This window comes from Capra hircus, chromosome 29 (genome assembly GCF_001704415.2).
Source record: "Capra hircus breed San Clemente chromosome 29, ASM170441v1, whole genome shotgun sequence".
NCBI classification, from domain to species: domain Eukaryota; kingdom Metazoa; phylum Chordata; class Mammalia; order Artiodactyla; family Bovidae; genus Capra; species Capra hircus.
Window position 1 is genome coordinate 28,299,628 of NC_030836.1, and position 142,795 is coordinate 28,442,422.

General features: G+C 42.6%; 5 protein-coding genes across 9 annotated transcripts; 4 read left to right on the forward strand and 1 right to left on the reverse strand.

The window, feature by feature from the left end:
* Nucleotides 24,087-40,146, forward strand: EI24 (EI24, autophagy associated transmembrane protein). Its single transcript, XM_018043482.1, has 11 exons — nt 24,087-24,266; nt 28,790-28,902; nt 32,155-32,300; nt 33,034-33,094; nt 33,943-34,009; nt 34,633-34,757; nt 35,714-35,833; nt 36,203-36,314; nt 37,004-37,115; nt 37,654-37,728; nt 39,112-40,146. Exons 2-11 carry the CDS (start codon nt 28,861-28,863, stop codon nt 39,272-39,274), a joined length of 1,023 nt encoding a protein of 340 aa, XP_017898971.1. The 5' UTR covers nt 24,087-24,266; nt 28,790-28,860; the 3' UTR covers nt 39,275-40,146.
* On the forward strand, nt 48,125-69,072 carry STT3A (STT3A, catalytic subunit of the oligosaccharyltransferase complex). Its single transcript, XM_005699592.3, has 18 exons — nt 48,125-48,251; nt 50,306-50,432; nt 51,231-51,291; nt 53,622-53,743; nt 54,124-54,269; nt 55,804-55,894; nt 57,056-57,162; nt 57,818-57,982; nt 59,204-59,384; nt 60,192-60,347; nt 61,275-61,366; nt 62,039-62,194; nt 62,460-62,648; nt 63,599-63,715; nt 63,832-63,934; nt 66,736-66,924; nt 67,740-67,855; nt 68,789-69,072. The coding sequence occupies exons 2-18, from the start codon at nt 50,345-50,347 to the stop codon at nt 68,825-68,827; spliced, it is 2,118 nt and encodes a 705-aa protein (XP_005699649.1). The 5' UTR covers nt 48,125-48,251; nt 50,306-50,344; the 3' UTR covers nt 68,828-69,072.
* On the forward strand, nt 73,816-92,993 carry CHEK1 (checkpoint kinase 1). 2 transcript variants are annotated; one of them, XM_005699593.3, is made up of 13 exons: nt 73,816-75,653; nt 76,403-76,487; nt 78,229-78,452; nt 79,797-79,861; nt 79,956-80,025; nt 80,912-81,100; nt 81,500-81,604; nt 83,444-83,539; nt 86,030-86,138; nt 86,334-86,511; nt 87,085-87,216; nt 90,611-90,712; nt 92,121-92,993. In XM_005699593.3, exons 1-13 carry the CDS (start codon nt 75,392-75,394, stop codon nt 92,214-92,216), a joined length of 1,713 nt encoding a protein of 570 aa, XP_005699650.2. In that variant the 5' UTR covers nt 73,816-75,391; the 3' UTR covers nt 92,217-92,993. The 2 variants fall into 2 exon arrangements, with proteins under 2 accessions (XP_005699650.2, XP_005699651.1); XM_005699594.3 differs by lacking the exon at nt 73,816-75,653 and adding an exon at nt 75,977-76,142 and having other exon boundaries at nt 92,121-92,990.
* Nucleotides 101,665-108,118, reverse strand: ACRV1 (acrosomal vesicle protein 1). 3 transcript variants are annotated; one of them, XM_005699598.2, is made up of 5 exons: nt 107,982-108,033; nt 105,632-105,700; nt 105,176-105,454; nt 103,029-103,148; nt 101,921-102,045 (listed from the first exon to the last, which is right to left on the reverse strand). In XM_005699598.2, exons 1-5 carry the CDS (start codon nt 108,031-108,033, stop codon nt 101,921-101,923), a joined length of 645 nt encoding a protein of 214 aa, XP_005699655.2. The 3 variants fall into 3 exon arrangements, with proteins under 3 accessions (XP_005699653.2, XP_005699655.2, XP_005699654.2); XM_005699596.2 differs by having other exon boundaries at nt 101,665-102,045; nt 105,176-105,700; nt 107,982-108,118; XM_005699597.2 differs by having other exon boundaries at nt 105,230-105,700.
* Nucleotides 127,315-135,085, forward strand: SOLD1 (secreted protein of Ly-6 domain 1). Of its 2 annotated transcripts, NM_001286976.1 has the most exon segments (3): nt 127,315-127,385; nt 132,714-132,827; nt 134,125-135,059. In NM_001286976.1, coding segments are annotated over 3 exon segments (303 nt in total). In that variant the 5' UTR covers nt 127,315-127,321; the 3' UTR covers nt 134,250-135,059.

Here is a 142,795-nt window from a genome sequence, read left to right on the forward strand (position 1 = left end):
CATGCCTTGGTACATACCCAGGAGAAAATTTAAAATACATATGTCCACACATGCGCAGTAAATTCATGCATGCATGCATGCTCAGTCACTTAGTCGTGTCCGACTCTTTGCGACTCCATGGACTGTAGCCTGCCAGGCTCCTCTGTCCGTTGGATTTCCCAGACAAGAAATACTGGAATGGGTTGCCATTTCCTTCTCCAGGGGATCTTCCCGACCCAGGGATTGAACCTGTGTCTCCTGTGTCTCCTGCATTGGCAGGTGGATTCTCTACCGCTGAGCCACCTGGGAAGTTCATGGTAGCATTAGTCTTGAAAAAACAAAAAAACAAAAGGAAACAAGCCACCAGTCCATTAACTGATGGATAGTCTATTCATACAATGGAATATTATTTCAGCTGTAAAAGGAAGAAAGAACTGCTACATGTTACAACATGAATGAACCTGAAAACACAGTGCTAAGCAGCCAGACACACAAGATATATACTGTAAGATTCCAAGTATGTGAAATGTCCAGAATAGGCATCTATAGAGACTAGTGTTCACCTAGTGTTGCAGGAAGGGGGACCCCTTCCAGGGCCCGTAACTGGGCTCTTGTCTAATACTCGGAAATAAATTGTTCGAGGAGACACGTGCTGACAAAGCATGAGATTTTATTGGGAAAGGGCCCCCCGGGTGGAGAGCAGTAGGGTAAGGGAACCCAGGAGAACTGCTCTGCAGCATAGCTCACAGTCTCGGGTTTTATGGTGATGGGATTAGTTTCCGGGTGGTCTTTGGCCAATCATTCTAATTCAGAGTCCTTCCTGGTGGCGCACGCATCGCTCAGCCAAGATGAATGCTAGCGAGAGGGATTCTGGGAAGTGGACGGACACACAGTGTCTCCTTTCAACCTTTCCCGAACTCTTCCAGTTGGTGGTGGCTTATTAGTTCCGTATTCCTTATCAGGATCTCCTGTCATAAAACAACTCATGCAAATGGTTACTATGGTGCCTGGCCAGGGTGGGCGGTTTCAGTCAGTGTGCTTCCCCTAACACTATGACTGGGAGAGAGAGGTGGGGATGGAAGTGACAGCTACTGGGAACGGTTCATTTTTGAGGACTATGTGATGGTTGTGTTACTGAGATCTCGGCCTCTCTGTATATGGGTACTGAATTAAATCCTAGAGACAGACTTTTGGGTAAACTAGAAAAGTGAAAGTCATTCATTTGTGCCCGACTCTTTGCAACCTCGTGGACTGTAGCCCGCCAGGCTCCTCTGTCCATGGGATTTCCCAGGCAAGAATATTGAAATGGATAGCCATTCCTTTCTTCAGGGGATCTTCCTAACCCAGGGATTGAACTCAGGTCTCCTGTATTGCAGGCAGATTTTTTTACCATCTGAGCCACCAGGCTAGTGAAAAGGATAACTTTATTGCTTTGCCAGGCAAAGGAAGACACACCAGACTTCTGCCTAGAAAAACTATGCACCTCCACCCCAGAGAACCTGACGAAGGTTTTCATAACCATGGGTCAAAGGTGGGCTCTCTGACAGGATTAGGGTGTGTACAGGATCTCAGGGGGTCCCTTTAATCTCGTGTCAGTTGATTTCTTGGCAGCTCCTCCCTCGATTAGCAACTGTTTAAATTCGACCTTTGGAACCCAGGAGAGGTCATAAACGCTGTAATCTTGCCTTCCCCCATTACTTCTTTGGAGCAGTTTCTTAAAGCTATCTGAGATGCTGTCTCCCAGGCTGCAGTCTTCATTTTGCTCCCAAATAAAACTTAATTTACAACTTTCACTTTGTGTATCTTTTTTTAGTCAACACCTACAAGAAATGGGGGACAAAGAGGCCTCCATGCCTGGGAACCCCAGAGGGCCCCACTCAGTTACATGTAATAACATGCTGTACAACATAGCATGTGTGTGTGTGTTAGTCCCTCAGTCATGTCCGACTCTTTGCGACCCCATCTCTTTTGTCCATAGAATTCTCCAGGCAAGAAAGAGTAGCTGGAGTGGATAGCCATTTCCTTCTCCAGGGGAATCTTCCCAATACAGGGATCAAACCCAGGACCCCTGCATTGCCGGCAGATTCTTTACCATATGAACCTCCAGGGAATATGGCATTACACTCTTTAAATGCGTGAGATGTATGGTATGCGAATTATATCTCAGTAAAAAATTGAAAAATAAAAATAAAACTAGTATTTAGATCTTAGTAAACTGTTGAGTTCCAGTAGCTCTAGTAACTTAATGCAAAAAGAAAGCAGACCTCTTGGCCTGAATCTCTAGTTAACTATGGAGGGGATTGTTTTAAAGTTTGTCCTAATTCCTGGACTCAGCAAATTCAGTCCAGAACCTTTGTTTTTAACTCTGCCATAAATGCCTTGCTACTTTTAACTACTGGATGTTGTCATGGTGACGGGAATAAATGTGACTGACTTCCCTAAACATTCACTGAGGGGCAATCCCTAACATCTTATTGTGTTGTCCAAGGCAGGACAGTAGGATCCCTGGTCAGGGAAATAAGATCTCACATGCTGCAGGGCAACTAAGCTTATAAGCCCCAACCAGAGAGAGAAGCCTGCACGAGGCAACTAAAACCCAGTGCAGACAAAAGAAAGAAAACAGATTTTTTTTTCCTGATGATTTTGTTTTGTCGTGTTTTTGGTTGCGCTATGCAGCATGTGGGATCCTAGTTCCCTGACCTGGGGTTGAACCTGTTCTCTCCCTGCAGTGGAAGTGCGGAGTCCTAACCTCTGGACCACCAAGGACGTCTCACTGATGATTTTTTTTTTTTTTAATTGAAGTACAGTTGATTAACCTGGGCTTCCCAGGTAGAACAGTGGTAAACAATCCAACTGCCAATTCAGGAGACGCGAGAGTGCGTTCGCTCCCTGGGTTGGGAAGACCCCCTGAAGAAGGAAATGGCATCCCACTCCAGTATTCTTGCTTAAGAAATCCCTTAGACAGAGGAGCCTGGTGGGCTACAGTCCATAAAGTCACAAACAGTTGAACATGACTGAGCACACACATACAGTTGATTTACAGTGTTGTGAACATAAAGATTACTTTAAATGGAAGATGTTAGAGAGATAGCAAATACAGAAAGAAGCATTTCAAGAGCATGCCTATCTGATCACTAGACAAGCCCTTGCAAGTGTAAAACTGCCATTAATCACCTGGGGGAGCTTCACTCCCAGGAAGATTGCCCTTTCACACCAGGAAGAGAAATTGCATAAACAAACTTTATCAAGAACTGTCATGCATTTGTTTTCCTATAAAGCCTTTTGTCTTTCTTAAAACAAAACAAAATAAAACAACAGCAAGCCTTCTGTGCTCCCCATGGAAGCTCTTTTTCTCCTATCTCATTACGCTATTAAAATGATATATAAACTCTTGTCCCCAGCAGTTTGGGACTTCCCTATAGCTCAGATGGTAAAAAATCTGCTTGCAATGCAGGAGATCCAGGTTTGATCCCCGAGTCAGGAAGATCCACTGGAGAAGTAAATGGCAATCCACTTCAGTCTTCTTGCCTGGAGAATCTCATGGACAGAGGAGTCTGGCGGGCTACAGTCCATGGGCTCACAAAGAATCAGACACACACCCCAGCAGTTCAGAGAGCCTCTCCATCTGAATGGTCCTGAAAGTGAAAGTGAAATTGACGAATGATCCTGTGTGCCTATAAATAAGACTTGCTTTCTTTTCTCCAGTTATTCAATTGTTAATTCAAACTATTGAACCTAATTTGGTAGAAAAGATTTTCCTCCCAACAGAGGGGATGTGGAAGATTGGAGGAAAATGGGGGTGACTGCTAATGGGTAGGGGGTTTAGTTGGAGGGTTAGTGAAAATATCTAAACTTTGTTTGTGATGATGGTTGCATAACTCTGTGAAGTTACTAAAATCCATCATATTGTACACTTTAAATGGTTGAATTTTACAGTATGGGAGTTATATCTCAATAAAGTTGTTATTTTAAAAGATCCTTTAAATTCTTCCTCTCAAATCCTCAGCCCGCTTTTCCTACCATGCCTAGTCTGTTTATCATGATTCTTACTCATCTTACCCAATCAAGTCCCTAGTATGGGGATAATTGCCTTGAACCAAACTGCAATTTCTCAATAAATTTTAACTTAACCTTGACCCCTAAGACACTGTGGAAGTTCTGTCCTGGTGGTGTTCCCTCTTACTGCCCTAAGAAATAAACTCAGCTCTGTCCTGTTAACAGAAGAGGGCTGGTTTGGTAGGAAGCTTGTGTGTGATAAAATATACACAACACAAAATTTGCCATTTTAACCCTTAAGTGTATTGTTCAATGACATTAAGTGCCTTTGTTACCCAGTCCAAACTCAGTCAGCTTACCCTATGGCTGGCCAGTTAACTGAGAGACAAGGTACTGAGCTGGCTGACCTTGATTCCAGGTTCTTTTATAGGATGGAGAAGGGTAGGAATTGAGGAAGTAAAAGCTATTATCATGCAAATATCTGGAATGACCAGCCTCAGGGCAGGGATGTGTTAATCAGAGGGGGCAGGGTTCCCTGAGGCTGGTTATTACATACGATTACAATGATAAAAACAATGAGAAGCAAAGGTTAAAGTTAAAGAAACAAATCCACTTAGGAATCAGAACCTGGGCTTCTCTGCAACATATTCACATTACTGTTGGAACCACCACCATCCATCTTTACAACATTTTCATCATCTCAAACGGAGACTTCATAACCATTAAACAATAACTCCCCACCCTCTCCTGGCACTAGCCTCACGGGAACTTCTATTGTAGTTTCTGTCTCTATCCTAGGTACTTCATGGAAGTAGAATTAAACTATATGTGTCTTTCTATGTTTGGATTTTTTCACTTAGCGCAATGTTTCCAAGGTTCCTCCATGTAGCATGTGTTGCAATTTTCAACCCATGAGTCATAGGTTCATTCACATTCAAGCCTCCATTCATAATCTTCGGTCTCCTACCCTCTACTCTATTTCATCCCCCTCTTAATTTCTGAAACAAATCTGATCTCATTCCTTCTCTGATTCAAATGTTTTAATGTAAAAGTCAGGCTGGGGCAATCTGCTGAATCCAGTATTTTGTTTGGTCTTCATTTTCCAACATTTAAAAAATCAGGAGATTTCACACGGAAATCTTGATTCTGGCCTCTTGATGAGTGTGACCATTCTGCGGCACTTCCTGCACTGCCAAATGGCAGCAACTGCCCGGACCCAAGTGACAGGCTTCTCCACCAAGAGCATCCTGTTCAGCCTGTCACAGGCCCTGCAGACATCTGACATTCAAAACCGTGTCTGAATGTTCCTCTGGGTCTGCAGGAAAAAGTCAAAAAACAAAACTGTCTCCTCAGGCAGCAATGAGAGGTAAACGGTTAGCTGTCATTTAGTATCAAATGTGGTGCCATTTTCAAAACAGAGCTGAGTGGAAAAAAGAAACAGGCTCAGAGCCAAGGCTCATCATTTACAAAAACTAAAATTATATAACCATAATAAAACAATTCACATTTTACAAGAACAAATTCAAACAAAATGATACGTACCTATCAAATATTTTGGAACACCTGTGTAGGAAAGGATAGAGGGGAGAATCTCTTTTATTACATTTATTGGTGATAAAGAGGAACATATAAATGAAAACTAACAAATATTATCATAAGATATCGCTTACATAAGGAACGGAAAAAAAGATACAAATGAACTTACATACAAAAGCAGAAATCAGTTCAGTTCAGTTGCTCAGTTGTGTCTGACTCTTTATAACCCCATGGACTGCAGCACGCCAGGCCTCCCTGTCCATCACCAACTCCCGGAGTTTACTCAGACTCATGTCCATTGTAACAGTGATGTCATCACATCTCATCCTCTGTCGTCCCCTTAGCCTCCTGCCTTTAATCTTGCCCAGAATCAGGGTCTTCTCAAATGTGTCAGTTTTTCACAAAAGGTGGCCAAAGTATTGGAGCTTCAGCTTCAGCATCAGTCCTTCCAATGAATATTCAGGACTGATTTCCTTTAGGATGGACTGGTTGGATCTCCTTGCAGTCCAAGGGACCCTCAAGAGTCTTCTCCAACACCACAGTTCAAAAGCATCAGCTCTTCAGTGCTCAGCCTTCTTCACCGTCCAACTCTCACATCTATACATGACCACAGGAAAAAACATAGCCTTGACTAGATGGACCTTTGTTCGCCAAGTAATGTCTCTGATTTTTAACATGCTATCTAGGTTGGTCATAACCTTTCTTCCAAGGAGCAAGCATCTTTTAATTTCATGACTACAGTCACAGTCTGCAGTGATTTTGGAGCCCAAAAAAATAAAGTCTCTCACTGTTTCCATCATTTCCCCATCTATTTGCCATGAAATGGTGGGACCAGATGCCATTATCTTAGTTTTCTGAATGTTGAATTTTAAGCCAATTTTTCCACTCTCCTCTTTCACTTTCATCAAGAGGCTCTTTAGTTCTTCTTCGCTTTCTGCCATAAGGATGGCATCATCTGCATATCTGAGGTTATTGATATTTCTCCTGGCAATCTTTATTCCAGTTTGTGCTTCTTCCAGTCCAGCATTTCTCATGATTACACTGAAACATACTCATAGAAAACTAGTCAATCTAATCACACTAGGACCACAGCCTTGTGTAACTCAATGAAACCAAGCCATGCCTGCGGGGCAACCCAAGACAGGCGGGTCATGGTGGAGAGGTCTGACAGAGCGTGGTCCACTGGAGAAGGGAATGGCAAGCCACTTCAGTATTCTTGCCTTGAGAACCCCATGAACAGTATGAAAAGGCAAAATGATAGGATACCAAAAGAGGAACTCCCCAGGTCAGTAGGTGCCCAGTATGCTACTGGAGATCAGTGGAGAAATAACTCCAGAACGAATGAAGGGATGGAACCAAAGCAAAAACAATACCCAGCTGTGGATGTGACTGGTGATAGAAGCAAGATCCGATGCTGTAAAGAGCAATATTGCATAGGAACCTGGAATGTCAGGTCCATGAATCAAGGCAAATTGGAAGTGGTCAAACAAGAGATGGCAAGGGTGAACGTCAACATTCTATGAATCAGCGAACTAAAATGGACTGGAATGGGTGAATTTAACTCAGATGACCATTATATCTACTACTGCGGGCAGGAATCCCTCAAAAGAAATGGAGTAGCCATCATGGTCAACAAGAGTCCGAAATGCAGTACTTGGATGCAATCTCAAAAACGACAGAATGATCTCTGTTCGTCTCCAAGGCAAACCATTCAATACCACAGTTATCCAAGTTTATGCCCCAACCAGTAACACTGAAGAAGCTGAAGTTGAACGGTTCTATGAAGACCTACAAGACCTTTTAGAACTAACACCCAAAAAAGATGTCCTTTTCATTATAGGGGACTGGAATGCAAAAGTAGGAAGTCAAGAAACACCTGGAGTAACATGCAAATTTGGCCTTGGAATGCTGAATGGAGCAGGGCAAAGACTAATAGAATTTTGCCAAGAAAATGCACTGGTCGTAGCAAACACCCTCTTCCAACAACACAAGAGAAGACTCTACACATGGACATCACCAGATGGTCAACACCAAAATCAGATTAATTATTTTCTTTGCAGCCAAAGCTGGAGAAGCTCTATACAGTTAACAAAAACAAGACCAGGAGCTGACTGTAGCTCAGATCATGAACTCCTTATTACCAAATTCAGACTCAAATTGAAGAAAGTAGGGAAAACCGCTAGACCATTCAGGTATGAACTAAATCAAATCCCTTATGATTATACAGTGGATGTGAGAAATAGATTTAAGGGTCTAGATCTGATAGATAGAATGCCTGATGAACTATGGAATGAGGTTCGTGACATTGTTTAGGAGACAGGGAGCAAGACCATCCACACGGAAAAGAAATGCAAAAAAGCAAAATGGCTGTCTAGGGAGGCCTTACAGATAGCTGTGAAAAGAAGAGAGGCGAAAAGCAAAGGAGAAAAGGAAAGATAAAAGCATCTGAATGCAGAGTTTCAAAGAATAGCAAGAAGAGATAAGAAAGCCTTCATCAGCGATCAATGCAAAGAAATAGAGGAAAACAACAGAATGGGAAAGACTAGAGATCTCTTCAAGAAAATTAGAGATACCAAAGGAATATTTCATGTAAAGATGGGCTCAATAAAGGACAGAAATGGTCTGGACCTAATAGAAGCAGAAGATATTAAGAAGAGGTGGCAAGAATACATGGAAGAACTATACAAAAAAGATCTTCATGACCCAGATAATCATGATGATGTGATCACTAATCTAGAGCCAGACATCTTGGAATGTGAAGTCATGTGGGCCTTAGAAAGCATCACTACGAACAAAGCTAGTGGAGGTGATGGAATTCCAGTTGAGCTATTTCAAATCCTGAAAGATGATGCTGTGAAAGTGGTGCACTCAATATGCCAGCAAATTTGGAAAACTCAGCAGTGGCCACAGGACTGGAAAAGGTCAGTTTTCATTCCAATCCCAAAGAAAGGCAATGCCAAAGAATGCTCAAACTACTGCACAATTGCACTCATCTCACATGCTAGTAAAGTAATGCTCAAAATTCTCCAAGCCAGGCTTCAGCAATACGTGAACCGTGAACTCCCTGATGTTCAAGCTGGTTTTAGAAAAGGCAGAGGAACCAGAGATCAAATTGCAACATCTGCTGGATCATGGAAAAAACAAGAGAGTTCCAGAAAAACATCTACTTCTGCTTTATTGACTATGCCAAAGCCTTTGACTGTGTGGATCACAAGAAACTGTGGAAAATTCTGAAAGAGATGGGAATACCAGACCACCTGACCTGCCTCTTGAGAAACCTGTTTGCAGGTCAGGAAGCAACAGTTAGAACTGGACATGGAACAACAGACTGGTTCCCAATAGGAAAAGGAGTATGTCAAGGCTGTATATTGTCACCCTGCTTATTGAACTTTTATGCAGAGTACATCATGAGAAATGCTGGACTGGAAGAAACACAAGCTGGAATCAAGATTGCTGGGAGAAATCTCAATACCCTCAGATATGCAGATGACACCATCCTTATGGCAGAAAGTGAAGAGGAGCTAAAAAGCCTCTTGATGAAAGTGAAAGAGGAGAATGAAAAAGTTGGCTTAAAGCTCAACATTCAGAAAATGAAGATCATGGTATCCGGTCCCATCACTTCATTGGAAATAGATGGGGAAACAGCGGAAACAGTGTCAGACTTTATTTTGGGGGGCTCCAAAATCACTGCAGATGGTGACTGCAGCCATGAAATTAAAAGACACTTACTCCTTGGAAGAAAAGTTATGACCAACCTAGATAGCATATTGAAAAGCACAGACATTACTTTGCCGACTAAGGTCCATCTAGTCAAGGCTATGGTTTTTCCTGTGGTCATGTATGGATGTGAGAGTTGGACTGTGAAGAAGGCTGAGCACTGAAGAACTGATGCTTTTGAACTGTGGTGTTGGAGAAGACTCTTGAGAGTCCCTTGGACTGCAAGGAGATCCAACCAGTCCATTCTGAAGGAGATCAACCCTGGGATTTCTTTGGAAGGAATGATTGTAAAGCTGAAACTCCAGTATTTTGGCCACCTCATGAGAAGAGTTGACTCATTGGAAAAGACTCTGATGCTGGGAGGGATTGGGGGCAGGAGGAGAAGGGGACGACTGAGGATGAGATGGCTGGATGGCATCACTGACTCTATGGATGTGAGTCTGAGTGAACTCCGGGAGTTGGTGATGAACAGGGAGGCCTGGCGTGCTGCAATTCATGGGGTCGCAAAGAGTCGGACACGGCTGAGCGACTGAACTGACTGAACTGAACTATGCATATAAGTTAACTAAGCAGGGTGACAATATACAGCCTTGACATACTCCTTTCCCAATTTGGAACCAGTCTGCTGTTTCATGTCCAGTTCTAACTGTTGCTTCTTGACCTGCATACAGATTTCTCAAGAGGCAGGTCAGGTGGTCTGGTATTCCCAACTCTTGAAGAATTTTCCACGGTTTGTCACGACCCATACAGTCAAAGGCTTTGGCATAGTTAATAAAGCAGAAGTGGATGTTTTTCTGGAATTCTCTTGCTTTTTTGATGATCCACTGGATGTTGGCAATTTGATCTCTTGTTCCTCTGCCTTTTCAAAATCTAGCTTGAACGTCTGGAAGTTGTCGGTTCACGTATTGCTGAAGCCTGGCTTGGAGAATTTTGAGCATTACTTTGCTAGCATGTGAGATGAGTGCAATTGTGCGGTAGTTTGAACATTCTTTGGCATTGCCTTTCTTTGGGATTGGAATGAAAACTGACCTTTTCCAGTCCTGTGGCCACTGTTGAGTTTTCCAAATTTGCTGCCATGTTGAGTGCTGCACTTTCACAGCATCATCTCTTAGGATTTGAAACAGCTCAACTAGAATTCTATCACGTCCACTAGTTTTGTTCCTAGTGATGCCTCCTAAGGCCCACTTGGGATGTCTGACTCTGGGTGAGTGATCACACCATTGTGATTATCTGGGTCATGAAGATCTTTTGTGTATAGTTCTTCTGTGTGTTCTTTCCACCTCTTCTTAACATCTTCTGCTTTTGTTAAGTCCATACTATTTCTGTCCTTTATTGTGCCCTTCTTTGCATGAAATGGAGATATTGTTGGTATCTCTAATTTTCTTGAAGAGACCTCTAGTCTTTCCCATTCTATTGTTTTCCTCTATTTCTTTGCATTGATCACTGAGGAAGCCTTTCTTATCTCTCTTTGCTATTCTTTGGAACTCTGCATTCAAATGGGTATATCTTTCCTTTTCTCCTTTGCCTTTTACTTTTCTTCTTTTCATAGCTTTTTGTAAGGCCTCCTCAGACAACCATTTTGCCTTTTCGCATTTCTTTTTCTTGGGGATGGTCTTGATCCCTGACTCTCCTACAATGTCACGAACCTCTATCCATAGTTCTTCAGGCACTCTGTCTATCAGATCTAATCCCTTGAATCTATTTGTCACTTCCACTGTATAACTGTAAGGATTTGATTTAGGTCATATCTGAATGGTCTAGTAGTTTTCCCCACTTTCTTCAATTTAAGTCTGAATTTGACAATAAGGAGTTCATGATCTGAGCCACGGTCTTGTTTTTGCTGACTGTATAGAGCTTTTCCATGTTTGGTTGCAAATAATATAATCAATCTGATTTCGGTGTTGACCATCTGGTGATGCCCATGTGTAGAGTCTTCTCTTGTGTTGTTGGAAGAGGGTGTTTGCTATGACCAGTGCGTTCTCCTGTCAAAACTCTGTTAGCCTTTGCCCTGCTTCATTCCAAATTCCAAGGCCAAATGTGCCTGTTATTCCAGTTGTTTCTTGACTTCCTACTTTTTCATTCCAGTCCCTTACAATGAAAAGGACATCTTTTTTGTGTGTTAGTTCTAGAAGGTCTTGTAGGTCTTCATAGAAACATTCATCTCCAGCTTCTTCAGCATTACTGGTTGGGGCAGAGACTTGGATTACTGTGATAATGAATATAGACTCACAGAAATAGAAAACGAACTTATGGTTACCAAAAGGAAATCAGGCTGGGGAGGGATAAATTACGAGTTTAGGATTAACATGTGCACACTACTGTATACAAAGTAGGTAAACAACAAGTACCTACAGTACAGCACAAGGAACTTATACTCAGTATTTGTAATATCCTATCAGGGAAAATAATCTGAAAAAGAACATATATATTTTTATATATAATATATATGTGACTGAATCACTTTGCTATACACGTGAAACGTTGTAAATCAACTATACTTCAATTAAAAAACAAGTAAAACAAACAAGACCTTGACAAGACCGAAAATGACAGAAAAACTGAGAAGTTCAGTGAACTCATTCAGTTAAAACTGATGTACATCCCGCAAATACTGTGTATGTATATAAATACATGTTACACATATAGTTGTCTTTTAGTTGCAAGTCTTGTCCAACTTTTTGTGATTCATGGACTGTAGCCCGCCAGGCTCCTCTGTCCATGGGATTCTCCAGGTAAGAATACAGGCATGGGTTGTCATTTCCTTTTCCAGGGGATCTTCCCGACCCCAGGACTGAATCCAAGTCTCCTGCATTGGCAGGTGGATTCTTTACCACTGAGCCATCAAGGAAGCCAAAATATATGTCTATCTATATATGTGTGTGTGTGTGTGTGTGTGTGTGTTTGTATCCTTAGCATCTATGTCAGAACTGGGTCTAAGGCAGTTGTTTAATAAATTACTTGGTATCAGTGACCATCTTGAACAAGAAGTAGTTTCCTCTTCAGTTTCAGGAGACAGCACAGAACAGTGGTTAAGTGTATAAACTTTGGAGTAACATGGATCTGTGTTTGGACGAGTTCTGCCACGTATCTGTCTGTCCTTGGGCAATTACTGAACCTCTCTAAATCTCAGTTTCTTATCTGTTAGTTCAGAGAGAAACAATTGATAACATAACACTTATACAGAGTTGGCAAGGAAAGGTCCCACATGATGCAATGAAGATCCATAGAGCTGCAACTAAAGCCTGATGCAACCAAATAAATAAAACTTTCTTTAAAAAAAGGTTTCTATGTCTTTGTTGACTTATTCTATAATTTATATCATTCATGGATGTTTCTATTGATCATTTATTCTAAAATGCATATTTTCCTGCATCTTTGCATGCCTGGTCATTTTTATTTGAATGTCAAATACTATGCATATTTTTCTGTTGGGAGCTGGATATTTTTGGATTCATATACATATCCTTGAGCTTTTATCCCTGGGACATAGTTGCTGTTGTTTAGTCACTAAGTCATGTCTGACTCTTTGCAACCCCATGGGCAGCATACCAGGTTCCTTTGTCCATTTGATTCTCCAGGCAAGAATACTGGAGTGGGTTGCCATTTCCTTTTCCTGAGGAGCCAGGATCAAACTCTTGTCTCCTGCATTGGCAGGTGAATTCTTTACCACTGTGTTACAAGGGAAACCTAGGACATACTTATCTTACTTGAAATACTTTGGTACTTTCAAGAATAAGGGTAGCTTTTAAACTTTCACCTAAGGGAGGACCAGAGTAGCCTTTAGTAGGGGCTAGTTTTCCCTGCTACTGAGGCAATATCTAATTATCAGATTTTTCCCACTGTGGCTGGTGGAACACAAAGTATTCCTGGCTCTTTGTGCATGTGTGCTAAGTCGCTTGTTGATGTTTGGTCACTAAATTGTGTCCAACTCTTTGTGACCCCGTGGAGTGTAGCCTGGTAGGCTCCTCTGTCCATGGCATTCTCCAGGCAAGAATACTGGCGTGGGTTGCCATTTCCTTCTCCAGGGGATCTTCCCGATTCAGGGATCAAACCCTCATCTTTTGCGTCTCCTGCATTGGCAAGCAGGTTCTTTGCCACTGGTGACACCTGGCTCTTTGTGAGGTCAGAGATTATGTCCTCTTTCAGGTGACTCTTCCTCGAACTCCAATAGCTGTCTCCTATGATGGGTGCTCAGCTGAACATGTGAGGAGGTCTCTCTACTGATTTCTGGAGCCTTCACAAAGTGTAATTACACAGGGCAAGATATTTTCTAGTGCATCTTCGCTGCACTCTTCTCCAGTGAACTCCAGTCACCGTTGTTTCCCCAAGCCTCCTAGCTCCATCTGCTAACCTTAGGGAGAGGGCTGGGATCCACCTGGGCTTCCGCTTTCTGTGCTGCGGAGAGTGGGAATGTGGAGCAGGAAGAGGTCTCATCTCACTTGCCTTCCCTCTCAGGGAAGGACTTGCCTGTCCTGTGTTGCCTGATGTTCAGGTTCTTAAAACTATTGTTTCCCATATGTTGTCTGTTTTTCTTACTGCATTTATTTTTTAATATTTTGGCTGCATCTCACTGCACGAAGGATCTTAGTTCCTCAACCAGAGGTCAAACCTGCACCTCTTAACGGTGGAAGCATGGAGTTTTAACCAGTGGACAGCCAGGGAAGTCCCTATGTTGTCTGTTTGTTTATTGTTGCACATGGGAAAGTAAATCCAGGTCCTGTTGCTACATTGTGGCCCAAAGAGGAACTCCCCTTCCTACATAATTTAATTTGAGTCATAATTACTCTGCAGGGCTTCATAGGTGGCACTAGTGATAAAGAACCCACCTGCCAATGCAGGAGACATAAGGGACATGGATTTGATTGCTGGGTTGGGATGACCCCTTGGAGGAGGGCAGGGCAACCCACTCCAGTATTCTTGCTTGGAGAATCCCATGGACAGAGGAGCCTGGCAGGCTACAGTCCATGGGGTGGCAGAGAGTTGGACACGACTGAAACAACTTAGCATGAATGCATCATGTATGTACAGAAAAAACACAAAGTGTAATTACACAGTGTAATACATTTTCTAGCTTAATCCATCCATGTAATCCTACCCAGATCCACAAACAGGCCATTATCAGCAATCCAAATGTCCTCTTTCTGTCCCTTTCCTCTTCACTTCCCCAAAATAACCATTAATGTGATTTCTTCCCCTTTGTTTTGCTTACTTTTCACCTATGTGAAAGAACGTGAAGTCACTCAGTTGTGTCCGACTCTTTGCTACCTCGTGGAGTATAGCCCACCAAGCTCTTCTGTCCAAGGGATTTTCCAGGCAAGAATACTGGAGTGGGTTGCCATTTCCTTCTCCAGCGGATCTTCCTAACCCAGGGATCGAACCCAGCTCTCCCGCATTGCAGGCAGATGCTTTAACTTCTGAGCTACCTTATGTGTAGGTCTTTTTTCCCAAATTTAACATGTATGAGATTGATCCACTTTTATTTATATAGTATTCAACTTTAAAAATACACTGAAAAAAATTTTATGCACTTACTGTTGATGGATGTTTTGGGGTTTGTTTGTTTCTAGAACTTGACAGTTAGGAAGAGTGCTGCTATGAATCCTTAGGTATGACTTCTGGTGAATTGCGAAATTTGAGGAAGCACAGCCTATAAGGTCACCCTTACTCCTGACACTAGTTGCAAATTTATGGGTTCCAGACCTCCCTTAGTTCTGACAACTTGCTAGAAGGATTCACAGCATTCACTGAAAACTGTTAAGCTTGTGGTTTCAGTTTACACTGCTTAATATCTGCGTATTTTCTCTGGGTGATCTCTTCTACCTACATGATTTTAAATCTCATCTATATGCCAATTACTCCCAAATCTGTATTGCCACCCAGATCTCTTTCCTGAGTCCAGATCCAATTGCCCACCAAAATATCTCCACTTGTACATATGGCTTGGAACTCAACATGTCTAAAACTGAATTTATCTTCTACTTTAACTTCTATTTATATATTTCCAGTTTCAGGGAATGGCATTTGTATCCATCAAATTAGCCAACTTAGAAATGTAGGTGCCAATCTTGAGCCCTTTTTCTCTCTACCTTCTCAGCCAGCTACCAAGTCCTTAAACTTCTTCTTTCTTGCTGTCTCTCTAAACTGCTTTCTGCAGATTCAGGTATTCGTCATTCCTCCCTTCAGTAATGGAAACAACCAGCTTTCTACCTTCACATTCCCTATTGCCAGTTTCATCCACTTGAAATCTGTGTCGTGTTGCTTCGTTAATCTTTCATAAATACAAATAGAATCATTTCCTTAAAGTTCTTCAGTGGCTTCTTGCTGCCACCAAGACAGTGTCCAAATTTCATGTGGTGACCTAAAGCTATGATATGACTGCCTATCTCCACTCCCATTAATTTATTGACTTACTCTTTTAACAAATTTTTGAGTCCCTACTACTCCAATGCTAGACGTGTGGATATAAATGGGGGAAACAGATTAAATAAGTGATTACAATTTAGCAGGATGAACACTTTGATAAGAGAAGTTCAGGATGTCCCAGGAGCTCAAAGGATGAACGGGGAGGTAGCTGGAGAAGGTGTCACAGAAGATGTGATGGATGAGGAGGACTCGCCAGAAGAAAGAGGCAGATGTGGAGAGGATGGAGGGAGGCAGAAAGAATGCTATGTGAAGACCTAGTAGGCAGAGGAAATTGGTGTGCTTTAGGAATGATGACTGAAATAGAGAGTACAGAGAGGCGTGTGGCAAAAGAGGTGTGCAGACACAGACTCCCAGAGCCCTTACAAATCATGATAAAGAGTTTAGCCTTTATTCTGATGGGAATAGGAGCCACTCAAGGGTTTTAGGTAGAAGAAAGAGTAATTGAATTTCCATTTCCTAAAGGTCTAGGGGCTACCGTGTAGGGAATCAATTAGAGGCAGTTGATTGGAAGCCCAGTAGAGGTGGAATCAAGAGGATGGATTTGAGCATATTTTTAGGGAGTAGAATCAAAGCTGCTTGGTAATTGGGACTTCCCTGGAGGTCCAGTGGCTAAGACTCCACTCTCAATGCAGGGAGCCTGAGTTCAATCCCTGGTCAGGGGACCAGATCCAGCATGTCACAGTTAAAAATCCTGTGTGCCCCATTAAAGATTTAACACAGCCAAATAAATAAATACGTATTTAAAAAAAAACACAACTATTTGGTAACTGATTGGATATGGGAGGTAAAGGAAAGGCATCCAAATACGACCTCATCATATTTGCAGCCGCATTGTCCTAGTTCCTGGAACAGACCGAGCAAGTTTGGATCTTACAGCTATATCCTTGATTTCCTCTGCTAATCCCAGACCTTTACATAGCTGGCTTCTTCTCTGTATTCAAACCTAAAGACAAGATCAGCTCCTCAAACTTGCCTTCCCTTCAAAGAGCTAGTGTCAGCTGCCCTGCCAGCCATTCTCTAGGACATTTTCATGTTTTACTTTTTAAAATCACTTATCACTATTACATTATTTTATTCTATCTATTTACTTGAATGTAAACTCCATTAAAGCAGACATCTTGTCTGTCTTGCTTACCATTAAATCCTATTACTTGAAAAGAGTCTGGCAAAGCGAGGGCACTCAGTAAATAGGAAGTTTATCTCTTCCATTTCTCCTCCTCTTCTATTCCGGCCATAAAGGACAAATTATAGGGCTCTAAATACTCTGGGTGGCTTTGCCGGTGTTTTTTCCTCTGAGTGGAATTCCCTTCCTATCCTTTGTTCTCTTTGCTAATTCCTCATTGTCCCTTTGGGAGACTTTGTGTTTATCCCATTGCATTTTCTTATCTGTTTTCCCATTGGAAGGAAGCATGTGTGTGCTAAGTCACTTCAGCTCTGTCTGACTTTTGTGACCCTATATACCCGCCAGGCTCCTCTCTTCATGGGATTCTCCGGGCAAGAATACTGGAGTGGGTTGCCATGCCCTCCTGCAGGGGATCTTCCCGACCCAGGGATCAAACCTGCATCTCAGGTCTCCCGCACTGGCAGGCGGGTTCTTTACCTCTAGCACCACCTGGGAAGCCCCACTGGAGGAAAGCAAGTTGAGGGCAAACCCATAGCCAAGATAGGTACTGGGTGGGCCAAAAATTGTGTAGGTTTTTCCACGGCATCTTACAGAAAAACCCGAATGAAACTTTTGGCCAACCAATAGATATAGAATAGGCACTAGGTAAATGCTTATATGTCTATTACTTAAAAAGAGTCTGGCAAATCGAGGGCACTCAGTAAATAGGAAGTTTATCTCTGCTTGTTAGACATGCAGTCTTGGCCTTTACCCCAGATGAACTGAATGAGAATCTGTATTTAGCAAGATCTCCAGGTGATGGGTTTTGAATTTGAGGGGTGCTACTTTCGTGATTATACACAAAGCCCTAATTTAACTGAGTGGCCTTGTGAGCCATAAGGGAAGGCAGGTGTGGTCAGGAAAAAAGCATGAGGGACTCCTCTGGTGGTCCAGTAGCTAAGACTCTGCGCTCCCAATGCAGGGTGCCCAGGTTAGATCTCTGGTCCTGATCCCATATGGAACTGGATCCCATATGCATCTGGCATGCCACAATTAAGACCTGGTGTAGCCAAATAAGTAAAAATAAATAAATATGTTTTTAAAAAGACATTGCTCCGGGAACCCAGCAAACCAGGTTGGATTGTTTTTTCCTAAATCAGTTACAACACTTAGATGGTTGTGAAATAATAAATGGGAAAGGTCTGGTACATGATAGATACCTAATAAATTTTAGTACTAATGACTCTCTCCCCTAGAATATTCTAACGCTTGAAACTAGGATTTATGGCTTCTGGAGCTAGTATTGACATCAATTCACTAAATCAAGAAAGTACGGAGTTAGAAGGGAACTTCACACAGATCCCATTCAGCAGCCCTGTGTTATGGAGACTAAGGCTTGAGGTTAGACTGGAGATCAAGTTTTCTGAGTTCAGTGCTCTGCCACACAGCTTCCTCAGTTAGGAAAATAATACACAATAATACACAATTATTACACAAACTAAATAATTACACAACAATACAATTAGGAAAATAATACACCTCCTAGTTGTTTCAAGGATGACACCCAATATTCAATAAGTATGTAAGTGCTCTTTAAAAATGCAAGATATAATTGTTACTGTTTTTAAAATCTAGATTGTATTATATATGTTAGAATTTCCATCAGGTAAGTTAGATTCATCTATTAAATTTTTTCTAAACTCACACTTTTTTGGCATTTATTTATTTTAAAAACTTTTAACTTTATATTGAAACATAGTGGATTAACAATGTTGTGACAGTTTCTTGGTGACCCAAGGACAAAAGAATGCGAAATAGGAAGTCAAGAAATACCTGGAGTAATAGGCAAATTCGGCCTTGGAGTACAGAATGAAGCAGGGCAAAGGCTAACAGAGTTTTGCCAAGAGAGTGCACTGATCATAGCAAACACCCTCTTCCAACAACATGAGACAAGACTCTACATATGGATATCACCAGATCATCAATATCGAAATCAGACTGATTATATTCTTTGCAGCCAAAGTTGGTAGAAGTTCTATATAGTCCGAAAATAAAAAAAAAGACCCCGAGCTTACTGTGGCTCAGATCATGAACTACCTATTGCCAAAATCAGACTTAACTTGAAGAAAGTAGGGAAAACCACTAGACCATTCAGTTCAGTTCAGTTCAGTCGCTCAGTCATGTCCGACTCTTTGCGACCCCATGAATCGCAGCACACCAGGCTTCCCTGTCCATCACCAACTCCCGGAGTTCACCCAAACTCATGTGCATCGACTCGGTGATGCCATCCAGCCATCTCATCTTCTGTCATCCCCTTCTCCTGCCCCCAATCCCTCCCAGCATCAGAGTCTTTTCCAATGCAAAAGTGAAAGTGAAGTCGCTCAGTCGTGTCCGACCCTTTGCGGCCTGTGGACTGTAGCCCACCAAGCTCCTCTGTCCATGGGATTCTCCAGGCAAGAATACTGGACTGGGTTGCCATTTCCTTCTCCAGGGGATCTTCCCGACCCAGGGATCAAACCCAGGTCTTTCAAATTGCAGGCAAACGCTTTAACCTCTGCACCACCAGGAAAGCCCTTTCCAATGCAGGTACGACCTAAATCAAATCCTTACAGTTATACAGTGGAAGTGAGAAATAGATTCAAGGGATTAGATCTGATAGACAGAGTGCCTGAAGAACTATGGATAGAGGTTTGTGACACTGTAGAGGAGTCAGGGATCAAGACCATCCCCAAGAAAAAGAAATGCGAAAAGGCAAAATGGTTGTCTGAGGAGGCCTTACAAAAAGCTATGAAAAGAAGAAAAGTAAAAGGCAAAGGAGAAAAGGAAAGATATACCCATTTGAATGCAGAGTTCCAAAGAATAGCAAAGAGAGATAAGAAAGCCTTCCTCAGTGATCAATGCAAAGAAATAGAGGAAAACAATAGAATGGGAAAGACTAGAGGTCTCTTCAAGAAAATTAGAGATACCAGGGGAATATTTCATGCAAAGAAGGGCACAATAAACGACAGAAATAGTATGGACTTAACAAAAGCAGAAGATGTTAAGAAGAGGTGGAAAGAACACACAGAAGAACTATACACAAAAGATCTTCATGACCCAGATAATCACAATGGTGTGATCACTCACCCAGAGTCAGACATTCTAGAATTCAAAGTGGGCCTTAGGAAGCATTACTAGGAAGAAAACCAGTGGAGGTGATGGAATTCCAGTTGAGCTGTTTCAAATCCTGAAAGATGATGCTGTGAAAGTGCTGCACTCAATATGCCAGCAAATTTGGAAAACTCAACAGTGGCCACAGGACTGGAAAAGGTCAGTTTTCATTCTAATCCCAAAGAAAGGCAATGCCAAAGAATGTTCAAACTACTACACAGTTGCACTCATCTCAAACACTAGCAAAGTAATGCTCAAAATTCTCCAAGCCAGGCTTCAGCAATACGTGAACCGAGAACTTCCAGACGTTCAAGCTGGATTTTGAAAAGGCAAAGGGACCAGAGATCAAATTGCCAACATCCACTGGATCATGGAAAAAGGAAGAGTTCCAGAAAAACATCTGCTTCTGCTTTATTGACTATGCCAAAGCCTTTGACTGTGTGGATCACAACAAACTGTGGAAGATTCTTCAAGAGATGGGAATACCAAATCACCTGACCTGCCTCTTGAGAAATCTGTATGCAGGTCAAGAAGCAACAGTTAGAACTGGACATGGAACAACAGACTGGTTCCAAATCAGGAAAGGTGTACATCAAGGCTGTATATTGTCACCCTGCTTATTTAACTTATATGCAGAGTACATCATGAGAAACGATGGGCTGGATGAAACACAAGCTGGAACCAAGATTGCAGGGAGAAATATCAATAACCTCAGATATGCAGATTACACCACCATTATGGCAGAAAGCTAAGAGGAACTAAAGAGCCTCTTGATGAAAGTGAAAGAGGAGAGTGAAAAAATTGGCTTAAAACTCAACATTCAGAAAACAGAGATCATGGCATCTAGTCCCATCACTTCATGGCAAATAGATGGGGAAACAGTGGAAACAGTGTCAGACTTTATTTTTTTGGGCTCCAAAATCACTGCAGATGGTGACTGCAGCCGTGAAATTAAAAGACGCTTGCTCTTTGGAAGAAAAGTTATGACCAACTTAGACAGCATATTAAAAAGCAGAGACATTACTTAGCGAACATAGGTCCATCTAGTCAAAGCTGTGGTTTTTCCAATAGTCATGTATGGATGTGAGAGTTGGACTATAAACAAAGCTGAGCACCGAAGAATTGATGTTTTTGAATTGTGGTGTCGGAGAAGAATCTTGAGTCCCTTGGACTGCAAGGATATCCAACCAGTCCATCCTAAAGGAAATCAGCCTTGAATATTCATTGGAAGGACTGATGCTGAAACTGAAACTCAAATACTTTGGCCAGCTGATGCAAAGAATTGACTCACTGGAAAGACCCTGATGCTGGGCAAGATCGAAGGCGGGAGGAGAAGGGGGCGACAGAGGATGAGATGGTTGGATGACATCACCAACTCAATGGACATGAGTTTTAGTAAATTCCTGGGAGTTGGTGATGGATAGGGAGGCCTGGCGTGTTGCAGTCCATGGGGTCGCAAAGAGCCGGACATGACTGAGCAACGATCTGAACTGAAGGAGGAAAGAGCAGATAAAACCAAGAATGCAGGAATGGAAAAACCAGACCTTTATTATCCTTCCTTCCCATCCCTAATATTGTAACTCTTAATGAATTTCAGGTCCTCTTGACCAGCATAACCTGTCTCCTCTCCTTCCCCATATAGGGAGGAGGTATTTGTCTTTCTCTCCGCCCTCCCTCCCATATAACTGCCTCATCCAAGACTCTTATCCCGCTCCTTACACCCTGGGTATAAAAATGAATCAAGGACCCCTGTTCAACATCAGTTCTCTCTGACTATCAGGAAGCTGGCCCCCTATGCTGGCAGCGACTCTCCCCTCACCACTCTAATAAACTTTATTCTTCTTTCACTCTGCCTCATGGCTGGAAATTCTTTTCCAACCTGCAACTGGGCCATGACAAGTTTCAGGTGCATGGCAGAGCAACTCAGCCATACATACACATGCACTGGTTCTCCCCCGAGCTCCCCTTCCATATAGGGTGCCACAGAACATTGAGCAGAGTTTCCTATCCTCTACAGTAGGTCCTTATTAGTTATCCATTTTATATAAAGCAGTTAAATTCACACTTTTGAGAAAGGCTGGAGCTTGGAGGAATCACTGCTACTGTAATAATTACAATAATCAGTTTATCATTAAACCACTTAAATCTCTCTATAACAAGATAGCTAAGACTCAGCAGATGACCTGGTTATATTTTTTATCAAAATTAAGTTCCAAAAGAAATAAAAATCATTTCTATGTAGTTCCTTATAGCAAAGAGTTGAAGATATTTACTCTTGTGACAAAAAGGAAGTTTAGGAATGTCTCCACTTTGTGATGACTTTAAGTGTTACTTGCTCAGTCATGTCTGACTCTTTTGCAACCCCATGGACCTTAGCCCGCTAGGCTTCTCTGTGCATGGAATTCTCCAGGCAAGAATACTGGAGTGGGTTGCCATTCCCTTTTCCAGGGCATCTTCCCAACCCAGGGATTGAACCCGAGTCTCTTATATCTCGTGCATTGGCAGGAGGGTTCGTTACCACTAGCGCCACCTATGAAGCCCTGCAGAGTAATTATGACTCCAATCAAGTAGGAAGGGGAATTCCTTTCCTGGGCACAATGCAGTAACAGGACCTGAATTCACTTTCCATATGAAGCAATACGAAAACAGACAACACAGGGGCTTCCCTGGTGGTCCAGTGCAAGGGGTGCAGGTTCACTCTCTGGTTGGGTGACTCAGATCCTGCAAGCTGTGAGGTGTAGCAAAAAAATAAATAAATAAATAAATGCATTAAGTAAAACAGACAACATCCATGAAACAATTTATCAGGCAACACGGAACAGGCATCCTGAGAGGGAAGGCAAGTGAGATGAGACCTCTTCCTGCTCCACCTTCCCATTCTCTTTAATCGTGAAAAAAATCAAGCAATGGATTTATAAGAAAAGGAAACTTGACTGGATATTCATAGATCTATTCTCAGTGAAAATGAAATTATTACCAAGGCAAAAACAAATAAGAAAATAGTTCCCTTCCCAAGGGGTTTACATATATAAATTCCAGGTTGGCCCTTTATTTCAGAGGCTTGTGCTGTTCTCAACGCTTAGTTTTCTTCTTCCATCTTGTTAGTTTCTACTTTGGGACAGTCTTCCTGGTAGTTTCCACAGGCTCAGGGTAGGGGTCTCGTCTATTCTGGAATGGGGCTGGAAGTTGGTCAGGGAAGAAGAGGTCAATAACTAACTCAAGGAGAGTCAAGAGGTCTGGGTATTTGTTTTGTCACTGACCTTGAGTAAGACAGAAGACACCTGGGCTTACACTATGTAAGGTTATACTAAATAGCTTCTAGTTGTAAAATTCTGATTCTATTGGTGGCCCGAGCAGCTCTAAGCATACCTAGAGGTGAAGGAAAAGAGAAATGGAAAGAAGAGAAAAAATGTGGAGTGAGAGATATAGGAGGTTGGGAATAGGGCAGAAAAAGGTTATAGGTCAGGCTTGATGGTTCGACGCCCTGGGGTAGACAGACTGGCGGCCTCAGAGGTGAAAACAGTTTCATTTCTATTTACTTGGCCGTTTTTCATCTCAGCCAACACTGTGCTGCCAGAAGACAAAGTCAAATGCAGCTACATTGCATGGCAGCTTGACCTATTCTTCTTCTTCTTTTTAAAAATATTTATTTATTTGGCTGCTCCAGATTTTAGTTGCGGCCATGTGAGATCTAGTTCCCTGACCAGGGATCGAACCCGTGTCCACTGCGTTGGGAGCTCGGGAGCTTCCGCCACTGGACCACCAGGGAAGGCCCACTGACCCATTCATAGTCATTTTATTCTTAACAGGTGAATGAGCTTGATTTAAACCCAGCATTCCTTAGTTCTCTTTGGTTATAGAAAATCTCCCAACCAAGTAGATCAAGATGACTTCTGAATCTTATTGTTCCGTTTTTAGGCTTTATAATAGAAAGACAGGCAACCTCGGAGAAGTAAAAAAGAGAGAGCAAAGAACTGTTAATAGATACTGGATCGGGAAGGGGGGCAACCGGGCGGCGGTGGAGGAACAGCGTCCCGGAAAGCAGCGCGTACAGAGCAGGCGCCCAGAACCGGCTTGGCGCACCGCCGGCATTTCCAGGCTGCGTCCGCACGTAGCCCCGCCCCTCCTCCGCCGTGGCCCCGCCCCCTCCTCCTGGGCCGCTGAACTCGGCGCCCGCCCGACTTCCCAGCGGCCCCGTGCGGCCCGGGCATGCCCAGTGCGGGCGCAGCCGCCCCGGCCCTGGCAGTGCCCGGGCGGGAGCGTGCGACCCGGTGCGGAGGGGCTCGGAGGAGACGAGCGGGCCCGCGGTGGGCGAGGGACCCGGCTGGAGCCGGAGCCGGAGCCGCGGCGGCGAAGCTGCCGGGTAGGTGCAGCTCGGCGGAGCCGGGCCCTGGCGCCGCGCAGCCCGCTCGCCGGGTGGACCCCGGCGGCTGGGGCGGCGAGGGCGTGGGAGGGCAGCAGGGCCCGAGCGCGGGGTTGGGAGGTGCGGGCGGAGGCTGCGGGCGGGTATCCCGAAACGGAAAGTGCCTCGGAGGCGAGGCAGGGCTGGGGCGGGGGACGCAGCCGGCAGCCGCGGGCGGACCTCTGCCCAGGTGCGGCGCGGCTCGGTTTAGTTCACCGTGTGACGGGAGGTGAGCTTGCCCCGCGCCTCGTGCACGGCTCTGGTTGCCGAGAGAGACCAGCCTCCACTGGAGTTTGCCCAGGAGCTGCGGGGAGACGGGTCCGAAGGGACCTGTGGGTTCCGACCGTCCGCGGAGCCCGGTGAGAAGAGAGGATGCTTACCTTTAGCGCACCTGGAGTGGGGTGTGACAGCCACCTGCCTTCCGGACTTGGGTTTAGTGACTTAGAAATGAAAGTACAGGATTGTGCCTCAGTAAATACTCGGTCACTTCTCATGACTGCTTAGGAATTTAATGACCAGCTGTGTTTACAGGCGTAAGAAACATTTTGTCCGTGGGATGCTCTGTTCAGTTCAGTGGCTCAGTCGTGTCCGACTCTTTGTGACCCCATGAGTCGCAGCACGCCAGGCCTCCCTGTCCGTCACCAACTCCCGGAGTTCACTCAGACTCAGTTCCATCGAGTCAGTGATGCCATCCAGCCATCTCATCCCCTGTTGTCCCCTTCTCCTCCTGTCCCCAATCCCTTCCAGCATCAGAGTGTTTTCCAATGAGTCAACTCTTCGCATGAGGTGGCCAAAGTACTGGAGTTTCAGCTTTAGCATCATTTCTTCCAAAGAAATCCCAGGGCTGATCTCCTTCAGAATGGACTGGTTGTATCTCCTTGCAGTCCAAGGGACTCTCAAGAGTCTTCTCCAATACCACAGTTCAAAAGCATCAATTCTTCGGCGCTCAGCCTTCTTCACAGTCCAACTCTCACATCCATACATGACCACAGGAAAAACCATAGCCTTGACTAGATGGACCTTTGTTGGCAAAGTAATGTCTCTGCTTTTGAATATGCTATCTAGTTTGGTCATCACTTTTCTTCCAAGGAGTAAGCATCTTTTAATTTCATGGCTGCAGTCACCATCTGCAATGATTTTGGAGCCCCAAAAAATAAAGTCTGACACTGTTTCCACTGTTTCCCCATCTATTTCCCATGAAGTGATGGGACCAGATGCCATGATCTCTGTTTTCTGAATGTTGAGCTTTAAGCCAACTTTTTCATTCTCCTCTTTCACTTTCATCAAGAGGCTTTTTAGCTCCTCTTCACTTTCTGCCATCAGGGTGGTGTCATCTGCATATTTGAGGTTATTGATATTTCTCCAGGCAATCTTGATTCCAGCTTGTGCTTCTTCCAGTCCAGCGTTTCTCATGATGTACTCTGCATATAAGTTAAGTAAGCAGGGTGACAATATACAGCTTTGACGTACTCCTTTTCCTATTTGGAACCAGTCTGTTGTTCCATGTCCAGTTCTATTGCTTCATGACCTGCATACAGATTTCTCAAGAGGCAGGTTAGGTGGTCTGGTATTCGCATCTCTTTCAGAATTTTCCACAGTTTCTTGTGATCCACACAGTCAAAGGCTTTGGCATAGGCAATAAAGCAGAAATAGATATTTTTCTGGAACTCTCTTGCTTTTTCCATGATCCAGTGGATGTTGGCAATTTGATCTCTGGTTCCTCTGCCTTTTCTAAAACCAGCTTGAACATCAGGGAGTTCACAGTTCACGTATTGCTGAAGCCTGGCTTGGAGAATTTTGAGCGTTACTAGCATGTGAGATGAGTGCAATTGTGTGTTAGTTTGAGCATTCTTTGGCATTGCCTTTCTTTGGGATTGGAATGAAAACTGACCTTTTCCAGTCCTGTGGCCACTGCTGAGTTTTCCAAATGTGCTGGCATGTTGAGTGCAGCACTTTCACAGCATCATCTTTCAGGGTTTGAAATAGGTCAACTGGAATTCCATCACCTCCACTAGCTTTGTTCTTAGTGATGCTTTTTAAGTCTGGTTAAACAAAATTCCTCATCGCAAAGCTTGAGTAGGCAGTCTCGACTGAGGGTTGAAATACCGGGGTTTTGAAGTTCTCTGTAGCCTTTCGCATGCTGTAATCTTGGGCAAGCCATTTAACTTCAGAGACTCAGTTCCTCCATTTGTGAAATCCTGTGAACTGGATGTATCTCATTCACTTGCACCTCAGTTCGAGGATTTCCTCCGTATTATTATTCAGCCTCTGGTCTCCAGTTGTGGCAGGTTGCTTTTCTGCATGTTTGACCTTTTTTGTCAAACCGGATAATTCACCTATTTCTGTAGCACGGCTGCTAGGGTCTCTGTGTAACATTGAAGTGACTTGTCCTCAGAAGCCCCTGTTGGTCAGTAGGTAACTCGCGACTTGTTGTCTGCAGAGTGAAAGTCGCTCAGTCGTGCCTGACTCTTTGCTACCCCATGGACTGTATAGTCCATGGAATTCTCCAGGCCAGAATACTGGAGTGGGTAGCCTTTCCCTTCTCCAGGGGATCTTCCCAAGCCAGGGATGGAACCCAGGTCTCCCGCGTTGCAGGCGGATTCTTTACCAGCGGAGCCACAAGAGAAGCCCAGGAGCCAGGTGTTAATGGCCATGGTTCAGATAATAGAGCTCTTGCCCTTGAATTAGGACCAGCACACTTCAAGTTATGTCAGCGCCTTGTAAGAAACCCAGACTAAGTAATCCATTTCCTTAAACTCCCAAACTGGCTTATTCTGTAGTGGGATTATGTTTATATTAGAAGTTAAGGTTTTATTTTCATGTTATTACACTGTATACTTGAAACCTAGGAAGAAATTTAATACCCTTAATTCATTGATGAGGAAGTAGACGATTAAGAGTGAATCCATGATAGTCTTTAGCAACCAATGTCTTATGTATCGAGCGTTAACTATTCACCTGCCTCTGAGTGTATCTGTGTAGGATTTGACCCAAGGAGCAGATGGTACATACAGTGTTGTGCAAGTTGCCTTCCTACTGCTGTATTCCCTGCTCTTCCTGTTCTAGGTGGCAGTAGTCCAGTTGGGTCAGTAAGGTATAGTTTGATGAAGTGGTCATTAAGCAAAGGGTGCTTATGTTTTGAAATTCGAGGTTTATAGAAGCTGCCTGTGATATTGTCATTATGCACTCTCTCTTAAACTGAGGATATCTCAGAGTGATTAAGTCACATTTGAGAATTTTAGAATCCCAAGTTCTTAATTAAATTTTTGAAAATGGGTTCTTCGTTCGCCTTAAACACATGGGAGCATAATATTTTAAGAATATTTATACATGTGAACTTTCAAGTTATTATATTATGAAGCTAGATTTTTCATTCACCTAATTAAAAAATACAGTGGAAACCCAGAGAAAACCATAATTCAAAAAGTCACACGCAAAAAAACACACTCAACCCTGTGTTCATTAGAGCACTGTTTACAATAGCCAAGACATGTAAACAACCTAGATGTCCATCAACAGAGGAAGTACAACAGTGGAGTACTACTCAGCCATAAAAAGGAGCAAAATTGAGTTGTTTGCAGAGACATAGATGGACTCAAAAAATGCAGTGGGAAAGTTATAGTGTGTTAATGAATATTTGTATATGTGAACTTAACCTTTTTTTGGCCTAGTTTAAAATTCATTATTTTTTGCATGCTTATTAAAATTTTACATATGTATGTATATATTTAAGGTTTGAAAACAGGAAAGGCATATTTGAGGGTCTTGGTGGGAAATTTCACATCATCATCCAAACTTAGCTCTGCCGGAGGGCCCTGTGTGTGAAGTGCATATTTAACAATTTTTGTTAGAACTTTCCTCTTGCTCTTGTATTTGCATTCATGTAACATCAAGCACAAATATTGCTTAAGAGGACATGGAAGTGTAATTGTCAGTTATGATCTCGGATCTCAAAAATACTTGGGACGTGCAGAAGGGATGGTAACCTGATACGACTCATTGGAAAAGACCCTCGTGCTGGGAAGGATAGAGGGCAGGAAGAGAAGAGGGTGACAGGGATGATTGGATGGCATCATCGACTCAATGGACATGAGTTTGAGCAAACTCTGGGAGATGGTGAAAGACAGGAAAGTCTGGCGTGTTGCAGTTCATGGGTCACAGAGTTGGTCACAACTTAGCAGCTGAACAACAACGAAGGAGGAATAGTTAGAGACATCACGGCCCAGAGAAGAGACTAGTGGTCCAAGAGCACATTTACCCCGAATAAAAGTGAAAGGTGGGTAAGTGATTTAAACATTGTTGATTTCAGGTGTTTCAGCAGTTCCAGCTATAATCTCACTTAGTTCACTTGCTAGTATCTATGTAACTGATAGAAGCTACTGCACTCCTATTAGAGAAGTATGTGGAGAACGTCGTCATGTAGAAGTGCATGAAGTAACTTGAAGATAAATATTTTTCCTTGATTATACTCCATCTGTTTGCAGGTCCTTCATGATGAGAAATCTGGGGACACTTCTCTCTCCTTTGTGTAGTTGATAGTTTGGGCGGTAAAGAGATGGCTGACAGTGTCAAAACCTTTCTGCAGGATCTTGCCAGGGTGAGTACGTCCAATCTTCTTCTGACCCTCCTGCTGCAGGAACTGACTAGAAAATCTGTTAGGTAGTGTTGTTATATTTGTTGGATTCTTCACATACAGGTTTTCACTCTAATCCATACTACTCGAGAGAGGAATTATCCTGCATCTCGCAGAAGCTTGGGAGCCCTGTCTAGTGAATGTCGCTAGTATGCGGACCCTGTTCAGCTTGGGCCCAGACCGTCTCTTTTTTTTTTTAACTGTATTTTTTTTGACCGTGCCAAATGAATTGTGGGACCTTAGTTCCCCTACTAGGAATTGAATCAGGCCCTTGACCTTGAGAGCATGGAGTCCTAACCACTGGACCACCAGGGAATTTCCTAAACTTTATTTTGAAATAATTTTAGCCTTGCAGAGAAGTTGTAGGGTCATACAGAGAACTCCACTGTATCCTTCACCAGGTTCTCCTAATATTGCCATCTCATGTAACTGTAGTATATTGTTGAAAACCAAGCAGTGAACATTGGTGTAATGCTAATACCTAACCTACTTTGTTTGGATCTACAGTATAGAACCTCTCTTATTCTCCCGTTCTACAAGGTGGAGATGATGATGCTTTAAAGAGACATTTAGGATGCCCTTAAAGGGACATTTAGGACCCCCTAATCAACAGACCCATAAAGGTCTGTTTAGGATCCAGTAACCCGAATGATCTATCATATGACATTCCGTTATAGTTATATCTAAGGTCCAATGCCCTAGTTGGAGCCCTTGGTGCTTTATTCTTGAGGGCAGGAGAGAGACCAGTTCTGCCTGGGAGTGGGAGTGTTTATAAGTTTATTTCCTTTGATTAAAAGAGGTGGAATTGAAGGAATATCTTAGAAGGGCCAAAGCGAATTCATGCAATGTGACCTTCTTTTAATCCTTGACCTTACATCCTTGTCTTGCCGTTCTTGTGCGATAAAATGTCAACTCTGGACCAGTTACACAGCATGCACTTTGTGTGTTTGTCTGCCCCAGACAGACTGTAAGTATCAGAGGTGGGGATCCTGTCATCATCCTGGCACATGCTAGGCCTTAAGCCACTTGAAGTTAATGATCTTAAAATTTTAAACTGTTTGTGGAAGACTCAAGTTAAAAAGCAAAATAAGAATAAACATTACTCATAGGTAAAAGATCATGTGAACCTTGCCAAGGTATGCTCCTTTCAGTGTGTAGTTCATAAACTTGTCCATTTCTCTGTATTCTGACAATGTTCTCTAAAATTTGTTTTTGCTCATAATAGGAGAAAATGTCATTCTTAAATCGAGGTTGACCATTGTTTCCAGAATACCTTTTTCTGCTTCTTGATGATGTTGAATGCCCTAGTTCTTCCTTCTCTGCTTTGGATATAAAACCGTTCTGGCACTTACTAAACTATACATTTTTGTTGTTGTTGTTTACTTATGTACTTTTCCTGCCGAGTTATGAGTTTCTTAAGCACGTCCATATGACTGATGTCTAGCTCACTAAGGATGCTCAATACGAAAGTGGGTCAATGAATGAGGGTAGTCCTTTGAACTGGGTAATAGGCAGGTCTAATGTTTGTGGTAATGAAAGTAACCTTTCTACCATTGGGGCTCTTCCAGTGATTGGCAAGTGGCCCCATCAGTGACTTATAGACTTACTCATTCTCTCCCTCACCATACATGTTTAAAGACACTCTCCTCCAGCTATACTGCCATGCTGTTTCTGTCTTAATCAGCAATAGCTTTTCATACTTTTATGGTAATTATTTCTTTGTGTCTTCCTTCAACCTTGGTCCAGCCCTGCTCCTTTTTGGAGACCAGTGTTTAATCTATCCTTGTATCACTGGTTTGATACAGGCTATAAATCATACTTGTAGGCATTCAGCTGATATTAGAAGAGTATAAAGGAGGGCTATAACTTGGCTTAACAGTATTGGTAACTCTTAGAGGGATTAGAAAACCACTATTTTGCAACCGTGTTATTCAAGATTGGTTTGATCAAGACTTGTTAATTGATGCGCAAATCTAGGAAAGAGGACTTGATGAGCAGGATATTTGCCTGGTCTTAGAAATGTCTGCCCACAGATTCTTTACTAGTTGCAAGGAGAAAAATTTGCAGCCATACAATGGAGTTGGATAACACCTTCTGACTATGTAAAATCAGTGTCACCTGCAAGGGCCAACACAGACATCACATGCTTCCGGATATGACACCTGGAAAGGCACCCCATCACTTAGGTGACTCTTGTTGTTTAGTCACTGTGTCTAATTCTTTTGCGACCTCATGGACTATAGTCCACCAGACTCCTCTCTCTGGGATTTCCCATGCAAGAATACTTGAGTGGGTTGCCGTTTCCTTCTCTGGGGATCTTCCTGACCTCGGGTTCAATCCCATGTCTCTTGTATTAGCATGTGGATTCTTTACCACTGAGCCACCTGGGAAGCCCCACTTAGGTGATAACTCCTGCTAAAAATGTGTAACCTGGGGTCTAATCGTGAGGTCACAAACCTAAATTGAGGGTACCCCATAAAATAACTTATGTGTATACTTTAAAAAGGAAGACAGCTATAGAGCTGTTCTAATGGAAGGAGACTAAAGAGATAGGAGAGCTAAGTGCAACATGTGATTCTGAACTGATGTCTGGTATGCGATGGGTAAAAGTGCTGTAGAGGGCATTTCTGAGACAAATGGGGAAACTGGAGTGTGGACTCATTGGAAAAGACTGATGCTGGGAAAGATTGAGGGCAGGAGAAGGGGACGACAGAGAATGAGATGGTTGGATGGCATCACCGACTCGATGGACATGGGTTTGGGTGGATTCCGGGAGTTGGTGATAGACAGGGAGGCCTGGCGTGCTGCGGTTCATGGGGTTGCAAAGAGTTGGACACGACTGAGCTACTGAACTGATCTTGTATTAAGGAGTATCATTGTTCTTAGGAAATACACAATGAACAGTTATAAGTAAAAGGGACATGATATAGCACCCTACTCAAATGATCTAGACAAAAATGAATATATATGTATAAATAGTAATAATAAATAACTGTGGCACAGCAACTGGTGATTTCGAGAAAGGATATTTGGAAGTTCTCCATTCTTGCAACTCTTCTGTAAATTGGGAATGATTTCTAAACAAGAATATCAAGGGTCACTTCAGCCTTGTAGCAAACTAAATAGAATGATTTACACTATTATTTCATTGTATCTAACTTTGGGAAGTCTTCTGATCCATAATTTTCCCTCTTTAATAAATACTCATGTCTACAGGGAATCAAAGACTCCATCTGGGGAATTTGTACCATCTCAAAGCTAGATGCTCGAATTCAACAAAAGAGAGAGGAGCAGCGTCGAAGAAGGGCAAGCAGTGTCCTGGCTCAGAGGAGAGCCCAGAGCATAGAGAGGAAGCAGGAGAGGTAAGGAGTGGAGGCTGAGGTCAGGGAGCATCTGAACTCCCTTCCAGTCGGGGGTAGGGGGACACTTTAGGAAGTGATCGAATTGAGCATACAATTCAGACACTACATAATGATGTGGAGTTTCAGTACCCCCTTATTTGTCTTTTGTACTTTCTCCCCCATAAAAGTTACAGGTGATTTTTCCCCACTCCCCTCACATTGAATTAAACTGAGGTCTAACAGTAATCCTTGTTCAAAATATTGTGGTGTCACAAAGAAACCAGAATGATGAATATCATTGTTGTTTTAGTTGCTAAGTTATGTCCTTCTCTTTGCGACCCCATGGGCTATAGCCCACCTGGCTCCTCTGTCCATGGGATTTCCTAGGCAAGAACACTGGAGTGGGTTGCCATTTCCTTCTCCAAGAATGGTGAATAGAGAACCATAAAATGTTTTTTTTTGCTGAGTGGATGCTTCTAGGAGCGCCTATGTGGATTTTGATAAAAGAACCTCAGACATCCCCTTCTAATCTTCTCCAGTCTTGGACTTAGGAAATAAAGGAGTTTGTTTGTTTGTTTTGTTTTTAAGGAAAAATGCTTCTCTTGAAATATTTTTAGCCTTTCTCATTGATATTAGGAGAGAACATTGGAAGAACAATAGGTGCTAAGAAAATATATAAAAAGGAGAGCTACTGAATGACAATATGGAAATAGCCTATATACTTGTTAAGCTAAACACATGTGGTCTTTTCCAGTGAACCACGCATTGTTAGCAGAATTTTCCAGTGCTGCGCTTGGAATGGTGGAGTTTTCTGGGTAAGTTCTTTTTCCTCAAATTCCAAGTGCCTTAGAAGCATCTCTGTTCCAGTTGTTGCAATGTTCATGGTTCTCAGCTGTCTTCTTAAAACTGAGACAGGTAGCTTTCACCTAGTAATGCATTCCTAAGGCCATCACTTAGGATTCTGTGCACTTTCAGTCATTTTTTGTCCCCTCAGAATTCTTGTATGTAAATGTCAGGGACAGCCCTGTACATACACTTTTTTGTTAAATGACTTTACAAGTTTTATTGTCATAGGTAACAATTTCTCATGACATTGTTTGAACATTTTGGTTCAGATGACTATGGAGGCTCAAAGGGGAGGGACAGATGGACATGAGCAAGGCTCTCCCTTCACCTGGTCATAGCAGTGTCCTCAAATTGGTTACTATGGAAACTCACACCAGAAAGTTGCCTACAGTTGACTGAGAACCAACACAGCCCCAGGAGAAATTTGAGTACTTTGAAAAACAAATAGTTAAAAATTTTTTTTTAACTTGAAATTCAGTATAATTCAACTTGTTAATCTAAACATTTCACAAATGTTTTTAGGTATTCAGTTCATTAGCTTTAATTAATAAAATATGACTGTGTTCTTAGTATTGGCATGATACTGATTGACTTGTTCTCCTAAGCCCCCCAAAGTTTCACTGTTTTCATAGGCAGTGACGGGTGTGTATCTCTCAGCTGGAGAACTGGTAAAGAGCAATGAGTCCGGTTTTGATGCCACTGCATGACTCCTAATTTATAAAAGGCGCTTCCATCTGGAAAATAAGTACACTGAAACTTGAAGTTCTTGTTTTAAAGAAGGGCTTTTAATGCTTACCTTGTTGCTTCTTTCCTTCAGCTCAGCCTCCTCTTGTTTTATCGAGTGTTTATTCCCGTCCTTCAATCAGTGACGGCCCAGATTATTGGTAAGTAACTCCGTTGCTCTGTGCTATCTGCCCAGGATAGAGGGGGGAGGTTCTTCCTGTCTCCCTCAGTTTATTGAACACTTACTTTGAACCCGGAGCTTTAGGTTTTTTATGTATTTATTTGTTTGACTGCATCAGGTCTTATTTGCCCTGAGGCATGTGGGATCTTAGTTCTGTGACCAGGGATCAAACACATGTCCCCTGCTTTGCAAGGCAGATTCTTCTAAGTCAGATCTCTCAGCAACCCTTTGAGTAGATAATGCTGTGGATACCAGTTTGTAGATGAGGAAATGCAAATTGGTTGCCAAGGTTAAACCATTAGTAAGTGGCGAAGCTGGAAGATGAACTCAGGTGGATTCTTGCATCCAGTGACTACTAGCCACTGACCTGTCAGCCACCACCAAGTGAGCAGCATGTATCCGTGGCCACTCTGAATTGGAGTCATGGCCAGAGTGTGGTGTTTCTATGAGAAAGTAAGACTACCTGAAACAAGTACCGTGACGTGCTGGCAAGAAGCAAAGGGGTGTGTGGAGGGGAAACAGTCACAAATCAGGGGATGTGCCTTTGGTCTTCTGGCTTTCATTTTCTCCAGGTAAACTAACAAGCCCTCCCCGCTGTCCTAGGTGACCCATCGCTACACGGGGATGTCTGGTCGTGGCTGGAGTTCTTCCTCACATCAATTTTCAGCGCTCTCTGGGTGCTCCCCCTCTTTGTGCTCAGCAAAGTCGTGAACGCGATTTGGTTTCAGGTAGGTCCAGGGCAGCATGGAGTCTGGGTCTGACGGCATGATTGGTCACCAGGTGGCAGATTTCAGTCTGTCAGTTTAGTAGCTAGGTAGGGACCGACTCCACAGCCTGAACTTTTCTTGGTGAGGCAGCCAGTGGGTGAGCTCTGGCTCTTGTAAAATGAAATTATTCTCTCAGCTCACAAGGGCGTCTCGTGGCCAGGTGTCCAGGGGCTTTTCTCCCTTGGCAGCTCTCATGGCAGATTAGTGGCCTTCACTTTGGGGATGGATAATCAGGCCATTTAATTCATGGCAAATAGATGGGGAAACAGTGGACATAGTGGCTAACTTTATTTTTCTGGGCTCCAAAATCACTGCAGATGGTGATTGCAGCCATGAAATAAAAAGACACTTGCTCCTTGGAAGGAAAGTTATGACCAACCTAGACAGCATATTAAAAAGCAGAGACATTACTTTGCCAACAAAGGTCCGTCAAGTCAAGGCTATGGTTTTTCCAGTGGTCATGTATGGATGTGAGAGTTGGACTATAAAGAAGGCTGAGTGCTGAAGAATTGATGCTTTTGGACTGTGGTGTTGGAGAAGATTCTTGAGAGTCCCTTGGACTGCAAGGAGATCCAACCAGTCCATTCTAAAGGAGATCAGTCCTGGATGTTCATTGGAGGGACTGATGTTGAAGCTGAAACTCCAATACATTGGCCACCTGATGCAAAGAGCTGACTCATTTGAAAAGACCCTGATGCTGGGAAGGATTGAGGGCAGGAGGAGAAGGGGACGACAGAGGATGAGATGGTTGGATGGCATCACCGACTCGATGGACATGAGTTTGGGTGGACTCTGGGAGTTGGTGATGGACAGGGAGGCCTGGCGTGCTGCGGTTCATGGGGTCGCAGAGTCGGACACAACTGAGCGACTGAACTGAACTGAATTCACGTTTTGGTGAGCTCTTTTCTCTCTTACAGGATATAGCTGACCTGGCATTCGAGGTGTCCGGGAGGAAGCCTCACCCGTTTCCTAGTGTCAGCAAAATAATTGCTGACATGCTCTTCAACCTCTTGCTTCAGGCACTCTTCCTTCTCCAGGTGAGACTGGCCTTCTGGGCACATGGGCGGATTAAACAAAGATCCACTAGAGGGAGCTTCACAAAAACAGGGTATCCCGTTTATACTGAGCAGATTTGTTTATGGGAGGTAATGATTTTTAAATCATTTTTCATAGAAACAACTAGTGACTTTCAATATCATAAAATGATTAAAACAACAACAACAACATGAATTTGCCTGCTCTTCCCAGCCACCCTGAGCCTTCTCCACTCACCTGCTATTTTAGAAACTTGAGAAGCAGCTCTCCGGCTGTCTGGGTTGATAGCGAGAGCGATAACCCAGAGTGGCAGGTGAATGCGTTAGGTCTCTGAAGCGTTGGAATTAAACTTTTCTATATTTGTTCTTCAGGGGATGTTTGTGAGTCTCTTTCCCATCCATCTTGTTGGCCAGCTGGTTAGCCTCCTGCATATGTCTCTCCTCTACTCACTGTACTGCTTCGAATATCGTTGGTTCAATAAAGGTAAGCCTGTCCAAAGAAACTCAAGAGCTTGGAGGCCCATTTTGGAAATGGTGCTGCCAAGGAAACTAATTAAATTCTTCAAAACTGAGGCCCTTGGCAAACCCATCGTTGGAATGAAGCAGTGTTTTTGGCAAGAGGGGGCTTACATTTGGCTTAGAGGTTTTTCTAACCCTTTGGTGCTGGGGGGTATAGCACTGTAGGACTACCCTGTGGAGCTCAATGTCATGTAGCTCGGACAGAGCCATAAGGTGGCATGAATGAGCACCAGTTATTCTGAATCAGAGAAGTTAATTTGATGCTGGTGCGTACAGATCATTTCAGGGATATGTGGAAAGTCCTTGGCATATTTGGTTTTGGATGGTTGAAAGAGATTAATTGATTTCTAGAGGATGGCTGCCTTTTTATTTTTTGACTATATCTTGCTTTGTTTAAAACTAATACTGACATAGGATGCTGCTGGTATTGAATGCAGAATTCACTTGGCCTGCCAGCTTTGAAATTGTGATGTTCAGTTGTAAAATCTTTGCATAGAAGCTTTATGGGATTTGGGCAATTCTAATATACTTTAGTTGTATTCTAAATAGCAGATCTGAACCTAAAACTCAAACCTCAAATAAATTGTTAACAATATTTAGTCATTTGACTAAAAGGAAGTAATGCAGGCTAATTGTGTTGGCTCCTTGTTTTAGGAATTGAAATGCACCAGCGGTTGTCAAACATAGAAAGGAATTGGCCTTACTACTTTGGATTTGGTTTGCCCCTGGCTTTCCTCACAGCAATGCAGTCCTCCTACATTGTCAGGTAATTGGACTGCAAGGACTTGAACTAGTTTAAAAAATAATAATAACTCAGTGTAGGGAGCACCTTGTCTGTACTTGGTTCTGTGCTAGGCATTCTGCATTCTCACTTGGCTGTCTAGAGGTCTGTAGGATTTTTCTCCCTGACAGATAGTCACAGATGTCTGTCAGTTAGCAGCATTTTACTTTTTGTGGGGGGCCACACCTTGAAGAATGCAGGATCTTAGCCCTCTGCAGTGGAAGCGTGGAATCGTAACCATTGGACTGCCAAGGAATTCCTAGCATTAAAATATTATCTGCATGATCCTATATCCCATATTCTTTCTTCTGTGTTGCTTCCTGGAACAATGTTAAACATAGCCAGTGTTTAGAAAAATCCTTTTTTTTTTAAAAAAAAAATTTTTAAACGTGTTTGATAGATTAAGGGTCCATCAAGCCATGCTGTTTAGCACGGAGGTAACTAACTTTGGGCTTCAAATATCTTCAAAGTCATGGCTGTTTTGAAGGTGACTAATTCTTTTTTTTTTTTCTCTCACAAACAGTGGCTGCCTCTTCTCTATCCTCTTTCCTTTATTCATTATCAGCGCCAATGAAGCAAAGACCCCTGGCAAAGCATAGTAAGTATTAGCCTTATTAGCTAAAATGTAGCAGGTATTTTCTGTCTAAAATACTGGGGTCTTAACACTGCAGTTATGTGAATGTGACATTTTTACAATTTTTAAAAAACTGTGTAACTGATCCTTTTTTTTTCTTTTTTTTTACAAATGAGAAAAATGTTTATTAAGGAAACAATTTAACAATTCTCCCTAGCAGAACTTGACAGACTAGGGCACAACCTGAAGACAATTACAGTTTCAGTCATTAACACACTATAGGGTGCTTATTGGAGAAGGAAATGGCAACCCACTCTAGTTTTCTTGCCTGGAGAATCTCAGGGACGGGGGAGCCTGATGGGCTGCTGTCTATGGGGTCGCACAGAGTTGGACACAACTGAAGCAACTTAGCAGCAGGGTGCTTATTCTACAACTGAAAAGTTGCTGGTTTGTGACATCATTTTCCTCACATTGCAGGAAAATATTAATATACAGTTTTATGAGAGTAGCACTTCTGGGATGTATCCCAAGATTTCCCCCATGCATATGTGCGCATTTCTGTTTCAAAAATTGATGCTATTATACATATTTATACATATTCTTAAAATGTAACAGTTCACTGAATAAGATGCTTATACCTGTAGTTAAGCTCATTTTGTAAGAATGGCCACCTTTTTAAAAATACTGGGTCATGTGATGTGGCTACGTGAGTTTATTGATAATGACAACACAGCAGTATTTTTAAAATGAATCTTTAGCAATACTAGCACTCTGGAAGTTTGATCACTTCAGAAGAAAACCCCAGTCTTTTGATCAGTTTTGGTTAAGTCGCTGAGGACATGTGCATTAGAAAAATTTCCAGTCTGCTTTAGGGCCTTAGGTGTTCTTGCTATCCACTAATGTTAAGTGTGTATCTTAGCGTAATTGACTTTCTCTTGAAACTCTCCTGAAAGTGAACTAATCTGCAGACCACAGCTGGAAGTGTTTGGTTTGGCTGTGCTGGGTCTTTGTTGCTGCAGGGGCTTTTTTCTGTTTGCAGCGAGCAGGGGCTTCTCTCTAGTTGCAGTGCCCGGGCTTCTCACTGTGGTGGCTTCTCTTGTGTTGTGGATCGTGGGTTGTAGATCACAGGCTCATGCGCTTAGTTGCTCCGTGGCATGTGGGATCCTCCTGGATCAGGGATCAAACCTGATTCCACTGCCCTCCTGACAATGACAATCCCAGCGCTTTCTGTAGTTGCTACCTGTTTAATCTGCATGTCCAATATCTGTAGTCGCTTGATCAAATTTCAGTGGTCTTGTTTTCCCCTGTGTCATTTTAAATTGAAAATAGTTAAGTAAGTGGCCAAATGATTAAAACAGTTCTTCTCAACTGGCCGGTCTAACAGGTTGGGTCTCTCTTACCTTGCAGCCTTTTCCAGTTGCGCCTCTTCTCCTTGGTGGTTTTCTTAAGCAACAGACTCTTCCACAAGACAGTCTACCTGCAGTCAGCCCTGAGCAGCTCCACTTCTGCAGAAAAATTACCCTCACCGCACCCGTCTCCTGCCAAACTGAAGGCTGCTGCAGGCCGCTGAGTCAGTCACCCGCCATCTGGAGGGGCCGGGTGGGATCGGAAGGATGCTGTGGCAGCTCTTCTCCTGGTTCACCTCCATCCCCTCCCAGGGAAGGCAGGGCCCACCCTGCCAAGGGCCCTGCCCACATTCCCTTCTCTCTGAGGAATCCAGATTTTTGTCTCTGGTGCATGTAAGGCAGAATCTTCCTGCGACCAGTATGGATTTTAAACACTGGTGAGTCTGAAAGGACCACAGGTTTTTCTGCAGCTCTTTTCTAGCATTTGCCAGCCCCGTGCCTGGACTGATTTGAATACTCTTTCTCCCTGTGCCATTTCCCTTCCATTTTCCCTTTCTGCCTCCCACCACCCTTGGATGAATGGATTTTTGTAATTTTAGCTGTTGTGTTTTGTGGACCTGTTTTTTGTTTTTCTGTGAAGCACATATATTGGATGTGGGAGGGACAGGAGGCTCCGCTGCTCCTGGTCACTCCCTTTATAGCCATCACTGTCTTGTTTCTTGTAACTCAGGTTAGATTTTGGTCTCTTGCTCCACTGCAAAAAAAAAAACAAAAACACAAGCCTGAAGACATGGGACAGAAGAAAGACCTCACAGCCAGATCTCCGCTGGGTTTGAGGAATGACTTTCTTTCTTCCCCTTGCAGGGGAAAAAGCTTTTTTCACTGGTACATTTAAAGCTCCCCAAAGATAGGGAGGTACCAATTTCGGACAAGTGCCACTGCAACACAGAATGCTCAGAGAACCTGAACTTTTAAACTCTGGAGGTCTGATCTTGACTCTTGGCCACTGCTGGGTCTGTCTGGTGTTTCAAAGGAATATTGGGTGCTGCAAATAGGAACTGAAGGGGTAAACTTATTAAACCCATTAAACCTGTGATTGGTTGGTTTTTTCCCTGTCATTTCAAAGAGACGAAATATGGAGGGAGGGGGCAGATGTCAGAACACCTGTGCAGTGTTAAGATGTCACAGGTGTGAGCTGGTTTCTCACATATGTGTAATCGTCGAGTTTATAAATTGTCACTTCAGGAAACATATTCATGGAACACAAGACTTTGTCTTGATTAATTCTGAAAATTAGTTCTGAAAAATACTCCCTGAGGAAGTTTGGGTTATGCTGTTATAATCGTGTTGGCACCTAGTGAAAGAATTTGGAATTGAGTTGTTTTAAAGTCTATATGTACATCTCCTCTGTATTCATGAAGAAGAGAGGTCCTTTCAGACTTCAACGAATTGGACATTCTCGTGAGGGAAGAGAATAGACATTTGGTTAACAGAAACCTTTACTAAGTACAAGACAAAAATAAGGATTTAAAAATTGTTGCCAGGAGATGTGAACCAAGTTTGAATACAGAAGGTTTTAAAATAGTGTGTAGTTTGTTTCATCAGTTTGCAACTGATCGGCGGTTGCCTTATTTAAGATAAATTGTTGTAGGTTTTAAAATGAAATTTTAAAAGGTCACATTTTTGCTGTCTGAAATTTGTGTCTGCTAAGCTGGCCTTAGAAGGATGAGGGAAATTGAGTAGATGGAGGTAAGTGATATTATCCAGCACTATGCCCGGCTATAGAAAATGATTTAAGTTACTGGAAGTGAGGGATCTGTAAAGTTTTGTTAGTGTGGCTGAGAGACCAGGCGTATACAAAAGCTAGGTTAGCAAATGTCTATTGTAGATAAACCTAATCTCGCGAGGTGTACACGGAAGCAGTGTAAATTGCTCTTGCCTTCTCACTAGCACACGGGCAGTGAGGGCAGTGATTAGGAAATTGGGATCAAAGGGAGAGCAGGCTCTGTTTTTGCCAAATTCACAATGGCAGCTTAAGGTGGACTAATAATAACTGAAAATAAGGGAGAGCACATCACTACAGACGAAAAATGAGAGCTTGACTTCCAGTCATGCAGCTGGGAGGATCTAAATAATCACATGCACGAAGCTCTCTTTAGGAACAGGTATGTGTGGTTCCAAGCACGACCCTTTTATCGTATCTAGAGTCGAGCTGTCCATTATAGCAACTCTAAAAAGTAAAAGCTTCAGACCTGAGTGTGTTCAAGTCTGCTGGAAGTGTTTAAATGGACATATGTACTAACATATGCCTAACTGTCCCCGGGATCCGTCTCCTGCACCCTGTTCACCCCCCAGGGCCGCCCCTCCTGTCTGCACTCTGAGGGATGTGGAGTGAGCGCCCATGGGTTGGGCAGGCTGGAACAGAGGCCCCGCTCTCTCTTCTTCTGGTGCCCCTGACCCCAGCCCCACTCAGAGGGCAGTCACCCTGCCTCGGCCTTGCCCTCCCAGAGCCCCGAGGGGGCGTATTTTCAGGTCTAACGTCCCCTCTGCCCGGCGGGCCCCTGGGCCTCTCTCTTCCAGGGCTGAGCCCCCTCAGACTCCCAGGCAGCCCAGGCCCCAGACCACAGATACTGCTGGGAACTTCCCCAAACAGAAAGCCAGTGAGGCCCCAGCCATGGCTAATGTGAGGCGTTGATTAGGGTCTGATTATAGTTGAGGTTGGCTCAGACGGTAAAGCGTCTGTCTTCAATGCGGGAGACCCGTGTTCAAGCCCTGGGTTGGGAAGATCCCCTGGAAAAGGAAATAGCAATCCACTCCAGTACTATTGCCTGGAAAATCCCATGCACAGAGGAGCCTGGTAGGCTACAGTCTATGGGGTCGCAAAGAGTCGGACACGACTGAGTGACTTCACTTCACTTCATGCACTGACTTGTCCGTTGCTCTGAACATAGTAAGGGACCAAGATTAAATTTAAGAGAAGCGACAAACTGGGATAAACTCAGAAGAGGGTGACTAATGGTTAGGGGTTAGTGAACCACGTTAAAAGATAACATTACTCACGTATTGACCATCTGAGCGCCTTCCCTGTCAGCCTTTGCAAGGCACTGAGGACTCAAGGGTAAGCCAGAAAGATGATTGCTGTCTTCTTGGATCTAACAGTACCGTGTAGGAGACTGAGAAATGATCAATTTCTTAAGAATTCTGTGTTCAAATACCTACTGTTTCCCATAGCTGGATACATTGGAATTCAGAGAAGCTTTGGGTAAGATAAGAGTTTCTCCCATGTGTTCAGCCTCCCATCCTCAGACTCATTCTCTGATTTCAAGTTTAAATGTTTCGTTGCACCTTCAGACCTATGAGACAAGTAGTGACCATTTGATCATTTAGATAAGTACGTAGTACTTAACCAGGGGTTAACATCAGCATCATCTGAGGACTTTCCTAAGAGGCACAGGAACACCACTTGGACCTGGAATTATTTTTAAAATGTATTTTTATTTGGCTACACTGGGTTTTTGTTGCGTCATGCGGGATCTTTTGCTGTGGTCTTAGTTGTCCCACAGCATGAGGGATCTTAGATCACAACCAGGGATTGAACTCCCATCCCCTGCATTGTGAGGTGGTTTCTTAACCACTGGACCACCAGGGAAGTCCCTGGAGGAAATTTAAGTAATACTAAAAATAAAAGTTGAATTCTAATAACTACTTTCATGGAAACTTGGTAAACTATTGCATCCATAAGTAAGAACAGATTGTTGTGAAGAGGGGACAGAATGGGAAGGTTCTTGGAAATTAACAAAATGTGGAAGTAAAATGAGATGGCTTATAAAAATGATGCTGAGGCTAAATTAAAGAACCACAACGTAAACTTGAGGAAATTTCTCAGTACAAAGACCAAAAAGACTAAGACATGGAAAAAGTTAACAATCATGGAGATGTCCAAGAATCAGATCCAACATTTGTTTCAAAAAATGGGAACAGAAGCATGGAAACAATAAAATCAGGAAATTTTTCTGGACTGATGATGACAATTGGAGTTTTCAAATAGTTTCGATGAGTTTTCTCTTTTTTAATTATTTTCTTTGGGTGGTGCTGGGTCTACAATCGGAGTTTTCATATAGATAGTTTCATCTACAGGGTTTTTTTTTTTTTTTTGCATTATTTTTTGGTGGTCCTGGGTCTTCATTGCTGCATGGACTTTGTCTAGTTGTGGTGAGTGGGGGCTACTCTTTGTTGTGGTGCTTGGGCTTCCCATTGCAGTGGCTTCTCTTGTTGAGGAGCACATGCTTCAGTACTTGTGGACAAGGGCTCATTAGTTGTGATTTGAGGGCCCTAGAGCACTTGCGCTTTAGTTGCCCAAGGCATGTGGGCAGACCAGGGATTGCACCTGTGTTCCCAACATTGGCAGGTGGATTCCTATCCACTGCACCACCAGGGGAGTCCCAGTAGTTTCCATATAAGATGCTTTCCACTGCCAAATGGAAGGAAAAAAACAAAAACCAGATGGGATCTCTAAGGAAAAATATCAGAAAAATAGGTTACTTCCAAGAGACTGTGATTCATACTGGTATTAGACTTCTCAAGAACAACTTTGAGTAACAGAAGATAAAATTGTAATGCCCTGAAAGTGTGCTTTTATGTGTGCTTGTGTGTGTATAGGATTGGTGAGTCCCTATTGTGTTCTTATAACTCTAAAACTAACGATATTATCAAGGACAAAATAAAGGCATTGTTTGCTTTCCATTCAACTTTTCTGAAAAAGTTACTTGAAGAATCTACCGAAGGGAAAAAGTCCAAGAAATAGATGACTAATTAAAACAAAGGCCCAATCAAACAAAGTGAAACTGGAATCAGAGTGTGCTGAGAAGAAATCTTGGTAATATAGCTAGGATGAAACCTGGAAAGGTGGGTTCTGGGGAGAACGTCTTTAAGAAGAAATCAGATATGTCATATTGGTCTGCTCCCGATTAGATGAAGATGTGTTTATTTTTATCAATAACATAAAAGAGGTAAGTAGACACTTCAGGAAAAACCAAAAGCCCCACAGGAATGACAACTTCTACAGTCAGTTCAGTCACTCAGTCGTGTTCGACTTTGTGACCCCATGCACTGCAGCATGCCAGGTTTCCCTGTCCATCACCAACTCCCACAGCTTGCTCAAACTCATGTGCATTGAGTCAGTGACGCCATCCAACCATCTCATCCCATGTCGTCCCCTTCTGCCTTCAGTCTTGCCCAGCATCAGGATCTTTTCCAAGAAGTCCATTCTTCGCATCAGGTGGCCAAAGTATTGGAATTTCAGCTTCAGCATCAGTCCTTCCAATGAATATTCAGGACTGATTTCCTTTAGGATTGACTGGTTCGATCTCTGTGCAGTCCAAGGGACTCTCAAGACTCTTCTCCAACACCACAGTTCAAAAGCATCAATTCTTCAGCACTCAGCTTTTCTTTATGGTGCAACTCTTACATCCATACATGACTACTGGAAAAACCATAGCTTTGACTAGATGGACCTTTGTTTGCAAAGCAATGTCTCTGCTTTTTAATATTCTGTCTAGGTTGTTTATAGCTTTTCTTCCAAGGAGCAAGCATCCTTTAATTTCATGGCTGCAGTCACCATCTGCAGTGATTTTGGAGTCCCCCTAAATAAAGTCTTTCACTGTTTCCATTGTTTTCCCATCTATTTGCCATGAAGTGTTGAGACCAGATGCCATGATCTTTGTTTTCTGAATGTTGAGTCTTAAGCCAACTTTCTCACTCCCCTCTTTCATTTTCATCAAGAGGCTCTTTAGTTCTTTGCTTTCTGCCATAAGGGTGCTGTCGTCAGCATATCTGAGGTTATTGATATTTCTTCCGGCAATCTTGATTCCAGCTTGTGCTTCATCCAGCCTAGCATTTCTCATGATGTACTTTGCACGGAAGTTAAATAAACAGGGTGACAAAATAGAGCCTTGATGTACTCCTTTCCCGATTTGGAACCAGTCTGTTGTTCCATGTCCAGTTTTGACTGTTGCTTCTTGACCTGCACACAGATTTCTCAAGAGGCAGGCCAGGTGGTCTGGTATTCCCATCTCTTTCAGAATTTTCCACAGCTTGTGGTGATCCACACAGTCAAAGGCTTTGGCATAGTCAATAAAGCAGAAGTAGATATTTTTCTGGAACTCTTGCTTTTTTGATGATCGAGTGGATATTGGTAGTTTGATCTCAGGTTCCTCTGCCTTTTCTAAATCCAGTTTGAATATCTGGAAGTTGATGGTTCATGTACTGGTGAAGTCTGGTGTGGAAAATTTTGAGTGTTACTTTGCAAGCATGTGAGATGAGTGCAATTGTGTGGTAGTTTGAGCATTCTTTGGCACTGCCTTTCTTTGGGATTGGAATGAAGACTGACCTTTTCCAGTCCTGTGGCCACTGCTGAGTTTTCCAAATTTGCTGGCATATTGAGTACAGCACTTTCACAGCATCATCTTTCAGGATTTGAAACAGCTCAACTGGAATTCCATCACCTCCACTAGCTTAGTTTCTAGTGATGCTTCCTAAGGCCCACTTGACTTAGCATTCTAGTATGTCTGGCTCTAGGTAAGTGATCACACCATCACAGTTATCTAGGTCATGAAGATCTTTTTTGTATAGTTCTTCTGTGTATTCTTGCCACCTCTTAATATCTTCTGCTTCTGTTAGGTCCGTACCATTTCTGTCCTTTATTGTGCCCTTCTTTGCATGAAGTGTTCCTTTTGTATCTCTAATTTTCTTCAAGAGATCTCTAGTCTTTCCCATTCTATTTTTTCCCTCTATTTCTTTGCACTGATCACCGAGGAAGTCTTTCTTATCTCTCCTTGCTATTCTTTGGAAGTCTGCATTCAGATAGGTATATCTTTCCTTTGCTTTTCACTTCTCTTCTTTTCACAGCTATATGTAAGGTGTCCTCAGACAACCATTTTGTCTTTTTGCATATCTTTTTCTTGGGGATGGTCTTGATCTTTACCTCCCATACAATGTCACGAACCTCCATCCATAGTTCTTCAGGCACTCTGTCTATCAGACCTAATCCCTTGAATCTATTTGTCACTTCCACTGTATAACTGTAAAGATTTGATTTAGGTCATTACTGAATGGTCTAGTGGTTTTCCCTACTTTCTTCCATGTAAGTCAACTCCTACAAAGCAAGCTAAAAAATAGCATTATTTTAAACAATGATGGGATTGTAAAACGTTTTTCTGAAACAACCAACTCAAAACTTCTGGTGCAGTAAGTCAGGAGGGAGAAGGATTAACTGATATGCTGAATGTTTATGTATAATCTCTGGGTCTATAATAACTATAATTCCCCCACCCCACCCCACTTTGCCATCCTGAGTTTTACTTGTAGTTCAGCCTTTCCCTATCAATTGATATTAAGGAATCATCCTAAAAATAGGCTTAGATTAAAATATATATATATTTTGCTGGGCCATTTCTTAGTTGCAGCATTCAGGATCTTTACTTATAGCACTGGAACTCTTAGTGACATTATGTGATCTAGTTTCCTGACCAAGGATCCAACCCCAGGCCCCTACATTGGGAACGTGGAGACTTAGCCACTGGACCACCATTAAAGTCCTTTGAGTTAGATTTTGAACTTCATTCTTTAGTTGTATATTTTGACTTCTGAAGAAATTGACTTAATTTTACCACTTGGAAACTTAAACATATTCCCTTTAAGAAACAGGTTCAGTAATTTTAAAAAATTGAGAATCTTGATATCTTAATGTTCTTGAAATGGTATGTTTTTTCATTTAGAGGAATCTTTCTAATTTTAATTCATTAAAAAAAACCAACTCGTTTTGAAGAAGCATTTACTTGAAGTTCTGCGTTTCCTTCAGGTTCAGCTTCAGTTTCCTTCTGTTATTAAAATTACATTGAATACATTATGAAGACAAAAAGAAAAAGCAGATCTATTGAAACATGACGTCCTGGGGTGAACCTGGCCATGTGAATTTTGTAAAAAATACTCATGATGTTGAAGCACTAATTTCTTTTTTTAAAGCAGTAATTTAATATGCTTTCGGTAAGTTTGGTCGGTTGTACTCAGTACTGTAATTGGCAAAGAGAACTGAGTACACTGGCACTAGATTTACACAATTGCCAGATGCTCCCATTTTCTTCTGTGTGGCTCTTGTTAACTGAGGTCTCTAGGGAGGGGAAGTGCGTGTCTGAGAGGTGATAGAACTGGTTGCTGAAACCGCCCCTTTCCCTGCCCTCAGCAACGTTTCTTTGGGTGTGAGGAGTAAAAGGGGGCAGTTAGGACAGTTTTCAGTGGCAGGTAACTTACAAAGGGATAAGCAAAGCACCGCCAGGCTGCAAGCTGGTTCCAGGAAGAAGCCTGTCTATAAACTTGGGAGGACCGCCTCTGCCATCCTGGTGGACGCAGCCCGCGCGTAAACTCTTCCACCGAAACCCCACGACCCCTTTAGCCTAGGCATGCCCATTCACGAATAAGGGGCTTAAGAGAAATGCCTCGTGGTATCTGCAGGTCTCTCGTCCACCGCAGTTCACCAGAGCAAGGTCAAAATGACTCTCCAGCGAACTGTCAGACAATATCCTGTACAAGATGTAACAGTCTGGATTGTGAAGCGCTTGAGTTTTCATTGAGAATTATTTAAAAATTCTTCTCACCTCTCCTTTAACCTTATATTAAGGTAACGTCAATTTCTACCTTTTAAAAAACAAGACTCTGAAACGGAAGCGGACGATCTCAGTTCAGCTTTTGAGGATTTGCAGTTTCGGCCTATGCCTTTGCGTCGTTTCCGCTTCTTGTCACGTTACTGGGCTAAACGCGCCGCATCTTCCGCCCGCGACCCCTTCGCGGTCCGCAGACCGACACGTCACTGCTCGTCCCTCAACCAAACTGCTCCCAGGGTGTTCTTTCCGCGCTCGGGCTCTCAAGAGCCGGCCTATCACGGCTGGGCAGTTGGACGAAGTCCCGCCTTCTGGCTACTAAGTGATATCTGTATTGTCCAGTTAAAACGTGGGAGCGAGGCTGCGTTCACGCCTCCGAGGCTGACAGACAGTTCCAGAACCCTATCGCTCTTTTCAAGTGTCGGATTGTACCTGAACTAGCCAATGGGGAGCAGTCCCGGAGGCGGACCCGGCGCTGCCAGGGTTGGGTGCACCGTTGAACAGATGGCAGAGGGAGGCGAGCGGATTCCTGAGGAACGCCGGTCAGGTGAGAAGGCCTTGGGATGTAACTTGAGGATTAGCGGCAGGTGCAGTCCAAGGCGTTGGTGGGACTGAGCGAAGCGCAGGAGGTGCGGCTTTAATGGCGGCGGCCGTGGGCGCAGGCACAGTCTGGGGCCTTGCAGAGGAGGGGGCGTGGGACGTAGTGTGAGGGGAATGGAAGGATGTGAGGGTCTGGGATGGGTCGTGCACTTAGGCCAGGTGGGCGTGGGAAAGATGGGGCTCTGGCACCGACTAGTCCTGGAGGGGGTGGCGCTTAGGATCCTTACGTGGTGGGGTGTCCCACGCCGGGTGATGCCGGAGGTGTTTAGTTCTGGGTAGATGGGAGACGAAGGGAGGGACCTGCGGTAGTGGGCAGAAGTGGGGGAGGGAGGGACAGGCGTGAGGAAGCGTGTGGGCAAGTTGGGAACTAGAACCAGTGAGACAAGACGCCGCAGTTTGCAGGCACAGTTGAAGTGGAGGACAGATGCTCAGTGTTTTAAAAAAGTGTCTTTGCCGTTAAGCGATGTGCGAACACGACCAGTGAGCACAGTATGGAAACTCCCTTGAGATCCTGGCCTAAATTACCAGCTTCTTTACTCCGTTTTCAAGGAAAGGTTCTATGCTCTCATTTCCTCCGCTTAGTCTTATAGGCATGTGGCTCCTATCAGCTCAATAGTGGTAAGTTTTCCTATTTCAGGCGTTGGAGAAAACAAGTACAGTCCTGAGAGATGTAACTGTGTTATGGACTTCCTAGAGTTAGGTGTTTATTTTTGATTGCAAGGTATGGTTTTCCTTTGGGACTATAATTAAAAATAAATGTACAACTGCTCCTCTGGGACAGTTAATTATGGAAAAAAATGCTTGAGTCCTTACTTTCGGAGCTAGGAATATATGATTCTTCATGCCCTCCACCCTACTTTTTTCCCTCCATTCCTCTAGTAATAGTTGACAAAAGATCAGGAGGGATCCAGGTTCCTTTTATTTTTTTTTTCCTGCAGTCTTTAGTGTTGCATATTCTTTATCACTTAGCCCTTGACCAGCTTATGATTTAAGAAGGTAGGGCTGTTTTAAACAGAAATAGCTATGCTTCTACTGAGTGCTGATTATTGTCCATCAAGTGATCACCATTCTGAATGGTCTAGAGACTACTTCCCTCCTTCAACATTTTATTTTAATCTAATACCCACCCCCCGCCATACAGCTCAATCTTTTTTTTTTTTTTTTTTGGCCTTAGTAGGAAAATTTTATTTTTTTTACCCTCCAGATTATTATCTGGTTCTGGCTCTCGGATCAGTGGCTTAAATCAGCAGTGTCAGTTACAGGATGCTTTGAGACAGCTGATGGGAAGTGGGTGTAGATTTGAGCGGCAGTTAAAGTGTGATATAAGAGATTGAAAGTGCAGTGATCTGTCTGTGTGCCTCTCCCTCCCCTCCTGAGCGCATGACTACTTGTATTGGTGAAGAGTCCTGCGCTCTAGTTGACCCTGCAACCCCACTGGGGTGTGGAACAGAAAGAAGCTTGTAGCCAGAAAGTTTACAGCTGAAATTTAGGGATGTAAACGGTGCCGATGCAGTCATGACTTCTGTTTCGCCGCCTTCTGCTTTCACTTCTGTGCTCCTTCCCTGCTTTCGTTCATACATTCCTGCCTTTTCTTAAATGCTGTGTTTCTCCTTGTAATTATTCTTCTCTCTGTTTTCAGTCCTTCTGTCTGCTTTGCCTCTCTTCCTCCGACCCTCTTTTTCTCTGTGTGTTTCCTCTTTACTCCTGTCGTAGCACACGATTGCCAGGTGTGCTCGTTGGTAGCTGCAAAGACCGAGAAAGAGAGTCATGGTGATGGGAGTCTCATCATTCCTTTCCATCCTTGACTTACAGCTCTGACATGCCGGCTTCCTTGTCTGTTGGTCATAATTCAGGCTCAGCTTGCGTCTCAGTTAGTCCTGACCCTCTCTTGTGCGTTCACTACTTCCTTTCTCTGTGGTTCTCTCCCACCATAAAATATGAAAGTGAATTAGCTAAATTGAAGGTGTTTGATAGCTCATGGTCTTGGCTTTCCACTTTTAGCTATTTGACTGTCATCTGTTGCCGCCCATTGATGTGAAGATGACCAAGCTGGGATTTTTGCGGTTGTCCTATGAGAAGCAGGACACACTTCTGAAGCTTCTGATTCTGTCGATGGCTGCTGTGTTATGTGAGTGTGCATGTGGCCCTCTCTTTCTTCAGGATATGGAAAGGAGAAAATTTTGAAGGAAAAAAAAATTAGCAATGGCTTTCTTAAATGCTTTGCTTTTCTTCCAGCAGATTGTAATGTGTTCTTTTTTACTGTGCTCAACCAGTAGAATTTTGTGAAATCAAAGAAACACAAGGATTGTAGAAGTTTGGACTAGTGATCATCTGGGAAAGAATGGGAAGCGTGCTATGTTAATTTTGGTTTTTCTTAGAACTGAAAGTGGTACCAGAGACCCTGGGATACTGAGTTTTGTAAAAGATATTTGTCTTCTGTAGTTGCCAGTATTTCTGAAAAGTCTTTCTGAAAGTCTTTCTCAGTATTTCTGAAAGTCTTTCCAGCACTTATTCTGTTTTCTTAGGTTTTTCTTGCTCTTCATGAGCCATAAGTAGTCTAGATTCCCTTACCTCTTAGTTCACTCCAAAGCTAAGGTTGTGGGAAGGGGAGGTCAACGTTTGTAGAAGATAACCATGTAAATTAGGTGCAACACTAATTCACTAGGTGAGTGTGTTGTTATAGGCCTTGATAATAAGTAGTTAAATGTGTCCTACTTCGGTGGAAATGTGGGGATTATTGTCACGGGAAAATGAACTTCCTTGTTTCTTGTGTGTGGGAGGGAGGGATAAATACTTTATTCAGTCATTATTTTGTACTTCCTGTGACCTCTGTGCGGGATACTACTACTGTCTGTGTAACATTACTATCTGCTATTGTTTTTCATGGTATATTGCCATTAAAATATTAGTTCTCTATTTTGTGCAGCGTTCTCCACTCGTCTCTTTGCTGTCTTGAGATTTGAAAGTGTCATCCATGAATTTGATCCGTGAGTACCTTTGCTTGGTCTGGTATTTCCTTCAAGAAGCATTCAGGTTAATGGGTTTCAGATTCAAATTCCAGTGAACTCTTGGTACATGGGGATGTACTTTCTATGCATTTCTACAATGATCCCCTTTTTGAAACATTTCCAGTGGAATTTGAGACCAGTTTAGTCTCTCAAACTTACGAAAAATGAGAGAGGCCTGCTGGTGTGTCTACCTATTGCTTAAGACCTGGATAAGCTAAGAGAAGTCTGACTTCGGAGCTTGGTCAACACTTAATGGTACAGGCTAAGGGAAAGGGGACTGGGCCTGGTGGGTGTTTGAGGCTCAAGAGAAAAATCAGAGGTCGTAAACTTGAGATCCATGACTTTTTTTCTGTTTAACAATTTGTGTGGTATAAATTGGGTCTGTCAGTTAAGTTCTAAGACATTGAGGAAAATTTAAAGTTGTGATTTTGATTAGGGATTTTATTAGCTAAAAAGAGGCATAGGTGAAAGACATTTACATAGCTTCATTCTATTCCAAGAGCTGTTGTACAGATTATCTATAAATCTTCACAGTAACCCTATGAGTTGGAGGTATTAGTGTCCCCTTTTTACAAATGTAACCAGGCTGGCAGAGGCCATTCAAGGTCACATGTATAGTAAATGTTACATTTTGGTAAATGTTACATGTATGGTAACTGTTACACATATAATAAATGTTACATGTATAGTAAATTGAGGAGCCAAGATTTGAATTGAGGTTTATCTCTGTTTCTAGATACTGGAGTAACTTGTATTACTGAAAGTTAAGGCTTCATTTAAAATTTAGAGAGCTAGAATCATAGATTCTTGATGCATCATTAATATCATAAAAATAGAATATTAGGCTTATAGAACATTGATTCAAGTTTAATACCCACATATGTTTGCAAGTTTGTAATATTGTTTTGGGTAGATATTTGAAAGCACTTTGGAGGCATACAGTTATCAATTTTTTTCCCTCAGGAATGAGATAACTTATATTCTTTTGGTTCTTGATCACCAGTATGTTAGGGCTTTTTCTCACACCCTCCAGATGCGTGAACATCAAGATGAGATGGTCAGGGAAAGCAAGAATATCTGCTCTGTAGTCATAGAGACAGAAGGGATGTATAGATCATGTGATCTGACACTTCCTTTTGCAGAGCAGGAAACTGATGCCCAGAGTGTGACCCCAGGCCAGACCTTTTCCCACTAACTCGCACTTCCTCTGTCTCTCTCTGCCGCTCCTGCCATTAGGTGAAGGACATGATTCTGACACCTGGTGACTGCCTGCTACCCCTATCCTTTCTGTCTCCCTGACAGTTACCAAAATAACATTCATCAGAATAAATAGAAGGATAGATATCTATGCTATCTGCTACTTTTCTCACTTCAGCTGCTAAAATTGGACTGACCAAAGAGGAAATAGGGTTAGAGGGGTGGGCAGGAAAGATGGTTAGTCATAATCATCTTTAGTGATTAAACAGTTCTTTTCATTTTACTTATTTGTTTATATATATTTTATTATCTGTAATAAATCAGTTAATATATATGTAATATATATAGATAAATTATATGATAAGTTTTATATATATATACATAATATATTATTTGTCTTTCTTTTTACTTTTTAAATGAGAAGCTTAAGGGGCTTCATAGCTTGAGCCTAAAGAACTGTGTTTTTTTGTGTATAACTCTAAGCATTTTGTATCAAATACTTGTCCTGTAATTTTTATTTTTATGCTACCATGTAGGTGGCATTCAGAACTATTTTAAATAACAACATGAGTAGATCTGATTACAAATTTAAATACTCATTAAGAGGTGTATGTTATGGAGTAGACTAAAAAATGTTCATCCTGCATCTGGTGTTACACCCACATCTTTAGAGATGCTCCTCACTTGAAGTTACCCGTGTGTCCTCATGTGTGTTATGGAAATGTTCTTTTGTGTGTCGCTGTGAGTCGAATCTATTGGTGCCCACATCTCAGCTGTCCTGTCTTCTGAGTGCTTGAATCTTCTGGCTGGGGCTGCTGCCTACTACATGCCAGCCTGGTGAAGTGTCCTTTGTTTAATTAGCCCCCAGTTGCATTTCCTTATGAGAGAAGCAGCGCTTTAACTGAGACAAACACGGAGCTGCAAATGAGGAGACTTGTGGTAATGTGAAGTGATTTTCCTGCTTCAAATACTTCTGGGTACCAAACTGACTTTGATTGGAGTAATGAGAAGTTCCTCAGTGGTGTAACCCGAGGAGCCAGATTCACTGCACACTGGGGCAAATGCTTGGGTACGGGGAGAAGCAGACACAGTTCTTCACTGTCTTGCTGCAGGTACTTTAATTATCGTACCACCCGGTTCCTGGCTGAGGAGGGATTTTATAAATTCCATAACTGGTTTGATGACCGGGCCTGGTACCCTTTGGGACGAATCATTGGAGGAACAATTTACCCAGGTGAGGGGAACAGGATTTTTCTTTTCCTTACAGCAGTAGCTTATTTGTATGATATGGAACACTGTGTTTTATTTCTAATATCTTTGTTTTGTGACCCTTGTAATTCCATTCTGATTACAGATCCCTAAAAGTCGATCCTATGTAGAAGGGAGAACGTGTATGAGAGAGTGGGGGTGGGTAGCGTTTCATAAATCCTGGACTTCTGATTGAGTCCACAGGGTGGAAATTTATAGGGCTCGTGCAGCTGCTGTTAGTGTTTCTGGTGGGTTGTTGAAACCTGTGTAACCACAGTATTGATAACTTGGATTTTCCCTTTCTCTTTCCCTTACGTTCTTTGTCTTCGGAGGATAACCTGTTGGCCTCTCTTCTTCCTGTTGCAGGCTTAATGATCACCTCTGCTGCAATCTACCATGTCCTCCATTTTTTCCACATCACCATCGACATTCGGAATGTCTGTGTGTTCCTGGCCCCTCTCTTCTCTTCCTTCACCACCATCGTCACGTACCACCTTACCAAAGAGCTCAAGGTGAAGGATTTGGGGTGACAGGAGTCTTGGGAATGGATGCTGTTGAACCTCTCTAGTAGATGCTAAAGGGTGGGGGACTGAGAGCTTAAGAAGGGCAGGGAGCTAGGGGCTAAAGACAGCTTTTGATGAGCCAAATTGCTAGTTTCATCCCAGTCCCTCCCTAGAATATGTGGTGTCTTATCATTAACAACTATTTGTCCATATAAGGGAATGTTTGAAGGTCAAATATTAATTGCTGTATATGGAAAAAGAATTTTTGTGTTAGTTTACTCATCACAGGACTGCCTTTTCTTTTCTTTTCTTTTTTTTTTTTGCTGTCTTTATTTTTGGCTGCAGTGGGTCTTCATTGCTTTGTGCAGATAGCGAGAGGGGCCTGCTTATTCGTGGTGGCATCTCTTAACGCAGAGCCCGGGCTCTAGGCACATGGGCTTCAGTAGTTGCGGCTCGAGGGCCCTGGAGCACAGGCTCTGTGATGGCGGCGCACGGGCTTACTTGCCCTGCAGCGCGTGAACCTTCCTGGACCAGGGATCTGACCTGTGTCTGCTGCATTGGCAGGTGGATTCTTACCCACCAGGCCACCAAGGAAGTCCTGGAAAAAAAATATTTAAAGTGAGATTTAGATTTTGAATCTATTGTCCCTCACAATCTAAGGGAGAGAAAAAATAGCTACAAGATATGTTCCAAAACAGTTAGCTCTTCCTACTGGAAATGGACACTTAGCTTAACAATTATTTGTTGATTTTTTAAGAAATTTATTTTAAAATTCTGAAACCACTTGGCTCTTGTAATTAGAGTCTGTGATATGGTCTCTTCTTCCCCAGGTTTCTGCCTTGCTGACCCTGGCTCCTGGGATGTTATTCTTTGTGGCTGTGGTGTCAGGGAGATACCTGAGAGGTGCTAAACCAGTTGGAGGGCTTGGGAAACTTGAGTTTAGTTTGAAAGTTCTTCCATCCTTCTCCTTGCTGCCCTATTCCAGATTTGACTCTTATCAATAGACAGGTCCTTCCTCTTTCGGTGTGTGAGTTATATTTTGTTTTTCCTCTTTCCCGAGTTCACAGATTGACTCGGAATATTCCAGCTCTATTGTCTAAGCTGGCATCTTCAGTCCACTGTAGATTATCACCTCTGTTTGTTGACCTTTTAGCTCAAATACTTAGGTCTTCCTTTGTGTATGCTTGCATAGCTTTTAGGGATGTGACTGGTGTTCCTGTGGTGTGCATATATTGTTGGGGGGAACTCAAATCTGGGGGTATTCCAACCCAGCCGCCCGTTCTGGGGCAGCATCTGACTGATCTCATGATTTGTCTGTTCTTAGCACATGTATGCTCAGTTTCAGACTCAGTACCATGGCAGGGAGGGAACTGGCTGTGAAGTGTGTAACGTTCTTGTGCTGCAAGCATTCCTAGCATCACATCTCCCTTGCAAAGTGTCGAACTATTCTCTGGGCCCCGTAGAAGCAGATTGGACTAGTGGATCCTCTCCTCTCCCACAGCTGTATTGGTGTTGACTTCCTGTTACCCCTCTTGTCTTGCAGGATGCAGGAGCTGGGCTTCTTGCTGCCGCCATGATTGCTGTGGTTCCTGGCTATATCTCCCGGTCTGTGGCTGGCTCCTATGATAATGAAGGTACGACTTAAAGTTCACCTTATTATCCAGTAGAATTCTGTGAAGGGTAATAGAATCTGGGTTCAAATCTGCTATTCAGCAATAGCAAAAATGGTATCTGGGTGAGAAGATTAGAAGTGGGCAGGAAGGGACCTCAGACTGTTAAGTTTATATTCTCTCTCTCATTTTCTCTAGAAAGGTAGCTGGTAATTTTCCTTAAATAAGGCCTCTGGCTCATCTCTGTATTCCTAAAAGTAGAGTTAGGTTTTAGGGTTGGATGGGTTTTTGTTATTGTTTATTCACTCAGTGGTGTCTGATTCTTTTGCAATCTCATTTACTGTAGCTCACCAAGCTCCAGGGTTGAATGATACCATTGTTTTAACACTGTAATCGTTTGCTTTATTTTAGATGAAAGAAATGGATATTCTTAAAACCATAATGACTTTTATTGACTTATTTCCAAATCACTCTGTATTTATTGAATGTTATTGGTAAAACAGTGTTAGGTATTACAGAAATAGTTAATGAATAAGAGTATTGGCTTATAGTTAAGGAATTACAGAGATAGATAATGAACACAATAATTTAGCCCATAATCTATTAATGCAGACCTATAAAAATAAATCTAATGGGCAGATAGTATTGTATACTATGAGAGAAGTATGAACAGAGTACTTTGGGAACGCAGTGAGAGAAGAGATTCAGATGTGGGGATCAGGGAAGGCTTTTTAGAAGAAGTTGTGTTTGAACTGGGCCCTGAAGTTGGAACTACATTAGGCAAATATTAAGGAGAGAGGCAGTCAGGGCATAAAGACCAGCTTGTGGTCCGACATAGAAGCAGGGTGGTGCTTGATAGTATGGGATATCATTAGGACTCAGATAGCAGGTTCAGTGCCTGAAAAGAACAGTAGCAATAATGACTAACACTGAGTGCTTGCTGCAGGCTAGATTCTGTTGCAAGTGCTTTACATGCAGTGGTTAAATTTGTGTTTATGACACGTTTATGAAGTAGACACTCTTCTATAGGACTCTTTTTTTCTTTTGCCAGAAACTAAGGCAAAGAGATGTAGAGTAATTACACTGTTAATGGGTGGTAGGTCTGAGATATGCAGGGAGTTTGTTGAAGATCAGTATTTAATATCCCAGTGTGGCCTTCTATTGAATTTTGTGTTCTTTCTGCAGGGATTGCCATCTTTTGCATGCTGCTTACCTATTACATGTGGATCAAAGCAGTCAAGACTGGTTCCATCTACTGGGCAGCAAAGTGTGCCCTTGCTTACTTCTACATGGTAACTCTTCACTCCCTTCTTCCGGGAGTCTCTCTCTGTCTGCATACCTGTTGGGATCTACTGATGTAAATTGGAAGTAGCTCTTGGGGTTTGAGACCATAGAGCAGAGGACAGAAGCTTTATTGTCTTTTGTGTCCATACAAAGCCTAACCCAAGGCAGGCAGATGATAAGATAGAGGAAATTTTTTTTAATTTTTAGAGGTCTCCAGATACTGTATTTCTTATGGATAATATTGGTTGGCCAGCTCGCTTTTCTGATATGTTTCCCTTAAATTTTTCCTTTCCTAACACATTTTTTTCTGTTCAGTCTTTCATTAACCCTGAGACCTCTTCCCTTAACTGTTTCCGCTTGCCCACATTTTGCATGTATCCCTAAATTCTCCACGTGACCTAATAGTAGGTCGCATCCAGATTAACGCTGAGGGTTAGGGGCCTTTTGTTTTGTGATCACAATGACAGGAGCCATATAGAACAGAGGACTGAGTTACAGTAATGGGTTTAATTGGATTTTCCTGTTTAAAGAAGTCAGTTACTTAAACTGTTTAAACCACTTGGCATTAATAAAGTTTTTGGTTATCATAAATAGGTGTTCTTTAAAAAGGTCACAGGTAACGAGGAGTGCTGAGAGGAAGTGTCCTTTTTCATCCTGTCCTAGGTCTCTTCCTGGGGAGGTTACGTGTTCTTGATCAACTTGATCCCCCTTCATGTACTAGTGCTGATGCTCACAGGACGTTTCTCCCACCGGATCTACGTGGCGTACTGTACTGTCTACTGCCTGGGCACCATTCTTTCCATGCAGATCTCCTTTGTGGGTTTCCAGGTGAGCCCTAGACTGAGTGGAGCTTTTAGTTTCTTCCATTTTTTTCCTAATCATCTCCAACTAAATTGATTTATCTTGGATTCTGTTGAGGATGTTGAAACTTACAGGTCTGACCTTGGACTGCTTGTGTTAACTGAAACAGCACAATCATTGGCCAATAAAGTCTGCCCCCTGAGAGTGTTAATATTTGTTCATGTAGTTTAATTGCTCTTAAGTTAGCTTAAGTTTGGGGAGAAGCAGGGATATTTTGGTAGAATTGAGTTGATGTGAGTGATCACAGTTATCTTTTTCAGTCCTTCTTAATGTGAATGATCCCATTCAGTAGTAATGACCCCTGAACTTGTTAATGGGGGCAAGTAATTAAGTCCTTTAGGAAGCAGAACATAGACCTTTTAACCACATTACTCCATCGGGTTAAGAGACAGCTATTAAATCAGAGGAATGATGCGATATGTGTGATTTTTCATGTAAAATTCTTATGAAAAGTGGAACCCTTATTCAGCTCAGCAAGTATTTCTTTGCTTATCCCCTACAATGTGCAGTTTGCTAATAACTGGGAAATGTAAAAAGTAAAGATGTGATCCTGGTCCTTAAGGAAGTCTTGCTAGGAAAGACACCCATGTAGCTCTCTGTGATGTAGTGGTCCTAGAAATGTAGTCCTGGACCAGCAGGCTCAGCAGCATCAGGGAATACATTAGAAATGCAAATTCAGGATTGAATCTACTGAGTTTCAGAAGCTCTGGCGGTGGGGCTCAGCTGTCTGTGTCTAAACACCCCCTCTTCATCTACTGTGATTATGTTGCCCAGTGGAGTTTGAGAACTGTTTGTCTAAGTTACAGGAGAGATCCAAGGTGTACAGATATAGAGCTATGGATTTCAGCTTGGCAGAGTAGGAGGCAATAGTATTTGCTTGGGGCCTTGAGTGATGGGAATTTTAATGAATGCAAATTTTGGGAAAATGAGAAAATTACAGTCGAGGCTCAAGAAATAGCCTGAGCAAAGGCCAGACATGTGATATTGATAAGAGTATGGTATACTTTGGACTCCAGGTATTCTGTGGAAATGTGGCAGGTGAATTGGACTCTCCCCTGGATTGGCCCTAATTCCTTGGTAGCCTCAGAACTCACTGGACCCTTTGGTCTGAACTTGGTCTGGATAATTCAGGTCAAGGCTGGACCCGTTGTTTTCGTGACATTCTCACACATCTGCTTTCACCTACAGCCCGTCCTTTCATCAGAGCACATGGCAGCCTTTGGGGTCTTTGGTCTCTGCCAGATTCATGCCTTTGTGGATTATCTACGCAGCAAGTTGAATCCACAGCAGTTTGAAGTTCTTTTCCGAAGTGTCATCTCCCTGGTGGGCTTTGTCCTTCTCACCATTGGAGCTCTCCTCATGCTGACAGGTAGGAAAGGCTTTTAGTATTAAGTGTAAATGGGTATGAACATAGCATAAACTCCAAAAAACATGGGTTATTGCTTGACCACAGGAAGATGCATTCTTTTTCTCCCATTTCTCTTGATTTCATGCATATTAAATCCATATTATACATTCAATCCATTTGTCAGCCAGTATTTGGATTCAGCATAGAAAGAAGATCTTATTAGATCAGTATTTAATCTCAGAAGATTCACACTTGGTAACAGAACTATATTTACCATGCTTATCTTTCTCTTTTTTTCTTTTGTCCTTTTCTTTCCTATTGGTATATTGGTAGGGTAGGAGAAATCCTAACATTGTTTGCCCTACAATATGACTTCATCTAATCCTAAATGACAGAGCTATGTTGGTTTAGTTTGGTTAGCATGGCACATTTTCCTCACGTAGATGTCTCAGAGTCTAATTTGATTTTGCCCAGGACTCTGTATTGTCTAATTCAGAGCAACATTGGAGGACAGCCTGACTTAGTTTATAGCATTGGCCTTGGTTTGACCAGGTTTAGTCTAACCCTTCCAGGAAGCATTTCCACCTTCCTTCTCTGAGTTTACATACAGCCTGACTTTATTCTGCTGACAGTGCTGACATAAGTACTCTCAAATTTGAAAGAAAGGAATCAATGAAATTCTCAAGGTATTCGTGACATTTAGACAAAAACCTAGTCTTGCTTTGTCTCAGAGAATCTTATTAAAATGGAAAGTTCTGATTAGTTAGGATCAGATATTATTTTGTTTCAGAAGTAATTGTGAAATATTTGTTGCCTCTTTGCTGCCAGGAAAAATATCTCCCTGGACGGGGCGTTTCTACTCGCTGTTGGACCCTTCCTACGCTAAGAACAACATCCCCATCATTGCTTCTGTGTCTGAGCATCAGCCTACGACCTGGTCCTCGTACTATTTCGACCTGCAGCTCCTTGTCTTCATGTTTCCAGGTCTGTCTGCCTTGTTCCGAAGTGGTCTTCTTTGTAAGAATTATTTGATTCAAAATAAGTAAAATATCCCCATCCTTATATTTGTATTGTTTTTGTTTTTTGCCTGTGTATTTATGTGGTACAGACGATGGCTAAACATGTTTTTCTAATATTTGAAGCAGAATGGAAATCAGTTGAACAATTGCAGATACTGGCAAGTTCAGAGTCTCACAGTTTTCTGTTCAGTTATATAAAATTCAACCCTAATTCAGATTTTTTTTTTTTTAGTACTTCTAATGTACCCCACCCCTCATCCCTGACTCCTTCCCATTTATCTTCTTGATAGTATTTTGACAGTAGGCATAGCTGATTGTAAAGCCTTTTCATCTAATTTACCTTCTGGCTAGTTCGGAGATAACAATTTACCACTGGTAGGGAACTTTTTTTTTAATTGAAATAACTTTATATTTTTTCTTACTATGAAAATAAGTTGTCTTTTGTACAGATAGAGACAAATATTAAAGTTTCAGGAGTTCTCACCACATACCTGTTGCTCCTGTTAACACTTGAAATGTATATTCATCCAGTTGTTTACTGATTAAAAGTCAGATGATAGAATTTTTCTCCTGACTTTTAAAATTTTATAATCATAATTTATGTTATTTAGGAATATGTTAGTGAAATAGTGTTTAAGATACAGCATTTATTAATTTTTTAAGTACAGAGGTATGTAAAGAAGGTGGCAAATGGTCCATAAACTTCCACGGCAATATTTTAATTGATGTGTTTTATTCTGTTTTATAAATATTCTGTAGTTAAATACCCCTTTATGTTGGACATTTAGGTGGTTTCAGATCTTGTGCTATTTTAGAGTGCCATAGTAACATCTTTGCAGGTGTCTGATTGTTTTTCCAGCTCTTCACTTCTTTTTTCCCTTTATTTTTGTAGTTGGTCTCTATTACTGCTTTAGCAACCTGTCTGATGCCCGGATTTTCATCATCATGTATGGTGTGACCAGCATGTACTTTTCAGCTGTAATGGTGAGGAATGCCCTCAGTCTTGGTGAACCTTTCCATCCTTGACTCTGGGGGTTTTCTTCTTCCCCCGGCACGGGAGGATTCAGTGCTGACAATTGTGCAGAGGCTTCCTTCTGAGCACTTGAGGGGCTGAGTGGTAAAGCTGCTCACTGCTGTTGACCTTTTCTGGGAATGTACAGGGTACTCACATTTTCTGATTGTGAGGCCCACCTTTCTTAGATTCATACCCTTGTGTCAGGGAGAGGCCCTATGCAGGTTCCTTCCCCGCTCTTGCTGGAGTCTCAAAAAGGGACATGATGTTTTTTTCTTAAAGGCTTGGGTGCTGAGTGCCAGGTTGTTAAAAGAGAGGAGAGATTTTATATATTGCAGTTAAGACAGTGCTTCTCAGACTTTTTTGGTTCCAAACCACAATTAAGAAATACTTTTTATAGCCTACAATTACTCAGGATGTACATACATTCGTACATGTAGAACTGGGAAAGAAAAAAAACTTTAAAAACCCACATAACTTCTATTTTAGATGTGTCAAGTATTTTCTCTCCTATTTTGTTCTGTTCCATTGACAGACCATGTTTGTTGAAAACCCCTAAACAGAGGTCATCATCTACTAATAGGTTGAAATCTGTAATTTGTAAAACACCGATCAGATTGTGATCTTGCTTCCTGTTTTTTTAGGTGCGTCTGATGCTGGTGTTGGCGCCTGTTATGTGCATTCTTTCTGGCATTGGAGTCTCTCAGGTGCTGTCCACTTACATGAAGAATTTGGACATAAGTCGACAAGACAAGAAGAGCAAGAAACAGCAGGATTCTACCTACCCTATTAAGAATGAAGTGAGAAGCAACACACAGAACAGGCTGGGGGAACTGCGTGTGCTGTGTGCACGCGTGCGTGCGTGTGCATGCAGAGGTGCAGGCATCTGTGGGGATTTTTTTGAGTGAGGGGGAGTAAAGTGGAGCACTGTCCCCAGAGGTCAGAATTAGTTAATATAGCCTCTGGCTTACTTTGGTTCATTTTTTCTAAATCATTGACTGTAAGAAGCTGTTCTGTGCTATTGTAAATTTAATTTGGTTTATGACACAGTTCTTCCTTGTCTAGGTGGCAAGTGGCATGATACTGGTCATGGCTTTCTTTCTCATCACCTACACCTTTCATTCGACCTGGGTGACCAGTGAGGCCTACTCTTCTCCCTCCATCGTGCTGTCTGCTCGTGGTGGAGATGGCAGTAGGATCATTTTTGATGATTTTCGAGAAGCGTACTATTGGCTTCGTCACAATACTCCAGAGGTGAAAATTTGGGAGGTGTGGGACTGTGGGGTAGGAAGAAGGGAAAGACATTTGCTGTTATAGCGAATCAGATAGGTTTTAGATGGTAGAAAGCTTGGAGAAATTGGCACTATAGAACCTGGTGTTGAGTGGGCCTTAAAGGTCAACCTCCGCTCAAGTTAGCATGTCTTCTGTAGCAGCCCTTCCTGGTTCAGATTATCTGCACTCTGCTTGGGCACTTGTATTGACAGCATGGTGGTATTCTTGTGAGGTAGGCCATCCCAGTTATGAAAGAGAAAGGTTAACAGTAAGTAATGCATGTTTATTGTAGAAAAATCAGAAAACAGAAGCGAAAAACAAAGACACAAATTTTCTATAAAGGATCACCTAATGATAACCACTTCTAATATTTTGGTTTTTACCTTTGGAGCATTTCCTTTCCAGTAGCTACTGAGATTGGCAATTGTGAGTTAGATTCTTATAAGAATTTCTTTTTCTTTATTTGTTATATCCTGCGATTTATCCCCTCCCACCTCCTACCTCCTTTCTGTAGGAACTTATTTTTGTGATATTGTTTATGATCACTTTTTATGATGGTCATTTCTCTGATGACACCAAGCTGTTTATTTGGAAATATTACACAGCTCCCTACACCTCCCATGCCAGTGTGTTTATTTTTATAAGATTATCTGGAATGAAAGTATTGGTAATGCTAGATTGTATAATTTGCATTGAGATTTCATTATGGTATACAAAGGTAGAACCAGGTGCCAAGATTTATTTTCTTGTTAGGCATGCGTTATTCTGCAAAGAGTCAGACACAATTAAGTGACTGAACTGAACTGAACTGATTCTGTAAAAATGTTAATTAGCTGTATGTTAATTCCTGTCAGATGCCCTTCCACTCCTAGTATTTGATTTTTGGAGTTGGTGAGACACTTGCAATTTCTATTTCTCATTCTTCTTTTCAGGATGCGAAGGTCATGTCATGGTGGGATTATGGCTACCAGATTACAGCGATGGCGAATCGGACGATCTTAGTGGATAATAACACATGGAATAATACCCATATATCTCGAGTAGGCCAGGTAAGGTGAAGGGGTCATTTGAGTATTTGATGCAAAGGATCTCATGGAAATACTTCTCCACGAGGGATCATATGGCCTGGAATTTTGCTCTAAGAAATGTGCATGTGTTTTTCCAGGCAATGGCATCCACAGAAGAAAAAGCCTATGAGATCATGAGGGAGCTTGATGTCAGCTACGTACTGGTCATTTTCGGAGGCCTCACTGGGTATTCTTCAGATGGTAATGCACTTGATTATATTTCTAGCTACAAGGCTAAGAAAACTAGATGAATCTCCTACTTTTCTATCCTTTTACTAATCTTATCAACATATTTTCTTAGTTGATACATATTTGCAACTTGAAGTTTGGTTATTTTGATTTTTGTTTCAAACAAGTAGGAAGTAGATGTAGAGAATTCTCATGCAAGTATGAAAAGTGAAAGTGTTAGTCACTTCAGTCATGTCTGACTCCTTGTGACCCTATGGACTGTAGCCTGCCGCGCTCTTCTGTCCATGGGATTCTCCAGGCAAGAATACTGGAGTGGGTAGCCATTTCCTCTTCCAGGGGATCTTCCCAACCCCGGGATTGAACCGGGTCCCCTGCACTGCAGGCATATTCTTTACCATGAGCCTCCGGGGAAGCTCCATGTAATTATGGCATGCTGTAATTGTCTGAAGACCTAGGAATAGTTCGACAAGCAGTGAACAATAAAGAACATAAGGCCTCTGAGAATGAGCTTAAGAATTAGCATTTTTTAGTGGGTTTAAGCCATAGAATCATCTCCCAACTTAAAATGTTTCTCATATATATATGTGTGTGTGTGTTTGTGTGTGTGTATATATGCATATGTATATGGCATATGTTAACCATGTTCCTTATAATTATTAGCAAATCCTGTGGTTAGAAGAATCATCCAAATATAGTTCTCTGCCTCAAAAAAACCTTGAAAAACTTAAAGCAATACCTGTTTCAACTTTAAAAGGTTAAACACTTCTGAAAGTTTATAATAAAAATGGTAGTCCTCTGGTTCTAAACCACCTTATAATATCAGTTCCCAGGAAAATTATTCCTTTAGTTATTTACTTATATTCATATTTCTAAATAATATGTATATTCTATTCACGGATCGATCATTTTAGATACCCTTTATCAACTTCTTATACTAGATAAGGAGTTTAGTTCTCTGTATTTCCCTCTCCCCCTTTCCATCTTGCATCTTCTCAGTAGAGTTAATGATCATTTTTGGTTAAATCCAGATAAAGCCTTTTCACAATCATGACTAAATAAATACTGTGTACTGCTGAGTCAACCTGTACACCGTGGTTAAACATTCTTATCTAGAATAACTTGTTTTCCTGCAGTTAATAATTACCTCTTATTTCTATCTTAATTTTCTTTGACTATATGGTTGCTTCTTAGAGATGTTCAAATTTTAGATTATATCTGGCTTCTGATATGGACAGACTTACCAGATTCACCTGGATAGAATGTGTAAAGTGTCAGTATAATGTAGTAAGACTAGTTTCTATGTGTGTCTTGTGCAGGCAGAGGAGGAATGACAATAGCTGGGACGCATTCCCGTGGACTTGCACTTTCACAAGCAATTGCTTCAGCACTATTTGGTTATGTGTGACTCTAGGTTTTTTTCTTATTGATAATAATAATATATGCAAATAGTACAAAAAGTTTTTTTTGTATGTATGTTTGTGTGCTTATGTGTTTGTATGCGTATGTATTTTTATATATGTGAATGTATACCCATGGGTGGTAGAAATAGATGGTTCCCTGACATCTTTAGTATTCCATGAGACATATATATATCTGTCTACCACATTTTCTTATTAGGTCATCTGTTGATAGACTGAGGTTATTTCCATTTCTTATTTGTTTTGAGTAATGCTGCAGTGAATACTGATTTCTCTTGGGAATAGTGATTTCAATTCTTCTGGGTATATATCCCAAGAAATGGGATTTCTGGATCACATGGTGGTTCTAGTTTGAATTTTTTGAGGAACTACCTACTGATTCCTATAGTGTCTGTACCAATTTAGATTACAACCAGCAGTGCACAAAGATTCCCTTTATTTAGCATCTTTACCAACATGACTTTTATCTTTTTGACAAGAGTCATTCTAGCAGGTATGTGGTGATGCCTCATTGTAGTTCTGATTTACCTGCGTGCATGCTCAGTTGCTCAGTGGTGTCCGAGTCTTTGCGACCCGTTGACTGTAGGGCATGCCAGGCTTCCCTTGTCCTTCACTGTCTTCTGGAGTTTGCTCAAACTCATGTCCATTAAGTTGGTGACGCTATCCAACCATCTCATCCTCTTTTGCCCCTTCTCCTCCTGCCCTCAATCTTTCCCAGCATCATGGTCTTTTCCAGTGAGTCAGCTCTTCACATCAGGTGGCCAGAGTATTGGAGTTTCAGCTTGAGCAGCAGTCCTTCCAATAAGTATTCAGGACTGATTTCCTTTAGGATGGACTGGTTTGATCTCCATGCTGTCCAAAGGAGTCTCAAGTCTTCTCCAGCGTCCCAATTCAAAAGCTTCAATTCTTCAGCACTCAGCCTTCTTTATGGTACAACTCTTACATCCTTACATGACTACTGGAAAAACCATAGCTTTGACTATACAAACCTTTGTCGGCAAAGTGATGTCTCCGCTTTTTAATACACTATCTAGGTTTGTCATAGCTTTCCAAGGAGCAAGCATCTTTTAATTTCATGGCTGTAGTTACCATGAGCAGTGATTTTGGAGCTCAGGAGAATAAAATCTTTCACTTCTACTTTTTTCCCATCTATTTGCCATGAAGTGATGGGACCAGATGCCATGATCTTAGTTTTTTGAATGCTGAGTTTTAAACCAGGTTTTTCACTTTCTTCTTTCACCCTCATCACAACGCTCATTAGTAGCTTTCTTATTTTTATAACTTTAGAGTTATATGGTACTGTATGCCATTAGGAAAGTATTAGAAATAGTGAACTTTCATTATGTGATTTAGCTGTAGCTACCTTGGTGATAAAGCAATTTTTTCTTCTTCTAGACATCAACAAATTTCTGTGGATGGTCCGGATTGGAGGGAGCACAGATACAGGGAAACACATCAAGGAGCACGATTATTATACTCCAACTGGGGAGTTCCGTGTGGACCGTGAGGGCTCTCCAGTGCTGCTCAACTGCCTTATGTACAAGATGTGTTACTACCGATTTGGACAGGTTTACACAGAAGCCAGTAAGTGATTCCTGAGAACCTTAACAACAGTAAGAAGAGTAGTAGCTAACACATACAGGATATTTTTTATATTCTAGGCACTGCTCTAAATGCTTTATTTCTACTAATTCATGTAATCCTTACAGCAGTCCAAAAGATTGATGCTAATATTATTCCCATTTTATATGTGATGAAATTGAGGTACAGATAGGTTCCTTAACTGCACAAGGTCCTATAACTAGTGCTGAGTCAGGTTAAGCTCAGGCAGTCCGGCTCTAGAAAAGTCTGTGCTTTTATTCATTACTTTTTATTACCTCTCAGTAAAAGGTGTTATACTGGAGAAAGGATTATGAAAGAGAATAGAGTATGATAAAGGACTTTACATTTCTTCAGATAAACTGAAAGGAATGTGCTTAGGTTAAGTCTTTCCTTCTGACTCACAATTTCTTGGTTCTGCAATTGGGACTGTTTTGTGGATGCAGGCCTGTGACATCTGGAAAGTTCTTCTCTGTCCCATGGAAGGGTTACTGGTGTGTCCCAGAGGTCCTAGGTGTTTGTCCTCAGGAATAGAGGTGCTTGGAGGTCAGGCCTCTGTCTTTTAGAAGAGATAACCTCCGTGGACTCTGCCAAGCACTGTCTCGAGGAAGATGTGAGTTAGGATAGCACTCAGTTTGCCCTTCCTGACTGATGTCCTTTTTTGTAGGCCCTACTCTCTACACAAACTGCATGCTAGGGAGTAACATTCCAGTGGGATGCTTTACCACATGGACTTACTGTTTCCTTAGGAAATGAGCACTGTAGAAAGAAATTTATAGTCTTTTTTTCTCCGTTTCTAGAGCGTCCACTAGGCTATGACCGTGTCCGGAATGCTGAGATTGGGAATAAAGACTTCGAGCTTGATGTCCTAGAAGAAGCATACACCACAGAACATTGGCTGGTCAGGATATACAAGGTGAGCAGGTGTTACACTGTGACAGCAGCTCTAGTGCTTAAAAATAGGCCACGTATTTCTAAAATAGGGATATTTCTGTGTCTGAAAAACACAGAATTGGAATTTTTCTTTTATTTTAGATTGTTCTTAGTCGACACCCCAGTCTGCTGTTGTTCTGGCAGTGGTTGCAGTGATATTTTCCCAGTTGGAGTTAGGCTTGATCTGTTTTAGTGATTATTGAGGGAGGTAGTAGGAGAGTGTGTATGTTGTTTGCACTATGTTTTCTTCTCTCCCACTGAAGAATTTATGGTACAGAGAGTCACATCAGTTCAGTTCAGTCACTCAGTCGTGTCCATGGACCGCAGCACGCCAGGCCTCCCTGTCCATTACCAACTCCTAGAGTCTACCCAAACTCATGTCCATTGAGTCAGTGATGCCATCCAACCATCTCATCCTCTGTCGTCCCCTTCTCCTCCCACCTTCAATCTTTCCCAGCATCAGGGTCTTTTCAAATGAGTCAGCTCTTCGCATCAGGTGGCCAAAGTATTAGAGTTACAGCTTCAATATCAGTCCCTCCAATGAACACCCAGGACTGATCTCCTTTAGGATGGATTGGTTGGATCTCCTTGCAGTCCAAGAGACTCTCAAGATTCTGCTCCAACACCACAGTTCAAAAGCATCAATTCTTCAGTGCTCAGAGTCACATAGAAGTGTGTTGTATCTCTTACATAAGAAAAGGTTGAGAACCTTTGCTGTATTTGGAGGATAGATCATTTACACAGCTCCTCACAAGATACCCTGAGAAGCCCAGCGGAGAATAGCCAGTCTCATACCAGAGCCAAACCAGGGAGCAGAATCCAGCGTAACCCCTTCCTGTCTGGGTGAACCCAACTCAGTAGAGCTCTCCCGTGCTGACCTGATTGTATACATTAAACTGATACCTTTGTGTTGCAGGTGAAGGACCTGGATAATCGAGGCTTGTCAAGAACATAAATGTTACTTCTGGTTCTGATCTGCTTCGCACTGAGTGCGTCCCATTTAGGGCGCTGAAGACGGTTTAAAAAATATGCAGTTTATAAGAACAGAGCGCGATGAGATTAGAATTGTCTGGAGGTTTTGCCCTGGGCAGTGTGGGCTGGGCCAAATGGAGTGATCTTTATAATTCTGAGCAGGTTACCAAATGAAATGTCATGGCTTTACTTTGGTCAATTAAAGGGGGGAATTTTTTTTAAATGTGCCTTATTTGTTTTGACTTATAACTGATTTGAGGAAGCCTAAACTTTATGCCAGGCTGGTAGAAAGACAGAGAGCAGACCTCATCTGTGGTCTTAACTCTCTAAATGAGCCATGTATGGGGCATTCTGTCATTCTCTTTCTCTCAGATCAGGAAAACTATCAAGGACTAGCCGATCCTACATATACAAACAATTTTGTCATTTCAAAAACTGCAGCACCTAGCCCAATGCCTTGCACATAGTGAGTGCTCATTAAGCATTTACTGAATGAATAAAAGTTCACGGGTCCAGAGGAGTGCCATTTCTGGGCAGGAAAGGCAGCTGTGTTGCCATCATGTGTCTGTTCAACATTGCTTGTCCTTAGCGGTGCTTTGACTACAAGGGACAGGAGGTGGCTACCCAGACCTGATCACATTAGGTATTTTTGTGTGTTTTTATCTTTGAGCAGGAGTACATCCAGGGAAACTAAATCAATAGTTTTGAAGACTTAAGGCAAACAGTACAGTGTTCTCAATGGAAAGGAAGACTCTCTTCCAATGTATGTATAGAACTTGACGGTCAGTAGGTGTTCTTGAATTAGCTGACTTGTAACCATACATATCTATTTGAAATCTCGCTTTTCAGCACTCTCACTCATCCATGGTATATAGTCCATGTCTCTGCTAGTTTCCTTGAGCTTGTGCACTCAGCCTGTTGGTTTTACCTAAAGGTGAGCTGCTTTTGTCCCTTCGTCTCAGCCTCTTTATTATTACATCTTACTAAGAAGCTCTGTGATCTGGTTTTGAAGGCCTTGCCAAGTTAGCTACAGAAAGCACAGGAGTCCCATCATATTTAATGTCAGGACAAACAGTCTTATGTTCAGTTATACTAGGGTATTTTAAGACTTACATCAGTGATGTATATAAACCCTTAGTTGGAAAAAAAAAAAGGTAACTCTTTACTGTTACCTGTTTAAGAAATAGGAGCAATGACATGACTTTCAGATAAGTCAAAATGGTGTTCCTAAAGGTATGCTCAGGTCTACCTGTGTACCCTTCCAAGCCAATTTATGAACCAGGTGCTTCAGCTGTGGGTGAGATTTAGAACTGATGTTAAGATTTGACTTACTGTATGGAAATACATGACTTGATTTATATACAGAATTCCTCCCTAGTGGAAGTGGTGGTTCTAAGGTGGTTTTTTTTTATTGTTTTTTTTTTTTTTAAACCAATGGGAGTAATACCAGAGATCATTAGTGTTTTCCTCTGTAAGGATGATAACCCTTTATCACTGCACTTGCTGCTCTTATGATTTTGTTACTTTCTAGAGTACATGAAGCTATATATATATATATATTTTTAGTTACTTGTAATTTCCACTGTTACAGTGAACTGAGTGTAAAAAAACATTAATTCTAAAAAGAGACAACACTGTTTTCAACGCCCCTCAGAGGTACTCAAAGGTTCAGGTACTTTCTCAACTCTGCTGATTCTCACATTACTTACCTCCATATCATTAAATAACTTGCTTTATTTTGCTCTGTGTTGGCTCTTCAATTTTTAGTATCATCTGTTGACTTTCTGGTGTGGAAAATGAGGATTTAGCTGTTTTCACCACCCTGCTATTCCCATGGACATATCCTTACCACCTCAAGGTTCTATTACAGTTATGGTTTAGGTTAACTCAGTTTTTATGTTAAGGCTTTTTAGAACGATACCATGTGGTATACTGCAACAAGTTGTTTTTTTGTGTGTGTAACTTTTGGGGGGGAGAGGTTTTTCATTTGCATTTTGTACTTGTCACTGATTTCTCCCCTAGTTCTCCTTCATTTGTGCCAGCTTCCTTATAGTATGTTCAGATTCACTAGGTACTCGTCCTTAGAAATGCCTTCTATTTTGGTATATTCCAGTTTGGACGTGGTGTCATCTGTCCTTTCACTGTCATATTGTGTGTTAATCTCCTGACTTCTTTCTTGATTTATCACCACTACCTTCCTGAAAAAGTGTATGGGGGGTAATTTCTTGAGATCTTGAGTGTCTGTTGTCACACTTGAATCATAGGTTGGCTTGGTGTAGCGCTCCAGGTTGGGAATAACTTTTCTTTAGAATTATTTTTGAAGGCATTGGCCCATTGTTTTCTGTCTTCCAAATGCTGAGAAGTGCAATGATATTCTGACTCTTAATTTTTTGTATGTGTCCATTCCATCTCATTCCCTCCCCAGAACTCTTAGTATTCTTCCCTTTGTATGTAAAATTTGAAATTTTCCCAGTAATGTATCCTGAAAGCTGGGTACTTTAAACTTGGAAAAATACGAAAAATATATGGAAGGTCAAGTTCTTCAGTCTGGGCAATTCCTTGAGTTGTTTCTGGATTCCCCCAACTCCCTTTTACATTCTGAAAAACAAGTTATTTGGATTTTGGACTTCTTGGATTAGTCTTCCAATATTCTTATATTTATTCCTCTGTTTTCTATGTTTATTCTTCCTTCTGGAGATCTCATAAACTTTTTTTTCCTATCTATTTTGTTTCCTTTTTTCCTACTATCATATTTTTTTAACATCCAAGAGCTTTTTGTGTTTGAATATTCCTTTGTTTGGACCCCTTTTGTACTGAAGTCCTTTTCACATTCTTGCTTGTCTGCTCTTTTTAAAAAGGACCCTAAAAAGGTGATTGGAAAGTCTGTTGGGGGTGGGGTAGAGAATTATTGAATGTGGGCTTCATGCTTCTGTGATCTGGCTGAGTTGTTAAATTATGAAGTCCCTGATATCGGTATCTTTAAATCTTTTCTGTGTAGGTAAGATTTCCTTGAGAAGGCGTTTATGTCCTTGGAAGAATATAAGCCAGGCTGTCAGACTTAAGGGAGTCAAGTGAGGAAAAAAAGCTCAGAGGTTTAACCTTCAGTTCAGTTTAGTTGCTCAGTCGTGTCTAACTCTTCGCGACCCCATCGAGTGCAGCATGCCAGGCCTCCCTGTCCATCATCAACTGTAGTTTACTCAGACTCGTGTCCATTGAGTCGGTGATGCCATCCAACCATCTCATCCTCTGTTGTCCCCTTCTCCTGCCTTCAGTCTTTCCCAGCATCAGGGTCTTTTCCAGTGAGTTAGTTCTTTGCATCAGGTGGCCAAAGTATTGGAGTTTCAGCTTCAGCATCAGTTCTTCCAATGAATATTCAGGACTGATTTCCTTTAGGATGAACTGGTTGGATCTCCTTGCTGTTTAAGGGACTCTCAAGAGTCTTTTCCAACACCACGGTTCAAAAACATCAATTCTTTGGTGCTCAGCTTTCTTTATAGTCCAACTCTCACATCCATACACGACTACTGGAAAAACTGTAGCTTTGACTAGACGGACCTTTGTTGGCGAAGTAACGTCTCTGCTTTTTAACGTGCTGTCTAGGTTGGTCATAACTTTTCTTCCAAAGAGCAAGCATCTTTTAATTTCATGGCTGCAATCACCATCTGTGGTGATTTTGGAGCACCCCAAAATAAAGTCTGTCACTGTTTGCATTGTTTTTCCATTTATTTGCCATGAAGTGATGGGACCAGATGCCATGATCTTTGTTTTCTGAATGTTGAGTTTTAAGCCAGCTTTTTCACTTTCCTCTTTCACTTTCATCAAGAGGCTTTTTAGTTCTTCACTTTCTGCTGTAATGGTGGTGTCTTCTATATATCTGAGGTTATTGATATTTCTCCTGGCAATCTTGATTCCAGCTTATGTTTCATCCAGCCTGGTATTTTGCATGATGTACGCTGCATATAAGTTAAATAAGCAGGGTGACAATATACAGCCTTGATGTACTCCTTTTCCAATTTGGAACCAGTCTGTTGTTCCATGTCCAGTTCTAACTTGCTTCCTGATCTGTATACAGATTTCTCAAGAGGCAGGTCAGGTGGTCTGGTAGTCCTATCTCGAAGAATTTTCCACAGTTGTGATCCACACAGTCAAAGGCTTTGGCGTAGACAATAAAGCAGAAGTAGATGTTTTTCTGGAAATCTCTTGCTTTTTTGATGATCCAATGAATGTTGGCAATTTGATCTCTGGTTCCCCTGCCTTTTCTAAATTCAGCTCGAACATTTGGAAGTTCACGGTTCATGTACTGTTGAAGCCTGGCTTGGAGAATTTTGAGCATTACTTTGCTAGCGTGTGAGATGAGTGCAGTTGTGTGGTAGTTTGAACATTTCTTTGGCATTGCCTTTCTTTGGGATTGGAAAATAACCTGCAGTGTATAAACTTAATCCTTTTGTTTTCAGTTAGGTACCCAAGACTTAACTGGGCCTGATCCTTTGCAGTTTAGATAACCATGTATTTTCCCTCTCAAGTCTAGGACCTACTTTAGAGAGAGGCAGTTCCTTCCCTACAGAAGAAAGGGAGGAGACCAAGGATGTGTTTGCTTCATAAATAGTCCTTCACCATCTTTTAGCCCCACCTTTGCCTCATTTAGGACTTCCCTGGTGGCTCAGAGGTTAAAAGCGTCTGCCTCCAATGCGGCAGACCCGGGTTCGATCCCTGGGTCAGGAAGATCCCCTGGAGAAGGAAATGGTAACCCACTCCAGTATTTTTGCCTGGAGAATCCCATGGACGGAGAAGCCCAGTATGCTCCAGTCCATGGGGTCGCAAAGAGTCGGACACAACTGAGCGACTTCACTTCACTTCTTGCCTCATTTACCACCAGGGATTCCCTGGTGGCTCAGAGGATCAAGTGTCTACCTGCAATGCTGGAGACCTGGGTTTGATCTCTGGATTGGGAAGATCCCCTGGAGAAGAAAATGGCATCCACTCCAGTACTCTTTGTCTAGAAAATTCCATGGATGGAGGAGCCTGGTGGGCTACAGTCCATGGGGTCACCAAGATTCGGACAAGGCTGAACAACTTAACTTCACTTTTGCCTCATTCAGTTACATGTATGTATGTGCTCAGTTGTGGAGTGGATTGCCACTTCCTACTCCAGGGGATTTTCCCAAGTCAGGGACTGAATCTGTGTTTTGTGTTTCCTGCACTGGCCGGTAGATTCTTTACAACTAGCACCACCTGTAAAACCCCATTCAGTTACATGTTGTCATATAACTAATTGAACTTGAATCTTTGGGCAATTCTAAGATGGAATTCATCTTCTTTCATCTATGTTATTGTTTTTTCATCTATATTTGTAGGTTATTGCCTTTAAAAAGTCTACTTTAAAATAGTAAACTTTATTCCATTCTGAAACCTTACTAAAATAGTAAATTTTAATAGTAAATATTAAGCTAAATTAATGGAATATTTTAATATTTACTGTTTTAGTAAGGTTTCAGAAAGGAACAGAGCTTTTTGTATCTATTCTCCCATATGCTATCTTTAGCTGATACTCTGCCTGAAATGTGTATACCTCATTTTTTTTTTCAGGGTAAGATACCTTTACTGTATCCAGACACTTCGCTTCATATTCTTTATTTGCAACAGGCCGTGCAGAAACTAGAGAAAATGGAGTAAACAATCTGGAAAGCTTACATGAAACCTCAAGCGTGGTTGAATTTCGAAGTGTTCTGACTTGTTTTTTGTCCCTCACTTTAAATCCAGGGTGTGCATTTTTGTACACTTGTTTTACCAGTATCACAATCAAGAGCTAATTACGTTAAATGTATGTGGCCCAGTTTTAAGAACTGGAGAATTTGAAGATACCCTTACTTGCTCCTTGAGTTCCTAGTCTTTACTGTCGAGAGGGAGTATCTGTTTCAGTTTTTCCACGTTGTTTTGTTCTCTAGCCAATCTCTTTCCCAGAATTTACTTTCCCACCTAAACTGGTTATTCTGCTTTTAAACTATGCATTGTAAAAACGCAGCGTTTTTGCTTATACAAAACGCTGTTTTGCCTGTTTCTTACACATTAAAGACAGTGGGTAGAACTAAGCCATGCAGTTGCACTTCCTTCAAAAAGGTTGAGTTGGAGGTATTGTTTTGGTGCCTGTTCGGACAAGACAGGGCAGAATTGGTTTTCTTGACATCTCAAGCCACAAAAGAATAGCTTTCTTCACCCGGATGCCTTCCCAACCACTGCTGTGTGGCCAGTGTTTGATGCATCTCGCTCACATCACCAAGTTCCTTTCATTCTAAACAGGATCAATTCTCAACAGCTGTTCCCAGCTTCTAGGCTCCAGTTTTACCTGGGCCGAGCTTTACAGTCACTGAAGCAGCTCTTATGGCGTGTGATCCTGGTTACCCTGCCAGGCCACGGGGCAAGGTGCTCGGGGCTTCTGGGGCGGGCAGCGAGCTCCGCGGTGCCGCTCTCCCCGGGAGCGCGAGGCCGGACGGCGGAGTCACAGGCCGAGTCCCACTTCGCGTTTGGGCCCGGAGGTCATTCGCAACCGATGCAGTCCGCAGTTCCAAAACCTCCCCAAACCTCTTCCGCCAGGATCTCGTCCCGATTCCAAAGTAACCCTGGTCTCCGCCAGCATGGAGGACCAGCCCTGGCCCCAGGCGCTGCCAATCTGCAGATCCGCCGGGCCGGGAACGCGCACCTCTCTGCTTTACGGCAAGGGAGCGCGCGTTTGCGACAATGTGACGCCAGCAACTTTTGGCGGGAAAAGCCCTGCATTTGGATTCCTGTGGTGGCGGGCAAAGGACGGCCTGGTGAGGAAGGGCGGCCGGTAGAGTGGGAAAGGCTCCTGGAGCTGGAGTTCCGGGACTACATGATTTAGGAGGGGCACGGTGACAGAACGTTCTCGGTTCCGATCCCAAAGGATCGGAGAGGCTCCCTCGGAGGGGTGGTTTCGGAGGGTGGAGGAGTATGGTGGCGGGGGTCCCCGTTGTACAGGGACTGGAGAGAAGCCGCCTCTGCTGGCTGGAAGCCCCCAAGGTTTGGGGCCCGGCGGTCCGCGTGCCACCCAGCCCTTCCGCTTCTTGGGGCAGTTTGGCCCCGCCCCGGGCTCCTCCTGGCCTCGGGGACGGGGTGGGGGTGGGAATTGGGAGTGAGTGGGTGGGGAGGAGTGGCTGCGGTCCCCGCGGTTATTTCCTCCTCCACTAGCCCTCACCCCCTTACTCTAACCCGAGACTTCACTTCTCGCCCCCTTCACCAGTCCCCACCGTACAGCGCTGGTCACCAGCTTCTCAGCGCTGCTGGTACATTTCCTCTGCCTCCTGGAAAGCGGGGTTTTAGCTTTGGGTTTGCGTGGCAGTGAGGCTTGTGAGTTATCAATCAAATGCCGCAGTTCAGGATACTTGCTCATGCTTTAAAAGACTTGGATAAAATACGGATGATGTGAAACTAGGAGCTGTGATTTATCTCGGGGGAATCACGGCAAGAGGCGGAGCTCAGAGGCTTTAGAAATGATTGAAGCTCGTCCTCACCAACCGTTTTTTCTGGGTTCCTGCCCTTACAGCCGCGGGACTGAGTGGAGTCATGGCAGTGCCCTTTGTGGAAGACTGGGACTTGGTGCAAACCCTGGGAGAAGGTGCCTATGGAGAGTGAGTCTGAGCCCGTTTTACCCGCCTTTACACTTGCTTTGGTTTTCTGTCTCCTTTGAGTACATATTCATTGTCCAGGAATTGTTCAACACTGTGTCGCACCAAAGAACAGATCTTTGCATGCAAATTCCAAAACTTTGTGAGACTGAAGGTACACAATCTTTTGTAAGGGTTAACGGTTTGTTTTTTCTTCTTTTTTTTGGGGGGGCGGGGTGCAAAACAGAGCAAAGCAAAGCATTTTTTCCCTAAAATTTAGAGATTTCTGAAATCGGTTTTTCCTCCCATATAGTCTTTCCTGGGGTTTAAACATAGTGGTTAAGTGAGCAAATGAACATTCAGACTCTGGAGCCACATTACTGACCTTTGTTTTGTGAAGCTTAGGCAAGCTTTTTCTTTTTTGGCCGTTCCATGGCCGTTTCATCCTGCTTGCGGGAGGCGGACCAGAGATTGAACCTGTGCCCCAAGCAGTAGAAACATGGGGTGAGGTCTTAACCAGGGGACCACCAAGGAAGTCCCTAGGTGAGCTTCCTAAAATCCTTGTGTGCCTGTTGCTTCAGCTGTAAAATGGCAATAATAGTACATATCCTGTAGGTACTTAGAACATTTACCATAGACATATATAGTATCAAATTAATAAATGTTAGGTAATGTTATTAAAATTAAATGACTAGAGCAAGAATGAAATCTTGACATTTGGGACAACATGGACCTAGAGCGTATTATGCCAAGTTTAAATAGGTTAGGCAGAGAAAGACAAATACTGTATGGTTTCACTTACTAGGTGAAACAAAACAAATGAACAAAAGTAACAAAAGAGAAACAGAGTTAAAACAAACAGGTGGTTGCCAGAGGGGAGGGTGGTGGGAGGAGAGAACTACTTGTACAAGCTTACAGTTGCAAAATAAGTCTCCAGTAGGAAATGTACAGTTGGAGAGTATAGTCAGTAATTATGTAATATCTTTGTATGGTAGCATATCCTAACTAGACATACAGTGGTGATCATTTTGAAATGTAAAGAAATATCAAATCACTATTTGGTAACAGGAACTAATCCAGCATTGTAAGCCAATTATACTTCAAAGACAAACAGACTCACAGAAAAAGAGATGAGATTTGTGGTTATCAGAGCAGGGTGTAGGGGGAGGGGGATTTGGGTGAAGATGGTCAAAAGCTACAAACTTCCAGTTATAAGATAAATAAGTTCTAGAGATGTAATGTATAGCATTCTTAATATCAACACTGCTATATGTTATAGATAAAATTTGAAATAGTAAATAATAAGAGTTCTCATCACAAGGGAAGTTATTTTTTCTATTTTTAAAATTTTTTATCTGTAAAAAATGATAGATTGTCACTAAATTTATTGTGATAATCATTTCAGTGCTTTATGGCAATTATATCTCAGTAAAATTGAAAGAGAAATTAAATGAATAGAGCATATATATGTGTGATGTGGCCTAGAATTGCTGTTATTCCATTTTTAATTTATCAAGTGTTTATATATTACTTTTGGATGTACAACATAATGACTTCTTTGGAGCATTAGCTATTATACTTCACATTTCAGAAAGGAGTATTATCTGTTGAGGGCATGGCAGAAACCATTCCCATGGTTTCTTCCAAGTGGCGAAAGTAATAAAGGTAAAATAGTTTTGGATGAGTTATGTTTAATCTTTTGAAGTTTTAAAAGAAATACAGTTCAAATGTCTGGAATATTATATTTCTTCCTTTTTCTTTTTAGAGTTCAACTTGCTGTGAATAGAAGAACAGAAGAAGCAGTTGCAGTGAAGATTGTGGATATGAAACGTGCCATAGACTGTCCAGAAAATATAAAGAAAGAGATCTGTATCAATAAAATGTTAAATCATGAGAATGTAGTGAAATTTTACGGTCACAGAAGAGAAGGCAATATCCAGTATCTATTTTTGGAGTACTGCAGTGGGGGAGAACTTTTTGATAGAATAGGTATGGAAAAATTTTCAGATAATTCTTCTGCTAAATAAGTTTTTAAATTTGTCTTTTAATCTTGGGGCTTCTGTTTGTTCACTGTCCATTCAGAATTGCTTATGCGATAGTGAAACGAGTAAATTTTTTTGTTTTTGCAACTTATGTCAACACTGAATGCATATGTAGAATCATCAAAGAAATTTTCCCCCAAGTTGTATAAGTGATTTTGGTTGGCATTTCTGTTTTGTAGAGTTTAAGAATGATAAGCTGTGGTTTCTTGGTGCGTGAAGTATCATAAGTGCAATGTATTGTATGCCTATGCAGCTTTTTTCTTTGTAGACATTCTAGTCTCATGAAATTGTTGCATTCATTTATAGATCTGAAATAAGAGGTTATTATATAAGTGAAATAATTGAGAATTTTATAGGATTTATATATATATTAAGTACTATTTTTGCTGCTGCTGCTAAGTCACTTCAGTTGTGTCCAACTCTGTGTGACCCCATAGACGGCAGCCCACCAGGCTCCCCCTGTCCCTGGGATTCTCCAGGCAAGAACACTGGAGTGGGTTGCCATTTCCTTCTCCAATGCATGAAAGTGAAGTTGCTCAGTCGTGTCCGACTCTTAGCGACCCCATGGACTATAGCCTACCAGGCTCTTCCGTCCATAGGATTTTCCAGGCAAGAGTACTGGAGTGGGGTGCCATTGCCTTCTCTATTTTTGTTTTGCTACTTAAGATTAAAAGTCTTGATATTAAAGAATACTGAGAATTACATAAAATATTCTGTGGATTTAAATTTATTATTTAGATGTATTAATAGTTAAAAAGTGATTATTAGAATCTCCAAAAAGATGTATCTCAGAAAAGAATTGAGTATAAAAGAAATCAATTCATAGACATGCATGGCTTTGTGGTGTGAGAAATTATCTGAAATTTAAATTTCTTGTATATTTAGGAAATCAGCTTAGATTTGCCTAGGCTTCCACTTTGACAATTACATTTCAGGAGTAGAAAAAATATTGGCATAGCATTTAGAAGAAATCAGGGGTGAATTTGAAGGATATAAATCATAAGTAGTATAAGTCGGGGCTTTCAAGGTATATCTTGCATTCTTGATTTGGGTTATATTTTGTTATTCTCTAATTTTCCTGTGATGTTAATTTATTTTTGCCACTTAACAGTTGGGGAAATGTGAGTTGTTAGCAATATATGTATTAGTGGACTCCAGAATAATTTCATTGTAAGCATTAGATTCTCTTTGCAAAAGTGCGATCATAGATGTTAAACTTTAGAATTAGGAAACTATGTGGTTGATGCCTGACTATATTTACCTGATAAACTAACTTCCACAATTCTTATAGAGCCAGACATAGGCATGCCTGAACAAGATGCTCAGAGGTTCTTCCATCAACTTATGGCAGGGGTGGTAGGTACAGTGGTCTCTTTTCCTTTTATTTAAAATTAGTCTTAGTGAAATAAGTTACTCAGTTCTGGTATGCTTCCCTCTGCTTCTCTTTTAGGTTTATCTGCATGGTATTGGAATAACTCACAGGGATATTAAACCCGAAAATCTCCTATTGGATGAAAGGGGTAAGTTTAGCATTTTGTCACTGCTACCAAAATCATTTTAATACAAAGGCAGGATCAAGGCTTTTGCATTACTGAAATTTCAGGGCAGCTTCTTAATCTGCCACTCAATTACGGTAAATATTCAGTAAGTATAGTTAAGGTGAAAGTTCTGCCTACAGTTTGTATGTCTTAGAGGTGGGAAGTTAGAGAGGGAATTTGCTCTTCTTATTTGTTTTTGTACAGAGTTCCTCCTCCTTTTATAAACATAGCCACCTTGATGAGAAGCTCTGGAGGTCTGTGGATCTTGAGTTTCTGTGTGTCTTTATATGCTTCCTTCCAGCCAGCTGGGTTTTTACATCTCTGAGAACGTTGTGCCTAGAGTATTATTGATACCTCGTACCTCTGCATAGCCGGGTGAGGACATGGCTCTGCTCCCAGTGTTTAAGTGCTCCTTTCTAGAAGACCCTTTTGACTCCAGGATCTTCCTCTAACCTGGTCCATGCTGTTTGTATATTGACAGTATTTGTCTTAAGTTAATCGAAGCCATGAGGCCTTTTTCTAGTTTTAGTTATATGATGATGTCTTTTATTTCTTCTTTATTACAGTTTGTTTTTGATCACTTTACGGTAGAGAAGTTCCACAAATCTAAAATAACACCAGCTGACTCTTTGTGACTCCATGGACTGCAGCCTGCTAGGCTCTTCTGTCCATGGGGTTCTCCAGGCAAGAACACTGGAGTGGGTTGCCATTTCCTCCTCCAGGGATCTTCCCTGCTCAGGGACTGAACCCGAGTCTCGTGCATTGGCAGGTGTATTCTTTTGCCATTGCACCACCTGGGAAGCCCCTTTAAAATACCTATTTACAAAACATTTACATTCAGTGCCATCGGTTTTTTCCTTTGACTTAGATAACCTCAAAATCTCTGACTTTGGCTTGGCAACCGTGTTTCGGCATAATAATCGGGAGCGTTTGTTGAACAAGATGTGTGGTACTTTACCATACGTTGCTCCAGAACTTCTAAAGAGAAAAGAATTTCATGCAGAGCCAGTCGATATTTGGTCCTGTGGAATAGTACTTACTGCAATGTTGGCTGGAGGTAAGAGCTGTTCAGTCATGATAAAATTCCTGTCCTTTGGAAAGCCATGTTTCCTGTACCAAAATAAATGAAATAAATCATGTGATAGTATTTTAATATTAACCTATTTATAACTAAGTTGGAACTTTTAATCCCAAAGATTTAAAACAATGATTTATGTGTAGCTATTAAATGAAATATCATAGTAGCACTCTCTTAAAATTATGTGAACACTTTTGGAAATAGTAAGACAGAAGTGGATTATCTATCTTAGAAGTGTCTTTAAAATTTCTTAAACCATATTTAATTAATTTGAAAACAAAACTTTTAATGGATTTGTGTCACTGATTATTTTCCCTTAAAATCATTACTGTAAAATGATTTGAACATTCAGAAAACCGAGTCTTGTTTCCTTTTTAGAATTGCCATGGGACCAGCCTAGTGATAGTTGTCAGGAATATTGTGATTGGAAGGAAAAGAAAACATATCTCAACCCTTGGAAAAAAATTGATTCTGCTCCTCTAGGTAACTGGGTTATTTTGATATAAAGTACTGATTTCCTGGATAATGAAGCCTAGTGCTGTTTGAATGTTTTTCTTACCTATATTTTTCTCTTTAACTTTTAATTCATTATATAAATAATACATGATCTTTGTAGATAAAGTAGAAAAATAATAAATAAAATATTAAAAATCCAACCCTATAATTCTAGTACTCAGAAATAGCTTCCTTTAATATTTTGATATCTGCTTCTGTGTTTTGTAGTAGAAAATATGTAAGTATATATGTTTGTTATATATGTATATTATTTATAAGTATATTTGTTTTCACACAAAAAATGACATCACACTATACATGTTATTTTGTAAACTTTGTGTGAGTGTGTGTGTTAATGCTAAGTGAACACTTTTTCATGATATACTTGTAAGTATTCATCACTATTTTTAAAAGCTGTGATGGTATTCTGCTATATGGACTTGCTTTACTACACTTCTCCAGTTCACCTTTTTAGAGATTCAGAATTGTTTCTAATTTTTCACTGTTGTGAAAGAGGTATGATGATCATCCATATACCTTAATCTTTGTACATACGTCTCAGTTATTTAAAGTGAAACTCCAGAAGTGGAATTGCAGGGTCAAAGATGTATACATTGTTTAATTGTTACGGTTTACTTTGTCAAATTGTTTTCCAGAAAGTTTGTACCATTTCATCAGAGTCTACCTAGTTTACATTTAAGCTATTTTTTGGCTACACCTTGAGGCATATGGGTCTTTGTTTTCCCACCAGTGAATGAACCTGTACCCTTGCAGTATAATCAGTGAGTCTTAACCACTGGACCACCAGGGAAGCCCCTTAAACATTTTTCTTTTTTACTAATCTAATAGGCCTACCTATAAGAAATATATTCTAACTTAAACATTTTTATTTTAAATTTAGTATCAATGAAGTTGTACATCCATTATGGATTTATTAGCTTTTTTGTCTATTTTTGTGGACTTGTCTATTTTGCTCATTTTTGGTAGGAAGTCTTCCTTTTGTTCTATATGAAGTTTTTAAGAAAATATTAGTGTCATTATATCATTGCATTTGTTACAACTATTTTTGACAGTTTGTCATGTATTTTTACTTTGTTATGCTATTTTAACATACAGAAGTTTTATATTTTATTTATTTAAATCTCGTATCTTGTCCTTTTTGATTTCTGACTATATTGTCATGTTTGGAAAGGTCTTTTCTACCCTCAACAGTAGAAAAAAAAATTACCTATGTTTTCATGGCTTTTCTGTTTTGTTTTGTTTTCCATTTAAATCTTTGGTCCATTTAGAAGATTCGTTTAGTGTTGGGCGATGTATGAATTCTTTATCAATCAAATTAAGGTTTCAGGATGATTGTTGCTTTTATCGCGGTCTCTTAAAGTTATTGGAAAGTAAATTTTCATTATAAAATTGTGTGAATGAGAACTTAATATGACATGTTAGAACAATGAAGTTTGGTATTGAAAACGGATGAGGTCTTTTTTTAATCTTTGTGTAAATAGGGGTTTTCTGTTTTGTTTTGTTTTTTTAATTTTTTATTATCTTTGTGTAAATATCATCAAGTGGAGAGAAACATTTCCACCTGGCTCTTGTTCTATTTGCAAACAACTGAGAGTCTGATCTGGGAAGAATATTCAAAGATATAGACAGTAGCAAGGAATAATTGCATGAAATTCAAGCAAAATTTAGTGGCTTTGTTTTCTCTTCCCCAGAAGTAATATTTGGACATAAGGAGAGCAATAGAGAATGTGTGTTTTACACCACAAGCTATAGGCTTTTCTAATCTGCATGACTCTTATAAATGTTGTCTTAATATTTTGTTTTCAGCTCTGCTACATAAAATCTTAGTTGAGAACCCATCAGTAAGGATTACCATCCCAGACATCAAGAAAGACAGATGGTACAACAAACCATTCAAGAAAGGTAATATGCTTAAAATACAAATTTTTTTTAAGTGGTTTTTTTGGTGTGTGTGTGAAAGAAAAGGTACTTGTAAAGTCAGTATAAGTCAACAATACAAGATAGCTGTGGTCTCTGTCCTCGTGGAGATGATGGCCTCTAGTACAAAAAACAGAAATATAAAAAATAATTTTTAGTTTATTAATAATTATAAAGTAGAAAATCAGGGTACTGTAGCTAAGAATTTGACCAAGTCTTTTTTTTTTTTTCACCTTTTTATTTTGTACTGGAGTATAGCTGATTAACAATGTGGTGATAGTTTCAGGTGAACAACAAAGGGGTTCAGCCATACATATACATGTATCCATTCTCCCCCAAACTTCCCTCCCACCCAGGCTGCCACGTAACACTGAGCAGAGTTCTCTGAGCTATACAGTAGTTGACCTAATCTTGAGTGACAGAGAACACTTACCTTGCTGAGGAAATAACATTAAATCTAAGATTTGAAGATTAAAGGAGAGCTAGCCAGATGAGCAGTAGCAAGACAAGTGGCAGATTCCAAACACGGAAGCAGCGTCAGGGATGAGCTGGTGGTGAGAAAGTAGTGCATCTGAGGGGCTTGAGAGAAGGCAGGTGTGGCATGGACCATGTCTAGCTGGTTCAGCATTACATTACCAGTGCTTAGTACAGTGTGTAGTCCATTGTAGGCGTTTCATAAATGTTCATGGAGTGAATAAGTGAGTAGAGAAGGAGGGGAGGGAGAGAGATTTGAGATGAGGTGGTAGACAGGAACCAAGCCATGGAGGACCTTATAACCCACGCTAAGAATCTTGGGCTTTAACTGAAGGACATGGGAAAACCTTTTGGGAGATTTTAAGCAAGAAAATGACATGCTTATATATTTGGTTTTAAAAGGTCTTTCTAGAATTTCAGATTCTTTACCACTGAGCCACCAGATCCAATTGGGAGGAAGATACTAAAAGTCTAAGAGAGAGGGAAGAAAAAAGCAACAAGGTCCCTAAGGAGAAAGGAGGGTATGGGCTCCTTTTCAAGTGGAGAAATAAACATTTGATGGGAGGATGGAAGGGAAGAGAGGACAGGTAGGAATGCAAGTAAGTTAGATTTGGTAGTGGCAAATTGAGGGAGCTTCCAATAACTGAAATGGGAGATATATGTAAGTGATGAGGTACTGGAGGGTGTCTTGGTAATTTGGCAGGAGTACAGAAGTTTTGCCGGAGAAGGCAATGGCAACCCATTCCAGTACTCTTGCCTGGAAACTCCCATGGACAGAGGAGCCTGGTAGGCTGCAGTCCATGGGGTCGTGAAGAGTCAGACACGACTGAGCTTTCGCTTTCATGCATTGGAGAAGGAAATGGCAACCCACTCCAGCGTTCTTGCCTGGAGAATCCCAAGGACTGGGGAGCCTGGTGGGCTGCCGTCTATGGGGTCGCACAGAGTCGGACATGACTGAAGCGACTTAGCAGCAGTAGCAACAGAAGTTTTGAAAGAATCATTATGGGGAAAGGAAGAGGAAACTGATTAGAGAAATGTAGCATAGCCTGTTAGGGGTGAGGATCCAGTGGAGGGGAGTAGCCGTGAATTTACAGTGGCATCCTATTCTCTATAATGATTATTTTCCGTAAAGCTTTTCCAAGGGAGTGATAGCTTACGGTGAACGATCTCGGATTCATGATCTTCAAAGACGATTTATCTTTGGGACCAGGGACCAGCCTTGATCACTCAAGAGCTTTTGTATAGCAGAGTTTTATTAAAGTGAAAAGGGACTGAGAAAGCTTCTGACATAGACATCAGAAGGGGGACAGAGAATGGTGTGCCCCCCCCCCCAACAACATACATCTTAAATTAATAAGATTAGAACAAACAATAGAAAGATCTTACCACTCACCCCCATAATACACATTTTAAGATGACAGGATTAGTCAGAAGGTTCTTATTAAGGAGAAACATGTCATTGAGCAAGATACATTGTTATATTGACTAAGACAAAGCAATGTAGAAAGAAGGTTTGACCTTTTCTTCTTGAGAGCCCCAGACTCCTTTCCCCTCCTTGGAAACCTTGGACTTCTTATCAACCTACCTAGGAACTGACTCTCATGAGCAAAGAAGGTCGAGTAGAGCAGATTCATAACATTCATTGTCATTATCACAAATTATTTTTTATTTTAAAAGGTTTTGATCCTGTTACTGTGTCTCTCAGTCATCATAGAACATTTTTCTGTTACCAAAAACGGTACCATTGAAATGACTGCCTTAACATTGACACTGTGCACTTGGGGCATACTTATAGGCCAAGGTTTATGAAATGTGTAGTTTGCACAATTTGACAAGTCAGTCCGAGTCAGAAGTTCCTAACCACATTTCTCATAAAATCAAGTAGAAAGAGCCACTGTCTATTGTGTAAGTATTTTGTGTTTCAGAAATGAATTTAAATATGGTTTTTCTTCTTCAAGTTGCCAACTGGGAAAGCATTTGTATTTATGTTATTTTTTTTAGGGGCAAAGAGGCCCCGGGCTACTTCTAGTGGTGTATCAGAGTCTCCTGGTGGATTCTCTAAGCATATTCAATCCAACTTGGACTTCTCTCCAGTAAACTGTGCTTCTAGGTAAGGTCACTTAATAATTAATAAAAGATCAAGTAATTGTTGGATATAATAGTCCCCATGAAAAATAATCCATGTACATAATGTTTTCTGAAGATGAATATAATGTTTTTCAGTGTGAGAATGATAATGCCATATAAGAAAGGCCTAAAGAACTTTATTTAAAGCTATATTTTTCTCCGTATAATAATGCCTCAGTGAAGAAAGTGTGAAGTACTCCAGTTCTCAGCCAGAACCACGGACAGGCCTTTCGTTATGGGACACCAGCCCTTCATACATTGACAAACTGGTACAAGGGATCAGCTTTTCCCAGCCCGCTTGTCCTGATCACATGCTTCTGAATAGTCAATTGCTTGGCACTCCAGGATCCTCACAGGTAAGGGAATTTAGTTCCTCAAATAAATAACGAAACTCTATTTTTTATTGTCTTCAAGTCCTTTTTTGTCAATTTAAGAAATACATTGTTAACACTTGATACAGATTTTCTTTTTTTGACATGGAGGAGAGAACTAGGGGAGACTTTTTTCCCCCTAATGTTTATTTGGCTGCACCGGGTTTTAGCTGTGGCACACAAGATCTTCAATCTTTATTGCAGGATGTGGGATCTAGTTCCCTGACCTGGGATCAAACCTGGGCCCACTGCATTGGGAGTGCAGAGTCTTAGCCACTGGACCACCAGAGAAATCCTGAGACTCAAGACTTTTTTTCTCTTTTTTTTAGCCACATCATGGCATATGGTTCTTAGTTCCTTAACCAGGGATTGAACCGAGGCCCCTGGCACTGGAAGCAGAGTCCTGACCACTAGGCTGCCAGAGAATTCTCTAGGGGAGACAATTGTACATAAGAATCTGAAGTCAGAGAAAAGAATTTTCAGGCCAAATAGCTATAGTATGATTACTTTGGTGGTAAATCTGATAATTTATTCAGCTTTCCTCTATTTGACTTGTAGAACCCCTGGCAGCGCTTAGTCAAAAGAATGACACGATTTTTTACCAAATTGGATGCAGACAAATCTTATCAATGCCTGAAAGAAACTTGTGAGAAATTGGGCTATCAGTGGAAGAAAAGTTGTATGAATCAGGTATGTTTCATTGATTTTTGTTAGATCTTTTCCTGAAGAAAAATTTAAAATATTTGAGTAAAAAAAAGAGCTATCATTCTATGGTTGATTCATGTTGATATTTGGTAGAAATCAATGCAATACTGTAAAGAAATTATCCTTCAGTTAAAAATAAATTTTAAAATGCTATCATTTTATGTATATATTAAAAATATAAAGTAATTAGTTTAATTTGAAAAAGAAACCATTGAAATTTAAGTACAATGTTTTTCCTTAAGAACTAGTATTTCTTAAAAGAAGACTTCTCTAAGGTTATTACAAATACTAAGAGATTCAAGTCTTATTTTCTTTAAAACTATGCGTTAAAAAAGAAAAAACAAAGAAAACACTATGCATTATACTTAAATTGTAACAGCAATGAGCTTTCTTCTGTGAAAGATGGATCCATTAACAATTCCATGCTTCCTCCATCTTCCCTGCTCCCAATTGCCGATTTTTGTTGTTTACATTGTTATAGCGTATTTATAATATTGACATTCTGATCTGTCTTTAGGCTTTTCAAAAGTCTTACAGTTGTGAAAAACAAAGAGAAAGGAATATTTTGTATTAAAGGAGACTAAAGAGGCTTGATAAATAATGTAATGCATGGTCTTTCACTAGATCATGGATTTAAAGAAAAAGAAAGCTATAAATGATGTTATTAGAACAATTGGGAAAATTTGAATATGAGTTTTATGTAAGATAATGTTTTTGTATCAGTGTCAGATTTCTTTGGTGTGATCATAATACTGTGGTTTGCAGGAGATACATGGTAAAGTGTGTGTAATTTATAACTTAGTTTAAAAACTTAAAAAAAAAAAGACAATCATGTAAAAAAGAAGTAAACATGCTTATCTAGGTTTATAAGACCAATAAACATTTGTGGTTATTTATTGTAGGATTCTTTCAGTTTTTCTGTAGATTTGTAAACTTTCAAAATTAAAAGTTAAGGGAAAATGTTACTGTGAGGAAACCTGAAGCCAACCTGAAGCCAGCCTGATTATCCTCTCACTTATATAGATATCTTACTTTTTTTTTTTTAGGTAGACTTATTGAGATAAACCTCACATGATAGAAAAATTATCACTTTAACCATTTAAAAATGTACAATTTAGTGGTTTTAAGTATGTCACAGGATTATGGAGTTATCACCATTTAAATCTAGAACTTCCCACTGCCCCCCAAATAAACTCTCTACCAATTAGCAGTCATTCTTCGTTCCTTCCTCCCTGTCAATCGCTAATATACTTTCTGTGGATTACCTGTTTTTGGGCATTTCATATAAATTGAATCATATAGTATATGACCCTTTGTGTTTGTCTTCTTTTACTTAACGTAGTATTTTCAAGGTTAATTCATGTCGTAGCATTTATCAATACTTTATTCCTTTTAATGGGTGATTGATAGCCCGTTATATGAATAGACTGTTTTGTGTAACCATTTATCTATTGATGGACATTTGGGATGATGTATCTACTTTTTGGCTGTTAGGAATAATGCTTCTGTGAGCATTCAGCTTTCTGTGTGAACACAGGTATTTTAGTTTGCAAGGGCCATCATAACGAAATACCATAGAGTAGGAGGTATTTATTTGTTTATTTACAGAGATTTATTTTTCTACAGTTCTAGACACTGAAGTCCAAGACCAAGGTTCTGGCAGGGCTGGTTTCCTCTGGAACCTTGGCTTTTACATGGCCATCTTCTTGCTGTCTCCTCCTATGCTTTGTCCTCTCTGTGCACACATCCCGTGTATCTGCCACTTTCTGTATCCTGATTGCCTTTTCTAATGAAGACACCAGTCAGATTGGATTAGAGCCCTCAGAATGGTCTCCTTTGAACTTAGTCACCTCTAAATTAAAAGACACTTGCTCCTTGGAAAAAAAGCAGTGACAAACCTAGACAGCATATTAAAAAGCAGAGACATTATTTTGCCAACAAAGGTCTGTATAGTCAAAGCTATGGTTTTTCCAGTAGTCATGTACGAATGTGAGAGCTGGACCATAAAGAAGGCTAAGCACCGGAGAATTTATGCTTTTGAAATGTAGTGGTGCACAAGATTCTTAAGAGTCCCTTGGACTGCAAGGAGGTCAAACCAGTTAATCCTGAAGGAAATCAACCCTGAATATTCATTGGAAGGACAGATGCTGAAGCTGAAGCTCCAATACTTTGGCCACCTGATGCAAAGACCTGACTCATTGGAAAAGACCCTGATGCTGTGAAGCACTGTAGGTACGAGAAGGGGACAACAGAGGATGAGATGGTTGGATGGCATCACCAACTCAATGGACATGAATTTGAGCAAGCTCTGGGAGATGGTGAAGGACAGGGAAGCCTGGTATGCTATAGTCCCTGGGATCACAAAGAGTTGGATACGACTGAGCAACTGAACAACAACAACTGCCTCATTAAAGAGGTCTTATCTCCAAAATAGTCACATTCTGAGGCATTGGGAGTCAGGACTTCAACATCTGAATTTTGAGGAGACACAGTTTCAGTCGAGAAGATGTTTTCAGTTTCTTTGGTATATACCTGTGATCAGAATTGCTGGGCATACAATAACTCTTGTGTTTATCTTTTGAGGAACTGCCAAATGATTTTTCAAAGCAGCGGCACCATTTTACATTCCTACCAGCCATGTATGAGGGTTCCAATTTCTCTTCATCCTTGTCAACATTTGTTATTGTCTCTTTTTAATGAAAGCCCTCCCTGTGTGAGATGAGAATTATTTAAAATGTTTTTGTACTTTGGGCTGGGCTTAGCTAGACAAATCTGCTGATCTTAATTTGGGCTTATCCATCCAGCTGAAGTTGATGGCTTTTCTGTGCCTGATGGTCCAAGACAGCCTCATCCACTTTTGGGATCTTGGTGTTGGCTGTTGGCTGGGCCTTTCTTTCCATGTCAGTCTTCTAACCTATGCTTCTAAAACACTGAACGTGGAAGTTGAAAGACTTTTTAGAACCTTTGCCATCTTCTGATCACCGTTGTAGCTTCTTACCCAAAAACCTAGCCTCCCTTTCTTTCTTCGGTTTTAATAATCTTGTTTTCCCTCCCATTCTAGTTTCCTTCTCTTCAATTGTTTCTTCTTTCAGTTGTATTTTGATAAAACACTAAATTTCTTCTGTTGCTAAGCATTCACATAGACTCGATTCCCAATGATGTGCTGCATTCTGTTTACACGTTGGTCTGGGTGGACACACACATACCCATCGGGAGTGGAAAAGTCCTGGAAGGAATGGGATGTTTGGCGGCACTGCTCCTATTGTAAAAGCTTTTCTCAAATTTGCATCCCAGTAGTATCACTGAACTGAGATTATAGCTTTTATTTAGAGTATTTTCTATCCACACATATGCTTTAACCTTATTTTTATTGTCTTAGGTTACTGTATCAACAACTGATAGAAGAAACAATAAGCTGATTTTCAAAGTGAATCTGGTAGAAATGGATGAGAAGATCTTAGTTGACTTCCGGCTTTCTAAGGTATATAGATTAGCACATTTTTTAAGAGAGAAAACTTTGTTTTTTTATTTTTGAAGAAGTATTACATGTTCATTTTAGAAATTTTAAAAACACAAAGTGTAAAAAAGAAAGTAAGAATTGAGTTTAATTTTATCATCCATAGAAAACAGATTTATTTTTGATATTGTATTAGAGTAACCTTACTGTTACTTGTAATACGTGCTATATGGAAATACTCATGTGGAGATTATTTTTACTGGCATTATATTTTAGATATATGTTAACTTTTTTTTTTTTTAAGTTAATATTATGAACATTTGTTCTTGTCATTATCTAGTCTTCCAAAACAGTTTTTCAAATAACATTCCTTGTTATAAGTTTTTGGTTTTTGTGTAATCCGTAAATAACAAAGAAAATAAAAATAGTCATAGATTATTTTTATCTTTAATTACCTTTGGCATTTTGTAGCATTTTAAGCTTTTTCTTATTGAATTTGTATATAGTATTTTTCATAAAAATTGTGATTTATCAAAATGTTTGCACATGATAGTTAATGAACCTTTATCTGTTATAAGCTACTTTGTGATTCATACTCATATACAGAGTTTTATTCACATTTCTGATTCTCTCTGTAGAAATTAGTGGTTCTGAGGTTATAGTTTTAAAACCCTTGATACGTAAGACCAAAATAGCATTTTCTCTATTTCCTGAAAGATTGTACAGGGCTCTGAATGAGGCTGGAAGAGTTGGTCACTTTCTTTATATTGGAGTTGGTCACTTTCTTTATATCCAGATGCTTGATATGGAATTAAATTAAGATCCTAGAGTAGTGAAAGCCTTCTCATAACTAAATCATTGGCTTTGTTGCCACAGTGTTTTGGCAAGACTTAAGTGTAGTTGTGTAGCTTATTTTTAGTTTATAAACTCCCAGTGCCTATGAAAAACAGTGACCTAGGTCCAGAGCTATCAACAATTGAAATGAACAAGATGCCATTGGTTTCTGCTCTCTGGGCCCAGTGTAATGGGCCCAAAGTCAAGTCAGAATTATTTATGTAGCCATTTCTTCTACATGGGCTTCCCTTGTAGCTCAGCTGGTAAAGAATCTGCCTGCAATACGGGAGACCTGGGTTCAGTCCCTGGGTTGGGACGATCCTTTGCAGAAGGGAATAGCTACCCACTCCAGTATTCTTTCCTGGAGAATTCTGTGGACTGTATAGTCCATGGGGTCACAAACAGTCAGATACAACTGAGTGACTCTCACTTTCACTTTTCTTCTATGAAGGTGTTTTGTCTTTGTAAGAGGACTTGAAGATGAGGATAGCTGGACGTATCTATGGATGTTTGTCTCTACGTACTACTAAAGAAAGTTTGATTTTATGGCATAGTCTTTTTTTTTTAACATAAGTTTTGGATATTATTCCTAATATAGGGTGATGGATTGGAATTCAAGAGACACTTCCTGAAGATTAAGGGGAAGCTGAGTGATGTTGTGAGCAGCCAGAAGGTTTGGCTTCCTGTCACATGATAGATCCACTGGTTCTGGGATTCCTGGTGAATATAGTGCTGCTATGTGGACATTATTCTTCCTAGAGAAGATTATCTATTCTGCAAACTGCAAACAATAATCCCTGAAGAGTTGTCTTCCCTCTAGCCAAACGTTTTCCAATTCTTTTGTATATTCTTCATACAAATAATAATCTACATCTTAACTGTAAGTGAAACTTTGGGGAAAGGGTAGATAGAATTCATTTAGATATTCCTTCATTTGCATTTAGCATCTGAATTGAGACCCGCCTGGTGGAAACCATGCTCTGGGGTTACATGAGTTTATCAGCTTTTATACCAATATTATTAAAAATGATACTCTTGTCCCATTCTACCAAAACATTTGGTCCCATCCAAAAAGTACATATATCCTGCACATTGACTTAATCACATGGATAAATTAGTTAAAAAAAAAAATTGTTATTTGTGGGACAGTAAATTTATCCTATCAGTCAGTCTGTGAAGTGAAGCTAGCTTCAAAATGTATACCCCAATATTTGTGCTTAAAAGGGCCTGACCAGGTACATAAAGCTGTTTTTGAATAATAATTAAAATTGCAAGTAGGTATGTTTTTTTCTGGTATAGTTAATACGTATGATTGGTCTTTCAAATAGAAGTTGAGCATAAACTCTAGTGCTTAACTACCTTTACTTGGAATTACTGTTGCACATTTTAATTATTTTTCTATATTATTTTCTACTTTCACAGCCATATTTTAATTCTTTATTACATAAATAAATTCTATTTTGAAAATGAATAGCTAACTCTGTAAACTCATTGGTGACTTAACTTCTAGATGGTGAGGAATAAATGGAAACTGATCGGATTCCTGTTAATTTTCACCTGTTAATTTTAGAAAGATTTTGTTCTTTCAGTGAAATATATATTAACATTTGAATGTGTTAGATTGGGTCCCAGTATTCCCGTTTCTTGGTGATTTATAAAAATTAGCCAGTTATTCTAGTCTGAAGCCAACATGAAACTTTATAGAGTTTATCATATATTGTATATCTTGGTATATATTGTGGTATAGGTATTGTTTTTCCAGTAGTCGTGTACAGTTGTGAGAGCTGGACCATGAGGAAGACTGAGCACCAAAGAATTGATACCTTAGAACTATGGTGTTAGAGGAGACTCTTCAGAGTCCCTTGGACTGCAAGGAGATCCAACCAATCCATCCTAAAGGAAATCAGTCCTGAATATACATTGGAGGACTGATGCTGAAGCTGAAACTCCAATACTTTGGCCACCTGATGCAAAGAGCTGACTCATTTGAAAAGACCCTGATGCTGGGAAAGATTGAAGCCAAGAGGAGAAGGGGACGACAGAGGATGAGATGGCTGGATGGCATCACTGATTCAATGGACATGAGTTGGAGCAAACTGGGAGATTGTGAAGGACAGGGAGGCTTGGTGTGCTGCAGTCCACAGGGTCAGAAAGAGTCAGACATGAGTGACTGAGCAACAACAACAACCCACAGGAGGAATAAATTTAAACCTATAGGCAACTTCTGAGAATTAAGCCAGTACATTCTCAAATAAGAAATTTTGTTCTTGAGAATTGTCAGGCAGGGAATTCTCTGGTGGTCCGGTGGTTCAGACTCCAAACTTCCACTGCAGGGAGCAAGGGTTTGATCTCTGGTTGGGGAGCTAAGTTCCCACATGCCACACAGCATGGCCAAATGAATCAAAGAAGAGAGAGAATTGTCAGCCAGCCACTGGTAACTCTCATAAACAAAGTTGTCCCTGGCTTTGCCCTCTCCCCTGAACTCCGGACTTTCACAGCCATGGTCTACCTGACATTTCCCCTTGACTAATACTCATCTCCTGACCAAATACAACTTTTGATCCCTGTCCTCCAACGTATTCCTTCCTAGTTCCCTGCACCTCAGTAAATGCCACATTAACCCCCTAGTTTCTTAAGCCAAAACTCTAGAAATCATCCTTGATATGGTTTTCATACTCTGAATTCAGTTCAGCAGCTCCTATTTAATTCAGCAAATATGTACAAAATAGGGCTTCCCAGGTGGTGCTGCTGTTAAAGAACCTGCCTCCCAATACAGGAGACATAAGACTCAAGTTCAATCCCTGGGTTGGGAACATCCCCTGGAGGAGGAGGAGGGCATGGCAACCCACTCCAGTATACTTGTCTGGAAAATCCCATGGATAGAGGAGTCTGGTGGGCTGCAGTCCATAGTGTCACAGAGTCACACACGACTGAGCCGCTGAACAACGGCAACATGTGTACTCCCATTCTGTGACGTATTTCACACTTCATGTAAGATTGTAGTTTTAATTAAGTTTTAATTGTAGTTCAATTAAGACTTGCCTCTGTCTAGCAGTTTTTGTTTCCTACTCAAATACTCATTCCCTACTTCAAAATCATGAAGATTTTCTTTTATGTTATCTTCCAAAAGCTTTATAGTTTTGGCTTTCACCTTTAGATCTACGGTTTACCCGAAGATGCTTTTTGTGTATAATAGGAGGTCAGGTAGCATTTTTTCCCCATATGGCTATCTAATTTAGCACTGGTGAAAAGATTATCCTTTCCCCATGGGTCTTCACTGATGTGCATCCAGTGTTCTGATTTCCAATTCTTACTTTTTACGGTTTTTTTGAATCAGGATCGAAATAAAGTCCATACTAGAAGCTGACTGATGTCTAAGTTGCTTTTGGTTCCAAGTTCCCCCTTTGTTCTCCCTCTGTCTGATTTTTTTCTCCTTGTAATTTATTGGTAGAAGAACCCAGCTGGTTTACTGTCTAATTCTTAGTCTGAATTTGCATCACTGTGGTTCACTTTCTACATGTTTCAACTGTCCGTTGTGTTTTCTGTAAATAGAGACATTTGGGCTTCTCTAGTGGCTCAGATGGTAAAGAATCTGCCTGCAGTGAACAAGACCCAGATTTGATCCTGGGTCAAGAAGATCCCCTGGAGAAGGGAATCTTCTCCCTTCCCCAAGAATACCCACTGCAGTGTTCTTGCCTGGAGATTTCCTTGGATAGGAGCCTGGCGGGCTACAGGCCATGGGGTCAGTAAGTCAGATGTGACTGAGCGACTAACACTTCCACTTTTTACTTTCAGGACTCTAGTCCTGTGTCAACTTGATGTGTTGCATATGCGTGCTTAAGTCACTTTAGTCATGTCTGACTCTTTGTGGCCCCGTGGACTGTAACCGGCCTGGTTCCTCTGTCCACAGGGACTCTCCAGGCAAGAATACTGGAGTGGGTTGCCATGCCCTCCTCCAGGGGGATCTTCCCGACCCAGGGACCGAACATGGCTCTCCTGGTCTCCTGCAGGCAGGCTCTTTACCACTAGCACCACCTGGGAAGCCCCTATGTGTTGCATATAAGTATTTATGCATATAAGTATTTAAAATCATGCATTTCTCTTTAAGTTTCACTGTACTTAATGCCACAAATTTTCATGTGTTGTATTTTTGTTACCTGGCTCAAATTTTTTTTCTAATTATTTTATTTTATTTTTTTGACTCATGGATCATTTAGAATTGTCTTTTTGTGTTTCCAAACCTTTGGGGGGGGGTCTGTTTATTCATATGACTCTAATTTCCTTTAGATTCTTTCCTCCCTTTTAAATTAATTTTTAAATTTTGGATTCATTTATCTTTAAGCATGATTGACTTGTATTCTATTATTTTCAGGTGTTCAACATAGTGATTTGATATTTTTCTTAGTTTTTTTTTTTTTTTTTTAATGTGGACCATTTTAAAGTCTTTATTGAATTTGTTACAGTATTGCTTCTGTTGTTTATGTTCTGTTTTTTTGGCCATGAGGGATGTGTGATCTTATCTCCCCCACCAGGGATCGAACCTTCACTCTCTGCATTGGAAGGTGAAGTCTTAACCACTGGACTTTCAGAGAAGTCCCTGGTATTTTTTGTACATTACAAAATAATCACCACAATAAGTCAGTTAACATCTATTACCATACAGAGTTGCTCTAATATTGCTCACTGTGTTCCCTATGCTGCACATTAGATTCCCCTGACTTCTTTTGTCCCTGGAAGTTTGCACCTCTTAATCCTCTCCTTTAGGTTCTTGAACATATCTCAAATAGTTGTTTACTGCTTTTGTTCATTAATTTCAATGTCTGGTTCATCTTGGGGCCAGTATCTTTTTAAAAAAATTTTCTTAGCTATCAGTTACATTTTCTTGTTTTGTTTTGTTTTTTCTGTTTGATGATTTGTATTATGTGGTGGACATAGTGAATGATGCATTTGGGAGATTCTGGACTCTGTGTTCCTCTGAAGAGTATTGACATTTGTTCTGGTTGATAGGTAGCTTGGGTTGACCTGAACTCCAAAGTTGGTCTTCTTTGAGGTGGACAACAGCTGAAATCTCTGCTCAGTTCTCTCTGCTTCCAGGTGCTATTGTTGAGCCTCCTCAGGTCAGTGTCAACCAAGAATGTGGTCACAGTTTATACTCAAATTTTGGAGTTTATCCCCTCTGTGGTTCCCTTTCCAGGATTTCCCCCTAATTTTACATCTGCTCTGCCAGCTCTAGCCTATGTTCTCTGACCTCAAGGCAGTAAACTGGATTTTTGCCATCCTGTGACATATGGATTGAGAATACCCTGAGGCATAAAGCCTCAACTGTCTGTCTCACCCAGTGCTGTCCTAGTCTTTTAGGGGTGACTTCTCTCTGGTTCCCTTTCGAGGAATTTTTAAGTAGTTGTTTCTAATTTTTGGTCCATAGTTTTTAATTCTTATCTGAAGGAAGGTTAGTTCACCCAAACTAATCCACCATTCAGTTCAGTCGCTCAGTCGTGTCCAACTCTTTGCGACCCCATGAATTGCAGCACGCTGGGCCTCCCTGTCCATCACCAACTCCCGGAGTTCACTCAAACTCATGTCCATTGAGTTGGTGATGCCATCCAACCATCTAATCCTCTGTTGTCCCCTTCTCCTCCCGTCTCCAATCTTTCCTAGCATCAGGGTCTTTTCAAATGAATCAGTTCTTCACATCAGATGGCCAAAGTATTGGAGTTTCAGCTTCAACATCAGTCCTTCCAATAAATATTTAGGACTGATCTCCTTTAAGATGGACTGGTTGGATCTCCTTGCAGTCCAAGGGACTCTCAAGAGTCTTATCCAACACCACAGTTCAAAAGCATCAATTCTTCTGTGCTCAGCTTTCTTTATAGTCCAACTCTCACATCCATATGTGCTGCTGCTGCTAAGTCTCTTCAGTCATGTCCAAGTCTGTGACACCCCATAAACGACAGCCCACCAGGCTCCTCTGTGCATGGGATTCTCCAGGCAAGAATACTGGAGTGGGTTGCCATTTCCTTCTCCCCATCCATACATGACCACTGGAAAAACGATAGCCTTGACAAGACAGACCTTTGTCTTCGAAGTAATGTCTATGGTTTTTAGTATGCTATCTAGGTTGGTCATAGCTTTTCTTCCAAGGAGCAAGCATCTTTTAATTTCATGGCTGCAGTCACCATCTGCAGTGATTTTGGAGCCCCCCAAAATAGTCTGTCACTATTTCCATTGTTTCTCCATCTATTTCCCATGAAGTGATGGGACCAGATGCCATGATTTTCGTTTTCTGAATGTTGAGCTTTAAGCCAACTTTTTCACTCTCCACTTTCACTTTCATCAAGAGGCTTTTAGCTTCTCTTCACTTTCTGCCATAAGGGTGGTGTCATCTGCATATCTGAGGTTATTGATATTTCTCCCGGCAATCTTGATTCCAGCTTGTGCTTCATCCAGCCCAGCATTTCTCATGAATATAAGTTAAATAAGCAGGGTGACAATATATGGCCTTGACATACTCCTTTCCCAATTTGGAACCAGTCTGTTGTTCCATGTCCAGTTCTAACTGATGCTTCCTGACCTGCATATAGATTTCTCAAAAGGCAGGTCAGATGATCTGATATTCCCATCTCTTGAAGAATTTTCCACAGTTTGTCATGATCCACACAGTCAAAGGCTTTGGCATAGTCAATAAAGCACAAATAGATGTTTTTCTGGAACTCTCTTGCTTTTTCCATGATCCACTGGATGTTGGCAATTTGATCTCTGGCTCCTCTGCCTTTTCTAAAACCAGCTTGAACATCTGGAAGTTCATGGTTCACGTATTGCTGAAGCCTGGCTTGGAGAATTTTGAGCATTACTCTACTACCGTGTGAGATGAGTGCAATTGTGCGGTAATTTGAGCATTCTTTGGCATTGCCTTTCTTTGGGACTGGAACGAAGACTGACCTTTTCCAGTCCTGTGGCCGCTGCTGAGTTTTCCAAATTTGCTGGCATATTGAGTGCAGCACTTTCACAGGATCATCTTTCAGGATTTGAAATAGTTCAACTGGAATTCCATCATCCCCACTAGCTTTGTTCATAGTGATGCTAAGGCCCACTTGACTTCACATTCCAGGATGTCTGGCCTTAGGTGAGTGATGACACCATCGTGATTATCTGGGTCATGAAGATCTTTTTTGTATAGTTTCGTATATTCTTTCCACCTCTTCTTAGTATCTTCTTCTGTTAGGTCCATATCATTTCTGTCCTTTATTGAGCCCATCTTTGCATGAAATTGTTTCCTCGGTATCTCTAATTTTCTTGAAGAGATCTCTAGACTTTCCCATTCTATTGTTTTCCTCTATTTCTTTGCACCGATCACTGAGGAAGGCTTTCTTATTTCTCCTTGCTATTCTTTGGAACTCTGCATTCAAATGGGGATATCTTTCCTTTTCTCCTTTGCTGTTTGCTACTCTTCTTTTCACAGCTATTTGTAAGGCCTCCTCAGACAGCCATTTTGCTTTTCGCATTTTTTTTTCTTGGGGATGGTCTTGATGCCTGCCTCCTGTATAATGTTGCAAACCTCCATCCATAGTTCATCAGGCACTCTATGAGATCTAGTCCCTTCAATCTATTTCTCACTGCCACTGTATAATCATAAGGGATTTGATTTAGGTCATACCTGGATGGTCCAGTGGTTTTCCCTGCTTTCTTCAATTTCAGTCTGAATTTGGCAGTCAGGAGTTCATGACCTGAGCCACAGTCCGCTCCCGGTCTTGTTTTTGCTCACTGTATGGTGCTTCTCCATCTTTTGCAGCACAGGATATAATCAGTCTGATTTCAGTGTTGACCATCTGATGATGTCCATGTGTGGAATCTTCTCTTGTGTTGTTGGAAGAGGATGTTTGCTATGACCAGTGCGTTCTCTTGGCAAAACTCTGTTAGCCTTTGCCCTGCTTCATTCCGCATTCCAAGGCCAAATTTGCCTGTTACTCCAGGTGTTTTCTTGGCTTCCTACTTTTGCATTCCAGTCCCTTATAGTGAAAGTGAAAGTTGCTCAGTTGTGTCTGACTCTTTGCGACCCCGTGGACTGTATAGTCCATGGAATTCTCCAGGCCAGAATACTGGAGTGGGTAGCCTTTCCCTTCTCCAGGGGATCTTCACAACCCAGGGATCGAACCCAGGTCTCCCGCATTGCAGGCGGATTCTTAACCAGCTGAGCCACAAGAGAAGCTCAAGAATACTGGAGTGGGACATCTTTTTTGGGTGTTAGTTCTAGAAGGTCTTGCAGGTCTTCATAGAACTGTTCAACTTCAGCTTCTTCAGCATTACTGATCGGGGCAAGACTTGGATATTGAATACTCTGATATTGAATACTCCAGTATTATTGAAAGCCAAAACTCCCCTACCCTTCAATTGTTACAACGTATTTGAATTTATTTCCTCAAAATACATAGCTAATAGATTAGGCTTCCCTGGTGCCTCAGACGGTAAAGAATCTCCCTGCAATGCAGGGGTCTTGGGTTGGGAAGATCCCCTGGAGGAGGGCATGGCAACCCACTCCAGTGTTCTTGCACAGAGAATCCCATGGACAGCAGAGCCTGGCGGACTACAGTCCATGGATGCACAAAGAGTCGGACACAACTGTATGACTAAACAGAGCACAGTAGATTTAGCTATGTTTAATACATTTAGCTAATATTTATCTCCCTCCATCAAAAAAATAGCATCTATAATGTTAGTAGGATTTTATCTCTCTTTGTTTCTGACACCAGGGGTTCCCAAGACGCACCACCATTGTTATATTTTTAATATATTTAAAAATCTGCCAATTCAGATGTGTTGTACATGGTGTTTTTGACCTTGGCTGACGAGACTGTTCTGTGAGGTTTGCTTGTCAGCTAATTTGACTTAGTGATCAAGTTGTGCAGTACTGTGTCCATTCTGGATTTTTAAAGTTTTTTGTTATGTATCATATCAAATGTACCACTGTATGAGTGGAAATTAAGACCTAATGTAGTTTTTATATGTTGTAATATTTCTTCAAGTAAATCTCTCCTACAAACACACACATAAAATCCTTGATAAGAACCAGAGCAAAAACATTGATTTTTCAGGGGCTTTTAAACAGAGGTGCGGGGAGCAGTAGCTGATAAGAAATGGGCTTGTATGGGACAGAGGTCTGATTTTGGTGTTGAAAGAACTGTTTTACCTAATATTTATACTGTGCTATTTGCTCAGATTGAGATCATGCAATCTGGCCCTGGCTCACTGCTGCTCTGTAACCTTGATATGTTTGGAATGACATGGAATCTGAGTATATAAAACATTTCTACGTCAGACTTTCTTACTTGTGAGCTCAGGATGATGCTATCTTTCCTGCCTGCCTTTCTGGGCTCTTTTCAGCGGATCAGATGTAAAAACACTTTGAAGAGTGTAACTCTAATACAAGATGAAAGGGGCTGTATACAATTTGCGCCTTTCCCTCTATGCTGAGACAAACCAGTGACATTGTGTGTGAGAAAAAGATTTAATTAAGATAACTATGACCTGTTCTATTTATATAGCAGATAAATTAAAAGGACTCATTATTATAATTCTGTTAAACATAGAGTCTCCACTTATAACTCTCAAGGTCCCAAGAAGGGATGGGTTTTGAACATCGTGGTAAATAGAAGTGAGTTTGGTTTCCATAGGGATGGAAAGGTTGGGGTCAGAGACAAGGACTTGGAATATTATTTTGAGCTCCTAAAAAGTTAACACCTACTTTGCATTCCTCTTCATGGTCCCTGCCCTGGGGGACCCCTTCACTTTGAGGAATGTGGGGTTGTTTAAAAATGCATCCACTTTAGGGCTTCCCTGGTGATCCAGGGGTAAAGAATCCACCTGCCAATGCAAGGGACACGGATTTGATCCCTGCTCTGGGAAGAACCACGTGCTGCAGGGCCACTAAACCGGGTGCGCTATAACTACTAAGCCTGTGTGCCTAGAGCCTGTGCTCCGCAGCTGCAACTAGAGAAAGCCTACACACAGCAGCGAAGACCCACCACAGCCAAAAATGAAATAAATCTTTTTAAAAATTGCAACCACTTTAGTGTGTGGAGCAGAAGGAAGCTCAGGGTGACCCTGCCCCTGGTTAATGGAAAAAGATGTCTCCCTAGAGTCAATATTCTTTAATTATGCAAAATTTATTGAGAAAGAAAAGAATGTTGAGAGATGGGGTAAAGGAATAGGAAAGATGGAGGGCAGAGAAGGATGGGTAATGGCATGGAGAGGAAAGATAGGATATTAGAGCTTCTGGTCTGACAGGCAGAGAAAGATGTAATTAGCAGTTGCCTGGGGAAGACACTAAATATAAGTTGAGTCCATTAGTGTGGTGGAGGACTTTTGTGCCTGAGTCAGATAAAGAAGCCAAGGCATAGGCTGTTAGACCTTGTTGCAGAAAGACTGATTTCGACAGCATATAATTTGCATCCTGGTTCCGTGGGAGAAGAGGTTCATGGATGGGCACATGTTCTCACAGCCCTGAACCATGAATTGAAGTTTTCCACCTGAAAGAAGCAGAGACAGACTGTAAAGAGCACAGAGCTTCCTTGTTGAATCTTGCCTGTCATCATGGTGCCCAGAATCCCTGCACAGGCATGACCAAGTCCTCCAGCTTGCATATTCTTCCTCCCTTCCCCTTCCACCTGCTGCTTCTGGGCTGTTTCCCCATCAGTTGCCTACTCTCTCTAGTGAGGGACCAGACAAACCACAAGAGATTCAGGCAATGGGGTTCACAGGATAAAGTAACCAAGATCCCTTCCCTTATTTGAGGGATAAGGACTGAATATGGGCTTTCCAGGTTGCACTATGGTAAAGAACCCGCCTGCCAATGCAGGAGACATGGGAGATGCAAGTTCGATCCTTGGGTCAGGAAGATCCCCTGGAGTAGGATATGGCAACTCCAGTATTCTTGCCTGGAGAATCCCATGGACAGAGGAGCCAGGTGGGCTACATTCCATGGGGTCACAAAGTGCTGGACACCTCTGAGCAACCGAGCACAAGGACTGAGTCTAAGGGTGGAGGAGTGTGGGAATACACTCAGACAGGCCTGGCAACTTGTGAACATAGACTAGTGGACAACTGTTGACTACTTAATTCATTTATTCAATACTTACTAAATGCCTGCCATGGACTGAGCATTGTGCTAAGTGCTAGGAATATATAGCCATGAGCAAGATAGACGCATTCCTGAGCTTGCAGTCAATGTCCCACTGGCTCAAGAGGCAACTCACACATTAGTAGGAAGAGACAATCTCCCTGTCTTCTTTTAAGGCATCGGAGGCCTTTGGGGAAGGGCCTCTCCCTCAATAGCTGGAGTTCTACTCTTGATTCTCGTAAGAATTGAGGTCCTCTTGAATCTAAGTTTCTAGAGAATCCCAGCTTGATCCCTCCTCCGGCTCCTGCCACCCCAACCACCCCCTCCCCCATCGGTACTCAAGCTGGGTGATGAGTTCTCTGTCAAAGACCAGCCCATGAAGTCCCCACATACCTTCAAAGATCTTCTTTAACATGCACTGCTGGGAGTTCTGAGTGGAGCAGACTCCCTCTCCACGAAGACATTTTCCTTGGTCATTCATATAAGAGCATGTGTGGCAGCTTAACGATGGGCCTGAAAAATTTAAGATCAGCCTGATGAAATAACCCTGTGATCCAGGTGTGTAGCCTTGAGTCACACATCGGAAGGGATGATGGACAACAAGTAGAACCATTTTGTAGGTCTGAAAAAGCATCTTTTCTCTTCCATACCAGAGAAAATGACTTCATCCTTACTGCTTCATCTGTGATAGTCATTGCTGATGAACCCCACCTTTCTCCCTCTGGTACTGACTTTAATTCATAGCCCAGTGGACACTGATCATTAGATGCCCTTCTGCTGGGTCTAACTCAGTAGGAGCAATGAACTTCTCACGTGACGTTCATACTCCTCACGGCACTCTCACTTATCCACAAGGCCCAGACACTTGCAGTAAAATCTGACTGATTAATAAGCTGTGTTAAGGACTTCCCTGGTGATCCAGTGGGTAAGACTCCTTTCTGGTGTTGGGGGAGGGGAGGGTTCAATCCCTGGTTGGGGAGCTAAGAACCCACATGCCTCAAGGCCAGAAGATCAAGACATAAAAGAGAAGCAGTACTATAAAATTCAGTAAAGACTTTTTAAATGGTATGCGTCAAAAGTAAATAACAAGGAAAAGAGAAATTGCTTTTTTTTTTTTAAAGAAAAGGCTATATTGGAATGTTCTAATGTTGCAAACCTCGTAAAGTGTTTGTATCAATTTGCTACTCTCAAATTCACCTCAGTCAGGGCAGTTTGTCACAAAGGGCAGAGCCTCTCTGAAATGACTCGATGTTTCCTATTTCCACTGCCAGTTTCCTAATTAAGGAAGCATAAAGGGGAAAGAGTATGGGCTTCGTAGTCATACTTCAGTGTGAATCCTAGGTTTACTTCTTTGTAGCCAGAGGAGGTAAACCTCACTTCTCTCTTCCGAAAATTTGGAATACTGCTACTTACACAAATGGGGTGAATATAAAGTGTTTATGTCTAGTAATAACTTGAGACATTAAACTTTAAATCTTATTTTCCTTCCTTGAACAAACCCTTGTAAGGGCCAAAGAACTGCAGTTGTCCTGGGAACTTATTTCTGTATCTTGCAGACGAAAGTGTTGGCATGCTTTACTTTCCATTGATAAAAGAAACGTTCACATATTGAGGTCTAGAGAAGTCATTCTGGCTTATACATGAGTTAACTTGAATTTTTTGCTAACTACAATAGCTTCTTTGTGGCCTATCAAACATACATTGTATATCTCCTTTAATTAGTAAAGAAAAGGTCACATTGACCAGAAGTTTAAAAAAAAAGTTCACATTAAAAATAAAGATTAAATACCCTTCTTTCTGGGACACCGATTCAAGTCCTCCTCTGATGATTAAACTCCCTTTCGAGGTGGGGAGCCCAAACTACGTGCTGTATGTGTATGAACTGGTCTGTTGTGTTTTTTTAAAACCGTGAAGAAATATATCCCTGACTTGTTCAATATGCCTTGTCTGGACGAGATATAAAACTGTGCCAAAAACTGCTTCTCCAGGGCCGTTTCTCAGACTAATCTGCGAAGCCAACTAGTCCTCAGTTTGGCTCAAATAAAACTTTTCTATCATTAATGATTGTTTATTATTTCCACTGACATCACGTTCAGACCAAAAAAAGCCCAGAGCTGCCTGTTCTGGTGCTAGCCATGTTATTGGAGGATTTGCAAAGGTTTTAACATAGTTTGTGAACAGGCCGACTTAGCCTGAAGCTCACCAAGGTTGTCTTCCATGAGCCCCTTCTTCCAGTGGAGCTGTGGGCATTCATTTTCATAATTTCTTATGTGGAATGAAGTTGCAGGGACAGCTGGCAGTTTGTGTTTTGTTTTTCTTAAAGAGGGCCCTCTGAACTGTTTAGCCTTCAAAAGCCCCACAACACCTGAATTCTGCCTCTGGGGATTATTGCAAAGAAATGTAAAGAGATCCTTTGAGAGAGCTGTTTGCTCTGTGTCTGGACTGTTCTTTCTTCTGGATGCCTTAAAACTGGCTTTCTTGATGTGCCACCTACTTCCCACCGAAAGTCGAGGAAGGGCACCCATGCAAATACGACTCACCTGAAAATGTGCTTGAAGGTGGGAGTTCTGAGGGCTGTTCCCCTGCTGATTCACCCGAGACCTGTTCGGCTGAGATCGGTTCCACTGCAGACTGCTCCCCTGCAGGTTTATCACTTGCAACCTGTTCGTTTGTGGGCTGTTCACCTATGGCCTGTTCACCGACAGACTGTTCGCCTAGAGGCTGCTCACCTATAGGTTGTTCCGCAGAAGGTTGTTCACCGGAAGTGTGCTCATTCAGAGTGCGCTCACCTGCAGCAGCCTCCCCTGGAGCATGCTCAACTGCAGTAGCGTGATCAACTGAAGCCGGCCCACTTGCGTGTTCAACTGCCAGCGGCTCACCAGAAGCATGTTGGGCTGCGGCAGTCTCACTTGAGCCATGCTCACTTAAAGTGTTGTCGAGTGAAGAAGTCTCATATAAAGCCTCATCCGAAGGGTTTGCAAGTGAAAAGTAGTCACTTGAGAGTTGCTGAACTGATGCTTGATGATCCATAGGGCCAAGAAGCTCCTCAGATTGAGCTGATGCTCCTGGGATGGAGAAGTAATAGAAGAGAGATGGTGAGGGTGAGAGAGGATGTCCCGGTAAGGAGTCCTTTCCTATGGAGCAAGGCTCATGTGGGATCGCTAGGTTTCTGGGGGTCTGGTCAAGCACCTGAACATGCTGCAGAGGCTGGAGGCAGTCAACCAATTGCTCGAGGGACCAGGAAGGCCAGGGGTGTTAAGGAACTGCAGAGACTACCTTAGTGATTGAAGGGAAGAATTTGAAGATCCGCAATATTTGTGCAGATCTGTGTACCCTGAGTGGGCACAGGGGCACCAAAAGCGCCTGTGCCTCCCTGACAAAGCCAGCATCAGGAAATCAGTGTCCCATCGTTCATGTAACCAGAATTCCACCGCTCGCCTCCCTCCAGTTCCCCTGTGGGTGAAAGGTAGGAATGGAGATACAACGGAGAGAGACTCTGCAGTGTTTCAGCAAGTGAGTAATTCCAGCTGAAACCGAGGGCGGAAGATTTTAAACTCCAAACAAAATGAATTTGAAACTAGAGATGACAAATATATAATGAGGCCACGAAAATTAGCAGAAGGGATTAAGACCTTTATTTGGCAAGTTCATGTTTTTTCCCATACCCAATCCCCTATCCATGTGGTTGGGAACCGAAAACCAAGTTGCTATGAATTATTAAGATAAAAATATTGTGTACTTCTATATCTCTGCATTGAGATTCCTTTTGATGTACCATTTACTCCTACTTCATGGAGTTGTCATGAGTCTTCAATAAGGTAAATTGTGAAGTGCCTAGTCCATTGCTGAAGTGCTCAATTAACTTTAATTTTTCCTCCTCCCGACCTTGCGTTTGGAATTACAAAACTCTTAGCTGGTCATTCTTTTCTGACCTGTCTCTCCTACATTTAATCCAGTTTATCAATGACCGTCAGACAAATACTCCTTAAGTACAGCTTTTATTTTATTAAGTATAGCATCATGCAGACAATTTAATTATTACTGTTTTTAAAATTATTATTACTCTTTGAGCAACTGATTTAGGCTGAATAACCTAGAAGAGGGTGGGGAATAGACTTTAATGATGAGCATGTTATTAATCCTATCAGAAAGCTGAGAGGAATATAATATAGTCAGTCTCATCCTGATTACAATCCTGTAAGAATTTGTGTGTGTATGTGTGTATCCTGAGTGATTTCAAGTCCTTATAACCAATGACTTTCAAAAGACTAACATTAGAATCTGTTGATAAAGGAAAGATAAGATAGACTAAGGCTTTTGCATAAGTGCTCAGCTGTGTACACTCTTTGCAGACTTGTGAGTCTGCCAGGCTCCTCTGTCCATGGGATTTTTCCAGGCAAGAATACTGGAGTGGGTTGCCGTTTCCTCTTCCAGATGATCTTCCTGACCCAGGGATAGAACCTGCATCTCCTGCATTGGCAGGTGGATTCTTTACCACTGTGCCACGTGGGAAATCCGGCTAAGGCTTTTAGGAGTTTTTAATTTTAAGAAGTTGTTACAGAAATACTACCTGCTTGACTGATTCTTCAAAAGTGAACAGAAGTTTTAACAGAGATTTTTGATACCAAAAAAAGAGGCTTGAAAAAGCACACTCCTTTCTTAGTCATTCTTATCATTTATGACTTACTACCTCACCAAGTGACTGATACATACTACCATCTGGTAACTTTGTTTCTGAGTCAATTTTTGAAAACCGAAGAGGGCAAAAGACAAAATCTCAGAGAACCAACATTACAGAAAACACTCTCATTTAATGGAGAACTCGAAACTCATGGCCTTTCACTTCTGCAGGAGGAAAAAGGGGAATAAAGCTCATCCTGAATGGGGATCCTGAAAGAGGAAAAACGGATGGACTGAACACACAGACCCGAGCCGGGAAGGGGAGGCTTCTAGGATCTCTGGCCCCGGGATGACTTTCAGGCATACCTCACTCCCTTCTCCTGTGTCTTTCCTTCTGCCTTAACTACGCAAGCATCCCACACACTCAATTCACTGGGGCAAACCTTTCCAGACTTCCAGAACCCTAGACCGGTCTTCTCATTTCACAGAGCAGCAGGTACAATGTTGAGTGGCTGAAAGTATTAGGAATGAGACTGTGCTAAGCTAGTCTCTGATGGTGAAGCCATTAACTAGGGGGAATCAACCGATTCAGCAACTCTCAGAGTTGAACTTGTTCAGCCACTCCTGCTTCAGATTGGTCTAGGTAACTAAGAACTGGTCTTCCTTCTTCAAGGGCCTTAAACTGGCCTCTTCCATGTCCACCTGGAGCCAAGAGAGAGGACTCACCTCTGGCAGATCCAAGGAAACACAGACTCACTAGTAGAAGGAAATTCTTCATCCGGATTTTGGGCAAGAGGGGACCCTGGTGTGGGGCACCCAAGAGAAGTGAAGAAAAACTGTGAGCAGAGGCTTCCAGTGCCGAGCCACAGTCTGGGAATTCTAGAACCTCAGAAACAATCCATGATTCCTCACAATGGGTTGTGCTGATCAGGTGCCTGATCCGGCATGTTGACGCTCTGGCAACCCCCAGCAAACCATACTGTCAGGGCTGATATGCCCTGTGCCTGGCACTTTACTGTGGCTCTCTGCCTTTTCTTTAAAAAATCAAGTTGCCAAAATAACATATATACTCTCTGTAATAAATTTTAAAAGCCATCTACTCTCCTTTTAAAGTGTTCATGACAGTGAGGTGTGATTAGCCGGTTATTTTTTTTATTTGCTTCTCTGTATGAGCCCTTTTATTTTGGTCGGGGGCCTCAGAAGGCTGATCTCCTCTGATCACCTTGAAGACTAGCTGGGTTTGGCTTCAGACTGTGTTCGGCCATTGGAAGACTGGAGAAGGGAACACACACACAGATTGAGACTGAAGTATTCATTCCTCCTATTACCTTCCTACCACAGTTCTGACGCTGGCTGGGTCTTGACAGGACCGTTTCTGTTGAGTGTCTCTCCTCGTGGCTCCAGTTCTCCACCAGGCTATGGTAGCATGGCTTCCTTCCCCTCCCCCTCTGGGGCCTAAGAAGGATGATGATTTCTTACTGTTGCTAAACCTGGATGCCCCAGCTTCATTTTCGTTATTGTTTCCTTAACCCTGCTCACTTCTGTCAATCATCTTTGCATAAAGGTCCATATCAATCATGGTTTTGGCAGGAAACAGATGGCAAACTCAGATGGGTGACAGCAGAATGTACCTGATACGGACGTGGAAAAGGGACCTACAGCCTCGAGCTGTGACTGCTGAGAAGATGCGTGCAGCGGAGCACCTACCTGGTATCACGCTGGAACTTTTGGAAGACGGGCCCTCCCAGGTGGTGCTAGTGGTAAAGAAGCCGCCTGCCAATGCAGGAGTTGTAAGAGATGGGGGTTCGATCCCTGGGTGGGGAAGATCCCCTGGAGGAGCGCATGGCAACCCACTCCAGTGTTCGTGCCTGGAGAATCCCATGGACAGAGGAGCCTGGAGGGCTACAGACATGACTGGTGGCAGAGGTCCCCTAGCCCCCATCTCCTTGCTCTTCCTTGCTCACCTCTCTTGGACCCTTCATTACATATACCGCAGAATTCTGAATCTAGAATAGATGTATTTGTCACTCTTATAATTACTGAATGCTCTTCTCCTCCATTAGACTTTAAGCCCCATGAAAGTGGTGTTTCAGTCTGTCTTGATCACTGTTGTGTCCTCGCTACCTGACACACAACAGGTGTTTAATATTGGGTTGGCCCAAAAGTTCACTTGGATTGTCCATAAGCTGTTATGGAAAAACCAGAATGAACTTTTTGGCCACCCCAGTACATTTTTTTTCCTGCATGAAGGAATGAGTGAGTTACCTTCTTTCTACTTCGTGGAGGTAGAGGTATAGGTAGCCCCTAGAGTGGGCTGGGTGAAGATTCTGGGTCAGTTGGAGAAAGCAGGACCTCAGGGGTCAGAGGTTGCAGAGGCCTACCCTACTTGGCTTGAGCTGGAGGGCAAAACTAGGATTCTCAGGTCTTTTGCTTCATCTGGGTAGTGCTACCGCCGGGGGAAGCCATCAAGACAGTGCAAAATCTGTCCCGACATTTCCTTCCTCTGTCTTGTCCTTCTGTTCGTCCCCTTTCCTTCCTCCACCTTCATCCCAAACTCTATCCCAAGCCACATCCATTGCTATTGTTCAGTTGCTAAGTCATGTCTGACTCTTTGCGACCCCAAGGATTTCAGCATGCCAGGCTTCCCTGTCCTTCACAATCTCCCAGAGTTTGCTCAAACTCATGTCCATTGAATCAGTGATACCATCCAACCATCTCATTCTCTGTCGCCCCTCTTCTCCTCCTGCCCTCAATCTTTCCCAGCATCAGGGTCTTTTCTAGTGAGTCAGCTGTTTGCATCAGGTAGCCAAAATGTTGGAGCTTCAGCTTCAGCATCAGTCCCTCCAATGAATATTCAGGGTTAATTTCCTTTAGGATTGGCTGGTTTGATTTCCTTCTTGTCCAAGGGACTCTCTCAAGAGTCTTCTCGTGGCTACATTCATACACGACTTCGAATTATTCTCTGAATATGCAATGCCCTCTGTATTTTTATGGTTCCTCTCCCCACTTCCTGACATTGTACTTCTCCATCTCCTCTCATCACTGAAATGGATTAAGAATTAATTCTTAATCCATGTCAGTCATCACCTATCATTTGGAGACTCCCCAGATCCACCAATCTGTTTCACAGACTCCTCTGTTTTTAGTTCAGACCCATATATCTGAACACCAGCTGGAACACCAGCTGGACACTTCCAGCTCAATATCCCAGAACTCTTGAAACTCAACATTTGTGGTGCTGAATTTATCCTGTGCACCGCCACTACTGAGCCTGTGCTCTAGAGCTGGAGAGCGGCACTACTGAAGCCCGCCTACTTAGGGCCCCGCGCTCTGCAACAAGAGGAGCCGCCACAATGAGAAGCCCAGTGCGCTGCAAGGAAGAGGAAGCACCCACTGGCAACAACCAGAGGAAAGCCTGCGCACAGCAGCACAGACCTAGCACAGCCAAAACTCGAATTGTTAGAAAAACTTGAAAGCTAGTTAAAATGAGAGCAAAAGAAGCCGGGCAAGAACATGGCTTCTTCAGTGGAGCAGGTGGAGGTGAGCAGAGCCTGTGTGCAGGACTGAAGCGCTCCCATCAGACACTGGGTTTACCGCATCCTGAGGAAGCCCAGCCCTTCACCTCATCTCCCACTGGACTATAAACTTCATTCAGTTTTTATTATTAGGGGAATGAACTGTTGCAAAATGCTAAATATCCTACCCTGATTGTACATGCTTAGATTTATATGGCTCAAAACATGATGTAGGGCAAACAATACCTGACCCAGCCAAATAAATACAACAACAAAGAAAAACCAACCAACAACAACAACAAAAATAGGGGAATTCCCTGCAGTCCAGTGGCTAAGACTCTGCGCTTCTAATGCAAGGGGTTTAGGTTCAATCCTTGGTCAGGGAACTAAGATCCTACATGCTGTGTGGTGTGACAAACGACAACAACAACAACAACAACAACAACACAGCATTTTGTGCACAGGGTTTTTGAGAGTCTGAGGTTTGAGGATGTAAGCAACCACTGTGTTGTTTACAACTGCTCTTCCCTCTCCACGCCTCTCTTTCTTTCCCTGGAGCCCTAATAACCACAAATCTCCCCCAGTCGTCCTCACATCCTTAGGAAGAACAATTTTCTTCTCCATCCCCTATCTTACCCTTGGTTCTGCCTTCACAGATGTACAGATTCCACCATTTCTCTACAAAAACACAGGCCTTAGCTTTCAGAACTGGAAAAGTTTGTAGTTCTTTCTTTGCTAACATCAGTAGGGACCTTAATCCATCCAAGATGATGCCAATTCACTTAGACTCAGTGTTTTCAATGATTACATTTCTCTATTACACGAATAATATGCTCCTCTCATTAATCTATAATACCCATTTCTGCCAGTAGGTGTCTCTAGACTTCTTAGCAGGCCTTCAGAAGACAGTTTTGAACTGTACAGGGCTTTCTGCAAATCTGAGGAAGAAGTCCTGGGCTAAGTCTGATGGCTCACACCTATGAAAAAGCTCAGAAGTCTAGTTCTGACAGTTAATTCTTATATTAATTTTGTCAGACTGCTGGCTGCTGAAATACACTAAACTGACCTGCCGGGAGTCCGATGCATTTCTACTTTTGTTCAGGGCTGTGCTTAGGCGCCCAGTCGTGTCTGATTCTTTGTGACCCCATGGACTGTAGCCTGCCAGGCTCCTCTATCCAGACAAGAATACTGGAGTGGGTTGCCATGCCCTCCTCCCGGGGATCTTCGCAACCCAGGGATTGAACCCAGGTCTTCCACATTGCAGATGGATTCTTTACCGTCTGAGCCATCAGGGAAGCCCAAGAATACTGGAGTGGGTAGCCTATCCCCTTCTCCAGAGGAACTTCCCAATCTTGGAATCAAACTGGGGTCTCCTGCATTGCAGGCGGATTCTTTACCAACTGAGCTACTACTCAATCTGTACTTTTGAGCATTAAATGCTGAGTCTGGTGCAGCTACTGACAAAGAATGCTCCCATTTGACACAGGGGGCGCCACTGACCAGACCCACCTCACTTAACTCAGGCAGCTTGGTCTCAGCAGTGTTTGGGAGATTACTCCAAAATTATTTCATTTTGCTTCTCCTGATTGCAAAAATAAAGTGAGAAACTGTAAAACAAAAATGGTGGTACCAGAAATAAGAATATTAGGTTCCATGAACTTAGTATTTGATCTACAAATGAAAAACAGCTGCACCAGAATTAGGACCCTGAACCTCAATTGAATGCTCTTTGGGCTTAATCCAGTTGACTTCACATGTGAACAGTTGTGAGGATCACTGGACATAAGGAATAGGTTTGAACTCTGAAAGTAAATATAGTTTGTTTCTAAACGATGACATGCAATTAGGAATTTAGTATTTTAGTTAACTAGGAAGGAAGACCTGGTTGTAACACAGAGGCTATTTTTCTTTTCAATAATATTTATTTTTGGCTGTGCTTGGTCTTTGCTGCTTCGCGTAGGCTTCCTCTAGTTGCAGCAAGCAGGGGCTAGTCTTCATTGCAGAGCTCGGGCTTCTCGGTGGGATGGCTTCTCAATGTGGCAGCTTCTCTTGTTGCGGAGGACAGGCGCTAGGGGCACGGGCTTCAGTAGTTGCAGCTCGTGAGCTCCACAGCTCGAACTCAGCAGTTGGGGCACACAGGCTTAGTTGCTCGGAGGCATGTGGGATCTTCCCAGACCAGGGATCAAACCCACGTTCCCTGCCTTGGCAAGTGGATTCCTATCCGCAGCACCACCCAGGAAGTCCAACACCGAGGCTACTTTCCACATTTCTACTTTCACGTGCACTTTCAGGTTCAGAGTATACTCAGAAGTTGGTGATACCTGTATGAAAATATCTGTACTTTCCATGTAGAGTATCAGATAAAACATCCCCCCCCCCAAAAAAAAAAACCAGGAAAAGGGTGAGATAAAGTTATTATGCTCACTTTACAGATGTAACATAACTGGTTACTCCTTCATCCCATCACCCCATGTTGTAGAGGGCCACATCCCTGAAGCAGCCAGCTGTCATCCTGTCTGTCATCTTCCTCCTCTCAGAGGATCCTCTGCAGATCCTTTCCCTGACTCTCCCAGCTTCTAGCGGTTTTCCTCCAGGCATCAGTTCCAACTTGAACTTGAGGTTGGGCTCCAATCAGGGAACTGGCAGATTCAAGTGGCAACTCAGATGAACTCCGAGGAAAATAGAAAATAGTAGGGGCTGGTGTCTGTTTAACACAGTGTTCAAAATCCTAGCCACAGCAATTAGACAAAAAGCACTGTCACTGTTTGCAGAGGAAATGATACTTTATAAAGAAAACCCTGACGTCTCCATCAAAAAGGTGTTAGAATTAATAAATGAATTCAGTAAAGTTGCAGAGTATAAGATTAGCATACAGAAATCTGTTACTTTTCTATACACCAATAATGAACAGAAAGAGAAATGAAAAAAAAATTCCGTTTAAAACTGGAAACCGGCAAAAGAACTATACAATCAAAGCTGTAAAAAGGATCTTCATGTAACCTAGTAGGATGGAAAACAAAGGCATTGCATCGGAACCTGCACACTTGAAGGGATGTGTAAGGAAGAGAAGGTCCATACAGATGGACTCCTGCCCTGGGCGGTGAGCAAGTAAAGCTACAATTAGGGCACCCCGTCAGGCTCCCAAGTGGAGGAGACAAGTCCGCTTGCCTCCCAGGAAATCCACTGACACAGACAAAGGGCTGGAGAAGGCGAGACTGTACTTGTGGGGGATGCATGCATGCTGGCTTGCTGTTGCCTTGCTTTACTTCCCAACCTGAAGGTGCAAACACCGTGGCCCACTCACAGCACACCAAAGGCTGACACGAGATCTGGGATAAGATTTGCTCTAGCTCTGCAGAAACAGACCAGGGCGCCTAGGGTGTGATTGGTCGGGAGCCACAGAGCCCACTGAGGGCCCCATACAGTGGGCAGTAGGTCTCTAGCCACGGCAGACGTCAGAATATGTACTAGGAGACGCCACAAGAGGGCGCAGCCGCTAAGCGCTGAATCTCAGGCCCTGGGCGAGGACTTGGTTTCAGTTCAGTTCAACCCCTCAGTCGTGTCCGACTCTGGGCGGCCCCATGGACTGCAGCACGCCAGTCTTCCCTGTCCATCACCAACTCCCTGAGCTTGCTCAGATTCGTGTCCATTGAGTCGGTGATGCCATCCAACCATCTCATCCTCTGTTGTCCCCTTCTCCTGCCTTCAATCTTTCCCAGAATTACTGGAAAGTCTTTTCCAGTGAGTCGGTGCTTCCCATCAGGTGGCCGAAGTATTGCAGTTTCAGCTTCAGCATCAGTTCTTTCAGTGAATATTCAGAACTGATTTCCTTTAGGATTGACTGGTTGGATCTCCTTGCAGTCCAAGGGACTCTCAAGAGACTTCTCCAACACCACAGTTTAAAAGCATCAATTCTTTGGCACTCAGCTTTCTTTATAGTCCAACTCCCACATACATACATGACTACTGGAAAAACCATAGCTTTGACTAGACGGACCTTTGTTGGCATAATAATGTCTCTGCTTTTTAATATGCTGTCTAGGTTTTAGCTTTTCTTCCAAGGAGCAAGTGTGCATAAGCGGCTCAGATGGTAAAGAATCCGCTTGTAATGAGGGAGACCTGGGTTCAGTCTCTAGGTTGGGAAGATCCCCTGGAGGAGGGCATGGCAACCCATTCCAGTATTCTTGCCTGGAGAATCCTCATGGACAGAGGAGCCTGGTGGGCTACAGTCCAAGGGGTTGCAAGAGTTGGACATGATTTAGTGACCAAGCACTCAGCACAGACAGACAAGGAGGGCTGGCCTATGACTCGGGTAGGCCTTAGTGGCCACCGCCTCCACAAGAGGCTGGGTGGCGCCACAGAGGGTGCAGTGGTTAAGCACTAAACATCAGATAGGCCCTGGCAGAGGACTTGGTTTAGCTACAGCCCAGGGTCTGGGGAAGACAGGTCTTGGGAAATGTCAGTCACCTCAATTCCTGCAGCCACAGCACCCCGACCTCCAAACCCACAGCACCACTCCACACCACAGGCATACCCTAGATCTGAGATCGACACAACAGCAAAGGCTGTGAAGCTGGGCTGGCTTGGATGGAACCATGGGTGCCTAGGCAGGAGCGCTTGGACCCTCCGCCTGCACAGGCTTCACTCGCTTCAGCAATCCTCTCCTTTGGGGCAGGGAATACACTCAACAGCAATGGAGCCTGATCAAACCAGACCCTTGGGACCTCTTCTTCAGCAACTGGGGAGCAAACCTCATGCTTGCCAGAGCAGGGACAGCTCACTGTGGGCAGGAAGCCCCACCTCATATCCTGCTGTAACAGTAACAAAAATGCTGGACACAGACTACCCAGGGATGCTCCCGCATAAAAACACTCCTTCAAGACCACAGCAGGTAACAGTTTCTCTGAAATTCGTAGAGACAGATGAAGTTCAGTAAAATGAAAATGCAGAGGAATGACTCTCAAGAGAATGAGGAAAATTCCCTAAAAGAACAATTGATGAGACTTTACCTCAGCAGTCTACAAGACCTCAAGTTCCAAAGTGTTAGTTGCTCTCTCATGACCAACTCTTTGGGACCCCATGGACGGGGGTCCCACCAGGCTCCTCTGTCAATGAATTTCTCCAGGCAAGAATACTGGAGTGGGTTGCCATCTCCTCCTCCAGGGAATCTTCCTGACCCGGGGATCAAACCCATGTCTCTTGTGATTCCTGCATTGACAGGTGGATTCTTCACCACTGAGCCAGCTGGGAAGCCCAACGTTGTCCTAGACAACTTCTATTTGTGCTTGCCAAAAAACCCTCTGTGAGGCCAGGTTTTGAAAAGCCTGGAAGCCTCTTAGAAGAAACAAGAGTTCTTTTGGGAAGGAGAAGGAGGAAAGGATAGAGTTGAGTGTGCCCGTTTGTTATCCTGCCCCATAACTGGGGCATCTTGTGTGACTAATAGTGGCTTCCCAGGTGGCGCAGTGGTAAAGAATCTGCATGCAAATGCCGGAGATGTGGCTTCCGTGCCTGGCTCAGGAAGAGCCCCTGGAGGAGGAAGTGGCAACCCTCTCCAGTATTCTTGCCTGGGAAATCCCCTGGACAGAGGAGTCTGGCGGGCCACAGTCTATGGGGCTGCAAAGAGCTGGACACAGCTGAGCACACACACACAGACTCACACACGACTAATAAGCTGCTGTCAGTCTCCCCTGTCCCACTGTTGCTTGCTGTGTATTTAGCCATCTTCATAACCCCAAGGTGGAGAGCTTTCGCTCTTCAATCAGCACTTGCCATGGGCACTTGCCATCTACCTCTACAAGGATCAAATTAGGTACTGCCGCAGCTGCTGACTTTAAACACCCCCGTGAAAGAAGCTCAGGGTGCAACACAGAAATGAGACACTGTTCTCTGGGGAAAACTGGCAGAACAGGTCTTTAGATAGATATCTTCAGGAGCCAATTTTATGAGCCCAGTTCTTGTATCTCCCCATATCTAGAAAAGTACTAAAAGCCTTCATGATGATGTTTGCTCTTCATGACTAGCAGAAATCTTCTGGAAAAAAAAAAAATTGTGCTTGAATGCATGAACTCCCTCTTCACCAAAGTATACACCAAATCACATGTATACTGACCTTCTCCACCCTACCTCTGTGGAGCAGTTTCTCAGAGCTATCTGAAATGCAATCTCCTGGGCTATAGTCCTCATTTCCCCCCAAATAAAACCAAGCACGAAACCCTCATGTTGTGCTTCCCCCTCACCCACTAATGTCAGCATTCTCCATCAAGGAGAGCAGTATGTGACTGTAACACCCACTGAGCTGGAAGCTTCCCTAGAGTTGGATTCTTTGTAGAGAAGCTCCCAGGGAATGAATTCCACAGAGCTGAGCTAAGCTGAAGGTCCCTCTTCCTACCTGAGCCCCCCAGAAACCACATAATTGGGAGACTAGAAAAACCACTTGGTAAAGCAGCTTTCTGCAGTCAGTATGCTCATGGAGGCCAGAAGAGGGTGAAGCCGAATAGGTGTCTGTGCCCCAACACCGAATTAAATCTCAGAGACAGAGTTTGGAGTGAAGTAGAAAAGAATAGCTTTTTTGCCTTGCCAGGCAAAGGGGTCCAGAGCCGACTAAACTGTGTGTTCCAACCTAGAGGGAGTAATGAGCTTTATAGTGTTCAAGAACAGGGTGTGATCAGCTCATGGACATTCTTCTAACTGGTTGGTGGTGAGGTCAGTGGGCATGAAACTAAGCCATGCCCACGGGGCAACCCAAGACAGGTGGGTCATGGTGGAGAGGTCTGACAGAATGTGGTCCACTGGAGAAGGGAATGGCAAACCACTTCAGTATTCTTGCCTTGAGAACCCCATGAACAGTATGAAAAGGCAAAATGATAGGATACTGAAAGAGGAACTCCCCAGGTCAGTAGGTGCCCAATATGCTACTGGAGATCAGTGGAGAAATAACTCCAGAAAGAATGAAGGGATGGAGCCAAAGCAAAAACAATACTCAGCTGTGGATGTGACTGGTGATAGAAGCAAGGTCCGATGCTGTAAAGAGCAATATTGCATAGGAACCTGGAATGTCAGGTCCATGAATCAAGGCAAATTGGAAGTGGTCAAACAAAAGATGGCAAGAGTGAACGTCGACATTCTAGGAATCAGCGAACTAAAATGGACTGGAATGGGTGAATTTAACTCAGATGACCATTATATCTACTACTGTAGGCAGGAATCCCTCAGAAGAAATGGAGTAGCCATCGTGGTCAACAAAAGAGTCCGAAATGCAGTACTTGGATGCAATCTCAAAAACAATAGAATTATCTCTGTTCGTTTTCAAGGCAAACCATTCAATATCAGTTATCCAAAACTATGCCCCAACCAGTAACACCGAAGAAGCTGAAGTTGAATGGTTCTATGAAGACCTACACGACCTTTTAGAACTAACACCCCAAAAAGATGTCCTTTTCATTATAGGGGACTGGAATGCAAAAGTAGAAAGTCAAGAAACACCTGGAGTAATAGGCAATTTCGGCCTTGGAATGTGGAATGAAGCAGGGCAAAGACTAATTAATAGAGTTTTGCCAAGAAAATGCACTGGTCATAGCAAACACCCTCTTCCAACAACACAAGAGAAGACTCTACACATGGACATCACAAGATGGTCAACACCAAAATCAGACTGATTATATTCTATGCAACCAAAGATGGAGAAGCTCTATACAGTCAACAAAAACAAGACCAGGAGCTGACTGTGGCTCAGATCATGAACTCTTTATTACCAAATTAAGACTTAAACTGAAGAAAGTAGGGAAAACCACTAGACCATTCAGGTATGAACTAAATCAAATCCTTTATGATTATACAGTGGAAGTGAGAAATAGATTTAAGGGCCTAGATCTGATAGATAGAGTGCCTGATGAACTATGGAATGAGGTTCATGACATTGTACAGGAGACAGGATCAAGACCATCCCCATGGAAAAGAAATGCAAAAAACCAAAATGGCTGTCTGGGGAGGCCTTACAAATAGCTGTGAAAAGAAGAGAGGCAAAAAGCAAAGGAGAAAAGGAAAGATATAAGCATCTGAATGCAGAGTTCCAAAGAATAGCAAGAAGAGATAAGAAAGCCTTCTTCAGCGATCAATGCAAAGAAATAGAGGAAAACAACAGAATGGGAAAGACTAGAGATCTCTTCAAGAAAATTAGAGATACCAAGGGAACATTTCATGCAAAGATGGACTCGATAAAGGACAGAAATGGTCTGGACCTAACAGAAGCAGAAGATATTAAGAAGAGGTGGCAAGAATACACGGAAGAACTGTACAAAAAAGATCTTCATGACCCAGATAATCACGATGGTGTGATCACTCATCTAGAGCCAGACATCCTGGAATGTGAAGTCAAGTGGGCCTTAGAAAGCATCACTAGGAACAAAGCGAGAGGAGGTAATGGAATTCCAGTTGAGCTGTTTCAAATCCTGAAAGATGATGTTGTGAAAGTCCTGCACTCAATATGCCAGCACATTTGGAAAACTCAGCAGTGGACACAGGACTGGAAAAGGTCAGTCTTCGTTCCAGTCCCAAAGAAAGGCAATGCCAAAGAATGCTCAAACTAACACACAATTGCACTATCTCACATGCTAGTAAAGTAATGCTCAAAATTCTCCAAGCCACGCTTCAGTAATACGTGAACCGTGAACTCCCTGATGTTCAAGCTGGTTTTAGAAAAGGCAGAGGAACCAGAGATCAAATTGCCAACATCTGCTGGATCATGGAAAAAGCAAGAGAGTTCCAGAAAAACATCTACTTCTGCTTTATTGACTATTCCAAAGCCTTTGACTGTGTGGATCACAAGAAACTGTGGAAAATTCTGAAAGAGATGGGAATACCAGACCACCTGGCCTGCCTCTTGAGAAATCTGTATGCAGGTCAGGAAGCAACAGTTAGAACTTGACATGGAACAACAGACTGGTTCCAAATAGGAAAAGGAGTACGTCAAGGCTGTATATTGTCACCCTGCTTATTTAACTTATATGCAGAGTACATCATGAGAAACGCTGGACTGGAAGAAGCACAAGCTGGAATCAAGATTGCTGGGAGAAATATCAATAACCTCAGATATGCAGATGACACCACCCTTATGGCAGAAAGTGAAGAGGAGCTAAAAAGCCTCTTGATGAAAGTGAAAGTGGAGAGTGAAAAAGTTGGCTTAAAGCTCAACATTGAGAAAACGAAGATCATGGCATCCGGTCCCATCACTTCATGACAGATAGATGGGGAAACAGCGGAAACAGTGTCAGACTTTATTTTCTTGGGATCCATAATCACTGCGGATGGTGACTGCAGCCATGAAATTAAATTCTGTGTCACCTTCCCTGAGTTCCAAAGGGCAGGTTCAGACAGTTGCTGATCATGGAAGGTATGAATTGCAGAGATAAAGGAGGAACAGTCAGAATGCAATAATTGTAGCCTTGGGAACAAGGTTCTGGACGCCTCTCAAGGCATTTTTTGAGCTGTTTTTCAAATAGAGAAACCCTCCAGGTGGGAGAGGCAGACTGCCCAGAGGCACATAGACCCAGACAGCTGGAACCAGAGGCTGAAGATGACCACTACCACTGACCTCAGTTCAGTTCAGTTCAGTCGCTCAGTCGTGTCCGACTCTTTGCGACCCCATGAATCGCACCACGCCAGGCCTCCCTGTCCATCACCAACTCCCGGAGTTCACTCAGACTCACGTCCATCGAGTCAGTGATGCCATCCAACCATCTCATCCTCTGTCGTCCCCTTCTCCTCCTGCCCCCAGTCCCTCCAGCATCAGAGTCTTTTCCAATGAGTCAACTCTTCGCATGAGGTGGCCAAAGTACTGGAGTTTCACCTTTAGCATCATTCCTTTGCCATGAAGTGATGGGGCCAGATGCCATGATTTAGTTTTTCAAATGCTGAGTTTCAAGCCAGCTTTTTCACTCTCCTCTTTCACCTCCATCAGGAGGCTCTTCAGTCCCTCTTCGCTTTCTGCTATCATGGCAGTGTCACTGTGTCCTCTGGCCTCCACTAATTCTGAAGCGAAGCCAGCTTTTAACTTTATTTAGGAAGTCCCTTTTATGTCATGGGTCATTTTTTTTTTCCATGGTGCTTACAAGATGTTTTTGATCTTTAAACATTTTTACTATGATAATCTCAGGTATAAATCTCTCTTGGGTTTAACCTATTAAGAATTTATTGAGCTTTCTGGATAATGTACCTGTCAGGGTTCCCCGGAGAAGTAGAACCAACCATATTGTTATAAAGAAGCCAGTTTTGACTCCATGTTGGAAAGTATTTATTTGGCTTGCTTCTTGTTGCTTTTGTTATTACAATCATACACAATGGTGTACATCAGTGGACCCTGCCTGTATGCCTGACTATTAAACTAAAGAGCCTTTGTTCATCTCATAGAGAGAGAATCTGGCCCTGCCCACCTGTGAATAGCTGGACAAAAAGAAGAGATTAACACACCCCTTCTGCAGGACGGCCCTTCCTGGAGACGTTTTGCAAGACTGAAGACCCTTTTTACTTCCTCGCTGCCTCTCCCTCTCTATTCTGCCTTTGATTTTAGTTCTTCATTGCTTCTCTCTCTCTGACTCTGACAAGATGGCTACTTTGAGACATGAGTCTGCCATCTTCTCAGTCTCTCCAAATAAAAAGTCAGACTTTCCAAATAAAGTTGTATTCCTTGCCTCAGCATCTCGTCTCTCAGTTTTATTGGCCGGTTTTCCAAGTTTGTTACCAAGTCCACGTTCTCTCTGCTCGCTGCACGAGAGGCCGATAAATCCGAGGCTGACCGAGGAAATGGCAGACTAATGTCTCAAAGCAACCATCCTGTCAGGGTCTGGATGACAGGTTCTTTTCTAGAGTCAGAGAGAGAGAAGCAATGAGGAACTAAAGTCAAAAGGCAGAATAGAGAGGGAGAGGCAGTGAGGAAGTGAAAAGGGTCTTCAGTCTTGCAAAACATCTCTGGGAAGGGCCAGCCTTTGGAAGAGGTGTATTAATGTCTTTTCTGTAGCCATTCACACATGGGCAGGGTCAGATTATCTCTCTGTGAGCTGAACAAAGGCACTTTAGTTTAACATTCAGGCATAGGGGTAGGGTCCTATGAGGCAAGCCATTATGTATGATTATAATAACAGCAGCAACAAAAAGCAAGTCAAAGAAACAGCTTCCAACACAGAGTCACAATTGGCTGCTTCTCTGTAACACTGGTGAGCCCTGAGGGAATTTAGGATGTGATACTAGCCCCAGACAGCTGAGGTGCATAGCCAAGGAATGATTTCAGTGAGCTCAGGCTCTTGGATCTTCCCGTACATAGAAAAGCACTAAATTCCTTAACTTGGGATATATGATTTTCTTTAGTTATCAATTAATGTTTGACATAACTTTCAACATGGGCTTCCCCAGTGGATCAGTGGTAAAGAATCTGCCTACTAATTCAAGAGACACGAGTTCAATCCCTGGGTCAGGAAGATTTCCTGGAGAAGGACATGGCAACCCACTCCAATATTGTTGCCTGGGAAACCCCATGGACAGAGAAGCCTGTTGGGCTACACTTCATGGGATCAAAAAAGAGTTGGACACAGCTGAGCGACTGAACAACAACTCAACTGTTAGGCTGCACTATTTTTTTTTTTTTTTTTCTGCTGAAACCCCTACCCTAGCTTTATTGAGGTATGCGTGCATGCTAAGTTGCTTCAGCAGTGTGAGTCTGTGTGACCCTATGGGCTGTAGCCTGCCAGCCTCCTTTGTCCATGGGATTCTCCAGACAAGAATACTGGAGTGGATTGCCATGGGATCTTCCTGACTCAGGGATCAAACCTATGTCTCTGTCTCATTGGCAGGCAGGTTTTTTACCACTTGTGCCACAGGGAAACCCTCACTGAGGTATAATTGATAATGACAATTATGTATATTTAAAAGATACAGTGTGATGGTTTCATGTATGTACACACTGTGAAATGATTACCACAGTCAAGCTAATTAAAATATCTGCGGGACTTCCCTGGTGGATCAGTGGTAAAGAACGTGCCTGCCAATGTAGGAGGCGCAGGTTCGATCTTGGTCCAGGAAGGTCCCACGTGCCACGGAGCGTGTGGTGCCCGGGCCACAACTACTGAGCCTGTGCTCCAGAGCCTGCAACTGCTGAAGCCCGCACACCTAGAGTCTGTGCTCTTCAACAAAAGCAGCCACCGATAGTAAGAAGCCGGAGCACTGCAACCAGACAGTAACCCCTGCTTGGCGCAGCTAGAGAAAAGCCGGCACACAGCAACAAAGACCCAGCGTAGCCCCAAACAAGTAATAAGTAAATACAATTATTTTTTAAAATCTACATTACGTAGTTATCTTTGGGTGTGTGTGCATGTTGTAAGAACCCTTAAGATCTATTCTCTTAGCAAGTGTCAAGTACAAGATACAGTTTTGTTAAATATAGTCACCATGCTGCACATTAGATCTCCAGAACTTAGTCATCTTACAATGAAAATTTGTGCCCTCTGACCAACATCTCCCCCTCCACACCTTCCACCCCCCAATCACAGGAGGTTTTTATTCCCTGTTTTATTTTGTGTGTGTGTGTGTATGGGTCATATTTTCCTGTTTCTTTGCATTTCTCGTGATTTGGGGTTGAAAACTGAACACTTAAATAAATCATCCCTGCAATTCTGGATATTGACTCCTGCTCTTTCACCTTACCTCCCAGCGTTTGATGATTTTGTTGTGATTTTCTGTTTATTTGTTTAGTGAATTGGTTGGGCTCCTGTGATAAGGACAGAGTAAAGGGACAAAAGAGGTGATTAGTTAATCCCACTAGAGGATTGTAAGCAGAAAAAAATATGAGAGACCCCTTAGGCTAATGATTACTCAAGAAAGCAGGTTTGCTTAATCACAAAACCAAGCAGGCTTGTGTAACAAAAAAAACCATGAAACAGAAGCATGAGACATGTCCTAAAACAATAAAACAATGGTGGTATGAGACCCACAGCCTACCCGGTGAGCTCAGTAAATTAATGATTCCTAGGACATGTGTTCTGCACACACAAAAACAGTAATTTGTGAGCCTAGCTTGACCATGTAGAAACAAGAAAATTCTCCTGGTCAGCTGGAGGAGGAGCTGATGATGGAAACGTGATGTCTATTCAAGAAAGACCAAGAAGTTCTTCTCCACTTCCCCACTTTTCCTTTGATTATAAAACTGTAGCCCCATAAGTCCTCAGGGCATGGTACCCTCTCGTCCACCTACTTGTAAGCCTCACAAACATCCTATCCCAATACATCACTTCTTATCTATCACTCGGCTGTGTGTGCTCAGTAATACAGCTGTGTCCAACTCTTTGCAGCCTCATGGACTATAGCCCACCAGGCTTCTCTGCCCACAGAATCTTCCAGGCAAAAGTAGTGGAGTGGGGTGCCATTTCCTGCTCTAAGGGATCTTCCCTGACCCAGAGATTGAACCTGCGTCTCTTGCATCTCCTGCACTAGCAGAGATTCTTTATCACTGCACCACGTGGGAAGCTCATCTATCACTCTGCCTCTCACCGAATTCTTTTTGTGCTGAGACATAAGGGACTATGGCACCAGTGTTCTTCAGAGTTGCCCGAGATGACACCTCAGCGGTTTCAAGTGTAGTGAAATCTATTTCCCCTGTAGTGGGTCAGCTCTGACGTCACCCCTAGAGGGCGCAGTTTAGTACACGGCCGCAGTCATCCTGGGATGAGACGGGGATGCCAGGCCTTTCCCTGATTTTCTGTGAAACTAGCCTTACACCAAGCTGTGGACTTCATGCTTACCTGCTGATGGGCTCCTGGGACATGGAAATCTTCAGAGTCTGATCCAATTATTTTCAGGCCCCTTTGCAAAGATCAACTTTCAGGCCAGTCTTTCATATCTGTTCTGCCCCAAGTAGGATTTTCTTAGCTGTTTCTCTCTCTGGGTCTCTCTGGCAAACTAGCTAACCTACAGTTTACAGCGTTCCTTGCAGGGAGGTAAGAGTCTTGTCTTTACTTACCACCAAAATTTCCACTGTTTTTGAGGGTGCCCTTTTTCTTGAACATCCCCACACTCTGTTTAAAATCATGTTTGTTATTTTGGGGAAGAACTTCAGATTCTTATATTCTTATGGACTCCTGGCATCCACACTAAAGCAAACTTTCCTTTCATCAACCTGGCCTCTTCAATGGCCTCTGAGTGGCAAGCATCTGGATCCCACTTTTGGTGGCACTACCTGCCCAGATTCTCACTGTTCTTGCCGAGATTTAGTAGATTTTCTTGAAAAAAAAAAAAAAAAAAAGTTTCCTGATTTGCTGTATGCCCTTATGACAATTTTCAGAGATTTAGAATGATTGTTTAAGATCCTTTTTGCCAGTTAGTTATTTCATTGGATGGTGTGGGGATGGGTCGACAGATTTTCTTCTGACACAGTTCTGGACATGAGTTCTCCACTCGCTGTAGTCCAGCATCCAGAATAGAAAAGGAAATTTTATTTAAACAGGAAAAATGAGATTAAAAAAAATAATGAGAACTCTGGGTCCCTTGTGAAATGAGCAGGACCCTATGGTCCTTCCCCTCACCCCCCACCCCCATGTTATCTACCTGCCTTTTGTCTGTGGGAAACTTTAGTCAAAGAATAAGTTTAATCAGAGAAATGAGAAATCCAGAAATAAAGGAAAACAGTCAATGGAGACCAAAATAATAATAATATGGTCATTAAATATAGTCAAGGACCTTCAGTTCTTTCTCAAGAGAAGTGAAAGTCACTCAGTCTTGTCCAACTCTTTGTGACCCCATGGACTATAGCTTCTCTGTGTGTGGAATTCTCCAGGCAAGAACACTGGAGTGAGTTGCCATTCGCTTCTCCAAGGGATCTTCCTGACCCAGGGATTGAACCCCGGTCTCCTGCATTGCAGGCAGATTCTTTACCATCTGAGCCACCAAGGACTATAGATAATATTTTGAGCTACATCCTGTGACTTGTTTTATAGATACGAAAACACTAGGGTGAAGAAATTAGCTACATTATGACCAAACTGTACCCATGACATAAGCTGCCACAATTCTCTGAGAATTCGTCTACAAAGGGGGGGAAAAATGGACCCTGGAACTGAAGATTCACTATACCTAAAACATTCAAGATGATGTGGGCCAGATCATCAGTGACCAATGTGAAGCAGCTCACTGCTGTTTCTGCATGTGGCTCCTTCCTCCTGTCTATAAAAGCTCTTGCCCCACTGATTGCCAGGGGAGGGCAGGGAGTCAGCCTTTGGACAGATGTCCACTACCCTCCCTGCAGCCTCCCCCCACCTCCCCCACACCTCCAGTTGCCAACACCTGAAATAAAGCAAACTCTCCACCAACCTGGCCTGTTGTTTGGCTTTTGAGTGGTGAGCAGCCGGACCACCCCCTCGCCCCAATATTCTTTCGGTAACACTTGTAGTACAGATTTTGATGACTTGGGGAGAAACACTCCATTTTGCTCCTATTTGCCAAAAAGTGAAAAAAACAAATGCAGTTGGGTTTCATTTCCAAGAAAGGAGACAATACTACCGAGACAGGCTGGGATCCTTTGCTCAAGGGCTTGTATCTGACAAACAGGCTGGGACAATTTGTTCCAGGGCTTGTATCTGACAAATGTCTCCCTGACCAAAAAATCCCTACAGAAACTAAAAATAACTTGTATACATGTGCAGTTGGAGCAGATTATGGACAACGAGATAAAAAGAGACCCCAAACCCAATTTCTGAAGAGCTGGGTGCAAATGGAGCATATATGCATGGCCCCTGCACTCAACACCACTAAAGGGGCGGGCAAACCACCTATATAACTCCTCTTGCCTGACCCCTGGACACACCCCTGCCATCACCCCATATAAAGAACCAGCTTGCCTCCCCTGAGCAAGTGAACCGGTTGCTTGTTCCCACTTCCCCTGCTGCAGCAGGGCCCCAATCAAGCTTTGCCTGAATTTTCTGTCTGGCCTCTGATCAATTTCTATTGATTAAGAAGGCCAAGAACCCTGGTTGGTAACACTATCATCAAAAGCTATTTGTGCCTGGCCTGCACTTTACGAAGTCTAAGCATGTGTTTATTTCCCTAGGCTTATTTTAATAAGAGAGAATTCTCAATAGCAGTTTTTTATCCACACCATATTTCAGTAGTTCCATTCAATATGGTAAAACTCTTAAATGGTAAAACATCACTAATTTAACCAAATTCCCAAGTCCCTAAGTGATGTAAGTCAGACTCTAGTCTTCAATTTTGGGCAATTGAAGACTAGACAATTGGGCAATGGGGACACCTGAGAGTCAGCTCTTCTTACATACCTTGGCTTCCTAAGTAGGGCCAGTAGAAGTGAGCAAGGTCAGTAATTGCTAGAAAGAATGTAGGCCCCTAGTTCCTTCAGGCAGTCTGTTCTCTTTGTCTGGGAAAGTGCAAGCCTTTGTCTGGGCTGCCATTGGCTGCTCCTCCCAGCCTGGAATTATAAAGTCGGGATCTTAGAGGCTCTTGAGGCTGTGGTTCAGTCCTGCCTTCTGTAAGTCCTTGTGGCTGGAGCCAGATCCAGAGATGGCTAAGTGCCTTCTGCTACTGCTGCTGGTGGTCCTGTCCTCACTGCTCGGACTCCCGCAAGGTGAGCTCCCCTGTTCCCCCCAACCCCAGAATGTAGGAGGGCAGAGGGGAACCTGGGTGAGTGGCAGCTTATGGTTCTAGGCATTGCCTGTCTCTTCCCCTCTTTGTCTGCCTGCCTAGACATTAGAATGTCCCAGAGATAAGATTACCATTTACCCTATAATCTGGGGCATTCTGCTTTTGTAGGAATACATTTCAATATCTTTTTTGCTTGAAGGTCTGTTTTTCATAATTTCAACTGGGTAAACATTTTTGAAAGCTGAACTACTTGGGTACTTCATTTGTTGAACACTTGAAGACATTAAACTGCTGGGGTTATACGATAGAAACAGGATGGATCCTCACCCAAGCTTGGATTATATGTCAAGCCTGATGATGCCACATACGTACCAGGAGGGTGTGAAAAGCCTTAATTGGTTATGTCATGAGGCTTTCTTGGGAGAGCAGGGCTTACTGCTAGGTGTCTTAAGATGGCTTGGGGGAGAAGAGAAAGGAGACTCTTGAATTTAGATGATGGTAAGGAAGAGAGGCATGGCGGTGGTTCCTGCCTTCAGGCAGGGGCTTGTGTGGTGTGAAACTCCCACCAATGTTGAAAGAAGGAGCCCCTGGGGCCCACATGTGGGCACAAGGGGCAAGACCTCAAGGTTGCCAGCTGTGAAACATCAAAAACCGGAGTCAGACACTCTATTACATGAACAAATGCAATGAATACTTGCGGGACCTTTTACAAAATGTCTTTTAGTTGTAGAACACAAATTAAATCCCAATGTAGTTCTCCAGAAGCTTAACCATTTTCTGATCTGCTTAATGACAGGGAGCAGGGAGAATTTTTGCTGAAGACTATTTTTTATTCCACATCACCTTTACCACAAAACTTTCACAGCTCAGTTATTCTACCTGTGGGTGCGTATGTGTATATACAAATAGAATATATATGTTCATATATAGAGTTCATAATATATGCTATATTTTACTATTCATGCATTAATAGATATGTGTGCATTTTAATATTTATATATGATATATTTATAACATATACATATTTTAAATATACTTACATATACATTTATTTATATTCATACACTATCTTGTTTGGATACAGGACACAATTCACAATTATGTGTGCATCAGAACCAAGTGCAAGGGCATTTTTCTCTCTCTGCGTTCTCAGTTTAGTAACTTTTGCTGCAATATCATATTCTACTGGCATTTGCATTTATTCTTCCACTGTAAAAATAAATGAGTTTATGTACTTTGCAGATTTTCCAATTAAATTTATTATAGCATTACAAAAAGTGTTTCACCTTCTACAGAATATACTTTCATAGTTTTTTTTTTATTCCATGATTGAGTAAAACTGGAATGATCATTAGCATTAACAGGCACCACTTTTTCCCAATGTTCTTTAGCAAATGGAATCAGCCTGCTAATAGTCACTGTTTTGTTTGTTCTGTAAAAGAACAAGAAGACTTGGAGTACAAACTATGAAAAATTAATTTATAAGAGCATACACTTGATTTAAATGAAAATCCATCATCTGAAGCTGATAGGAATAAAAAATCATATGTCTGGAAGCTGATTCCAGGAAATACCAGGAGGGGTGTGGGGAAGTAAGACAATGTGCAGGCATGCCTGGTTGTTTCAGTTGTGTCCAACTCGCTGTGACCCTATGGACTGTAGCCCGCCAGGCTCCTCTGTCCATGGGATTCTCCAGGCAAGAATACTGGAGTGGGTTGCCATGCCCTCCTCCCAGGGATCTTCCCAACCCAGGGATCGAACCCACATCTCTTATGTCTCTTGCATTGGCAGGCGGGTTTTTTACTACTAGTGCCAGCTGGAAACACGCAAAGAAATGAATAAGCTGGACATCATGGTGAACAAATGGAGCCCATCCTGCTAGAAATTGTGGAGGGCAGTGTAGGGGATCCAACTCATGGGAGGGAGGTTGGCGTATTCATCCACCAATACCCCATCTGTTCTTGGGAGAAGGGTACTCCCAGGGGCATTTGCTCTCCACTGTTTGAGCTGCCCGAGGTGCATGATGAGTGTGTCAGAGTCACAAGTGCCGCAGGGGCTGCCTCAGCGTGTGCAGGTGGAGGCTGAGGGCTGTGGGTTGAGCAAGAGGAATTGCACCTGCTTCAGCCAGTGACACGTGAGGCCTTTGTTGCAGCGGCTCATATGAAATCATCCAAGGGCATAGTTCTCATAAAATGACTATAACTTTCAAGAGTCGCTGAAATTCTCAAGCAGATTTGTATCTCCAGTAGTGTTTCATGTGCTCAAGGACATCACAGATCCAGGGGTGACGGTGAATGTTGACAAGACAGACTGCTCAGGTTATAGTCATCATCAAGATTAGAGGAAGTGGAATTGAGAGCTCAGTTCTTTTTATTGAGTGTGAATTTTTCAAAGTTCATTATTTTTGAAATTTTGGAATGTTTTTTGCAAAATAAAAATGTGTAAGTAAAAACATAAATGTATAGTTTTAAATGACTCATAAAGATGAAAGCGTGAGAAGCGCCTTGCAGTGACCTTCTATTTGCTCTGTTGCATGTCTCCTAGTTCCCATTTCCCACATACACACCTCGCTTATGTGTGCAAGCTTAGTCACTTCAGTCGGGTCTGACTCATTGTGACCCTATGGACTGTGGCCTGCCAGGCTCCTCTGTCCTTGCGGATTCTCCAGGCAAGAATAGTGGAGTGGGTTGCCATGCTGTCCTCCAGGGGATCTTCCCCACGCAGGGATCGAACCCGGGTCTCCTGCATCTCCTGTATTAGCAGGTGGGTTCTTTACCACTAGCACCACCTGGCAAGTCCTATTTCAGTATACCTGACCTATGAATTCTCACATTTTTGCCTGGACGCAGTTGACTTGTGGCTTCCTTCCCAACTTCCAGTTTCCACCAGCCCTGTCCTGGGCCTCTGTTACTCTCTCCTTTAAAGCCTATTGTATGCAGAGCTGCCAGAGTGTACATGCAAAAAGCTAGTCAATGTCACCGCCTATTGAAAAAGCCTCTGATGGCCTTTTCCAAATTTGAATACGATCTCAGTTCTTACGATGGCCTAAATGACGGTCCAAAGAAGATGCAAGCCAAGCTGCAGACGTCATTTTCACTCTTCCAGTAGGCATATTAAAAAACTCAGAAATGTGTAAAATTAACTTTAATATACACTTTATTTATTTATTTTACTTTACAATACTGTATTGGTTTTGCCATACATTGACTATATACTTTATTTAACCCAATATATCTAAACCATTGGGCTTCCCTGGTGGCTCAGTGGTAAAGAATTCTGCAATTCAGGAGCCGCAGGAGATGCAGGTTCAATCCCTGGGTTGGGAAGATCCCCAGAAGGAGGGAATGGCCACCCACTCCAGTATTCTTGCCTGGAGAATCCCATGGACAGAGGAGACTGGTGGGCTACAGTCCATGAGGTCACAAAGAGTCGGACACGACTATCATTTCAGCATGTAATCAACATCAAAGTCACTGATGAGCAATTTAAATGATTTGTATGTGTGTGTGTGCGCTAAGTGTTAGAAATTGACTTACAGCCCATCTATTTGGACTACTGGCATTTCACAGGCTCAACAGCCACACATAGTCCATGAATACCACCACAGCAGCGCAGGTCTAAGCAGATCAGTGCTGTGGTCTGACCCCTATCAACCTCTTCAGTCTTGTTTACACTACTCCCGCCCTTTTCCACTTTGCCTGTGCTGATGCTTCTGTTTCTCAAACTGGCCAATCTAATTGCAGCTCAGAAACTTTCTGTGCACTTGCGCGAGCATCTTCCTGGAACCAGTTTGCCAGCTACTGCCAGCTGTTTTAGTGGTTAGCATAAAAAAGATTCAGGTTTGAGCTCAAGGCACCGCTGAGAAAGCTCTCTGCCTCCCCACAGCCTCCTCTCGCTCACCCCTGCATGCTCTTCCTTCCCATTGTCCTCAGGAGTCACCAGGACCGAAATAACCTTTCTTGTTTCTTCATTGTCAGTCATTTCCCCAATTTATTTGTTCAGTATTTGATAGGCGGAAGGCAATGGCACCCCACTCCAGCACTCTTGCCTGGAGAATCCCATGGACAGAGGAGCCTGGTGGGCTGCAGTCCGTGGGGTCGCTAAGAGTCGGACACAACTCAGTGACTTCACTTTCACTTTTCACTTCCATGCATTGGAGAAGGACATGGCAACCCACTCCAGTGTTCTTGCCTGGAGAATCCCAGGGACGAGGGAGCCTGGTGGGCTGCCGTCTATGGGGTCGCACAGAGTCGGACACGACTGAAGCGACTTAGCAGGCGGAATGGATGTTTCGGTGCTCCCTTCAGCACCCTATTTCCAACACCTAGAATAGCGCCTCTCACTGGCAGGAGCTCACTGTTTGGTAAATAACTCGGGGACCAGAGGAGGGAGTGAAGAGCTGTGACCCCAGGCGCATGCGTTTGTGCGGCAGATCCCTCCCTCTCTCCGTGTCCTGGTCTCCCTCCCTACCCCTCCTCGGCTCTCTCCCTCCCCCTGTCAATCACCCTCTGTCCCTCCTCCACCTCTCCTTTCCCTCCCCTCTCCTCTCCCTTCTCCTTCCTCCTCTCTCCCTCCCCCTCCTCACTCCCCTCCTCTCCCTCTCCCCCTCCTCTCCCTCTCCCCCTCCTCTCCCTCTCCCCCTCCTTTCCCTCCTCCCCTCTCCTCTCCCTCCCTCCCCCTCCTCTCCTCCCTCCCCCTCTTCTTTCTCTCCCTTCCTCTGCTTTCCGATTCCCCATATCTTGCCTCACTCTTTCCTGATCTTTTTCTTCCCAACCCCCTCCCCCCACCTGTCCTGTCTCTCCCTTCCCTGCCCCTTTTTAGGCTGAGTCCTGGGTTTCTCTGAGTTGTCTCTTCAGATGAACAGGAAGGGTGGAGGATGGGGGGCTCTGCAAGAAGGAGGGGAGTGGGCGGTGCTGACTCTTCACTGCAGCCCTCATCTGCGCCCCGCTCCGGCAGATGGCATTCACACGGAACGTCTTCAGTGGCGCCCCCTGGGGTTGGGGTGATAATCAGCTGGCAAGTGGGATGCGCGGAGCCGCAGTGAAGGACTTGCCCTTCCTCCAGCGGCGCCGCGGGTCCCTGGGAAGACGGGGGGAGCTCTCTGTGCTCGGGTGCAGGTCTTGTGCCTGGGGGCAGGCATGCCGCCGCCCAGGTGGAAGCCAAGCAGGGAGAAATCACCTGCCTCCAGAACATTCATCAGGAGGAGGGAAACCGTCAGCGTCCAGGCGCCCCTGGGTCACAGGTGCGCTCCCTCCTGAGCTGCCGGGAGGCTGGCCCCGAAGAACCTTATTATGTTGGTTTGACTTTCCAGCTCTAGAGTGTTTCCAGTGTGACAGAGTCAACACCAGCGGGGTCTGCGTGTCTGGGGGAGGCACCTGCCAGACTCAAGACGGCCAGCAGTGCTTTCTGAGGAAGATCTACGAAGGTAGGTGGTGCCTGCAAGGTCTCGGGGTGAACTTTGCTGGAGGCTAGGGACTGACAGTGGGTGTTCCAGGAAAGGGGCGCAGGGGGTAGTATGAACCCTCCATGGGACCCTGTGAGTACCTGGACCCCAAGCACAAGTCGGGGTGGCTGTGGGCCTCGGGGAAGTGGTCCCGCAGGAACCCTGGGAGCAGGAGCCACATAGAAAGGGGTTGAGCCTGGTAGGCTGCAGTCCATGGGGTCGCCAAGAGTCGGGCACGACTGAGCCACTCACTTTTGTTTTTCACTTTCATGCATTGGAGAAGGAAATGGCAACCCACTCCAGTGTTCTTGCCTGGAGAATCCCAGGGACGGCGGAGCCCGGTGGGCTGCGCTCTGTGGGGTCGCACAGAGTCGGACACGACTGAAGCGACGCAGCAGCAGCAGCAGCAGTGAAACATTATCCCCTCGTTCTGGTACTGGGCTGCCACTGGCCCTTAACTGGAATGGGGACCTTTAAGGGAGGAGGAGGAGAGGGGAGAGAAGAGCGTAGGAGGGAGAGAGGGAGGGAGGCGAGAGGGAGGGAGGCGAGAGGGAGGGAGGAGAGAGGGAGGGAGGAGAGAGGGAGGGGCGACTGAGGGAGGGAGGAGGAAGGAAGAGAGGGAGAAAGCAGGGAGTTCAGCTCCTGAAGGTAACTGGAACTAGGCTGAGTGGGACCTGACTGGGATGGGGTTTGGGGGAACTAGGGACATATACTGGGGGACAAACTGGCAAGGCGGAGAGGACAGTTTCTATTCATCCTTTCTGCCTTCTCTTGTGGGGGGATGGATTGCACTCTAATATACAGAGCTTGGGTAGCTCAGCTGGCAAAGAATCCGCCTGCCATGCAGGAGACTCTTCCCTGGGTCGGAAAGATCCCCTGGAGGAGGGCATGGCTCCAGTATTCTTGCCTGGAGAATCCCATAGACAGAGGCACCTGGCGGGCTACAGTCCCTGGCATCGCAGAGTCGGACACGACTGAAGCGGCTGAGCATGCATGCTTGCATACAGAGCTTGCAAAGCCATCCCAGGAGAGCCCACCAGGGGGCCCTACCTCCAGTCTCTCAGTCCCAGATGGCTGACATTCTCTCTACTGAGTATGAGTCCTCCTCCATGAAATGTGCTATTGCCTCCTCATTCTTGATTAGTTGGTTGATGCATTAATCCTGCGCTTCATTCAGGAATATTTACTGAGCAGTACCCTCAGGATATGCTGAGCCCCACACCCATGGGGCTGTGTCCTAGGTTCTGGGGTCTTACTTGTCTTCTCTGCTCCTCTCCAGATGGCATGCTTTCCTACGGACGCCAGGGTTGTAGCCAACTGTGTACTCCCATGAAGCTCTTTAATCCCAATGTTATTGTGGAATATAAATGCTGTCATGACTCGCCTCTCTGCAACAAGTTCTAAAGTCAGGGCCCCAGCTGTTGCCCTGATGTGATGGATGAAGCTAATTTCGGAATCCCTAAATTGCAACCACGGCAGCCTCCAAGACTCCCTGATCTGAATGTGGATCCCCCATGAGAAGCAGCCTCAGACTTGCTCTGTCTTCAGACTCCTCATCCTTCACTGCTAGAAGCCCCAAGGATGTATTCTTTGAAACCAAATTGGGATGAAGATTAGTGGGCATAGCTAGGTCCAAGGGTACTTTCTCCCTTTTCAGGTCCTAATTGGCAGTCACATTGATTGGCTGCTTAAAATGGCAGGGTCTGGGAAAGGCTGAATTTGTGATTCTGCATGTTCTGGAGGCAGGAACTGAAGGAGGAGGGGGAGTCTTCCAAGGCTTAAAAAAATAGAAGTGTGAAGAGCTCCATAAATGATGGATTAGTTCAGTGGGCTAGGTGTTGTAACACAAATCTCTTAAGTATCAGTGGCTTAAAAAAAAAAATGGAGTAGATTATGTCAGAGGGATCCAGAACTTACACACATCCACTGCTAAACCCAACATCATAAACTTTGAACCCAGATATCCTGAGACCACCTAGAACTTTTCTTCTTTTCTCCTTAGAGAGCACAGCTTAACAACCAATTTGCTCCCAGCAAGTGACTGAATGCCTGCCAGCACCAATCATAGTTCTGTAACAATAACCTTTGTTTCTTCTCTAGAATGTCTCTGTTGCCTTTATAATCCCCCACTATTGTCTGTTGCCCCGCCCCCTCCAGAGCACATCTGAATTGCCATTCAAATGGTTGCCTCCCAAAATGCAATTCTTAGGATTCTCAATAAACTCTTTTTCTTATTTGCAGCCTTTTGCACTTTTTGAGTTATTACCTGATAATGGTCTCTGGATGGCCATAGCTTGCTTTTGTATTCACAGAATACATGCCACAGGCTGGGCAGGAGAATGGGTGTATTAATAGATACATCTCCTCGAGGGTGCAAACCATATGGACATCCTAAGACTTTCCTCTGGTCTGAGTTGACTGGGTCAGTGGTGAACACTTGCCACTGAGTTGAGTCAATAAAATTCTCTTTCCTGGCATTTTGTTATTGGATTTTAGAGACTAATTCTTTGAGTGTGATTAGAACTGTAATATGAAACTCAGCTGCTTTGGGGTATCCATCTTCAGTCACATGATGGAGAACCAGAGAAAGTCCATCTGCAAAGAACGGAAGACTGGAGATAATTCTGAGCGGTAGAATTATCTTTAGAAAAAGAAGCAGAATGCAGGAACTTCCCTGGTGGTCCAATGGCCTCCAAAGCAGGGAGACTGGGTTCTATCCCTGGTCAAGGAATTAGATCCCAGATGCTACAACTAAGACCCAGAGCAGCCAAATAAATAAATAATTTAAAAATAAATAAGCAATTTTTTTAAAGCAGCAGAGTGCATATGTGATCTAATTCTGGCACACTGAGTACCCGTTTTTCATCCACCCATGCTTGACGTCTAAATATTTCACCCAAAGGTGCATTTCATTAGCAAAGGTGTTGAATGTCACGGCAGTGTATCCCACCTTTGGGGCTGTGTCTGCTGTCAGCATTGATACCTTTCTGTGAGGTAGCCAGTAACCATCATAAGTAGCACATATCAAAGGCAGTACCCTTGTATCCACTGTATCTTTTTATTCTCACAGCTTGTGAGGGAGGTGCTATTATTCCCATTTAATAGATGAGGGAACTAAAGGCTCAAGAAGTGTGGTAAGTTCCCAAAACGATGGTAGTAGATTTCCACCCAGACAATCTGTCTCCAAAGTTCACAGTACTGCTCTCCAATCCAAAAGTTGTTAATTGGAGCAAGAACAGATCCGTGTTCTCTGTAAGGACCAGAGAGTAAATATTTTAGGTTTTATGAGTCATAAGTTCTCTTCAGTTCAGTTCAGTCACTCAGTCATGTCCGACTCTTTGCGACCCCATGAATTGCAGCTCGCCAGGCTTCCCTGATCTCCCGGAGTTCACTCAGACTCACATTCATCGAGTCAGTGATGCCATCCAGCCATCTCATCCTCTGTCGTCCCCCTCTTCTCCTGCCCCCAATCCCTCCCAGCATCACCGTCTTTTCCAATGAGTCAACTCTTCGCATGTGGTAGCCAAAGTACTGGAATTTCAGCTTTAGCATCATTCCTTCCAAAGAAATCCCAGGGCTGATCTCCTTCAGAATGGACTGGTTGGATCTCCTTGCAGTCCAAGGGACTCTCAAGAGTCTTCTCCAACACCACAGTTCAAAAGCATCAATTCTTCAGCGCTCAGCCTTCTTCACAGTCCAACTCTCACATCCATACATGACCACTGGAAAAACCATAGCCTTGACTAGACGAACCTTAGTCGGCAAAGTAACCTCTCTGCTTTTGAATATGCTATCTAGTTTGGTCATAACTTTTCTTCCAGGGAGTAAGCGTCTTTTAATTTCATGGCTGCAGTCACCATCTGCAGTGATTTTGGAGTCCCCCAAAATAAAGTCTGACACTGTTTCCACTATTTCCCAATCTATTTCCAATGAAGTGATGGAACTGGATGCTATGATCTTCGTTTTCTGAATGTTGAGCTTTAAGCCAACTTTTTCACTCTCCACTTTCACTTTCATCAAGAGGCTTTTTAGCTCCTCTTCACTTTCTGCCATAAGGGTGGTGTCATCTGCATATCTGAGGTTATTGATGTTTCTCCCGGCAATCTTGATTCCAGCTTGTGCTTCTTCCAGTCCAGCGTTTCTCATGATGTACTCTGCATATAAGTTAAATAAGCAGGGTGACAATATACAGCCTTGATGTACTCCTTTTCCTATTTGGAACCAGTCTGTTGTTCCATGCCCAGTTCTAACTGTGGCTTCCTGGCCTGCATACACATTTCTCAAAAGGCAGGTCAGGTGGTCTGGTATTCCCATCTCTCTCAGAATTTTCCACAGTTTATTGTGATCCACACAGTCAAAGGCTTTGGCATAGTCAATAAAGCAGAAGTAGATGTTTTTCTGGAACTCTCTTGCTTTTTCCATGATCCAGCAGATGTTGGCAATTTGATCTCTGGTTCCTCTGCCTTTTCTAAAACCAGCTTTAACATCAGGAAGTTCACGGTTCACGTATTGCTGAAGCCTGGCTTGGAGAATTTTGAGCATTACTTTACTAGCATGTGAGATGAGTGCAATTGTGTGTTAGTTTGAGCATTCTTTGGCATTGCCTTTCTTTGGGACTGGAACGAAGACTGACCTTTTCCAGTCCTGTGGCTACTGCTGAGTTTTCCAAATGTGCTGGCATATTGAGTGCAGGACTTTCACAGCATCATCTTTCAGGATTTGAAACAGCTCAACTGGAATTCCATTACCTCCTCTCGCTTTGTTCCTAGTGATGCTTTCTAAGGCCCACTTGACTTCACATTCCAAGATGTCTGGCTCTAGATTAGTGATCACATCATCATGATTATCTGGGTAGTAAAGATCTTTTTTGTACAGTTCTTCTGTGTATTCTTGCCACTTCTTCTAATATTTTCTGCTTCTGTTAGGTCCAGACCATTTCTGTCCTTTATCGAGCCCATCTTGGCATGAAATGTTCCCTTGGTATCTCTAATTTTCTTGAAGAGATCTCTAGTCTTTCCCATTCTGTTGTTTTCCTCTATTTCTTTGCATTGATCGCTGAAGAAGGCTTTCTTATCTCTTCTTGCCATTCTTTGGAACTCTGCATTCAGATGCTTATATCTTTCCTTCTCTCCTTTGCTTTTCACCTCTCTTCTTTTCACAGCTATTTGTAAGGCCTCCCCAGACAGCCATTTTGGTTTTTTGCATTTCTTTTCCATGGGGATGGTCTTGCTCCCTGTCTCCTGTACAATGTCACGAACCTCACTCCATAGTTCATCAGGCACTCTATCTATCAGATCTAGACCCTTAAATCTATTTCTCACTTCCACTGTATAATCATAAGGGATTTGATTTAGGTCATACCTGAATGGTCTCGCGGTTTTCCCTACTTTCTTCAGTTTGAGCTTACAACTATTCAGGTGCCATTTGTAGCAAAAAGGCAGCCACAGAAAATAGGTAAAGGAATGAGCGTGGTTGTGTCCTAAAGTTCACATAGTTTTTTTTTAGATTTTTAATTTTTTTTAATGGGAGTATAATTGCTTTACAATATTGTGTTTGAATTTCATATAGCTTTTGCATGTTATGAAATAGTATTATTCTCTTGAATTTTCCAGTCTTTAGAAAGGTTGTTTTTTTTTTTTTTAAACTTTTTATTTTGCATTGGGGTATTGTCGATTAACAATGTTGTGATAGGACTTCCCACGTGGTCCAGTGGTTAGGAATCTGCCTGCCAGTACAGGGGATATGGGTTTGATCCCTTGTCCAGGAAGGTTCCACATGCCTCAGGTCACCTAAGCCCATGCGTCACACCTACTGAGCCTGCGTGCGGCAAGAGGAGAAGGCCCCGTCCGCCACAACTAGAGAGAGCCCTCGCACAGCAGAGAGGGCCTCGTGCTGCCAAAACCGACCAAAGGAAAAAGAAAACAGAATAAAGGAAACTGTATACTAAAAACACAATGTTGTGATAGTTTTAGGTGAACAGCAAAGGGGCTCAGCCATACATTGACCTGTATCCATTCTCCCTCAAGGACTTCCCTGGTGGCTCAGGGGGTAAAGAATCTGCCTGCAATGTGGGAGACCTGGGTTTGATCCCTGGGTTGTGAAGATCCCCTGGAGAAGGGAATGGCTACCCACTCCAGTATTCTGGCCTGGAGAATCCCCTGGACTGTATAGTTCACTGTGTCACAAAGAGTCGGACATGACTGAGCAGCTTTCACTTTCTTTTATTCTCCCTCTCACTCGCCTCCATCCAGGCTGCCACATAACATTGAGCAGAGTTCCCTGTGCTACACAGTAGATCCTTGCTGGCTACCCATTTTCAATATAGCAGTGTGTACATGTCCATCTCAAACTCCCTTTGAGAAAGAAGAAAACCCGAAGATGAAGGCACAGCTGACATTTGAAAGCACTTACCATTTCTCTATAGTTCTTCATTTGCTCACTGTTCCCCCAAGCTGTGGCGTGTTAACAGAGAACAGAGAGCATTGCTCACCCCCTGGTTTCTCAAGAGTTAAGTTGTAATCCACTGCAGAGCTCACTGGGCACTCTGAGTGGAAATTCAGATGATAACAGGTGAGGTACCCTGTGCTGTAGACAAGCAGGCCCCTTAGGTACTTAGATGTATATCTCAGGAAAAATGTTAATAACCCCATAGTCTTGCATCTTCGTATACAGTGGAAAAACCCTAAAGTCATTAACTTGAGATAGGTGTTCTTTTTGACTAGCAGTTAACCTTCTGAAGGGTTAATAGGGTAGCAGAGATGTGCCTGCAAACGGGTCTCTCTGCTCAGGCTGAGCGTCCTTGCATACGAGGCGTTCTGCCAAAGAGTCTGGACTCAGCCTTGAGTTTAATGGTCCTTTGCAAACAAGGGAGCATTCCCTTCTTGAGATAAGAAGGAGATGAGGGCTTTGTGCAGACTCTGCAGTAGACAGAGATTTCACTCCCCTTTGCTGTATGATATCATGTATGCACCTGCACTGTACTGAAAAGGCTTATTCTTACAGTCTGGAATTCTGCCTAAGGGGGGCTTTATAATAATAAACGGCAATTAGTTTGCCCAGTTCTGTTCCTCTGGCCAGAGTGGTGTCCTGTCTGTCTCTCGTGTGTCTTGTATGTTCTGTGTCATTTCACTCGTAATCACCAGTGATCTACATCTGGCGCCCAACGCAGGGCTTGAGTGAAACCGAAAGGGTGAGTCACCCCGGGGGGATTTTAAATCCACAGCAGGGGACCTTTCGGAAAATTATGGGGAATTCCTCACCCTAGCGGAGGGAAACTTAAAAAAATCATGGGGAATTCCTCATTATCATTACGGGCACAATACATGGAGTTAGTCCAAGGACTTCTCCACTCCATAGGTGTTAAGGCCTCAACTCGTCGGTTGAGTGAGCTCTTTCGCTTGGTGGAGAAATACTGTCATTGGTTTCAATATCAAACTAAGTTACAGTTAAACTTGAAGGAATGGAAAATAATTCAAAAAGAATTGAGAAAGCAACATCAGAAGGGTAATGTGATCCCTTTAAAACTGTGGACTTGATGTAGTGCTATAACACAGGCTTTGACTTTACTCTCTACTGATAATGAAACTAAATCTAATGCTTCAAGGAGGGGAGAAATAATTTATGAGGATATGTCAGACATTAATGGGGCTTCTGCATTGCCTGAGGGCAAGGATACAAATGAGCCTCCTCCTGTGAGTGGTGAAACATCGGATAGTTCAAAATCAGATTCAGAGGCTTCTTCGGTTTTGTCAGAGGAGGCAAAGAGATTAAAGAAATGACCCATCTATTTCAGGAGTGGTGGAAATCCCGTAAAGAGGAAAAAAAATCTACACCCTCTGCTCCTCCTTGTGCTTCTCTTTTCCCCACTGCGGTTAATCGGCCCGATGTGGGCAGGGAACATTGTCGGTTCTCCTTTCCTTTGTCTATGCTTCATGATGATGACTTGTCTGCTCCCCCTGGTGGGTTTATTGATCCCCCACAATTGTTTCCCATCCAGAGACAGCAGGATGGCAATGTGATAAATGTTCAATATGCTCCTTTGGAATATAAAGGTTTTAAAGATCTTAAAGCTGCAGTAGCGCAGTAGGGTCCTCAATCTCCCTTTGTTTTGGCTATGCTAAAATCATTGGGAAAAGGCAAACTAATCCTTCCGTTAGATTGGGAATCCATTGCCCAAGCTATCTTGGAGGATTCTCAATGGTTGCAACTTCGTAGCTGCTGGGAGAAAGAAGCTAGAAAGCAAGCTCAGATTAATGAGGGACAAAATTCCCCTGGTCCTCTTGAAGACAAATTAATGGGAGAGGGCCAATATCGGGCTTTAAGAGAACAGGCTCAATATTCTGATCAGGACTTACAACAAGTCCGCCAAGTCTTTCTACGAGCATGGCGCCGTGTGGTGCCTACTGGCCAAGCCCAGCCCTCCTTTGTTAAAACAATGCAAGGCCCTAATGAGCCATATACTGATTTTCTAGCAAGATTGAGGGTAGCTATAGAATGGGCTGTAGAGAGGGATGAAATCTCAGGGATATTATCACAAACTTTGGCATTTAAAAATGCAAATCCTGAATGCAAGCGTATACTGGGACCTTTAAAGGGACAGGGTGCATCTATAGCTGAATATATTAGAGCTTGCTCGGGAGTAGGAGGAACTGAGCACCAGGCTAATGTCTTTGCTACGGCCTTGGCCAAGGCTATGAGACCACCAAAGGGAGGTAACTGCTTTCATTGTGGAAAACCTGGTCATATGAAAAAAGAGTGTCAAAAATTAAAAGCTGGTAAAGACAGATCCCTTGCTAAAAAGAATAAGGCTCCTCCTGGACTTTGCCGTCGGTGCAGGAGGGGATTTCATTGGACTAATGAATGCAAATCTAAAACAGACAAAATGGGCAACCCGACACCGGGGAAACTATCCTGCGGGCCTGAGTCCTTGGGGCCCAGGAACAATACCGGGGACTTCTCCTCCTTGCCCTCCTCCCATTCCATGTGCCCCAACCCTGTTCCCTCCCAGCAACCATTACGAGTCGATGCCCCGTTAAAAGGACCTCAGATGATGATTTCGGACTTGCGGTCTGCTACTTCAGGGAGTGCTGCTGCTGATTTGCCGCTAGCTGAGAATGTTCTTTTGTCACCAGGGGGAGGCATTTACAAATTAAAAACAAATGTATTTGGACCACTGCCTGAAGGCACTTTTGGCTTGATATTAGGCCGTAGCAGCGCGGCTTTGAGAGGCTTAACCATAATTCCTGGGGTAATAGACTCTGACTATGTTGGGGAAATTTTAATTATGGCCTCTACTTCTACCACACTTTCATTATTAGCTGGGGAACGTATTGCTCAAATACTTCTCCTACCTTATCACCCCTTTTTGGCTCTTCCTAATGAACGAACAGGAGGATTTGGAAGTACTGGGCGACATATATTTTGGAAAATGCTTATTAAAGATTCTCGCCCTGTTCTCTCTTTGATTATACAAAAAAACAACTTTGAGGGACTAGTAGATACAGGGGCAGATGTTTCAATCATTTCTTCTCAGCAATGGCCCCAAGATTGGAAAAAGGAAAAAAGCCCTTTAATGCTGACAGGATTGGGCTCCATTGCAGATGTTTAAAAGAGTACCCATCCCTTGCAATGTCAATTCCATAATGAAAGATCAGTGTTTGTTACCTTTTATATTATAAATATACCTATTAATATATGGGGGAGAGATCTCCTCTCTCCTTTGGGGGCTTCTGTAACCATTCCATTGAAAAACTAGTGGCCACTGCTCAAATTCCTCGAGCACTCCCATTAAAATGGTTAACTAATACTCCTAAATGGGTTGAGCAGTGGCCATTACCACAAATGAAGCTCGAGGCATTAGAACAAGTAGTACAAAAACAACTCCAACTTGGTCATATAGAGCCCTCTACCTCACCCTGGAATTCTCCTGTTTTTGTTATAAAAAAAAAAAT

What these genes read in the sequence shown, in the direction of transcription:
- STT3A (XM_005699592.3), top strand. Translation starts at nt 50,345, where the DNA reads ATGACCAAGCTGGGATTTTTGCGGTTGTCCTATGAGAAGCAGGACACA. An exon ending in CCTACCCTATTAAGAATGAA is followed by an intron (nt 62,195 to 62,459) that starts GTGAGAAGCAAC and finishes TTCCTTGTCTAG; the next exon opens with GTGGCAAGTGGCATGATACT. An exon ending in GGCTGGTCAGGATATACAAG is followed by an intron (nt 67,856 to 68,788) that starts GTGAGCAGGTGT and finishes TTTGTGTTGCAG; the next exon opens with GTGAAGGACCTGGATAATCG.
- EI24 (XM_018043482.1), top strand. Translation starts at nt 28,861, where the DNA reads ATGGCTGACAGTGTCAAAACCTTTCTGCAGGATCTTGCCAGG. An exon ending in GGAATGGTGGAGTTTTCTGG is followed by an intron (nt 33,095 to 33,942) that starts GTAAGTTCTTTT and finishes TCTTTCCTTCAG; the next exon opens with CTCAGCCTCCTCTTGTTTTA. An exon ending in CAGTCCTCCTACATTGTCAG is followed by an intron (nt 37,116 to 37,653) that starts GTAATTGGACTG and finishes TCTCACAAACAG; the next exon opens with TGGCTGCCTCTTCTCTATCC.
- ACRV1 (XM_005699596.2), bottom strand. Translation starts at nt 108,033, where the DNA reads ATGAAGAATTTCCTTCTACTAGTGAGTCTGTGTTTCCTTGGATCTGCC. An exon ending in TTTCCTTGGATCTGCCAGAG is followed by an intron (nt 105,701 to 107,981) that starts GTGAGTCCTCTC and finishes TCTCCATCCCAG; the next exon opens with GAGCATCAGCTCAATCTGAG. An exon ending in GTTAAAGAAGATCTTTGAAG is followed by an intron (nt 102,046 to 103,028) that starts GTATGTGGGGAC and finishes TGCTTCTTTCAG; the next exon opens with GTGGAAAACTTCAATTCATG.
- SOLD1 (XM_005699600.2), top strand. Translation starts at nt 132,359, where the DNA reads ATGGCATTCACACGGAACGTCTTCAGTGGCGCCCCCTGGGGTTGGGGT. An exon ending in TCTGAGGAAGATCTACGAAG is followed by an intron (nt 132,828 to 134,124) that starts GTAGGTGGTGCC and finishes GCTCCTCTCCAG; the next exon opens with ATGGCATGCTTTCCTACGGA.
- CHEK1 (XM_005699593.3), top strand. Translation starts at nt 75,392, where the DNA reads ATGCAGTCCGCAGTTCCAAAACCTCCCCAAACCTCTTCCGCCAGGATC. An exon ending in CCAGTAAACTGTGCTTCTAG is followed by an intron (nt 86,139 to 86,333) that starts GTAAGGTCACTT and finishes ATAATGCCTCAG; the next exon opens with TGAAGAAAGTGTGAAGTACT. An exon ending in TTGACTTCCGGCTTTCTAAG is followed by an intron (nt 90,713 to 92,120) that starts GTATATAGATTA and finishes TTCCTAATATAG; the next exon opens with GGTGATGGATTGGAATTCAA.